The sequence below is a fragment of the Microtus pennsylvanicus genome, chromosome 11 (assembly GCF_037038515.1).
Source record: "Microtus pennsylvanicus isolate mMicPen1 chromosome 11, mMicPen1.hap1, whole genome shotgun sequence".
Taxonomy (NCBI): domain Eukaryota; kingdom Metazoa; phylum Chordata; class Mammalia; order Rodentia; family Cricetidae; genus Microtus; species Microtus pennsylvanicus.
The window spans coordinates 12,100,841-12,244,717 of record NC_134589.1 but is presented as its reverse complement, the minus strand read 5'-3'; the positions used below and the strand labels follow the sequence as shown (position 1 = coordinate 12,244,717).

The following is a 143,877-nucleotide window of genomic DNA, read 5'->3' as shown; positions in this document are numbered from 1 at the left end:
CGACTGAGCCAGCACAGAGTGGGTCCTCGCTGGCTTCTCCATGGCAGTGGGGTTATCCAACTATCACTGACCCTTGCCCCTGCCATTCGTAGGTCGCGCCGTTCCCCTTAATAGCCTTTCCCAGTGGTTATTGGAAGGAAGTTCCTGCAAATAAATGGCTTATGTGTGCAGGGCCTCTGTCTGTTGAGGCGACTTCCACCGGAATCGCAGAAGTAGGCAGAGACTGTGCGGCAGGGCCTCGTTACTGCCACCTGCTGGTGTCCCCTGTGACAACACTAGAGATTTCTTTCCTGGATAGTCTCGCTTTTATTGAAGCAATTGCCTATGTTTTCTTCTAGCTTATGTTAACATAGTGGAATCACATCGAATGATTTGTTTTTAAACCGAGGTGAAGTTTGCATTAAGTTATCTGTTTACATGAAGAGCCTTCTGGCGTTTTGTGCACTCCAGTTCCTAAACACATTCCTCAAAAGAGCTGGGAAAGTTGTAGTTCACTGGTAGAGCGCTTGCCTAACATGCACAGGCCCTGGGTTCAAGTCCCACATGGAGAAGCAAACAAAAAATCATATCCCTCAGAAGAAAATCCGGGGCTAGTGAGGTGGCTCAGCAGGTGGTGAGCACTTGCCCCCAAGCCTGAGGACTCACCCGAGTTTCATTTCTGAGACCCACACAGTGGAAGGAGGGAACCAGCTCCTGCAAATTGTCCTTTGACCTCCACATGGATGCACGGCACATGCACACCCCCGCCTTATCATGTACAAAAGTAATTATCAAATGTTTGAGAAAAGGAAGAAGGCCCATAATCATCAAGCCTCAGTTCCCAGCCTTCCGCCCCAGCCCCCCAAAGCGGAGGATTTCTGCTTTGACTTATGGTTTACCTATTCTAGATTTTAAAAAGTTCTTTACATTAAACAACCATATGTGTTTGTGTGTGTGTTTGGTTTTCTGAGACAGGGTTTCTCTGTACCTTTGGAGCCTATCCTGGAACTAGCTCTTGTAGACCAGGCTGGCCTCGAACTCACAGAGATCTGCCTGCCTCTGCCTCCCGAGTGCTGGGATTAAAGCCATGCGCCACCACCGCCTGATGATCCAATCTTTCCATTGTGCATGTGTGTGCACATGTGCATAGATGCATGCTTGCATGTGTGTGTGTGTGTTCATGCGTGTGTGTGTGCGTGCGTGTGGAGGCCAGAAGCTAACATCAGATGTCTTCCTCAATCACTTCTTTCTTTTTTTTTTTTTTTCGAGACAGGGTTTCTCTGTGGCTTTGGAGCCTGTCCTGGAACTAGCTCTGTAGACCAGGCTGGTCTCGAACTCACAGAGATCCGCCTGCCTCTGCCTCCCGAGTGCTGGGATTAAAGGCATGTGCCACCACCGCCCGGCCTTCCTCAATTACTTCTACACCTTATTTTTTCAAAAGATTAACCTCAGTTATTTAAAATTAAAATTATGTGTGTGTGATGTGGGTTTGTGTAGACAAGTTCAGGTGCCTGGAGTCCAGAAGAGGGCATCAGATCTCCTAGAGCTAGAGTTACAGGAAGTTGTGAGTGCTCAACATGGGTGCTAGGGTTCCAGCTCAGGTCCTCTTCAAGAGCAGTACATGTTTTCAACCACTGAGCCACCTCTCCATCCCCACTACCATATTTTCCTAGGCAAGGTTTCTCATTGTACCTGGTGCTCACTGATTTGGCTAGACTGGCTGGCCAGTCAGTGCCTAGATCCTCCTTTCTCTGCCTTTCCAGACATGAGTTTATTATATTATTTTGTAATAATATAATTATTATTTATTATACAATAATAAATCGAGCCCTGAAGTGCTCATTTTAAAACTGTTTTTTAGTACATGCGTATTGGGCATCTGAACGAGGTCCTCATGTTTGTCAGTTGAGCTGCTTCCTCAGGCTCTGTTCCTTCCATTTTTAGCCTTTGTTCTCCTGCTAAAATGCTTCAGTGGGCAGCCAGATCTTCAGATCATCAAGGACATGATGCCATCCACGCTTAGGCTCAGCCGGGGGCGGAGCACGGGGTCAGTCACATATCTGACACGGAAAGAACAACACTTCTGCACGCCGGAACCTTTCTTCTCTTTCCGCAGAACTGGAGTGACATCGGCAGCCAAGGCCGGGAGACAGCTGGTATCTGATTCTGGGGCTTAGGACAGATCAATGTTTAGGACCAGGAGACCGGGTTGTCATTGCGATCCGAGATGTAGGGCTTGAAACTGGAGGAGAAGGTGAGATGCAATGGAAAACGTGTAGGCTGGCAATGAACTGGAAAGAAATGTCCTGATTTGATTAGAGTGTCCCTTTAATTATAGAAACACTATCAGGAGGGAGGCTGGCTTGGGAGTCGAGCTGCCTGCACTGGTCTAAATCACACGTTACTGGTGAGTGAGGATCCTGTTATAAATGGAAACGTGAACTGGCAGATACTCCCTGGCTGTAACCCAGAGCCTGGGTAACGTCAGTACCTATAATGTTTCCTTATCAAATGTGTCCACGCAAAAGGGATACAATGTTACTGGTACTCATTAAAAATGAGAGCACTCTCCTTGTGGCATAGCTACAGCTGGTACAGAAAAGACTTTTTGTTGTTTCCCTGAGGTCAGGGTTGCTTTTTGGTAGGCTTATAGATATATATTTAATAATTAAATAATTATACATTTATGTATATTAGCCCCAGAAACCGTTCAAGCACTTTCAGGAAGCCATCAAGTAGACAAACATGTCTCAAAAATCTTTTAAGGTGGCGCCTTTCCAGGCTCCAGCTCTTTGTACCTCACTTCTCCAGGTAGAGATGCAGCCTCCACCTGCAAATAACCCTGTGTGACCCCCTCTCTGGAATGCTCTCTGTGCCTGACTCCACACACACACACACACACACACACACACACACACACACACACACACACACACGTCTGCTGGCATTCCTGCCAGATCACTGGCTCCCAGGGCCTTACAGGAATCCAGCTGGGAGAGCTGTCATTTGGAAAAGAGAGCCGTCACTGACTGTTTTGTTGGTAGGGTGTTCTTTCCTTCTGTCCTCCCCATTCACGCATAAGGTGCAGATTATTGGGTTTCTTTGAAGAGAAATACACAAGTTTTGTGTGACTAGATAGCCCGTTTCTTTCCATCCCTAGTAACTGTTGTCACATTACGTCTGTGCATTTACTTCAGAACTGACTACGACCTGAAATGTCTTGTATATTCATTCATATGATTACTGTCTCCTCCATCCAAAAGGCAAATTCGCCCAGGTTAGGTCTCCTGTGTGTTCTCCCTCTTCCTAGAGCAATGTCTGACTTCATAGTAGTGTGCTTGTGAACCCCCCACTGGCTGATCAACTTACAATAGAATCAATGTTTAAATGTCTTAAAAAACTTAGTTTTGGGGTCAGTGAGATGGCTTAGTGGATGGAAATACTGCCCAGGTAAGCATCCCCAGGACCCACGTGATGAAAGAAGGAACTGACTGATACAAGTCCTCTGACCTCCACACATTGTGTCATGACACCACACACACACACACACACACACACACACACACACACACACACACACACACACACACGTCTGCTGGCATTCCTGCCAGATCACTGGCTCCCAGGGCCTTACAGGAATCCAGCTGGGAGAGCTGTCATTTGGAAAAGAGAGCCGTCACTGACTGTTTTGTTGGTAGGGTGTTCTTTCCTTCTGTCCTCCCCATTCACGCATAAGGTGCAGATTATTGGGTTTCTTTGAAGAGAAATACACAAGTTTTGTGTGACTAGATAGCCCGTTTCTTTCCATCCCTAGTAACTGTTGTCACATTACGTCTGTGCATTTACTTCAGAACTGACTACGACCTGAAATGTCTTGTATATTCATTCATATGATTACTGTCTCCTCCATCCAAAAGGCAAATTCGCCCAGGTTAGGTCTCCTGTGTGTTCTCCCTCTTCCTAGAGCAATGTCTGACTTCATAGTAGTGTGCTTGTGAACCCCCCACTGGCTGATCAACTTACAATAGAATCAATGTTTAAATGTCTTAAAAAACTTAGTTTTGGGGTCAGTGAGATGGCTTAGTGGATGGAAATACTGCCCAGGTAAGCATCCCCAGGACCCACGTGATGAAAGAAGGAACTGACTGATACAAGTCCTCTGACCTCCACACATTGTGTCATGACACCACACACACACACACACACACACACACACACACACACACACACACACACGCACGCACACACACACACGCACACACACACACGCACGCACGCACGCACGCACACACACACACACACAGTAAATGTTTAAAAATACCCTTAGTTTACGTTATAATGGCCTTTTATTCTCAAAAAATGTGTGTGTGTATGTGGTATTTGTGTGTATGCATGCATGTATATCCTTGTGTGTGAGCACACATGTGTGTGTATGTGTGTGTGTGGTATTTGTGTGTATGCATGCATGTATATCCTTGTGTGTGAGCACACATGTGTGTGTATGTGTGTGTGGTATTTGTGTGTATGCATGCATGTATATCCTTGTGTGTGAGCACACATGTGTGTGTATGTGTGTATGTGGTATTTGTGTGTATGCATGCATGTATATCCTTGTGTGTGAGCACACATGTGTGTGTATGTGTGTGTGGTATTTGTGTGTATGCATGCATGTATATCCTTGTGTGTGAATGTGTGTGTGGTATTTGTGTGTATGCATGCATGTATATCCTTGTGTGTGAGCACACATGTGTGTGAGTGGACGCAGATGCATGTGTATGTATGTCTGTGTATCTGGAAGCCCAAGGTTGGCATCACCAGGATTCTTCCTTGTCGTCCTCTATCTTATTCGCTGAGCCAGGGTCTTTCAAATGAACCTAGATCTGGCCAATAAAGCTAATCTAGCTTGCCAGCTTGCCCCAAGATTCCCTGCTCCATCCTTCCAAACACTGGAATTACAGGTAGGCTATTGTATCTATCCAACACCTATATGAGTTTTGGGGATTCAAATTCTTGTCCTCACTGGTTTTAACCACTGAGCCATCTCCCCAAACTCCAAGCATCTCTTCTGTGGTCATTTGAATGAGAATGGCCCTTATAGGCTCATATGTTTAAATGCTTGGTGCCCAGTTAGTGGAACTGTTTGGGAAGAATTCTGAGGTGGGGCCTTGTTGGAGTGGGTGTGGCCTTATTGGAAGAAGTGTGTCACTGGAGGTGGGCTTTGAGGTTTCAAAAGTCCCACACCGGGCTGGAGAGATGGCTCAGAGGTTAAGAGCCCTGACTGCTCTTCCAGAGGTCCTGAGTTCAATTCCCAGCAACCACATGGTGGCTCACAACCATCTGTAATGAGATCTGGTGCCCTCTTCTGGCATGCAAGCATATGTATACATAATAAATTAATAAATAAATCTAAAAAAAAAGTCCCACACCATCACACCATGCCCAGCCTCTATGTCTCTGTCTCTGTCTCTGTCTCTGTCTCTCTCTCTCTCTGACTGCTACCTGCAGATCAGGATGCAAAGCTCTCAGCTACTGCTTCATTGCCATGGCCATCTGCTTCCCACCACGGTGATCAAGGAAGTCCCTCGTTAAATACTTTGCTTTATAAGACTTGCCTTGGTCATGGTGTCTCTTCACAGCAATAGAACAATAACTAAGAGACCTCCCTCTCCATTTGTTTATTTATTTATTTACTTATTTAGTGTGTGTGCGTGAGCATGCCCTGTTTGTGTGCAAATACATGCTCACATGTGCTGTAGCATGTGTACGGAAGTCAGAGGACAGCTTTCGGGGGTCAATTCTGTCCGTCCACTCTGGGGATCCCAACGCTCAAACTCAGAACTCAGCACATCAGGTTTTGTGGCAGGTGCCTTTCCCCTCTGAGCCGTTTCACTTCCCCTTTTTTGTCTCTCTTAAACAATTATTATGTCTAAATTTAACTAGCCTAATTACCAAATGTCACTTAACTATATCAGTGCCTCCCAAACTTTTTCAGACCTTTGTTTACTCTGATATATTACCGAGAATCCCAGACAGAGAGCTCGTGTTTGTGTGATATCCCTCACTGTTCAGTCAAACAGACTGTAAAACTGACAAGGTCTAAACTATATTTATCAACTCACTAAAATAGCAGCAAATGCATTGTGTGTTCCTATTAATAGCGTAGTTGTTTCTGTTTCCAAAGTAGAGAAAAGAGAGGCATCGTTTAACAGTTTTGTTTATCTGTACAATTTTAAAATTACGTTGATTTTTTTTATGGTGTGTGCACGCATGCATGTGCACATGAGTGCCCTGAGAAGTCAGAGGACAGTTTGGTCTGCAGTATTTCTTCCTTTCCATTCCATGCGGGCTCCAGGATGAAACTCAAGTTATCAGGCACCACAGCAAATGCTTTTCCCCGCTGACTCTTGCATATCTATAAAGCGTGGCTTTATAGACACCAGCTGGGTTCTCACCTCTGTCTCTGCATTCAACAGGTGTGCGAGCATCAGAGAGACAGAGGCAAACAGCCCCTTGGCTTCCTTTGCTCAAGAAACCGTTTGGGTAACCCCAGAGAGCCTTGAAAATACACTGAGAACAAACGACAGACGTCAGCAGAGAGGAATCCTTGTTTGCTTTTGAAATGATTGGTTATTTTTCTCTTCAGTATACTGCTTAATACTAAAGTATGTTTGCATTCCTCAGGATGGCTAAAGGTGGCCAAGATGCTTAGTAAGCGAGAGAAAAAAATGAACCAAATGCCAGTAATGTGCTGTGTTCACACAGAAACATCCACAAGCAAAGAAAACCAACAGTGATAAATGGATGCTTTTGGGTTGCTGAGATGCGTCAGTTGGTAAAGACGCTTAGTGCCAAGTGTGCCAACTTGAGTTTGATTCCTGGGACCCTTATGGTGGAGGCTGGCCTCTGCCCTCCACATGTGTGTGTGACACACCCACCCCACCCCCACAACTGCCAACGAATAAATCAATGTTGTTTTTTAAAAGCGCCTTATTAATTCTGTATTATGTGCTCTGTCTACTCTGACATCCCCTGCTGTGTAATTCCAGGTAGGCATTATCAGTCTCATTTCACAGATGACGCAGAGGCTCGGAAAACCTGAACAAGGGCTGGAGAGGTAGCTCAGTGGTTGAGAGCAGCCACTGCTCTTGCGGAGGATCCAGGAGTCTCAGAAATCACGTGGTGGCTTCTAACCTCTTCTAATTCCAGTTCCGGGGGCCCGATGCCCTCTTCTGGTCACTATGGGCACTGCAGTCACTGCGCTTAACCTTCACACGGGCAAATTCTGATCTATAAAATAAAAATAAATTGTAAAAAAAACAACTGAATAATTTGTGCAGGATTACAAGGTCCGGAAGTGAGAGTGGTGACTGCCACACTCAAGTCTTCTTTGCTTAGAAATAATCTGTTCTCTCACTGTCAGACGTAAGGTTAGCATGACAGTCAGAGAAGACACTCTGGGAAATAATGAGAAGTTCACTGTCCAAGTAATTCTTGCTGTCTTACTTAATGAGTGAAGAAGGAAAATAAATGTAGTGTGATATGTAACTAAAGAAAGCCAACACGTGTGTGTGTATGTGTGTGCGCGCACACGTGCATGTGTATACATACATGCACACATATGTGTGTGTTTATTTATTTATCTCGGGTTTTCGTTGTAGTGATTGAAAACCTGATGAACACATTGGGAGAGGAGGTGCTAAGTGGGACAGGCACAGAGGCCTGATCACCAGCCCTTCACCCATAATAGAAGCTAGTGTGGTGGTGGTGGGGGGTGGGCGACCCATGGAAACCCTCGGGAGATTATGGGCCCCTGGGAGAGTCAGGCTCTTGGAAGCGTGTGGCACACATCCTGAAGGGCATCAGCCAAGAAAGGATGACAAAGCCACTGCCCCCCTTTTATAATCTCTCTTTGGCTCTAAGTTAAAAAAAAGATGGAGAGAGAGTGGGAGGGGAGGAGAAGTTCTCTCTTGCTCACTCAGTTCCGTTTTTATAGGGAGACCCACCTGCCTCGGGATATAGATATATATTGAAATATATATGTATATTGAAAATTATATATGTGTACATTTGGAAAGCTGTATATATGTATATACATGATACCAATACATTATAATATATAATATAATATGTATTGATTATCTATAATTTGAATTGAATATATATAATTTTTCAATATATATGTACACACACACAAGCTGTAGGTGTACACATATTCAATATATATGTACACCTACAGCTAAAGATGGGAAGGTAGTTAAGTGGCCAACAGTCAGGAGCATGCTGGTCGCATTAATTTGGGGAGCACTGAGGTATAACTCTCCCTGTGCTGGTTAGTTTTTATTGTCAACCGGATACAACTAATGTCACATGATAAGAGGAAACCTTGATTGGAGAACTGGCTGGACCAGACGTCTTTGGGGGGATTTTCTTGATGGTGATTTTCACAGGAGAGCACCGCCCACTGTGGGCAGCACCATCCCTAGGCAGGTGGGCCTGGGCTGTATGAAAGGGAGCTGAATGAACCAGAGAGAATGTCTTCTCTAGCTCCTGGTGTGTCTGTCCATCCTCCTCCCTCCAGCTACTCTATCTCCATCACTGTCCTCTGATCCAGGTAAAGGGTTGGTGAGCAGGCCTCTGTGCCTGTCCCGCTTAGCGCCTTTCCCAGGGGGTTCATCCGCTTTTCCATCACTAAACAAAACCCCGAGATGATCAACGGATACGGAGGGAGGTTTGCTTTGACTCGCGGTGTCAGCAGTTTCGTCCGTGATTGATTGACTCTGTTTTTTTGGGGTCTATGGCAAGGCCCCATGCTGTGGGAGAAGCAAGACAGGGAAGCAAAATAGACAAAAAAGCTGAACTCTGGTGAGTATTTTTTCAGGACTGGAACCCACCCAGTGACCTATAACCTTACTGGGTTCCACCTTATAAAGGTTCCCCTACTTCCCCAAAAGGCCAACTGAGGAACAAGCCTTTAATATTTATGGAACACCCACCCTACATTTTATGTGGGTCTGGGGATCTGAACTCCTGTCTGCACTTTGGCGTGGCAAGTGTTTTGTCTACTGAGTCATCGCCCCAGCCCCACTGCTTGGCTTTGTTTTTTCTGAAACCTCGCATTTTCAACTTAAAAACTTGCTAATAAGAAAAGAGACTCTTAAAGAAAGAAATGCCCATTGACTTAAAATCTCCACGCTCAGCTGATGGCTGATAATGTTTTGACTCTGCTAATCTTTCCCAACGATTGAGTGTGTTTTTTTTTTTTAAATTTGTTTTGGATTACACATAGTTATAGATAGCTTAAGCAGCTTCAGTTCAACTGTTTGGTTCAGGTAATTTTGAAAAGCCTCCAGATTCAAGCACTAAGTCAGATCAACACTGCTTTTTCCCTGAGGCCAAGTCTCCAGAAAAGGAAGGGGGCGACAGCTGTCATGTAGCCATTTTTAACAAGGTGAAGAGGGCTTGCGAACACCATGTGATGGAGACGTTGCCGACAGGAAGTGGCTTCCTGCCTTGGCTGCTGTCTGATGTGGACAAAAGGAGCCGGAGAGTTGGGTAACTTACACAGTAATGCCCTGGGGGCCTGCTGATCTCCGGTTGCCTGATGTCACACATAGCGAGAAGGCTGGCAGTGGGAAGGTAGGGTGGCCTCTGTCCCGTGATGGTCAGCAGAGGGCCCTGTTAGCTGGCTCCTGGCCAAGGTTTCCCAACCAGTGCTTGAGCTAGAGAAAACCCTAGAATACCAACCTTCACAGCCCCACCCCCACCCCCAGTTTGCCTATTTGCTTAAATCAGTGAAGAAAGCATTTTTAAATTGTCCGTTTTAAGCCTGAAAATGCAAGTCAGACTTAACTTCTGTAACAAAAGGATGGTTAGCATTCAAAATCCAAATATTTTTTCTTTCATTAAAAAATGTTTATGTGGGGCTGGAGAGATGGCTCAGTGGTTAAGAGCATTGCCTGCTCTTCCAAAGGACCCGAGTTCGATTCCCAGCAACCACATGGTGGCTCACAACCATCTGTAAAAGAGGTCTGGCGCCCTCTTCTGGCCTTCAGGCATACACACAGACAGAAAATTGTATACATAATAAATAAATAAATATTTAAAAAAAAATTTAAAAAAATGTTTATGTGTGTGGTTCTGTGGCAGCTGGGGTCTGTGTTCAGGTCTAGTGGTCCATGTTGACACCAAGGGCCACGTGGAAGTATGGGGTCTGGACCACAACCTGCAGCCTTGTTGGAGTCTCTAGGCCCTGCTGCAGCCGGGACCATGCAGATTTGGGTAGCTTGGGCTACTGCCCAGGGCCATGTGTGGGTCTGTGGGGCTACAACGGTTGGGATTTGGGTTGGTGTCCATGATTCCTGTTGCTGCCAAGGGTTTTGAGGATGCCCGGGTTCTGGTCAGCCATCTGAGACCAGGCTGGGGGCCATGCTGCAGCTGGTCCATGCATATCCGAGAGGACTGTGCTACTACCTGGTGCCATGGTGACCTCCTGGCCAGAGCTGCTGCTGAGGGCCATGTCTGTGTCTGTGGCCCTACCGCAACCAGGGTCTGTTTTGATGTCAGAGGCTCTTGTTACGATCAAAAGTCATGCAGATGTTGGCGGTCTGGGGTGCTATCTGTGGCCACGTGACATTCAAGGACCACACTGCTGCTGGGGCCTTGCTGATCTGGGTGGCCTGCACTGCCACCTGGGACAATGGTGACATTCAGATCTGTCTGCTGCTGAGGACCATGTCGGGGTGTGTGATCCTACTGGAGCCGGAGTTGCCTGTGTTGCCACCAAAGGTCATAAGGAGGTCTGGGTTGAAAACTGTGGTTTTGTTGGTATATAAGGACCTTGCTGCAGCCAGGGCCATCCCAATCTGAGTGACATGTGCTTCTACCTGGAGCCAGGATGTTGTCCAGGCCGAGTTTCTGCCAAGATCCTTGTCTGGGTCTGTGGTCCTTCTGTGGCCAGGGTCTGTGTTGATGTCTGTGTTACTACAGGGGGCCATAGGAACCATGTGTGATGAAAACAGAGGGCTATGCTGAGGCTCCCCCACCCTTCACTGGCCCTAGGAGGACTGTCTCAGACCCTCACTGGACACTGAAGTGAAAGAGCCCTTCCCCAGCCCTCCATCCCCCCCAACCTACACACACACACACACACACACACACACACACACACTGTGTTTCAGGGAAGATGGTTCCACCCCTCACCATGGGTAAGAGAGAACTGACCCTGATGGCATGGGCAGAGAAGAGCTAGTTAGTAATATGCCCAAGCTATCTGGGTTAATTTAAGTTGTAAGAGCTAGTTAGTAATAAACCTAAGCTATCTGGGTTAATTTAAGTTGTAAGAGCTAGTTAGTAATAAACCTAAGCTATCTGGGTTAATTTAAGTTGTAAGAGCTAGTTAGTAATACACCTAAGCTATCTGTGTTAATTTAAGTCATAAGAGCTAGTTAGTAACAAGCCTAAGCTACCTGCCAATCATTTATAATTAATAAGTCTCTGTGTGGTTATTTGGGAGCCAGTATTCCTGTCCCCCCAAAAAACTCCACCCACAAAAAATTGTTAATGTGTATGGGTATTTGCCTGCATGTACATGAGTGCAACAGATATCTGCAGTGTTCTTGGAAGCCAGAAGAGGGCATCAGATTCCCTGGGACTGGGGTTGTAAATGGTTATGAGCTGCCATGTGGGTGCTGGGAATCAAACCCAGGTCCTTCTGGAAGAACAGCCAGTGCTCTTAACTACTGAACCACCTCTCCAGCCTCATATTAATACATTTTTTAATGGACTGACAGATTTCAAATCATTTAGTGACAAAAATCACCAGCCAGTTGATAATAAAAAGGATTTCCTTAACCAAATAAAAATTATCTGCTTAAAATTTCTAGCCAAGGTTGGTGTGGTGGCACAGGCCTGTCTTTCAAGCTACTCAGGAGACACAGGCAGAAAAGTGTAAGTTCGAGGCCAGCCTGGGAAACTTAGGGGGATCCTGTTTCAAAATACATAAGTAGGTCAGTGGCAGGGAGCCTGCCTAGGTCGTGTAAAGCCTTGGGTTCAGTCCCCAACACACCAAACCAAACCAAACCTGAAGCAGTAGTATATCTATTGGGGGTACGTGAAAAGCATTTCTTTGGAGTCGTGTGAGACATCTAGCAATTAAATGGAAAAATTAATATGCTTATCTGTCAATAGGATATCAAAAAACAATATTGAGCCAGGCATGCTGCTGCATGCCTTTAATCCTAGCACTTGGAAGGCAGAGGCAGGTGGATTTCTATGAGTTCAAGGCCAGCCTGGTCTACATAGTGAGCTCCCGGCCAACCAGGGCTAGATAGTGAGATCCTGCCACAAAAAAAAAAAAAAGAGGAGAAATAAAATGTTAAATTCTGTCCTTACTAATATTTTTAAGTTGATTTCAGGTTTTGCAGAGAACATGGATAAACGATGTTGGATTTTTTTTTGTTTTTTTTTTTGTTTTTTTTTTTTTTTTCCAGTGTCTACTCATGGTTCAATGCATTTGTGTGTATGTGGGCTGGCTGATTTTGGTAAATGTTTTATCAAGTTTAAAAAAGACTAAGAAAGCTGGGCAGTGGTGGTGCATGCCTTTAATCCCATCACTCAGGAGGCAGAGGCAGGTGGATCTCTGTGAGTTCGAGGACAGCCTGGTCTACAAGAGCTAGTTCTAGGACAGATTCCAAAGCTATAGTGAAACCCTGTCTCGAAACCTCCCCTCCCCTGCACCCCAAAAAAGAGAATGGATGGTCTAATATTTCCTTGAGTATGAGAGATGGCTCAGTGGTTAAGGGTTAAGGTTATATATGGCTTTTCCAGAGTACCCAGATTCTGTTGCCAGTATCCACACAGCAGCTAGCTCTACTTCTGGGGGGGTCTAGCGCCCTCTTCTGGCCTCCACAGGTACTGCATGTGTACATAGTGGTGCAGACAAAATCCTGATAGACATAAAATAAAAACAATAAATCTTTTTTAAAAAAAGAATGAGAATTACTGATTGAGAATCAAAGTTCTGTCCATAATCTAGGAGTTCAAACTTTTAAATTGTACTATTCTGTGACTGGAGAGATGGCTTCATAGTTCAGAGCAAGAGCATCTCCTCTAGTGGACAGGATTCAACAACCAGCACCCACGTTGCACAGCTCACAAGCACCTGTAACTCCATCTATAGGGGATCTGATGCCCTCTTCTGGCCTCTGCAGGCACCAGAACATAACTGACATACACTCATGCAGACATATACATAAAAATATTTAAATTATCTTGTCCAAACGTTGACTCTTCCTGCTTACATTTTAGGTTGCTTGACTGTATGTTAAAAATCACTCAGTTTGGTTGGGCATTTTGTGGTCATGTTCTATTTAGTAGTTACTTTTGTAGGCAGAAGGACTACAGACTATCTGGTCTTTGAGGTTGTAAGAAGAAGAAATAAGTCTCCATTTTTCACTTTTTTAATTAGAGAAGATATTTTTGGAATAGACAGTGTGCACATGGGGTTGAAAATAAAAAAGGACTGAAATCACAAGACATTAGTTACCTTTCTCATCGCTGTAATTAAATACCCAACAGAAGCTGTTTCAGGAGGAGGCTTTTACTGTGGCTCCTGGTTGGAGGAGATGCGGTTCATGATGGCGGGAAGTCATGGACCACTTCACGACAGCAGGACTGTGTGGTTGAGACTCCTCGGATCTCAACTAATCAAGAAGCATGGTCTGAATTAGAAGTCAAGCCTTGCTGTAACCCTCAAGGCCCACGCACTGTGAGCCCACTTCCTCCAGCTAGGTTCTACCTCCTCTAGGTTCCACAATCTTCTAAAAACAGCGGCCCCAGCCAGGGACCAAGGTTCAATTACATGAGCCTCTGGCAAACATAGCACATAGGAGAAAAGTTAAATAGTTGCTACTTTCACCCAGGTTTCTTTATTTTATTTTATTTTACTTGGTTTTTTTTTTACACTTATTTATTTATTATGCATACAATATTCTGTCTGTCTGTATGCCTGCAGGCCAGAGGAGGGCACCAGACCTCATTACAGATGGTTGTGAGCTACCATGTGGTTGCTGGGAATTGAACTCAGAACCTTTGGAAGAGCAGGCAATGCTCTTAACCTCTGAGCCACCTCTCCAGCCCCCTTGGTTTTTTTTTTTTTTAGACAGGGTTTCTCTATAGCTTTGGAGCATATCCTGGAACTAACTCTTGTAGACCAGGCTGGTCTCAAACTCACAGAGATCCGCTTGCCTCTGCCTCCCGAGTGCTGGGATTAAAGGCGTGCACCACCACTGCCTGGTTCAGATTCCCTTACTTTTAGGAGTTTCTTCTGAGCTCTTTCTGGGATTGTCTGTAAATCAGTCCCTGCCCACTTCTCTCTTTTATCTTTTCCCTTTCTTTTTTCTTCCTTTCCTCTTCTTTTAACACAGACATTTCTTCACTGTGTGCACTGTTCTCCACTCCCCGCTTTATTTTTGATCCCTTAAAACAGTCAGCAAAGAGGTGGACAAGGTGCTATGCACCTGTACTTGGGAAGCGGAGGCAGGAAGATCCAAAGTTCAAGACCAGCCTGGCCTACACCAGACCCCGTTTCCAACAAATAAACAGACAAACCTCCCCAAATATTGAAAAAAATCACAATATCAAAAATTTTATGTGCTCTTCTGTTTCAGGAGATCTGTTCGTGTTTGCCACTCTGTGACCACCACTGGAGTGGACCATAGAGTTTTCTGATGGACTCAGAGGGACACAGACATAATGAGGAAGGGCTTAGAAGGTATACGGTCTTTTTGATTGGGGAAGGTAGAAGAGAGGGTGAGGTGATCATTTCTCTGTGGCTCCGTGGATCAATCAGGTTTATTTTCTACTATTTGACTTCCAAGCTTTATTTATTGATAGAACAATAAAAGAAGCCACAATACTCTTTGTAGTTTGAGTGCCGGCCTTTTTCTATTATGAGAACGTCCCTCGTGCATCATAGATACTTTACAGCATGCATTATTTATTGTATTCATTTCTTCATGTTGCGATGGTTGGAATACCCAGAGGACGCAGTTCGTGCAGGAAAGGTTAATATTAGCTCACAGCTTCAGAACAGAGTTGTTTGGCCCCTTGTGCATGGCCAGGACACCTCACTGGCGGAAGCATGTGGCTACGTACTTATTTATTGAGATGGGGTCTCACTCTATAGCCCCGGTTGTCCTGGTACTCTCTATGTAGATCAAACCCATCTTGAACTCACAGAAATCCACCTCTCTCTGCCGCCTGAGTGCTGGGATTAAAGGTGTGCGCCACTATGCCCAGCAGGCATGTGCTTCTAAAACAAATCATACCATATTTTTATGTATGAGAAAAATTTTGTTGAATTCCAAGTCATAACAATTTTATCTATGTCCTCTTTATATTCTTTTATACTGATGTTTTATACGGAGGTCTGTGATTTCATTTGAGTTGACATTTTTGTATGGTGTGAGGGATGGACACAAGCCCATATTTCTGCATATACAGATTATTAGATTGTTCTAGAATCATTTATCGAAAAGACGGTAGTCTTTTCCTGTAGTAAAAACTTGACATTTTTATTTTATTTTTTTTTATTTTTTTTTAAATATTTATTTATTTATTATGTATACAATATTCTGTCTGTATGTCTGCAGGCCAGAAGAGGGCAGCAGACCCCATTACAGATGGTTGTGAGCCACCATGTGGTTGCTGGGAATTGAACTCAGGACCTTTGGAAGAGCAGGCAATGCTCTTAACCACTGAGCCATCTCTCCAGCCCAAAACTTGACATTTTTAATTTAACTTTTTTATTTATTTTCATGTATGCAGGTGTATCCCCATGGGTATACATGCATGTGTGTGGGTATGTAAAGGCCCAGGGCGGCATCCGTGGCCTTCCATGTTTACTGTCAAGCAGGATCTACCAACTGAACTCTGGGCCCGCCAGTTTGACGAGTTGAACTGGTTGTCTTGCTCTTTGGATCCTCTGTCTGTACCTCCAGCATGCTGACATCAGTTAGGCTGCCATGTCTACCTGGCACTTGTGTGACTTGGGGGTCTGAATTCAGGTCACCATTCTTGCGTGGCAAGCACTTCACCTGCTGTGGCTTCTCTCCAGACCTTGTCTTTGTTCCTTTATTAGCGACAAGTTGCCCATGTTCGTGTGGCTCTGTTCCTGGCCTTCCCATTCAGTCCATCCATCTATTCGTACATACTGATGTCAACAGACGTATGTTAATTTATTGTTGGGGCTGTATGATGACCTCGGCCCTTCGCCCCTGTTCTTTTTGTAGAGCTGTTTTGGAAAATCTTCATCTTGTGTATTTTTTTAAGTATCTGTAGTTAGTTAGAATCAAAATGCTCATACCTGCCACGAATCATTCGGCAGGTTTATCTTTAAAGATTTTACAGTTTTTTTTCATTAATACACTAAAAATTTTAAATCATTTTATTTTAAGAGTGTTTTGTTGCATGCAGGACATATGTGCACCTGGTATCCGCAGAGGCTATAAGAAGGCGTCAGATCCCCTGGGACTGGAGTTACAGATGATTGTGAGCTACCATGTGGGTGGGTGCTGAGAGTTGAACCCAGGTCTTCTGAAAGGGTCTCATATATGCTCAAGCCACACCCAGTGTTTCAGACCACTTCCTGTTGCCTGCAAGCCAAGATGTAGGACGCTTGGTTACTTATCCAGCACCATATCTGCCTACATGCCACTTTGTCACACCATGATGATAATGGACTAAACATCTGAAAATGTAAGCCACCCCAATTCAGTATTTTTCCTTTATAAGGGCTGCTGTGGTCATGGTGTCTCTTCACAGCACTAGAAATCCTAACCAAGACAGAAGTTGGTACAACAAACTGGGGTATTGTTGTGATAGATCTGACCAAGATTTCATTTGGAGGAATATGGATCTTGGGACTGTGGATTAGAAAAACAGTTGACTGCTTTAAATGCTGCTTCATGGGAAACCCTAATAGGAGCATGGAAGACGGTGGTGCTAAGAGCGATTTGAATTCTATGTGTGTGCATGCATGTGTGTGTGTTTGTGTGTGTGTGTGTTGGGGGGACTGGCTCAAGAGACTTCAGAGAAGAATTTTATGTTGCTAGAGATTGTTATTGTGATATTTTGGTAAAGAATGTGGTTGCTTTTTTGTCCTTGTCTGAAGAGTCTGCCTGAGGCTAAAGTGAAGAGTTTTGGACTAATTCCTTTGGCAGAGGAAATTTCAATATAGCCTAGTATCAACTCTGTTGTGTGGTTATTATTGATCACTCTTAACTCAGATTTATAATAAAAAGGAAAAAGAAAATGTAAAATCTGAGGAGAAAAGGAGCACCAGGAAGTGAAATGAAGCTAAGTTCTGTGTTCAGTGGGATAAACAGACCAAGAAATGGAATAAAGAGTGATGGTCTCAGGGTAAGATCCCATTCAGCTAAACTTCCAACTTGTGAAAAAGAATTAAATAAAAGTTTAGAGCCGGGTGTGGTGGCTTTAATCCCAGCACTCAGAAAGTAAAGGCTGGCATATCTCTGAGTTTGAGGCCAGCCTGGTCTACAGATCCAGTTTCAGGACAGTCAAGTTTAGGTAGTAAAGGGAATTATCTATAGAGGGCTGCATGGAGCGCACCTGAGGGTGCTGGCTCCCGCCCTCCGCAATCCCGAAAGTGAGTGCTCTATATGATAATCAATGATCGCGCAATGATTATCAGCTGCCTGCATATGTGTGAACCTATGGGCAGTGCCCACCTGGCAATCCGAGTTTGGCAGCCTGTGCCTTTTTAAGGGCTGGGAGAGGTTTGCCCAGAAAGAGAGAGAGAGAGAGAGAGAGAGAGAGAGAGAGAGAGAGAGAGAGAGAGAGATTGCTGTGAATAAAGTCCTGAATAAACTGTCAGCAAGAAGAGCTCCGGTGGTTGTGTCGTCCTTGCGGGACGAGGTGGGATGTGACAATTATCGAAAATAGAAAGCTGGTGAAGATATAATTGAATGAGGGGATCATGTTCCAGCCCCACTAAGTAGCAGAACTTGGTAGCTTTGGTCACATGGTTCTGCAGGTAAGGATAGAAAAAAACAGGGCATGGAATTTGCCTCCACGCCTAAAGAAAGCCACTGAATCCAGGCATGTGTCGGGAGTGTCCCAGAATTGAGGCCTGGGCTATTGCACAAAACTGTAAAATTGAAGCCTGCATTGCCTTGGAGACCCCCAAAATATTGGAGATGCCAGAGCCGTGGGATACCGGCCAAGGGAAGCTGCTAACAGAGTGTGGAACCAGCCCAAGAGAAAGAAGTGTTGTAGTCAACAGAACTGAAAGTAGTTGGAGATCTGAAGAACATTTTAACAACAGACACAGAGATGCAGGGTTTGGAGTTTGCCCAGATGATTTTCAGTCTTGCTTTGATCCAGTATTTCCTCACTATGCTTCCTTTTCTATGTTTTAGAACTGTAATGTATATGCTGTGCCATTATATGCTGGAAGCATATGATGTTTTTTAGTTTGATTTTACAGGAAATTACAGTTAAGATAGTAGCTTGAATAAGTTAGCAATTTGAATAAGATAGTAAAATGAATCTCAGAAGAGGTTTTGAACTTTAGATATTTAAACAAATTTGAGACTGTAACAGATTATGGGGACTTTTGAAGTTGGACTGAATGCATTTTTGCATTATAATATGGCTACAAGCCTTTGGGGGCCGGGGAGTGGAATGTGGTGGTTTGAAAGAAAATGGCCCTAAAGGGAGTGGCATTATCAGAAGGTGTGGCCTTGTTGGAGTAAGTGTGTCACTGTGGAGGTGGATTTTGAGGTCTCATATATGCTCAAGCCACACCTGGTGTTTCAGACCACTTCCTGTTGCCTGCAAGCTAAGATGTAGGAAACTCGGCTACTTCTCCAGCACCATGTCTGCCTGCATGCCACCATGTCACACCCTGATGATAATATGCTAAATCTCTGAAAATGTCAACCGTTCCTATTAAATGTTTTTCCTTTATAAGGGTTGCTGTGGTCATGGTGTCTCTTCTCAGTAACAGAAATCCTAACCAAGACAATATCTGATAATGACAAACACGTTAGGCATCTTGTTTGTAAGCTATATGGAATATGTAAAGATATTACAGATGTATTTCTGTATTTTTTTTTAAACCAAGCACAAACCACGGAATTTTGTGACTTGTCGGACTCAAGGGTAGACATGGGCTACTTTTCTCCTTCAATCTATTATTTTATCCACCATTCATCTTGGGAAATACTGTAGAAAGGAGTCATCTATGCGAATGATCTAGACCTCGAGGTACAATTCAGCATAGGTCGGGAGCAGGAGATGTGACTGACTTCACAGAGAGAGGAAGGACAACTTCTAAGACCAAGGCCGTCTGGTGCGAGGCTCTTCAGACATCAGGTTTCCTGCGCCTCCTCGGCCTGCACTGTGAGAATGCAGTCATGGCCTTGCTTTGTGGTACAGGGAGAGCAAAGGACACAGAGAGGACATCTGTTCCTCCTAGGAAGTTAAGCTGTCTAAAAATATTTTCTCTGCCGGTGGCCCCTTGCTGCTTCAGCCCTTTGATCTTTGGCTCCAGAGAGAGGATGCTTGAAGTTTCTGTGTCCCTCTGCCGTTTGGAAAATGGTGACAATGTCTGCACCGCTACAAAGAGGACTTCATCTCAGATGTAAAACTTTTGGAGGTGCAGGCTTTGTAGCGAATAGGAAAGGCAGGATTCCCGTGCGCGTGCGTGCGTGTGTGTGTGTGTGTGTGTGTGTGTGTGCATATGTGTGTGTGTGTGCATGTGTGTGTGTGCGCATGTGTGTGTGTGCATGTGTGTGTGTGCATGTGTGTGTGTGTATTCATGAATGCATGTATGTAGAGGCTAGAGGTTGATGTTGTGTCCTCCTCAATCACTTTCCACTTTATTTTTTGAGACAGGGTCTCTCACTGAACCTGGACCTGCTAGATTTGGCTAGGCAGACTGGCCAGTGAGTGCCAGGGACCTCTCTTCTTCCCCAGTACTGGGATTGTGGGCAGGCACTTTCACTCTAGCTTTTTATGTGGGTGCAGGGGATTAAACTCAAGCCCCCCATGCTTGTATGGTAAGCACTGACTAACTAAGCTATCTTCCCAGCCTCCTATTTTTCCCACAAAGCCCGAAGAACTACATTTTCCTCATTTAGAAAAGGATGCTCAAGTATGCTCTTTGTGCAGGTCCTAAAGGAACGTCCTTTAGATTGAGTGATGACGTTCCAAGCCCATTTCCTGGTGAGTCAGAGAGTACTGATGGACCAAAATGAAAGAACAGCTTTCTTGGGAACCAGCCAATTCTGCAGTCAATTTAATGAGTCAGATTGATGTTTCAGCGAAGCAGAGAAGACCCCACGAGAGTTTTTGATGTCTGTGTGACAGTAGAGTCTGGAAAGCACAAATAGCTCTCAGGGCACTGTTCCATGACAATCTTGGAGTTGAAGTCCATTTATAGCATTAGGAATCATGAGCTCTCCACTTAGAGACTCCTTTTCTCCACACCCCATCTTCTCCTCCTTCTCCCATGCTTCCTTCCTAGCCCCTTCCTTTATCTTTTCATCTCTATCCTCTTTATCCTCCTTTATCCATTTTTCTTTTCTCTCTCCTCCTTGAAGACAAAAGTCTCCCCCCTTCATAGTATAAGAATAAGTTAGGCTCATTGAGGAAAGTAGCAATCAGCATGGCATGACTCTTGCTTTGGAATCAAACTTGACTTTAAAATGACATTCTTGCCAGGTGGTGGGGACACATACCTTTAGTCCCAGCACTTGGGAGACCGAGGCAGGCAGATCTCTGAATTTGAAGCCAGCCTGGTCTACATAGTTCCAGGATAGCCAGATGATGGAGGAAGGTCATTGGTTAAAAAATAAAGAAACTGCTTGACCCTCATAGGTTAAAACATAGGTGGGAGGAGTAAACAGAACAGAATGCTGGGAGGAAGACAAAGTGAGCTCAGAGGCCATGCTCCCCTCTCCCGGGCAGACGCGATGAAGCAAGCCGCCAGGTCAGACATGCTGAATCTTTCCCGGTAAGCGCACCTAGAGGTGCTACACAGATTATTAGAAATGGGCTAAATTAATACATGAGAATTAGCTGAGAAGAGGCTAGATATAATGGGCCAAGCAGTGTTTAAAAGAATACAGTTTGTGTGTTGTTATTTCGGGTAAAGCTAGCCGGTGGCAGGAGCTGGGTAGCGGAATGCAACCCGCAGCTCCTACTACAGCCAGAAATACATAGAGAAACCCTGTCTTGAAGAACAAAATAAAACAAAGCAGCATCCTCTTGGGTTGAGGGAGATCATGCAGGTGAGAACCTGAGTATAGGACCACAGCGCTCACAGAGTCAGGCACGTCAGTGTGCACCTAGAATCCCAGTGTCCTGGAGAGATAGAGTCAAGAGGATTCCTGAAGCTTGCTGGCCAGCTGGTCTGACTGAATTGGAGAATCCATGTTGAGTCTTGTCCCAAAAAACAAGGTATAGAGTGATGTGGGATTTCCCCCGTATGCTGTGATTACCATTGATTAATAAATTGGACCTATAGCAGGGCAGAATAGAGGTAGGCATGGGGGGGGCTAAACTGAATGCTGGGAGGAAGAAGGTGGAGTCAAGAGATGGCATATAGCCACCACTGGGAGGTGAACCTTGCCAGTAAGCCACAACCATGTGGTGATACTCAGATTAATAGCAATGTGTTAAACTAATATGTAAGAGCTAGCCAATAAGAAGCTAGAGTTAATAGGCCAGGCAGTGATTTAATTAATATGGTTTCTGTGTGGTTATTTTGGGGCTGAGCAGCTGGGAACAAACAAGCGGTCTCCTCTTACTACAGTAGAGGATTTGAAAAAGACACTCATTGATCTGTGGCTGTCACATGTATACACACACACACACACACACTGGTGCCCATAAATACACATGCACATCGAACATGTGTGTATATGTGCATGTGCACACATGCGCACAAAGTTCGTTGTTGAGTAGCTGTGTAATCTTAAAGAAGTGTCTCATGGACACATGCAACATAGTGCAAGGGGTAGTGAGAGTACAAAATAGTGTTTCATTAATGAAAATCAGGCAAATGTAGGTTCTTAAAAGTGCCTGCAATTCAATGGCTGGAAAAGAAGCCTTCTGTTGAGACCCTATACAGTTCTTCATGTTGGATGACCCCCCACCATGAAATTATGCTCACTGCTACTTCGTAACTGTAATTTTGCTACTGTTACGAATCATAATGTAAATATCTGACATGTAGGATATCTGATCTGCCACCCCTGTGAAAAGGTCATTTAATCCCCCCAAAGGGGTCATGACCCACAGGTTGAGAGATACCGTCTTAGAGGTTCTGGAATGTTCTCTTCACCCTTTGTGATGTGCTGTCAGCTGGCCTCAATTCATCATTTCTTTCCTTTGCCTAGACTACTCTCCCCACCCTATGCTTCCTTTTTACCATCCACCAATTCCTCCAACATTCTGGCAAATCCCTTTAAAAATGAGCTCTAATGGTTCTTCTAGGAAGACTTTTCTTCTTCCCGGCCTCTCAAACAGGGCTCCATCTCCTCTGTGCTAATGTTGTGCATTTGTGCACACGTTCTTCCTGTCATTGACTCATCATGTAGACTATACCCTTGTTCTCATGTCTGGCTCTGACACTGCTCTGTGTATTATTATTATTATTATTATCTTGTGCTGCTGTAACAAGTTGCTGGGCATGCGCTTTAAGACGCTGGTCGAAGAATCCCAGGCTAACTACAAAATAGACCAATTAATTACATTTTCTTTATTATAAGGGGCAAACTCACGAAACAGGAACAAGAAGTCCAAACTCAGCTATGTAGTGTGGGAAAGAGAGAAAGAGAGAGCCCTGGGCAGGTGGCAGTTTTTCTCTGGGTACCCAAAAGGTCACGCCCTAACCTGGTCCCGCCTCTTAAAGACCACTGGCTGACAGAGATTCCCCGTCAGGCATATCCTTCCCTCAGCATCATGAATTTATTATCTCTACCCTGGAAGTCAGAGATTCTATGTAGCTCTCACTAGACTAAAATCAAACTGCTGGCAGGTTGGGTTCATTTTTGGAGGTTTTGGGGGACGATCCCCATTCTTTTCTGTGTTATTTAGCTTTCTGAGGCTGAGACGAAATACTTGAGCCCAATCAGCTTAAGAAAGAAGAACGCTCTATTTTAGTTCACGGTTTCGGTCCCTGATTGCTTTGGTTTCGCCACTTTGAGGCCGATGGCAAGGCAAGGACATAATAGAGAGTATTGGCAGAACAAAGAGAGAAGAAAGGTCTGGGATATTAACGGCTTCTTCAAAGACTTACATAGCTCCAATGACTCTTCTTTCTTCTATTAGACTCCTCCTCTGAAAGAGTCTGCCCACCAAGACTTATGCATTTCTGCCTTTGAGGGGGACACTTAAAATCAAAACCATAACATTGTCTTTTCCAATTGCCAGAGGGAACTTGCATTTTTTGGCTTGTGATCCCTTCTCTTATCTTCAGCCTATGAAGCTGAGTCTTCCCGAGGTGGCTTCATGCTGACATGGGTTCTTTGTACCTTCTTCTTCGTCGTGGATTGCCCTGTGATTGTTTTGGATCTATCCACATGATCCAGGATAATTTATCTATCTTAAAGTCTTCTGATGATCAATTTTAAACCCACCCAAAATGTTAATTTCTGATTTGTATGTATCACAGTTGAAGGGCTCTAGTAGACCCAAGCACAGCAAACACGACTCTGGCAGGCCTTGCCCTTTCCCCCATTCCCTCTTCCTTGTTAAACCTTAGATTACATTCCTAAATCTAGCAACCAAGGTCTATTCCCTTATTTGGCCACTTCTTCTTGTGAGGCTGACTACCAAGGTCCAGTTGTCAAAGTATTGAAGTCCAGCAATCAAGAGCCCCCTTTTGACTACCCCAATTAGCATGCCTAATCAAAACAAACCAACCCATCCTAACATGGGGTTTCCCCTTTATAAACTGCAATTGCCTATGGGCCATGTATATCTCCTCTCTATCCAGAGGCAGTCCTTTCTCTCTTCAGGGCAAGCATCCCTTCCTCCTCTCTCTTGTTCCTTTCCCATCTCATTATGCCGAGAACTTGGTCTTGGTGTGTCCTGTGACTATTCAGGTCCTTTAACCACTATACGCACAGATTTGGGTAACAGGCTCAGGACACTTTGGGAGGGGCATTAGTTGGTTATCAGTGAGCTGTTTCAGCCCAGAGTTTTAATTTCTGCACCATTCTGGAGTATATCAGAAGCCTGAATATATTTGCCTCAGTTACTTTTTGCTGTGATCAACAATATTTGAGAATTTGAGAGAGGAAAGAACTATTGGCTGACAGTTTGAGGGTACAGAAGTCCTTCATGACAGAGAAGTCAGGAAGCAGGCGTGAGACAGCTGTCTACGTTGTATCCACAGTCAGGAAGCAAAGAAAGGATGCTATTTGATCTGCTAGTTTTCTCCTGTTTTATTCAGTACAGGGCTTAAGTCCTTGGATGCTGCTGCTCTCCTTCAGGAGGTCTTCCCTGTTCTGTTAACTCTTTCTGAGAAAACCCACATAGACATTCCTGGAGATGTGTTTCCACAGTGATTCTAAATCTCAGAGAGTTGATGGTGAAGATTAGCCATCATGACAGCATGCAAGAGAACATTTGATCTAAGGGAAACACATGAACTATAACCTACCACTTGTTACTGTGCAGTGTACAAGCCTAGTATAGGTGTGTCTGTGTGATTTTATATGTGATTTTACAGAAACTCTGAAGAATAATGTTTTGTGACACATGGAAGTGAGAATGAGTTGAAAGCTTCCATGGTTTCATTGGAATGTAGCAAAGCTTATTCTTCTTATGTAGCGTCTGTCACCGTTCCTGCTACAATAGTAAAAGTGAGGAGTTGTCAGTAAGACCTGGCCCTTTATGGGAAAGAAGCTGCTAATCCCTATGATGGTTAATTTTGATCATCAGCTGATTGGATTGAAAATGGCTAGGAGATTGGTGAGCTATGTCTGTGAAAACAGGCTGAGAGTTCTGGCCTAATAACCTGCTTAATTCAATAGATTCAAAGATTTAAAAATTAATTTTATGATGATGATGATGATGATGAGTATTGTGTGCTTGTGTGTGTGTGTGCTTGTGCGTGTGTGCGTGTGCTTGTGTGTATATGCATGGCAATGTACGCCACGGTGCACAAGCATAGGTTAGAGGAAAACCTGTGGTGTCATCTCTCCCTACCCTGTGGGTCCTGGGGATGAAACCCGTGTTGTCAGGATTGCATGGAAGATGCCTTTGTCTACCAACCGTGACTCAGATTTTGAATAGACTAGTGGGAAGGCCGTAGAACTGTAGAAAGTGGGTCCTGCTTCTAGGAAGGTCACTCGGGAGGGCGTGTCTTTGATAGCTCTAGCTTGTCCTGGCCTCTTCTTACTGCAGCTCTGCTCTGCTTCTGTCCACCATTACGTCAGCTGTTGCACCAGTACCCCTTCTTAAGGTGGACTGAAAGCTCTGAAGCCGTGAGCAATATAAATCTTTCCTCCTTTGAAGTTGTGTCAGGCACCCTGCCTCGGCCATGAGAGCTGCCACTTCCCGGCCTAGAACATGACTGTCCCATAGATACTTCCTTGGTCCTGCGAGTATGTTTGCTCTATCTTGACCAACATGGAAGTCACTACCCACAAAGTGACATTTGAAATGAGGCTACTGTTACTGAGGAATGACCTTTGAGTTCTAGCCGGTTAACTTCCTTTAGATCTGAAGAGCTCCCTGGGTCTGTGCCTACCACCTTGGATGTTCCTGGAGGATGAGCTGTTGACTGTGAGCGGCTGATAAGGTGTGTGATAGAGTCTCATGTCCAGGAGCCCTCAGAGACTGAAGGTACTGTGCTCCCCACCCTTTAATTGGGAAAATTGAAGCTCAAAGAGACTAATAGTGTGCCTAAGGTCTTATTGCTAATAAGTAGCAAAGCTATGGTCTAGGTCAGTTGACTCCCCAGTGCTTACCTAACATGTGTGAGGGCGCAGGTTCAATTCTTTGCACTGCAAAATACACGATAAGGGGAAAATGTTGAACATTTATCAGGGACTGGGTATATTCTGGTGCTAGCAGGCTGGGTCCTGACTTTAGCCAATCTCTCAGCCTCTCAGGCACAATTCCCATGCCCTTATCCCCCACAGCCTTGGCTGGGACCTTGGCAGCTCCCCATTCAGTTCTTGGAAACCGGACAAATGACCTTCATTTCAACCACGTTTGCTGCCCCCTTGCTTTCAGACTGGCTCCAAGGTCTGTTGGCATCCTTGAATGTTAACTCCCCAAGGTTCCCAGTTTCGATCTTGCTGTTGTCATTAGCTGGCTTCCCTTTGCCCTTCTAACGTACCCTGCCATCAAGACCCCCCTCCCCTCCTTGAAGGGAGCCAGTAGTTCTCTGGTGAAAGGCCAACTTCTAAGCCTCACTCAAGGTCCTGGTCATACTTACGTGATTTGCGCAAGGCATTTATCTTCTTAGATGCCTCATCTGTAAAACGAACCTCCAATTTCACCTGTCTCAAAAGCTGTGGCCGGGTCGGACGAGGTGGCACCCTGGAAGCACTCCAGTGACTTCAGGCTCAGGGGAAACCCTCGAAAGTGTTGTCCACACTGTAGTGAGCAAGTCTCCTCATGACGTTTTTAGCTTGATATTCACCCGATGACTCGGCTCTCCAAATGGGCGCCACTAAGACCCTCTTTCTTTGGCGGTGTACTTTACATCAGCTTCTCCTGCTCAAAACGTGTTCCTTCTCCCTCTTCACCAGCTCCTTTTGTTTGCTTGGTTGGTTTGAGATACCATCTCACTTTGTAGCCCAGGGCTTTCTTTGGACTTGTAAGTCTTAACATTTCCCCAGATGACCTGGGACTTCTGCACCACACTCTCAAGTTCTGTGATGATGGCGTCAACTCTCCCTGTGTCTTTCCGTTCGTTGAGAGCCACCCTCTTCGGGAAACGCTGCTGACCATTGTCTGTCAGAGTAGGCTCACATTGAATTGTAACGAGTCAATGTACAGGGTACTTACAAACGTAGGAGCTATAATTATACAAATCTAAAGCCAGGTGACATTAAATCCCATCTTCAGGCAGCTTGCTGGTCTTTTGTGCCCATGGATTCTGCATCTGAGGAGTCAACGACCATGAATAGAAGATACCAGAAAAACCCTTGGCCTATCTTTTTGAACATGTACAAACTTTTGTCATATCATTTTCTATAAATAAAAATATAACAACTATCGAACATCATTTTTATTGACTTAAAGTGTAGATGCTTTCTGCTTAGCAGAATTGTTTTAATAAATTTGTAAGTTGAAGATTAGCATTTAAAATCCCATTAAACCCAGTGTAAAGTGGAAAACGGTTAGCGAAACCATCCTAAGTTAGGGATCATCTGTGGACAGGGTTAGATGCAAAGGCTGTGCCATTTCAAGCATTGCTGGATTTTAAGTGTCTGGAGAACTGTATTTCGAAAGCTAGAGTGACTCATGACTTTTGCTTACACTATTGCCCTTGATGGTGCCATCTCGGCTACTAACCACCAAGGCCCATCCCATCAGCCTTAAATCACAAGCATCCCGGACTTGTGCATCACGTAATGCCGACACCTCGTTCTTCCAGCGGAGACTGAGGAGCAGGCTGAAGCAATCAATGAACTGTGAGAAAATGGTGACGAGCAGGGAAACACTGGGGCAGGGCCTTAGACTGCGCCATGGACATTGGAGGCAGGGAAGGGTCTGTGAAAACCTGAATCATGGCTAGGAAGCACAGAATGCCATACTCAGGGCAGAGAGCAGAAATCTACGCCCTGCCTGTGTGTGTGTGTGTGTATGAGAGAGAGAGAGAGAGAGAGAGAGAGAGAGAGAGAGAGAGAGAGAGGGAGGGAGGGAGGGAGGGAGGGAGAGAGAGAGAGAGAGAGAGAGGAGGGTGGACAAATGGATAATATAAATAATCAACAAAGAATGAAAAATTCCATCTCGAGATTCAAATCCAGGAGCAAGCAGGTCTGTAAGTTGAGACCCCCCCCCCAGGATGACCAGTGCTATGAGCTCTTTATGAAGGCTCATCCTTACCATCATGGAGACTGTTTCACAAAGATGTTCAGTGTAAAGCTGGAGATTGTCTACACTCTTTTTTATTGTCTAAGACTTTCATACATGCATATAATACGTTTTGATCAAATCCAACCCCCACTCCCTCTCTTCCTAGTCTCATCATGTCGGCCAGTTGTTGGTCTGTGAGTGGATCACCATTTACTGCCAGAAGGAGCCTTCTCTGAAGGCTGAGAAATGCACGAATCTGTGGGTATAAAGACACGTACTCAAGGGGCAGCTTAACACTGTCCATTTAGCGGAATGATAATAGTAGATTCTCCTTCGGGGCCTATGAGCTACCCAACCACAGGTTCTTGGCCTATTTCACAATAGTAGACATGACTTCCATTCTGTGGAATGGGCCTTTAAGTCTGGCTGGACAGTGGTTGGTTGCTTCTGCACCATTTATGCCACTATTGCACCAGTCAGCACATCTTGTCAGGCCAGTGGTTAGTGGAGCTCACGGGCTTCACAGCTGGGTAAGGACTGTTCATTTTTTTTTTCCAGTATTGTGCCTTCTTATACCAGGAAAACTAGCCCGTAGGGGTGAAGCTTCCAGGTCAGTAAAGGGTTGATTTCTCTCTGTCCTCTGACTGAAGTACATGGTATCTTCAGCATTAGGGTCCTAGCATTAAGTTCTGAAGGCTGAACAATAGCAATGACAATAGCCTGTAGGGTTTGGTGGGATGGTGGTGTCTGTGGGATCCTACCAACTAACAATTTGAAAAGAGGCAACCCATACCTGGCACTAGGATTTTGATTTGATAGCTTGTGGTATCTGGGAGAGGCATTGTTCCTTGGTTATAGGGGTAACTCCATTTAGACCCCTTTTATATATGTATATAATTTAGGAAACTTCTACAGTAGGTTTCCATGTGGCTTTTTCAGAGTCTTCAGTGTTTTACCCTGACCTCCCATCCCCCGCATCACTTAAACCTTTCTATTCCATTACTCTGCTCTTTCCCCCTCCATACCAACATATATCGTCTCCCGCCTCTCTTGAAATCTCACCATGGCCCCTCACTCGTTCCCTGTCTTCTCTGGGTATTCCAATTTAAACACATGTATGTAAAGTTCAAAGTTAGCAGTTACATATGAGGCAAAACATTTGACATTTGTCTTTCTGGATCAGAGTTACCTTATTCACAATGATTATGTCCAGATCCATCAATTTACTCACAAGTTTCATGTTTTTTCTTTACAGATGAATAAAATTCTGTTTGGTGTATGTACACATCTTTATTATCCATCTACAGTTGGCAGAGAACTTGGCTGTTTCCAGTTCTGACTATTGTGACTGGAATAGCAATGAATATGGATGAGCAAGTATCCCAGTCAAATGATACAGAGTCGTTTGAACATATGACCAGGAGACATATAGCTGGATCATATAGTTGACATTTCTCTCTCTCTCTCTCTCTCTCTCTCTCTCTCTCTCTCCTTTTCTTTTTCTTTTTTTTTTTTGAGGAATCTCCACCCTAATCACCCTAATTTCCATAGTAGCCATACCAATTCGTACTTCCATCAAAAGTAAATAATCTTTCTTTTGCCCAATATCAAAGCCAGGATTTATTGCCATTTATTAATGTTAATTTTTTTTACTCTCTTCATCAGTTTCTGGAGGAGATTTGTTTGTGTTTGTCCTATATAGTGGTAGTCACAGCACTTGGCAGAATGATTGTATTGAAAGCGATGGCCCCTGTCTCAGTTCCCTGCTCCGGACTGCTGGATACACGCCTGTGATAGTTAACTTAGTATGAACCAGAGAGGCTAGGCTAGACTTTCAAAGACAATGCTGGGAAATTTTCTTTAAAGATATTATAAGCATTCAAACTACAGACTGAACATAAAGCAGGTCCCCTCCCTCACAATATGGCTAACATGGCTGTGTCTCATCTACTTCAGTGAAGGTCTGTTTTTTCTCTGTGTGAGCCCTGGCTGTCCTGAAACTTACCCAGTTGACCAGGCTGACCTTGAATTTATAAAGATCCTCCTGTCTCTGCCTCCCAAATGCTGGAATTAAAGGCAAGCTACACCTCTGCCTGGCTAATTGAAGGTCTTAAAAGACTGAAGAAGTTGGGGTGGAGAGATGGCTCAGTATTTATGAGCACTGGCTGTTCTTTTAGAGGACCCTGGTTCAATTCCCAGCACCCACATGGCAGTTTACAGTTACTGTCTGTAACTCTACTTCCGGGGGATCCGGCACCCTCAAGCAGGCAAAACACCAATGTAAATAAAATAAAAATAAACAATTACAAAGAAAAGACTGAGGAAGAAAGTCCACCTGAAGCTTCAGACTGCAGAATCAGCTCTTCCTGGGTCTGGCCTGCTGGACTGTCTTGCACCTGTCCTGTGTGTTTGAGACTGGCCAGCTCCCACAGTGGCGTGAGCCAATTCCTAAAAATAAATCTCTCTCTCATACCCTATGAGTTCTAATTCTCTGTTGAACTCCTACTAACCATTCCTTCTTGTTGCAGAAAACTGTGGAATTTAATATGCTATTTTGGATGAAAATATGTTTGGGGTAAAGATAGTTTTATTTGGAACTCATTTATTAGGGTTAGGCCCAAGATTGGAATCCTTTTTTTTTTTTTAAGTGTTTCAGTACATGAGCAAGATAACCACCCCTCGTTAGTTCAGCTCACTTGCCATTGGGGAGCAAAAAATAGGACATCCATTGACATTTGAATATGTGCTGGGTTTGGGTTTTATTTGGGACCACAACTTTAGGTCCCTTAGGAAGCATAAATATTTAGCCCAGTTCATAGCTCAACTAGGTGGCAACAGTCCATAAAATTTTCCTTGGAAATTTGTGGATCTGTGTTTGGCCAACAGGAACTTTAAGCATAAGAAGCACTAAGAGATGAGCCTTCTTCTTAAAAAGTGTGTGGTGTGTGTAGCTGGTGTTGATGTTTCCCTCGGTCTCTCTACCTTGTCGACTGAGGCTCTCTAGCTTGAACACAGACTTATTGATTCAACTAGTCCAGCTAGCCAGTTCGTTCCAGGGATGAATTTCCTGTCCCTACTTCCTGAGCCCTGGGGTGACAGGTGTGCTATTAAGTCAACCTAGCATTTAACTGGGTGCAGAGGATCAAAGAAATCTGGTCTTCACTCTTGTGGGGCAGGCCACATTATCCATTGAGCCATCTTCCCAGCTCATATTCCTTACCAAAAAAAAAAAAAGATTTATTTTATTTAGGTACACATGTGGTACCTATATATTTGAATGCATACAGCATGTAGGCCTGGTGGTCTCTCCCAAACATGCTTCTTGCGTGAGGAGTCCAGAAGCGAAGTTAGATGCCCTGGAGTTACTGGAGATTTTGAGCTGCTGTGTGTGTGACAGGATCAGACTCCAGATCTTTTGCAAGAGCAATAAGTGATTTAAACCCTAAGCCATCTCTCTAGATTACCATATTCCTTCTTTTTTTGGGGGGGGGTATTTTTGTACCTTTTGTTGTATGATGTTTTACTCTTTTGACTTTTGGGGGGACCCAGCTCCCAAATAAAGCACACACGGAAGCTTATTATTACTTATGAATGCCCAGCCTTAGCTTGACTTATTTCTTGCTATTTTTTCTTAACTCAAATTATCCTGACTACCTTTTGCCTCTGGCCTTCTATCTTTCTCTATTTCTGTATAATTGTTTTTTTACTCTTTCTCTGTGGTTTGCTGCGTACCTGGGTGGCCCCTAGTTTCCTCCTCTCCTTGTTCTCTGGCTCCTTGCTCTTTCTTCCAGATTTCTCCTATTTATTCTCTCTTCCAGCTCCACCTATCCTTGCTCCTGCCTTGCTATTGGCCATTCAGCTCTTTATTAGGCCCATCCAGTGATTTAGACAGGCACAGTAAAACAGCTTCACAGAGTTAAACAAACGCAGCATAAACAAAAGTCACAAACCTGGAAATAATATTTCCCAACATTTAAAAATATATTTATTATGTTTTTAGTTATTTTACATACTGACAACAGTTTTCCCTCCCTTCTCCTGTTTCCTCCCTGCATCTTGCTCCCCTCCCTCATCCACTCCTCCTCTGTCTCCATTCAGAAAGGGGCAGGCTTCCTACTGGGACTAAACAAGCTTGGCACATCAAGTTGATGCAGGACCAAGCCTCCCCCCCAACCTCCCACCCTCGCTGCAACTTCGAGCAAAGCAACTCAGGATGGGGAATGGGTCCCATATTCCTTTTTTTTAAAAAAGATTTATTTAGGGGCTGGAGAGGTGGCTCAGAGGTTGAGAGCACTGACTGCTCTTCCAGAGGTCCTGGGTTCAATTCCCGGCAACCACAAGGTGGCTTACAACCATCTGTAATGGGGACTGGTGCCCTCTTCTGGCCTGCAGGGATACATGCAGACAGAATATTGTATACATAATAAATAAATAAATCTTTAAAAAAAGATTTATTGATTATGCATATAGTGTTCTGCCTGCAGGGCAGAAGAGGGCACCAGATCTCATTACAGATGGTTGGGAACCACTATGTGGTTGCTGGGAATTGAACTCAGGACCTCTGGAAAACAGCTAACGCTCTTAACCTCTGAGCCATCTCTTCAGCACCTTCCCCCTTATTTTTTTTTTTTTTTTTTTTGGTTTTTCGAGACAGGGTTTCTCTGTGGTTTTGGAGCCCGTCCTGGAACTAGCTCTTGTAGACCAGGCTGGTCTCGAACTCACAGAGATCCGCCTGCCTCTGCCTCCCGAGTGCTGGGATTAAAGGCATGCGCCACCACCGCCCGGCCCCCCTTATTTTTTAATGCTACAATTTTTTCCTGCTTTTGCTTATTAATGTCCCAGTGAAATTATTTTGATACTGTGTCACAAACATTGTGATGGCAATTATGGAATCCAAATAATAAAATTTACTTACAAACGTACTGATCTAGAAATGTAAACTTCTTAATGGCACAGGCTGAAAGAAAAATGACAGCTCTTTAAATCTAGGGCAGATTGTCTTTAGGGAAGGGAAGTCTTGAAGATGCTGCAGTCAAACAGCTGTTATTTCTGCCTTGTAATTGACAAGTTGGTATTCTCAGAGTGCCCCAGGGAAATTGCAAGCCCATTTGCGCCCTTTGGAAAGCCCGGAGGCTGTTGGATTTCCACAACAGCTGTCTTAGCGAACCTTCCCGGGCTCAACTATCCACTGGCCAGTTCCCTTTTTGTCTTCTGAAGCCCTGACGCGAGAATCTGGCAGCTAGAACAAGGCTGAGAGCAACTGACACAGGAAACGGTGGTGGCCTGATGCCTGCCTGCAGTTGAATGGGGACGCACAGCCAGGTCTTAGCAAGGAAGCAGCTGTCACTCCAAACATCGGGCTCAATGTCACGAGCTTGCTTGTTTCCTTCTTCTAAAGTGGTTTAACTGCCTTAGGAAGGTAACACCAACGCTTGGACACAGTATCACTCACCCTTAACCTTGCAGTTTAGGAGGCAAGAGAAATAAGAAATAAACTCTCATTTACTGTTTCCTACATTGTATGTGATGCTGTGTGTGTGTGTATTGCATGCTGCTAGGGAGGTAATTTATGGTCACTGCCTGGGTTTGAACCACACTAGTGGTAAGTCACCTAACTTCTTGTAAGTCACTTAACTTCTTGTAACTCACCTAACTTCTTGTGTCATGTTCTTTCTGAAATGATAACACCTTAGGATGATCACAATGATGTCTGAAGCTACTAGGACTGTTTACAGACATAGTGGGCACTATATGGCATGTTTGCTTTTTATCTATGTTAGTTAGTGTTAATACATTTCCATTTATTCTTTGGAGATGGAGGGAAATGAGGCTCATGGAGATTAGGTCCATCACCGGAGATGGCAGAGCATGAAACCAAACTCTGATTTATCTGCTATGCCCCCCCTCCCCCAAGCACGACCAGGCATGCTCAATGCTATCAGATTTCCTCTCCTGTTTGCCAGCTCAGGGTTGAATTTATCAGCCTTTCTTTGTACTGGAGAGACTGAAATCCTATATGACTGTCTTTAATCCTCCATCCCACCCATCTCTGGGGGGAAAAAAAGCCAATATTCGACATGCTGGGGGGTGGGGTGCATCGAAGGGAGTAATTTCCTTCTTCTAGTCCCCTTTCCTTCCCCTGACTACCAGAGCGTAGTCATAACTAATATTCAGAGCCCTTATTTTAGTCTCGGGGATTTAAGAATGAAGACAGGTAGGTTCCTAAGACAGCTCTGCCTAACAGAAATGGGAGACAGGAAATGTAACTAAAAGTTTCTAATAGCGACATTGGAAAAAGTAGGGGGGAAAAGTGAAATTTAAAAATACCATTTAGTTTAAATATCTTAACCTGGGACCAATGTGAAAATTATGCTGGAGATAGTATTACCTTTTTGGGTATTGAGTGTTTTCTACATAATGTTTTCTACACACACTGCCCCTGAACAGACATGATGAGGCCGTTAACACCCACAGCCACTCAGACCTGTATACTGCAAGAGCCTACTTTATGTATTTAGGCCCATTTTATTCATATGACTTTATATGCCTAAAATTGTCTCCCCTGTTTTCATTTTCAGATACTTATGGAGAAAAGTTGGCTGAAGGAATAACGGAGTTGCTTTTTTTCTCCAAAATTCTCCTGTTTTCTTCCTGCAGCCGAGATTTCTTGTGTTGTCAGTGACTCCATCTGTCCGCTTGTACTGCTCACCACGCAATCAGACATGATGTGAAGGGCATTATCAGGACTCAGATCTCCTTTGGGAAGTTTTTCCCCCATGTCTTGTGCCTCTGTAGGCACCATAGGGCCTCTACTGATGACAGCAGTCAGATTAGCCAAGCAGACGCTTGACAAGGGCTCAGATTTCTTGGACCGGATGACAGGCCGAGTCCGGAGCCCCGGCTATCTTCGGGGCCTACTCAGGATGCGCAGTCTGTCCACCACGAGCATCCCAGCATCCGCTTGCGCTCAGCTGTGGCAGATCCGCCAGGGCCTCCGCCTCCTCGAGGGCCTGGAAAACAGCAGGAATCTCCCCGCCTGCCCAGAGTCCAGAGCACCCCCTCCCCCTCCCCGCAGGACCCAGGGCGGAGTCGCCCACCTGTCACCAGAACGTCCCACGTGGGTCAGCTGGAGGAGGGGTTGAAGGGAGGGAGAAAAGGCAGAGGCGTGGGGGGAGGCAGACGTGAGGGGAACCGAGGAGGAGAGAGGCTGAGAGCTCCGAACAGCAGAAGAATCTAGAGGACCCCCTAAGATACCTAGAGACAGGTAAGGATGGGGCAGGTGAAAGAAAGGAGACAGAAACTAGGCTTGCGGGAAGAGGAGGAAAAGATGGGAGCGAGGAAGGGGTTGTGCACACGCGACGAGATAAGATGGATAGATGCGTTGCAAGTGAACGATTCTAGCCAGAAGACGACGGGCTAAGGGTGGGGGAAGGAGGAACCCAGGCGTCTGCCCCTTTAAGGTTGCCAAGGCAACCGCTCTGGCCAGAGCGAGGCGCATTGACGTCAGTAGCCGAGCTCTGATTGGCCGCGGTCGGCTCGTTTCCGGTGGAGCCGTCGCCGAGCCGCTATCGCAGAGTGGAGTGAGGCTGCGAGCTGAACCCTGAGGACGCCCGGTACCCCGGCAGCCTCGCCCCGTGCAAGTCTCGCCCGCGCCGCCGTCCGCCCGTCCGCAGGTGAGTGCGGGCCCGCGGGCTGCCCGGGGAGCCAGCGGCCGCGATGCCCCGCCGCGCGTTCCTGGAGGCGCGGGAGCGAGCCAAGATGGCGCCCCGGGGAGCGCGCTGCGGGGGGACGGCCGCACCCCCTGCGCCTCCGAGGCGGCCGCAGGCCTCGCATTGCCGGGTCGCATCTGCACCCCCTCCTCCTCACGGGGCCCTAGGCCACCCGTGTCCCCCACCGTCCCGCCCCCGGCCTTCGCGTCTCCGTCTCCCCAGCCCTGCGCGGCCTTCGGGCCTCCCTCGGCTCCCCGGCCGCCTCCGCCCCCGCGCGCCAGCGGCCTCCGCGCTCGCCCTCCCTCCCCCACTTCCTGAAGGACAACAGCTCGATTTTTAACCGGAATCCGCCACGGTTCTTCGTTCTGGTCTTGCTACTCGGCTGTAGTCTTCATCTCCGCCCGGTCATTTCTGCGCCTGGTTCCCCTCCCCTTCGCGGGCTCGTCCCCCTCCACCCCTCCACTCGGTGATTTCAGGCTCGCTCCCTTTCCCTTTGTCCCCCCCTCTTCTCTTCTCCTTTCCCGAGTTCCACACCCCCCACACCGCCTACCCCAGCTTTCCCAGGCCTCCTGCTTGGCGTCCGAGGCCTCCGGCCTGATGAGGGATGAGGGGTCGCCCTTCTGCATTCAGTGCCCATGACCATGGCCTAAGTGAAGTGAAGGGCACTCTCCTGTCCTCCCTCTCGAAAATACGCAGCGTCTGTTAACCCCTGCAGCTCAGTCCGGGTGCGGGGACAGCCGGTGACTCGAGGGAGCCACAGTGGTTAGGCTTCTTGAGCAGAGACAAGAAAGCTGGAACCAGATGGCGACCCCCAAGGCCGTGTTAGTGTTCCTTGGCATCTTTCAGGGGCCAAGCAACAGGCTCTCAAAGCGTTTTAAATATGTCTCCCAATGTAGCCCTTCTGAGAGCGAGAGTTTCGTTAGAACCGAATTTTCTCCAGTCTGCCCACACAGTAGACAGTGCGGTGATGGCTTTGAAGTGTTTGTTTTGGAGGGTAGCTAAGTTGTTGGGCTTTGAAAAAATAAACACAAGTGTGGAATTAGGACATCCCCGATTAAAAATATTCAGGCCATGAAATTAGATTACTTGGGGTTGGACATGGTGACTGCAGTAATTTGGGGGGGAGTGTTTGTATGTCTTTACCAGCGCCACCTTTTTGGTCTTGGTAATGCATAAACCATTTTCCACTCATTAGGCTCACTTGAGCCATCTTTACCGACCAGAGTCCAGATCGGAGAACGATTTCTCTGAACAGTTAAATATACATGTACTGGCCTTCTCGAAATAAGACTAGTTGCTTTGAACCATAAAAGGTCTGTGTTCTGCACGTTCCTGGTGGCCTTCGGCGTTTGAAATGGAGAAAATTCCACTGGAGTAGATTCCACCTTGCATATGGTTGTCGGACCAGGAAGCAGGGCAAGAACAATTGCTATCTTACAGTGAAAATCTTCCCTTTAGAGTTACTCTGAAATATCAGCGGGCCTGCCTCTGTGGTTTCTAATTTGTGAGCCTGTCCTGGAGCCACGAACTTTCCCCTGGTCTGTTAATTGCTTGTTATTGACTTTATCTTGAAAGTTGTCAAAACAAAATGATAACAAAATAGCACTTTGAAGTAGTTCTTTATCCTGCAGTTTCTTTTAATTTCATAGGTTTACTTTGCTGGTCTGTGAGCATTTAATCTGAAAAGCCGTTTGCAGAGCGGAGAGGGAGTCTTTTAATCTCAGGTGCTTAGTAATTAAGAGGAAAACTGAATGACAGCAAAGTACCAAGCTTTTAATTCTGTGACAGTTTGGCTGCCCATTATTGTGTTTCTGTTTCACATTAATGTAGTTTGGAATGCAGGCAGTTTTATCTATTGGGCCATCCTGCAAGCTTCAATGTATTTTAGCATATTCCCGTCCAGATGAAGGAAATCTTAGATTGCTTGATAGAGTTTATTTTCTTGTAGTACAACCTTTTCAACTCTTTCCACTGGTAATTGTATTACCATCTAGGGCTGGAATTCAGTGAAAGATAATGGAGTGAAAGATTGCTGAGAAAAGGCACCCGAAGCTTCTTTTGTGTTTCAGAAAATTTGATTCCGCTAATATTCGGCTAATCTGCTCTTTTGCCCTGGTGGTTTGCTGTGTGACATTAGCTGTGCTCAAGGGATGGGAGGTGTGCACAGGGGAGTGTCAGATGTTCCTCACTGTGCTCTGTGCTTTCACTTAGAGCCGACCTGTGCGCCCTTGTAATTCTCCGTCCTGTTTACCGTTTACACATTTCCCACGTCATCATCATGATGTCTTTTGCAAGACTATTACTGAATGAAATTCCCTTAAGGCCTGAGTGCTCAGCACTGCCTTGCTTGCTCAGCAGGGCATACTGGCTCATGCTTCCTCCCAGGAGCTAAGGGTCTTCTCTGACTGTGCTTACTGACCTCAGATTAGGAACTAAATGAAATGCTTATTTTGAAGAATTCAAATTCTGTACATACTTTATATCCCAGTCCCCACCTCCTTTTAAAAACTCTATTGAGTAGGGAAAAGACTGATGTGAATCTGTTGTCTTAGTAAATTTAATAAGTCACAGGCCAAATTCGCATCTATACTTTATAGCTTACCCAGCACACCCGTGCTTTTTCTCCTAGAGAACCATGGCGTCTGGCAGTTCTACCGCCAGTGAGGAAGAGCGGAGTCTCCGGGAATGTGAGATCTATGTCCAGAAGCACAATATCCAGGCCCTGCTAAAGGATTCGATTGTGCAGTTGTGCACAGCTCGACCCGAGAGACCCATGGCATTCCTTCGGGAATACTTTGAGAGGCTGGAGAAGGTAAAAATAAATGAGGGGAGATATGTGATGACCATGGCAGTTGTTGTTAGGGTTAATGCTTCTGGGTGTTGCTGATTGTGCCTTTTGGGAGAAGAGGAATTCTGACCAACAGTCTAACAGAAATTCTAATTAGCATACAGTGAAGGATCTCTTAGTAATTTTAATCAGAATCTATCACAAATTGAATCAATATTGTTTGGCTATTAAAGGGTTTCCAAACAGTTGGTTTTTGACTATTTTAAATAATATTTAAAATTGACTTTACCAGATAGAGTCAATCAAATGTGGTATGACAGGTATATGAATTGAGAAATAGTTAAAAGCAGTTAGTGCTCTTCAAGAAAGTGGCCAGCTTTTAGTTTCTCCCACCCTTAAAACTACAGTCACACATCTACATCTAGCTTGGGGTGGTGTTATCAAAATAATTTCTGAACTCCTGTTTATTGTTAGATAAGACGAATCAGCTGTATGCTGGGAAGGTAGAGATTGGTAACTGTCAGTTTTACCATAGTTATAATTTTGGTTAGGACTTGTCTCCCAGAAAGTATGCAATTTGATTTTTTTATTCTGTGTTGTTGCATCTGTATTTTGTGTGTGTCATTGTGACCCACAGACACACAGGTTGTACATTTTTTTCTTTTAAAAAAATATTTACTTACTTTTATGTGTATGAATATTTTGCCTAAAGGAATGAATGTGTGTGCTTTACGTGCTTGCTGTTGCCCACCACGGTCAGAAGAGGGAGTCAGATCCCCTGCAGCTAGAACTGTGGATGGCTCTGAGCCCGAGTCCTCTGCAGAGAGCGGCAAGTGCTCCTAACTACCGAGCCTTCTCTTCAGCTTCCAGGAATGCATTCCTAAGCAGAATTGCAGTTTTGCACCTTGGATCTTCTACGCCCTTTCCTCAAGAGATGATGTGTATAAAAGTTTGGTTCACCCAGTGTGATCAGTAGTTGGTTTGATTTGCTTCTGTAAATCGTTGGGGGTGAATGTGCCACTTTGCTATGCATATTCAAGTTTTGAAGAGGTTCAGTATACTGGGACTCATTTCTCTGATAGCATATTTAATATTTGACTGTATAGTAGAAATATCTGCAATATTCACATTGGTTTGGGCAGTTTCTTACTGTTGAAGTTTCTATGTAAAAGAATATGCATCTGAAGAAGTATTTGAATAGCCAGTAAGCAGGTATTTTACACTATTTCCTTAGAAACCTTTAAAATGCTATTGTTCAGAATGATTAGACTGAGGGGAAGAAAGGAAAACTGCTAAGAAGTCCCTCTGAATACAGTCTTGCCACCTTGGGTTTGTAGTAGAAATACTGGCTTTCTCTTACTTAAGCAATCACTAAATAATAGACGTACTTGCCAGGAGTGTGCTCTATTTTGAAATCAAGCGTGTTCCTGGAGATCTGGTTCTGAAATGGGTCACGGTAAGGCGATCCCTCTTCTTTGGACATCAGTAGAATCAAATGAGAGGATTAAGTCGGTGAGACATTAAGTGCCTATCTTTTTATAGGAAGTGTTGAGTGTGTGACACTAATTTCAAAGCCTGAATTAACCACAGAAGTGTTTAAGGACCAACCAAGGTGGAAAGCCACAATGGTTATTGTAGTTTTTCCTTGGATGGGATTTTAGAATTAATGTGCATGGACCTTCCTCCCTCAGTAACTTAGATTATAAAACACCTTTCTTCTATGTTGAGGTTCTCTGTCGACTTGCCAGAGTTGAATATGTATATAATATTCCACTTTGTTTCTTAATTAACTAGATTTTTGACTTTTTAACAAAGTTGTTATTTCATATATCATGTGTTAATTTTTATTTCTTGAAAATGAACTCACATTCTTATCTCCTTCCCTATTAACTACGGGTTATGTTTCCGGAACCTGCGATGGCTTCAGGAGAAATACACAAAAAGAATAGAGTTAGTCAATGGAGACAGCTGCGGTTTAGTTCAGACCGTTGTGCCTGGAACCTGAGTCCTCTTATGTCTGTATTTACTAGGACTTTGCCTTTCTGCTGGATAAGAGGCGTTGTATCTACTACTGTTGAATGTCTCTTGTTTACTAAATACCGTGTGAAGTTCCACAAACAGACACACACATACACACATGAGAGACACAGAGAGAGTCTGTCTCTTTCCCATTAGTTTAGATGTGTAAGCTGGTATTGATACCATTTTGCTGAGGCAGCAATTGAATCTAAGGAGAGTTAAATCATAGCTGTGATCCTAGGAGTTAAGTATTACAGCCACAACATGTAACCCTGGAATTTCAGTATATTTCTTGGTCATGTGCCTATCTTGTCTTTACTTTGTGTATCTCGTTCTCTGTCTGAGTAGAAAGAACAGCCATTATCTAGGGCTTGTTGATCTCCAGGCAGAGAAAGAATAGAAATCCAAGGCCTCTAGAGGCAAACCACAATAGCGTACGTGGTGTGACATGTCCACTTCCAGACTAGCAAATCATGTGCCCAAGTCTCAAGTCTTAGGGTGGGAAGCTTGTCCACAAAGAAAGAAGAGAAGGGCAAGGAAGAACAGATACTTAGGAAAACGTATTTAAAGAGTTGTGGAAACAAATTTGAACCCAAGAGTTGGGAGTTTTAAGCTCAGTTTAGTGCAGAGCATATGCAGAAGAGTTAGGAAAATTACTAAGCAGTAAATAGATTCAGAGCTGAGAGAGACTCACAGCTGACTGACAGTAGCTGAGTGAGGCTGTAAAAATGTGTCATTGTACGTACTAGAAATGGATGATCTCAGTAATGTCTGAGTCATCAAGATTAGTTATATTCACATTGCTGTTTTATAGACTCACTGGAATCCACAAGACTTAAAGTCAGAATGTGTTTTTTATGTTAGAATTATCTTTAAAATTTGGTTAACTAGAATACAGTCCCAAATGATAGCTCATTTGTGAGGCATGTATGTGTAGTATATAACGTTTGTGCATGTAGTGTATGTTAGTGGGTGCACATGTGTGTATGCATGCATGTGGAGGCCAGAGATTGATGTCAAGTACTCTCTATCTTTCGAAGCAGGATTCCTCACTGAATTTGGAGTTCACTGATTGGCTAGCTGGCTAGACTGGCTGATTCAAATGCTAAAGGGATCTGCTTGTCTGCTAAGATGTGTGTACACACACTTAAGTCTTGGGGATCTGAACACAGGTCCTCATGCTGGCATGTCAGGCCTTTTACCACCTCAGCCATCTCCCTAGCCCCTCATTTGTGAATTTTTTTTTTATTTTTTTAATTTTTTTTTTTAAAGATTTATTTATTTATTATGTACACAGTGTTCAGCCTCCATGTATGCCCTCAGGCCAGAAGAGGGCACCAGATCTCATTACAGATGGTTGTGAGCCACCATGTGGTTGCTGGGAATCGAACTCAGGACCTCCGGAAAAGCAGTCAGTGCTCTCAACCTCTGAGCCATTTCTCCAGCCCTCATTTGTGAATTTTTAAATGAAGATTTTCTGCAATGACAATGACTAGTTTGAGGGGTAGATCTTTTTTTCATTGCTTTTATACTTGGAACTTAGGTGAGTGTTGTAGTTCTGTGCTAATGTGGGATAGGAAGGTCCTGTTAGTTACTAGGATGACCTGAATGAAATGAGCGTCAAACGAGTCACAGACCGGAATTGTGCCAGTATAGAAGGGTTCACAATGACAGGTCTTCCCCGCCTATTATTGCCTCTGTGTGTAGCCAGAGTTCTGGAGGTAATCTCTGGGCGTTTAAAGAGGCATTCATTTCTAAGAGTGGTTAACTTTCTCTTTGTGTATGTGTGTTTGTATGTGTCATATAGGTAAGTGTGTGGAGGACGGAAGACAGCCTTTGGGTCCATTCCTTAGTAGCCATCCGCCTTGTATTTTTGAGACAGGTCTCACCTTGGCTTGGATCTTCAGTGAGCTGGCACTGTCTCCTCCCCAGTGCTGGGGTTACACATTTGTGCCACGTCTCTTTTTTCAAGGAGGTTTGGAGGATGTAACTCAGGACCTCATGCATGCTCAAGCACCTGACTGCCTGAGTTAACTCACCAGCTAACACAAGGGCGACACCCAATTGTATGAGTACAGTGGAACCATTGCCACTGATCTTCATTTTGTTTTTTTTTCCAATGTTTTATTTTGAAAAACAAAAACAAAAAAAACCAATCAGAAGAAATGTTTCTGTATAGATGTCATTTCACACATAAGCTTGTTTAAGACTTCCAGAAACAGAATTACTAGAATACTAAGTTTAGAAATAAATGTACTTACAGTAAAATACACTCATGGATATATTTTTGTTTTTCATTGTGTTTTTTTCTGGTTTGATAATTCTTCACTAGAGCCCAGGCTCTGCTAGTACCTCGGTAGTCACAGTTCTTGCCTTCTTTTGAGATGTATGGAGTCCCTGAATTGATCTGTTTGCCAGAGGCAGGGTAGGAATATAGGAGACAAGAAATGACTATCTCAAGGTGTGGTGGTCTTCTTCTTTTTTGTGTATGTCACTTTTATTCTAAATTATTTGCTTATTGCTAAGTTGATTTGAATTTGAAAGATGTTTGGAAGAGTCAAAGAATGGGTGAAATGAGTAAAGAAATAGAAGATAACACTTATTTTATTCCCTTCAGGCCCAAGAACTTTTTTAGTAAGAGGCTGAGTAGATAAGAAGTCCTTGTCACTTTTCATGTGACTTGGCTCAAGAAGCACCAGTGGCGTTGCCACTAATAAAGTGTGCTGTGGCACTGAGTAACCGCGCTGGAGTGATTTTTCTCGGATTTTACTTTGTTGTGTGCTTCACCCCACCCCCATTTGGAACTGACTTGTTTGTTCTTTTGTTGGTATTGGAGTAGGTTGGAAGTGAGCTGGGCTGTCACTGGGATTTGAGAGTACCAGCTTTCAGATTCTGAAAAACAACTTTCTTTCAGGAGGAGGCAAAACAGATTCAGTGTCTGCAGAAGAGTGGCACGCGCACCGACTCCAGGGAGGATGAAATCTCTCCTCCTCCTCCCAACCCAGTGGTGAAGGGCCGTCGGCGCCGTGGTGCGATCAGTGCTGAGGTTTACACAGAGGAAGATGCTGCATCCTATGTTAGAAAGGTAGTTTGATATCTACATGCTGGAAGCTGTTTCTGAGGCCCACCTTGTTGTCAGCTCTGTTCCTTTGATGAGTACATATTCTATTTCAAAGAAAGACAAAGACACAGTTGTTAGCGCTCGGGAACAGACGTAATAGCTCCTCAAGAGAGAGTGGTGATTATAAACCAGTGAGTAATTGCATCTAGGCATTGCTGATTCCCATTCTTGCAGCAGAAGTGGGCAATACTCCTTTTTCTCTTAGTTCATGCTGTCAGCCTGGTTAGGGAAAGGGTATGACACCGTGTGATTCATGTTTTGGCTTTTAACCTTGATCCTACAGGTTGCATTCATCCTGCTCCGCTCTTCCTCATAGCTTGCCAACATTGAGTTAGGTTTTGTGAAGCCAGCAATACTGTATGATCACAGTTCACAAAATGATTGTTGTAAAATAGTTTCGCCTCAGAATAATGATCTTGGTCTAGGTATTTTTGGTTTAACTTGGAATTTTGTTAACTTGGAATCAAGTACTGACCTTTAAATATAAGCCTGGCTCTAGGCAAGGGGATTAATCAGTATTTATTGAGTACTTTGTGAATCATACAGGTGTGTTGTAGTGAAAATATTTAACTCAAAATAGCCTGGTTTAGATACGATTATGTGGCATGGTGTTTAATTGAAATGCAAGATGCACACATGAAATGTCTTTGGTTTCTAGGTTGTCATTTGGCCTTTAATATTTTTCTAGGTTATACCAAAAGACTATAAGACAATGGCTGCTTTAGCCAAAGCCATTGAAAAGAACGTGCTGTTTTCACACCTTGATGATAATGAGAGAAGGTAGGTGCGGGTACTGGTTACACTTTTCACAGTGGGGTGGTGGTACCAAACTTTTGTCATTGTTGCAAGTTCTAGGCCCAACTGACAAAACTGAGACTCTGAGATCTTTAATGCTAAAGTTGTTTGAAATCTGTAGATGAGACCTGCGAAGTCTAACCCAGGCCTCTTCTGTCCTGCAGTGACATTTTTGATGCCATGTTTCCAGTCTCCTTTATTGCTGGAGAGACGGTTATTCAGCAAGGTAAGGGCTGCTGTGCATTGTGATTATAGGAAAGGAGGTGAGATGAGGCATGCTCTTTTTGTTTTATTGGAGTCTGTTTACCTCATTGGCCTTTGTATTTTCTTCTTTATTAAACAATTCTCTAAGTTAAAAGTAATGCTTTCTCTGTGGGATCAGTATTTCTGATAACTTCACTATTAAAGGGAATGCCTATCTTGTCATTGTATTTTGTACAGAATTTCAGAACAGTAAGTCACATGTTCTTTTTATTGGTTTTAAGATTAAATAAATAAGCAAAACCACCCACAGTCTGCATCATATAGCCCATCTGTTATATGGTTCTGTGCCTCCTACAGAATCTTAACCATTTTTGCCCGTGTAGACTAACATGAATCTTATTTGTTGAATATTTTCTTGTTTTCTTATTCTTAACATTTTCATGAATCTTCATAAGCCAGATCTTTCCCCATTTTGTGGCAGCCTAGCCTTTTATTACTGTTGAGTTGTTTGTTGTATTTGTACATTCTATAGCAGTTAACTTTTATATGTAAGTGGCTTAATGTTTTTAAAATGACGTTTTATTGATTTATGTTGTCTATATGTATGTGCACATGTGCATGTGTGTGCTACAGCATTGGGTTGTGGAGCTCAGAAGACACCTTGAAGGAATTGGTTTCTCCTTCCTGCATGTGGGTCCCAGACATCCAACTCTGCTTGTCATATGTGGCAGTAGGTGCCTTTAACCACAGAGCTGTCTCATGGCTCCCATAAGTGGCTTTATTAAAAGTACAGTTTTAAAAGATATTGGGAGATGACCAGAAGGAGTGATTAATTTCATGTCAGTCTTTTGAAAAAACCTTGCTTGTTTTTCCCTTAAGTTCAGTCACTTAGCTTTCACCCACACGTTGACTGTTTTGTTAATGATCTGACTTTTTACTCTCTTCCAGGTGATGAAGGGGATAACTTCTATGTGATTGATCAAGGAGAAATGGATGTAAGATTTAATAATAGCAAAAATATGTTGATACTTTGGATTTTTAACTTTTAATTGTTAAGCAATAAGCATAATGTTTGCAAGGGTAGATTATTATGGCCTTGATAAGTCAATACCCTCAACACTTGTCAAGTATTTTTATGACACAAGCTTTTTATAGATGGTTTGCCTGTCCATACATATTGTTCACTACTTTCACTGGGGTAGCAGTTGAAAATGCATGTATCCTGTGGTGTAAGGAGAGCTTAGGGCTCCACTATGGGATAGTACAGCTTTTAAAATTTCTGGTTTTTTTTGTCAGTGAAATGAGGATAAAAATCACCTCATTCTCGTAGATTATCAGGAAATTCAGTGACCTAATACACATAAAGCCCCAGCATAGCTTTTCTGTAAATGCATGTCATTTGATATTAATGGTGTCTGAGCATTCTCTTGGCATCGGCTAGGGTACCTGTATCAGATCATTTAACTTGTGAACTTATTGGTTTTGCTCTGCTCTGTTCTGCAGATGTATATGTAGTATGTATGCTCTTGTTTAAAACAGGTTCAGAATTCTTCCTTCTGGAAAAGTCTGAGAACATTTGTATATGTAGATAGAAACACTTTTTTGCTGTCATTTTTATTTTAGGTCTATGTCAATAATGAATGGGCAACCAGTGTTGGGGAAGGAGGGAGCTTTGGAGAACTGGCTTTGATTTATGGAACACCTAGAGCAGCCACTGTCAAAGCAAAGACAAATGTGAAACTGTGGGGCATTGACCGAGACAGCTATCGCAGAATCCTCATGGTAAGAGGCTGAGTTTTTAGAATGTGATTTAGAATTCTGATCCTTTTTATCACCAAGTTAAAATAATGCTTTCCCTACCTTTAATGGTTGAATAGTTTTGTGTTTAGGTTAATATATCACTTGAGACAAGGTTAGTAAAACAAAAGTTAGGTCAGGAGTAACCAGAGAAACTTGTGTGTGTGTGTAACGATCATCTCCTCTTAGCAATCTGCTAGTGGGTGAATCTTACTTAAAATTACCCCCCTTAGATTGCCCACTGGATTGGTTTTAAGTGCATGTGGTCATTTAAAGTCATTCAGAAAGTCATCTTTTCTCAACTGAAACGAGGTTATCAGTAATAAACGCGTGCTGCCTTCTTAGAGGAACTATCAAAGCAGTAAGGCCATGGAGGCATTCTGCTCACAGTGAGACTTCTTGAGAAATTTGTGATAATCGTACAGAAGAACTCTAGATGTTTTAATTCCCAGTGAACGATCCTGATGTTTTTTTAAGTTCCTGATGCTCATATGGCTGTTTGAAGATACAGTCTGGGGGTTTCATACACCAGGCAGCTCACACACACCTATAACTCCAGCTCCAGGGGATCTGATACCCTCTTCTCGACTGCATGGGCATTGCACTCGTGTGCACAAACCCATACTCAGACATACACATAATTTTAAAAAATATGCCATCTTTTGTGTTTTGAAATCTTTGTGTATTTTGTAGTAATAGGAGCGGTGGGGCTGCGTCCCCAACACCCCAGCTGCCTGCACGGTTAGCTTATGCCCGAAATAACAACACACAAACTGTATTCATTTAAACACTGCTTGGTCCTTTAGCTCTAGCCCTTACTGGCTAATTCTGATATCCCGATCAACCCATCTCTAATAATCTGTGAGCACCGGTCTTACCGGGAAGATTCTAGCCTAAGTCCATCCTGGGTCGGAGCTGGGGCATGGCGTCTCTCTGAGGCGTCTGCTCTGGAGAGGAGAGCTGTGGAGTCTGAGCTCACTTCCTCTTCCTCCCAGCATCCTGTTCTGTTTACTTCACCTATGTTCTAACCAATAAAATGGGCCAAGGCAGTTCCTTTATTAGCCAATGACCTTCCTCCATCAGTATTTCTTTCTGTTTAAAATGTTTTTCCTTATTCGTTGACAGTTTCGTAGTCCTGTACCTGAGAGAGAGGGAGTCTTGTCCCTCTCCCACCTCTGCATTTATTTTCCACCGAGTTTCGTTAGTGCTGCTGGAATTCACAGTGGTGCATGGGCAGCTTTGCAGCAGCCACACCGCTGCAGAAAGCTGACTCTTTTTCCCCTGGATCCTGTCCGTTTTCATTAGCTCCTTAGCTGCAGGCGCCTACCCCCCCTCCCCCCCTCCAGTTTTCTATTCTATGTGCATTAAAACCCATGAATGAATGTTCAAGTCCCTTATCTAAAATGACAACACTATTTGCACATAATCCATGTACATAGTCTGTATATGCTAAACCATCCAAGCTTAGCTGAGATGTTTAAAGCACAGTAAACATTGTTTAATATATTATCAATACACTCTGTAGGAAATAGGAAGAAAGTCTGCCTGTTGAGCAAGTGTGTCACCCCTCCCCCCATAAAACTCTCTGTCTGCAGTTGACTGCAGATGTGGAACCTGTGGCTATGGCGGGCAGGTGGTGTGTGTCATATGCACATGTGTACCTTACACAGGTATATGTAATAGTACTGGGGTCATTTATCTTGTGTGCAAAGTTTGTCTTAAGCACATACAGTATTGTTTTCTTCAAAGTGTCCCCAGTAAACTGTCTTAGATGAGATCCTAAGTTAGGACTGTCTTCCTTTCCTCACTGCAGGTGGCAGTAGTTCCTTCCTGCCTGCAGCCTGTGGGGAAGGAGATAGTCAGCTACACTGTTGTCATGCATTGGCTGCTTAGTTGGCTTTTTGGAGAGCTGCTTGGCACTTCACCTTGATAGAACTGTGCCCTCCCTTGGGCTGCACACCTGCTGCTGCTTTAGATCCTAACAGCTTTGTGCAGAGCTGCACAGGAGCTCACTCTTCAGAACAGAAGTAGCAAGCTTTGGGTTTACTTTTTCTTATTTGTGCAAAATGAAAATTAGATTATTTTGCAGTGTTATGTGATAATTGCATCTCTTTTGGACATGCCTTTTTTTTAAAACAGGGAAGCACTCTGAGAAAGAGGAAGATGTATGAAGAATTCCTTAGTAAAGTGTCTATTTTAGGTGAGTTTGGAAAATTATATGAAGAATTGATAAATTGGAGAATTTGTGATACTTGGCACAGTTTTTTACATAAGTCTTCAAGCTCATTCATATGTGTTTTCATACATGTTTTAGTTTACTTTTGCTAAACATGAACATGTAATTTTGTCAGTGCTGAAAGTTTGTCTAAGTTAACAGTAATTTTAACGTGTATTCATTTAATTTGCTAATAGATGCCAAACCCTGTAATTAGACCTGGGAAAAGCTTTCTGGTGGTATAGATGCTGTTTGTTCCTTTTACAGGAGCAGGAAGCTCTCAGTGTCCTTTGTGCTCTGGACATTGACAGTTATTCCTGCTTCAGCTTCTGTCCTGCTCCCAGGAGTGGGTTTTGTCTGAAAAAAGTTAGATATCTTTGTTGGTCTCTTTTGATAAGATTCAGACCTGTTGAAATTTGAAAATGAGCAGATTAATTGGACATACCTCTTGAGATTTTCTTACATAGATTGGGAGATGTTAAAACCTGTCCTGTGTAGGGTGTGGGTGATCATTTTTCCCAGATGACAATCTGATGTTGTTTTGTTACAGTGATTTATTTGACTTTCTTGCCTTATTTGTCCTTTATTTTAGTGTTTTGAACATTAGTTGGGTCTTTGGGAACAAAAGTTACTTTCTCGCTCCTTATTGCTCACAAGGTAAACTGAGTTGAGGGGTTAAATGGATAAGTTACTTCTTTGAACCTTTGGAGTGGTGTGTGGGGAAGGTATTACTTTGGTTACTTACTTGTAGATTTGCTGTACTTGATGCTAATGTTCAGAATTGCATTTTCTTAGCCATTTGCCATGGGATGCCATTGATATAAGCTAACTAGAGTTAAAGGAAGACTCTGAGGCTATGTGTAGTTAGAGGAAAGTAGTCCTCCTGAGACAGCAGTGACTGAAGACACGGGCTGTTGCCAAGCACCTAGAACAGTCCTATTGGGATGTTGAGTGGGGATGCTGTTTGGTTGTATCTCTGTAGAGTTTGCTTTTGCTTAAATTTTATTATTTTTAAGTATTCCAAATACATGGAGAAAATCTGGATTCTTGTCTTTCAGAGTCTCTGGACAAGTGGGAGCGTCTCACAGTGGCTGATGCATTGGAGCCTGTTCAGTTTGAAGATGGACAGAAGATCGTGGTGCAGGGAGAACCAGGGGATGAGTTCTTCATTATTTTAGAGGTACAGAGCTTGCGTTTGACTCCTGACAGTATTGTTCACCTAGAGGGAGTACAGCTGATCTGATTCATAGTTTAGTTTTAGGGCTACCTGACAGTTTTATTTCATAATTATCTTTTACTTCAGAATATAACTTTGTGTTTAGGCTGCTACAGTTTTAAAAGAATAGAGTCAGAATTCTCGAAGGGCTTTAGACACAATAGGTGATATTATTCTTTACCATGCTAAAAACCCCCTCAACCGTAGTATGATTCTGAACCATTGTTTAAAGCACAAGTGTGTAGGCTATTGGGTAATGATTTACAATTCTAAAGTTAGTGCTATCTGAAATAGATCTACCTATAATCCTGCTTGCTAAGCAGGTCCAAATAGCATCTTCATAGAGAGAACTCTTGTCTCACTGCAAATGCAGCCATAGAAGCATGAACCTTGAGTGTGATAGTCTTACATTTTATTTTCTAAAGACACAAGCAAGCTTGGGCTTGGACCTTTACATAAAATTTACTAATCCAACTCCTTTTTAAGTGCTTGAGCTTGATAAGAACCTTGATAGCGGGGTCCTGGTTAAACGGAAATCACAGGGTTGGAAGTGTGGGAGAGGGGAGGGTGACGTGATGACCCCTCTTTGATCTTTGACCATTAGTCCACAGACAAGTTGAAATAACTGCGGAGTCCTCCCTGCCCTTTGCAGAGTAGCTGAGATTGCACAGGTTCTTTCCATTTCCCTCAGTTAGGAAGCATCTATTTAGCTTCCTGCTGATGTTATTACAGGGCACAGCGGCTGTGCTGCAGCGTCGGTCAGAAAACGAAGAGTTTGTTGAAGTGGGACGACTGGGGCCTTCTGATTATTTCGGTATGTTAAACTTGACAACAAATACATGGATTAAGTATCTCTTAGTTTTCCATAATTGGTTTTTGAATTTCTTTTTTACTTATTTACTTATTTTTGAAGCAGAATCTTTCCTGGAACTCACCCTGTGTCCAGGTTGCCCCGCAAACTCACAGAGATCCACCTGCCTCTATTTCTAGAGTGATGGGATTACATGTATACACCTCCATGCCCTGCCTTTGTTTTTGAGATAGGGCCTCAGATAACAGTGCAGGCTGCCCCTTTTTAGATCTACTGCCTTAGCCTCCTAAGTGTTGGGATGATAGTCATGATGCCTGCTGGATTTCTTAACCTATACTCTTTTTTGTTCTCAGAGAAATACTGTAAGATTTAACTTTACTCAGTTAATAAATGGACATGGGGACACATAAACTCACACCTGTGTCTTATGTAGCCTAGATGCCTGGAATTCACTGTACAGTGAGGCTGGCTTCCAACTACTAGTCGTCTTCCCGTCTGTCTCTACCCTTTGAGTGTTGGGGCATGAACTGTTGGCATGACTGACTGACTGTAAGGACTTTATTACCTACCTGGTAGTTGGCAGTATTTTTAACAAGCAGTTCTTGTGGGCCTCTTAAGTTAGTAGAAAAGTAAATTTTTGTTCTCATTCTCAGAAGTGGACCCTTTAAGGAAATGGCTTCCATAGCTGTTGGTTTGGTCTTAGCCATGGCTCTTCTCTTTTCCAGGTGAAATTGCCCTGCTGATGAATCGTCCCCGGGCTGCCACAGTGGTTGCGCGTGGCCCTTTGAAGTGTGTTAAGCTGGACCGGCCTCGGTTTGAGCGTGTCCTTGGCCCATGCTCAGATATCCTCAAGCGAAACATCCAGCAGTACAACAGCTTTGTGTCGCTGTCCGTCTGAGATCCGCCTCTGTGCCTCTCTCCCCCGTCCATGCTTCACTCCTGCAGACTGCTTTCTCTCTCTCCGCAGCGCCAAGTGGCCACTGGCTTCACAGCTTCTGTCTCTTTATACTACAAGTTGCTTTATTGCACCATTTTTTCATTTGGAGCATTAACTGAGTGCTCATTCACAAATAAATAGAGAGTTCTGTGGACTTGGCTCTTACCGCTTCTCTCTGTGCAGTGCTAGTGTTCCACCTGGGCAGCGAGTGCCATGCTTTTTGGTGAGGGCGGTCCTGCACCAGTGAGTTACCATAATGTGATAACAGTGCAGGTTTTAAGTGACACAGATTTCCATTTCCATATGACACAAGCGACATACTTAGACTGTGGCCATGTTTGCTGTATTTCTTTATAGAATAAATGATTTTTAACCTTTAAAGAATGGTTTTAAAAAAAAATCCTACTACAGTAGAAAGATATCTGCCTGTAATTCAACTAGTTGAAGTGTGGGAAATGCCCATGTTTTGCTAATTACCAGACAGAAACTAGTGCAGCCCCATCAGCCTGGTTTTGTTTGTACATTGCTAGTGTTTTCTTCTCCCATCCTGAAATATTTGCTGTGACTGATGGTACCTGCCTTTTACGTTTGAAATCAAGTTGTAGATGGCAACTGCTGGGTTGTGACTTAACTCAAAGATTCTGATGATAGCTACTCATCCAGCTGGTGCCAAATACTGACGATGATGTGCAGAATTGTGAGTGAGAATTTGAGGGCTACACCCTGTTAACTGTGCTAACTGGTGTGAGCGTTTGCAGTTACTGATCCTAGGAGATTGGGTTTAGGGAGAATAGACAGAGACAGGACAAGCCCCAGATAAAGAAATGGAGGCAGTGTTGCTGAAGATGGGTGGGGTCAGGTGTCCAGAGACAGGAAACTTTGTTCTTGAGGTAGTCTCTCTCCCCGGTTTATGTTAATGAGGGTAGGTAGGATGGCTCAGACCATCCTGTTGAGGGTCCTGCCTTTTCCTGTCTAACCTTGAATTTCTCTGGTGAACTTTACTGATTTTTGTTTGTATGTGTCTTTGTGCATTTTTTTAAAAAGTAAACTTGTGTTTGAGTCTTTACTGTATTTCAGTATTTTCCAGCCTTATGTGTTACATTATTCCAATGATAACCCAACAGTTTATTTTTATTACTGTTATTTTTTAAACAAAATTTCACAGTTCATTACTAGGCACGTTGCGATTTATGTGCAATGTCGGGTTCTGTATGGGAGTGACTACAAGCATTTTCCGTGTGTGTGCAAGTGCTTCTGTTCAGTAAGCCCCTCCTACGCGTTCCCAGTTAATGTAATTGGTTCATTTCTTTTTTTCTTGATAGGGTGAAAGGCTTTTAGGTTGTCACTGACTTGGGAAAGAAGTTTGATTTAGGTTTTAGTGTGGGGTAAAAAGCTACCTTGTTGCTGTTTCTAAAATTTCCATAACCTATATTAAATGAGGGTTTTCTGTACTTTTGTGTTTGGCTATCTTTTTTATATTTAAAAATAAAAATTATTATGTTATTAGATTAAAGCTTAATTTGATATTTGTTTAAATGCCAAAATGTACTTAAATGAATGATGTAGAATGCCATAAAATGCATTTTCATGTGTATATATCCCCTTTGTTCTTGTATACAGAGATACACACCTGCTTTCTAGAGAGTTCTACTCAAATGCTAGCTTGCCGGTTACTCCCTTTGTAGTTTTCACTCTTAGACTTTTCAAGATAAGTCTAAATTTAAAAATTACCACATTTAAAGCTTTATCTTTGTGCAATTTAAATATCAGTCAGCAGTCACGGTTGGCAGACTGTGTCTTTGTGGACTGTAGGCACCATTATCTCTGGATGGATGAGTGACTTTGGATCTGCTGAGAAAGCGGAGATAGCCAAAGGGACAGTGGCTTTTTTTTTTTTTTTGGATACTAGTCTGATATACTGTGTGCTAATCTAATATACGCTGTTCTTTTGTTACAGACTGTCTCAATGGTAGGTAACGGAATAAAAAAGATTAAATAATTTAAATTCTTAAATGAATCAGTTTTTCTTTTTTCCCTTATTTTCTCTCTGCTCCTCCTGAGAAGTTCAGTGGGCAAGAATGAACATGAATTTTGGGATTAGTGGTTTGGTAAAAGTATTTATTTTTTAAAATACATTCCAGTTCAGTTTGTCGAAGGGTGGATCTCAAAACCTTGCTGGGTTCATGGGTACATGACAGATTCACCAGCAAGCTGTGAAAGGAAGATTCTGTCCAAAGTCACAGTTTCCTTTTTCCAGGACAGACCTGTGTGCCTTGTGAATTACAGGCTTGCTGAGAAACTTGGTTTCTACAGCAGCAGACCTTTGGTTAGTGAGATCTGCCCTTTAGCTACTTAGAGATATGTTTGTCTTGCACATAGCAAGCCTGGTTTCTAATGTTTACTCCTCAGGTTTGAGGAGTGAGCTAATGAGTTACTCAGGGTATTGGTACCTGGGATCTGCACGTGCCGGGAAGCCAGCGTCAGTGCCCGAGTGCTGCTTTGTAAGGGGTACCTTGTACTTCAGAATTCCCTTCCACCAGCCGAATGGTCCTCAGCATCATCTAATCCTTCTGTATAGCCATTGCCTGGACATTTTAAAACTGAAGTAGCACAGCGTCAGTGGGATTCTGTTCTGTTGACTTGTATCACTTTATCTCCAGCCACAAGTGGTTGGACCCTAAGCCCTGGGGTAGTGTTAGGAACACTGGCTGACTGTTTTATAATTGGCCCTCCAGCATGTATGTCGTGGTGAACCCCAAGTATCTTTCTTCCTTCTTACATTTTGGGGTATTTTCATAGGAATCACCATTTTCGTATACGTACACAGCTAAAATTCGTTTTTGGCATAACCAGAGCTGTGACTTCATTGTGACTCCCTGTAACTAAAACCATCCGTGGGTTCATTTTCTTTGTGTAAGAACTAGATCGACTAGCTTTGTGATTTTAAAAAGTCGCCACTAGATGGAGAGCTTTTTCTTCGTTAATCCCAATGAGTTGCAACCGGTTCTTGGTCTGCGGCTTCCGTGTTTGCAGGTTTGCCTGCTTGGTACAGTTTAATGTGAGCCTGAGATCACTACACCAGCAGCAGCATTCTTGGAGGACTTGAGATTTAAGTGTGACCTGGGCACTATACCGCCTGCAGCGTGAGCTGAGCAGTGAAAACAGGCTTCTCGAGTGCACGCTTTCCTACCCAGCCCTAAAGGATCTGCAACCTCATTTTAGCAGTCCATCGCGAATGTGTCACTTTTGGTGTGTTTTCACACTTACCACTATTTAAAAGGTCCCTAAGGATAGTGCTCATGTGTTGGCTCACGTTCCCGAGTGTGAGAAACTGTAGCTTCCTGTGAAAGTGTAGAGTAGGCAGATGCAGTGTTAAAAGGACCAACAGTGTAAACCGATGCATCTTGACCACACAAGGTGAGATTCTGTAGTTCTGAGCTGGCGAATTTGACTAGAGAGTCCGCGGAGCCGAACTTGGCTTTTCTCCTAGGGACAGTAATAATCTGCCAGTTCAGCGGCCAGGGGTTTCATAGGACTGAACTGCTGCATACGAGAGAGTTGGCTTGAGGTCTAAATTATCTGGTTTTTGAGAATGCTGTGGCATATCCCTCCAAACTGGTTTCTCCCAGTTCATACAACATATGGCCTTCGTCTGTTTCATTTGCTTGTCAGTGGTAGCATGGAAAGTTTTCACACAGACTCAGAATACTTTTTCGTGGGAAGTTGAGCAATGATTGCGCATGAGCAAGCCTTAAGAACTTGATACCTCTGAGAATGGAATGCTTTTGTTTTCTGGCGTTTTTGAAAAATGCTAGTCTTAAGGGTTTTTTTTTTGTTGTTGTTAGAAAGATTGAATTTTAAAAGTAAAAGTCTATGTAGTTATTCAGCATTATTTAACAGATTATGATCAAATTCAGTTACTTGGGTTTTGAAAAGTAGAGCAGAAATTTTCTAGAATGTTCAGAAACTAGTCTATGTCAAGGGATGGTGTGTTGGAGACGGACTGCAGCTCCCCTGAGACTGGTGGAAAGTCTCAGCCCTTTCTTCTTTGAACATAAGGACTCCACACACACACACCCCCATTCTTCAGTGACTCCCTAGTGCTTCCCCCGTGGGGAGAGCAGAAACGCTGATGATAGGAAGCGGTGCCTCTCATGAAAGGGCCTCCCTGGATGGGAGAGTCTTCAGCACCATGCTTCTTCTGTTAAAGAGCTGAGTTTTGCCTTTTTTTCTTTCCGTAGCCCAGACCAGCTTTCTCAACTTTACACTTTTGTCTCAGCCCCTCAAGGGCTAGGATTTGCTCGCATGAGTCACAATGCCCAGCGTAATTTTTCTTTACAGCTAACAAATTTAACTTCACAAACTTTCCAAAACCACAAAATGATATGATTTTAATCTTTTGGGAGCCTTAGTTCTCTTCCTTGCACATTGGAGGCAGGGAGTTGTGCACATTCAGGAGGGTTGCGAACCTGTGTGTCAATTTTCAGGCTGGTAAAGTGTCTGGGGCATGGCAAGACTTCAAGGCGAACAGAAGCAAGGTTATTGAGCAAACTGGATTTAGGGATTGTGCACCCGTAATGTGGGGTGCTAGGATGAGTCAGAACCATCCACTGCAAGACAATCACGATGACTCATGCCTGTCACCCAGGCACTTGGGAGGTAGAGGGGAAGATCACGAGCCCTCAAGTCAGAAGACCAAAACAGCGCCACCCTTGTTTGTCCTGTCTGTCTTTGGACATAGGTAGAGGTCTGACCGTTTGTAGTTCTTGACTTTGCTGCTCTTTGGGCTGCCTCTTCCTTCTTCCCTCATTCTTTTTGATCCTCTGGCCTTTATCAGAAGATAAAGTGACCTGCTGAAGCCATTTATTTTTACTTGGCTCTTCACCCGTGCTATCCGAACTTGCTGCCAGTTTCCCCTGGGTGTCGACCGTCAGTTTTGACTTAACCGTGTTATTTTCTCACCCAGCCTAGGCTAGCCTTGAACTCGCTGTGTAGCTGAGGATGTCTGAATTTCTGGTCCTCCTGAGTGCTGGCCTTGTGAGCATTGCCAGCCTGCTTGGTTTTATGTGGTGCTGGGGGGATGGGAGGGTCCAACCAAGGGCTCTGCATCTGTTAAGCAAGCACTCGGCCGGTTGTGAGCCACACAGCTCCTATTGCCGGTTCTCTTCAGACTGAAGTGCCCCTTTTCTGAGCAAACTTACCTTTGGTTAGTATTGCCAAGAAGTTACTGGAGAGTGACTTGGTGGGGATTATTGTGTTTAAATAGTGTTAGGGACTGGAATGTCAGTGGAAAGGGTGATTTTTTATTTTTGCATCAACTTGAGATTTATAGGTTTTAGGTCTGTTTGGGAGATGAGTTTTTTAAAATGTGGAACAGGGAGTATACTGTACCTGCATATACAGTAAGGACTTGGAGGAAGCCACTTGTCCACTTGATGTCCCTTTATTTGACATGGTAGAGTAAAAACTTCCCGGGAACAGGGCCTCCACACCTTCCAAGCCTGGCCCAGCTCCGGGTTTCACAGTGTGCTCAGAAGACAGTCCACAGCCTTGACGGAGCCAGAGCTTGCTAGGAAGACAGGGCCCCAGCCAGTGCACTGTAAAAGCAGTGACCTCCATCCAAGGGTAAAGATAAGGCTTGGTGGATCCCACTTGCTCTTTCAAAGCATCCCTGCCTCCTCCCTGAGCTCATGACTTGGCCTGCAGCACCCCAGGGTGGAATGGGGCAGCAGGGGCCCACACACCATCACCCGTCGCTGGCTCCAATTGTGTGTCCTGAGGTTTTACCCTTATAGCTAGCCGTTAGCTTGTCAGATTAGCCTGGCCAGAGTCTGGGGCTGACTGTTGTGTTCGGCCATCAGCTACGACCCTCTGTTCCCCGTGGGCCTCTATGCAGTCCTCTACTGTCTTCAGGATGATTTGGAGTCTGCGGTCTAGAGCCAGGAGGTGGGGTTCTGTGAGGACAGGGGCAAGCTGATCTTGTAGAAGTGACTCCCGCATCACGTCACTGAGTCTGTAGTCAGCCTGAGCCAGCAGCTGAAGGTGCAGAAGTGTTTTCTTTTTTATCCTGGTGAGACAAAGCCAGTGGGACCAGGTCAGCAAATTAGGGAGAGGAGCTTGGTCTGCACTTGCCCAGTCCCCACCAACAGCTCTTGCAGCCTGTATTCTTGGAGATGTTATTTCTAGGCAAACACAGTTCAGTGAAAGCCACGTAGAAAAAGAACTAGCGGTAGGGCAGCAGCCTTCGTCCAATTGTCTTTAGTCAGGAGTTGCCAAGCTGTTAGCACTCTGTCACATCTTTGTGTGTGTGCGCGCACGCATGTGTGCATGTGTGTGTAAGTCAGAGGGCAACTTCGACTTGGTTCTTTCTACCATGTGGGTCCTGCAGATCAACTCTGGTCCCTTTACCCACTGAACTGAGAACTCTAGTCATTGTAATGCCATCCATGGTGATGCTAAGCCATGTGCAATTACTCTGATGGTGATAACAGAGTCAAATGAAGTGGCACTTGAGCTTGTTTATTTTTATTTTTTAAGATTTAAAGCTGATGGAAGAAGCTTCCAGTAGGTGAAATTGTTGTCTAAAAATCTAACCTCCACTTGTCAACTTCAGAATGTGTCTCCTGCGTCAGATTCTAATACCGTAGGAATGACAAGCCACTAGGTCCATTTTGACTTTAGAGTTTTGATTCCTTTTAGACTCAGACAAGCAGCATAACTGGCTGATTTTGGATACAAACAACTGCTCATCCTTTCCAGGGGGAGAGATGCTTAGGTTAACCCCAGGTGTTGATTTGGATCACGCATGTGCCAAGGGGAACCAATGGGATGGTTTTGTTAGGTCGGAGTCACACCTTTATAATTAGCTCTAGCCAAGAGGGACCTACCGTCACCAGCCTGGCTAAAATGCCACAGATACAGAAGTAGGTGTCCTTTGGAGAAGGGGATGGAGTTGCAGTCTGACCCAGCTTACCAGACTTCGGTCAGGGTTTTGCTTAGAAGATGGTGATGAAATAGCAATATTTCAGAGCCTACATGAGGACCAGGAAAAGTGAAGGGCTGACTATTAATATCAGAGAGCAAAAGTGGATCCTTATCAGAGTGGGCCAAAGATTAAAGTTGGCGACTTTAAAAGATCAGACCTAAACTCGGTTTCTGCTAAAGCAGATTTTGCTGGGGAAAGTCGCACTGAAGGAAGTCGCACTGGGGAAGCTGACAAGCTGACATCATTCTGCCCATAATGTCCTTGACCAGGGAAAACCGATGAAGGCTTCCATGCTAGGCTCCCAGCAGGACGAAATGTCTGAATTGCCGCCTGCCCTTGGTATGTCATAGAATAGACACTTACATGCAACACTGAGAGAGAGGGGCGAGGATGGAGACTTCGTCCTGGGAATGTCGTCCAAACCTGGGAGAAGAAACGGGCTTCAGCAAGCCTGGAGTCTTTCACTCTCTGGATGCTCTCTTCCCTCACACTTTATTGAATTAATTGGGGTAAGGTGCCAGATATCAGGGCAGCTGTCTCAACAGCTCCCTCCTCAGGTCACAAAAGCCTCTGAAGTTACAACCAAGCTCCTTCTGCCTCTGCAGGCCAGCGGCTGAAGCTGTCTGCTTATAGGAAAGTAAAGGCTAGTGAAAAGATACGGGGACGCTCAGCCTGGTTCCCTGGTGGGCCCCAGAGTGCTCTAACACTGGAGGCTCAGTGGTACTTAGCAAAGCGCAGGCCCTCCTCAGGGCCTCCAGTGTCCGAGTGGCCGCAGGAAGCATGGCTGGAGACAGGGAGAGCTGGGACGTGGGCACAGGCGCTTACCCTCTGGCATTATCAAGATGAATAAGGTACCCGTCATCCCCAAACTTGGTGAACATCTCATAATGGTGGCGGTCCATGTTTCCTGCAACGGAGGGGAGAGATCAGAGCAAGGGTTTGAAGGCCAGAGGTCTGAAAGATCCTGACCTGCCTTCTGGGAGTGGAACACAGGAGCCTGAGTATTGAGCACAATCAGCGGTTCCGGGCTTTTTACTCTACCCCTCCCTCAGCCTCAGCCTGGCAGCCTAGTGAGCAGCATTGTGCCGCTGTGCCTCTTGTACATATCAATGTTGGGTTTTCTCAGCCCAGACATCCTCAAACATGCATTGTCTTTGCCTGGTCATAGAGGGACTAGATGGTAGAATTACTGGTTTGTGGAGCCGAGGCCTCACTTTGGCCCTCCCAATACTATATACTTATTTCTCACCTTCATGCTGGCTTCCTCTCCTGAGTGAAGAGAACATCCAGCCTCCGGTCTGATGCCCATTCGGGTCTTATGGCAGGGTGGTGCATCTGTCTCACCAGTGGCAACCCCCTCAATAAATACCTGTGCCACCCCAACCCTCTTCCAAGAAACCAGGGCATGTTAACTTTGTTTCCTTGGACTTCACCCCCCCCCCCCCGAGTATACGGGAGATGCAGGGCTCTTTGCCCCTCCTCATCCAGGCTGTGACTTTGCTCAGGTCTCCCAGAATCCTCGGCCAAGCACAGACAGTGCAGTTCTGCCAGGTGCCCTGCGTGGGGTACCTACCAATCAGGAAGTCAAAGATGGCCATGTCGATGATGCCGAGGAGCCTGTTGCTGCTATTGTACGGGTAGATCTGCTTTACTGTGTCGCAGTAGAGGGGGTTGAGCTCCCACCTGAGGGGGAGAAGAAGTCCTGGGGCTGGAAAAGCCAAGATGCCAGGGTGTTGGGGGCCCTCTCCACACGGTCCCCACATTCCCGAATCCCTGCTCCCCCAAGCTTGCCCTGGGCTAGTGACCTCAGGATGCTAGGCGGTAGCTGGCTCTCTTCGGGAGGACTCTGGGGGAAGGGAGGTTGCAGATTCCAGGTGATGGGAAGGCAGGCATCACACTGGGTTGCTCTTTGTCTTGTTTCTCTAGAACTCCTACACCACCCATGAACCCCCACAGACTGGCCTCTGCTACATGCCCTGCCTTCACACAGCCTCACAAAGTCCTGTCTGTCAGAAATTCTGTCATCTTTTCTTCCCATCAGAACTGCAGTGATTTGCCAATGGACCTGTTTGTTGAGCCCGCTCCTTTGGTGTGTCTGCTGTGCAGATATGTTAGGCCCTGGGCATACAGCCAGTGGGTTTTGCTCGGGGTTTCACTCCCTCAGCTCTGTGTGCTTCTTTATTGAGGTGCATGTGGTATGCATGTGGTATGTACACATGTTCATGTGTGTATGTGCACATGTGTGTGGGGCCTGAAGTTGATGTCCAGTGTCTTCCTCCATCCCTCCCCACTTTATTTATTGAAGTGATGTCGTTGCTGAACCCAGAACTTGCCACTTCTCTCTGGTCTATCTAGCCACTTTGTGGTGGGGAGCCAGCGTCTCTGTCTCTCATATGCTCAGATGACAGGTAGCTGCCATCCCTGCCTGGCTTTAAGTGGGAATCTGAACTCTGGTCTCCATGCTTGCACGGCAAGCACTGCCCACTGAGCATCTCCCCAGCCTCCTATGCGGTTCTTTGCTATAGAATAAGCACTTTACTGCAGGAAGTGACCATCTAATCTGTTGGCCCTAGGATCAATAAGAGGATCGGGGCAGCTGTTAGTGGTAGTTGTGGCCACTCTGAAGAGCAGGACCGCGGCCCTGGTGCTGTGGTCAGGAAGCCAACTCACTCCTCTTTTCCCGACAGTGAGTAGGAGCGTATCCAGGGGTTGGGCACAGACAGCCTGGGGGCCAGGTTGAGGGACGGCAGGAAGGCAGAGAGGGAGCCCTCCAGCAGGTGTGGGTTGCCGCAGACCGCGTACTCAGTCTTGCACATGTACGGACACTTGGCGAAGAAGCACACGTTGTTAGCTGGAAGCGGAGGGAGGAGAGAGAAGTAAAGTGGGGGTTTAGAGCTATGTCATCTTCTGCCCTAAGAAACCCCTTAGGAGTAGGATGGGGTGTTTGAACTCCCAGCTCGGGAAAAGGCTGTTGGGCCTAGAAGATGCTACTAAACAGAACATTTTGGGTACCAAGTTTCAAATGTCTCACAGCATTCTATAATGTGGTGAACATTCTTTGGTAGGCTGGACAGATAATCTCTGGCTCCCGGGAGGCCAGCATTGTGGGGATGGCTCAGCATCTCACACACCTTTTTACTGTCCATAGTTTATCTGGTGCTATGTTTAAGCAGGCCTGGGTGGAAGTGTTGGGCTGCAGCACCCTCCCACCCCAACAATGCTTGTGTTAATAGCAGAGCTCAAACCACCACTGAACCTAACGGCGGACATGACGCCTCTGGCTGATACTGCACCTGGAGAGACAAAGAAAACACTCTGCAGGATTTCATTCTTGGTGACCTCTAGGATTTCCTTGGTGACATTCACTAGCCTCCCCACTGTTGGCGGCACCCGTCGGAAGTCTAGAATCCTGGAAGAGAAGGAGCCTTGTTCAGATTTGAGGGCCAGACAGGGGCTGGGGAAGAGCCCCGTACCTGTGCCAAAGCTTGTTAGGACCTGGCTTGTGTGTCTCAATATAGCAGCGGTGTAGCAGCTCAGGATGTTTCTGCTGCATGGACCCGATCAAGTCCAGGGCAGATCCCACCCTGAATGTTATGCAGGAAGGGTCCTTCTTCCATTGAGCTCCTGAGTGAATGCTCCCAGCATCTACTTTGTGTCCTGGTCAGTATTTCTCAGACTTGAATGTGCATGCTAGTCACTTGAGGATCTGGACCAAATACGTGTTCTGATTTTATGGTAAATAGGATTGCATTTCTCATCTCCAGATCAGGAAGTAGGACAGAAGGCAATGTCATCGCTACCATGGCAATGTGACTGTCTTCTAAATTGTTTCATTTTTCCAGGCATAGCGGTGTATATCTGTAATCCCAACATTTGGGAAGCAGAGACTGGAGAATCAGTTCAAATCTAGCCTCAGCTATGGAGTGAAGTAGAGGCCAAGCTGGGCTACATAACAGTCCATCTCAGCAAAACAAACAAAAAGATTAATAAAAAATATAAAGATAAAATAAAAACATGCATAAATTGTTCATTACATTTAAAGGCCTTGTGTGTTTAACCTAATGGGGTTGGAAGGAGAAATTGAAGGCGCTACACGTGAGGTAGAAGAGATGAAAAGCCAGAAGGACAAGTATTGTCGAGTTCTTCCCAGAGGTCTGGGTAGCACCCCTCCCCAGGGGGACTGGCCCTTGCAGTATGTGGCATCTCCAGGGGCCGCACCTACCTGTCCAGGTGGAAAGCTGCGACCTCAGCGTTGTGTCTCTGAAAGTCTATGAAATAGAAGAAGTTCTCGGGCGTCTCCTCATCTCGTTGCTGTCTGGAAGGAAGGAAGGAATCATGCCCTGGACTCAGCCTTCCGTAGGAAGCCCGAGGAGAGAGCCTGTCTGATGCTTTTCATGTGGGTGTAGATGGTGGACCCACAAATTAGGACGGGGCCTCTCCCTTCCTGAGTGGGGAGGAGTAACGTAGGAAAAGGCAGGCTTTTTATAGGCATCATCATTGCAAAGTTTCCTGCTTAAGAAGCTTTGGGAGATAGCGGCTGATTTTGCCCAAAAAACCGAGGGAAGAAAACCAAACATTCTCATGCAGGTGTTAGCGGGAGAACGCAGGTTATCAGAAGTGGTCGTGGGGGATCTAGATGCCCAAGTTTGAGAAAAGGTGAGGTGTGAGCCAGAAACTGGCAATAGAAAGTGCTAGAGAAGGAATTTAGTCTGATTGTGAACCGGGACTGGAAAGATATGGATCTGAGGGAGAAATACAGGTGACAGAACTCTTAGAAACTCAGGTGAGGCTTGAGAATGGGCCCAGCCAGAGGACTGAGGGATGCTGACGTAGATGAAATTGATCTGGTTCCGTTTCCAAGTCGCTAGTGGATTCCTGAAGAGCGCCACCTTGAGGAGTGTGCCGGAAGGTGTGGTTAGGAGATGTTAGGAAGCGCTTCTGGCATCCGGGGCCAACTTGCGGCCTCCATGCTGACTTCACTTTCACACTAATAAATGATAAAGGGTGACGGTGTTCGAATAATTTTATAGCACAGCGTGTCAACCTGCTCCAAAGACTGGGAAAGCAAAGGTAAGCATAAACAGGTGTCGAGCCACAAACAACCACGCAAACAGCCAGCTTCCCCAAGCCAAATAGTAAGGCACGCTGCCAGAAGAGAGCCCAAGTCAATGCTGAAACCCCACAGTGAGGCTGCTGGAAGTGGATCCTAGAGATGCAGCCAGGTCTAGCATAGCCCTTACATCCAGGCTGAGGGCCTTGCAGGATGCTACGTTCTCCTGTAAGAATATAAAATTTCTCAGATTTTACATGTGGAATATGATGGATTTAAAATTGGAAGGTGGCTGGGTGGTGGGGGCTCACACCTTAGCCTGGTCTACAGAGTGAGTTCCAGGACAGCCAGGGGTACACAGAGAAATGCCCCCCTCTTTCTCTCTTGCACATTCTCTCTCTCTCTCTCTCTCTCTCACACACACACACACACACACACACACACACACACCACGTTATTTTTACTTGACATCAACGGCTCTTCTATTGTGAGCACTAAGGAATGTGCGTCTCATGTCCAATACGTTGCACATTTTACTTTTTAGAGGAGCACCTTGGAGTCAGTGAGATGACCCAGTTGGTAAGGGCGCTTGCCACCTAGCCTGATGACCTGAGTCCTCTCCTGGGTACCACATAGTGCAAGCCCACTGGACTCTGAGGGAGTGGGACTGAGACATTGCAGCTGTTCAAAGTTCCAAAGGGAATCCAACTCGCAGCTCACCGACTGCAACCCTGTACTTAAAGAGGTGCTTTTGTCCCCTAAGTCAGAAGGCTGAGACACATTCAGAGCTCAGGTCTCTCGGCTCTACCACCACAGCCGATGACTGGGCTGTTCAGTAGGCTTCTCCTCGGTCAGTGGACTGCAAAATGCGGATCTAAGTTAACACGAATAAACAGCTCGAGAAGGCAGAAGACTCTGGAGGAACACACGACTCGAGCAACGGAACCCTTTATGGGGACATTCTTTCCTATTTAAGTCATCCACAAGAGAACATTCTACCGAACCAAGGCATTACACTCTACTCCAGGAAACCCAGGCCTCTGTCCCGCAGACCCCCTGGGGGCTGGTAGTGCACACATGCACACAGACCCAGACAGACAGACACCCACCCACCCACACATGCTCACACACACCCACACACATGAATGCATGCACATACCAAAGTCTGCCATCATTTTACTCATGGACATGTACTATAAAGTCCGAAGACATGGAAAGTGTTATGAATAAAATACGGATTAGCGTATACATGGACAGGACTTCATAGCAACCTTCCTCATTGTTTTCAGTCAAAGCAAGTATTGTGTGAAGTAAACTTTGCGATGTCAAAGAGAGGGTGATTGCTGGTCCTGGGCAAGGCCGAGGATTCATTATTGGAGCGAGTCAGCTCAGCAGCCTTGCTGCTTGGCTGTAATTCTTGGGCCTGCTATGTGCAGTGTGGAGTCTGGGAGAAGCTGGCTTCTCACGGGCTTGGTATGTTCACCTCGGGGTGGACATTATAGTAACACTTGGGTCATGAGGTTCATGAGACTCTTGATGTTCAAACCCACAATTCATGTGGTGTGTGAAGTGTCGATGCTACCGAAGACCCAACTCAACAATAAGAGTGGCTATTATAGTTCTACATGTGGGGCAGACATAGATGAGGATACTGAGTTACCTTTACTATCTCCAGAGTTGCCACCAGGGGCATGACGGTGAGGAAGGTTCACTTACCTCATGGGTTTGAACATGGCTTTCCCGAAGTCCGAGAACCTCAGAACCAGCTTCAGGTGGACCCCACTGGGTTTCACAACTATGAAGGGTAAAGGGTGGTGTTTAAGTTCATGACTGAGGCACCGCTCATAAACCCAGTCCTTTTTTGTTACTGAAGAAGACCCCAAAGGCAACATGCTTTGTGAAGCTTGAGGGGCAAACCCCACCCTGTCTGGCCGTGTTCAGAAGACTCAGTACAGTTATTCTGTCAGTTTGGGAAGAGGACAGGTATTTGGGGAACAGGATTGCCCAAGTATATGCACTAAAACTCCCCATAGGTTGTTTTCCTAAAAGGACCAGGCTTCTCTTTCCATTCCAGTTGTGATCTTAAGATTCCCTGCTATGATGTCTTTGAATTAGGTGTCCTTGTCCATAATGGCTTCCATTTAAGATTCTTTAAGACTGTAATATTCTTGTTTTTATCAAATTTGGTTTGCAATGCTTGGATCAAACCCAGGAGCTTTTGCTTCCTGTTTTAAGAGTATTTTTGAGAATGTCATGTATGGACCTGAGAATTCATGACTTTGAAGATTTATCACGACACTCATGTCTCTTGTTAACCTGTTATTCTTCCCTTCCCTTTCCTTGCCTCTCCTCCCTTCTCCTTCCTACTCTTCTTGCCTTTTCATCTCTCTTCTGTACCCTCCTTTCTTCAATTCCTTCCTTTCCCTCTCCCCTCTTATCCCCTCCTCGCCCTCCCTTCTCCACCTCTCCTCTCCTTTCTTCTCCCTCCTTCACCTTGAGATAGGGTCAGCTGTGTATAGCATAAGCTGGCCTTGAACTTTTTATGTAGTACAGTTTGACCCTGGACTCAAGATTCTCCCACTTAAGCTTGTCAAGTTCCAGGTTTGTGTCATCTCAAGGCGTGTGTCATCTCATGCATATGTGGAGATGTGTGTTCAGCACACATAATGGAGACCCCTCAGGGCTGGGGGCAGCTTGCAGGCTTTACTGTTCAGATCTACCTGAGATGGGTTTGCAGCACCCTCAGGGCAGCCCCGATACCTTTTTCTTTTGGCTTTACCATTCTGTCTGACATTTCCCCCAGTAAGTTTCAACCTTGGTTGCATGAGAATCAGCTGGGATATTTTAAAAACGTTGCCATGGGCCTCCCTCTCTGCAGCTGAGCCCAGACGTCTGGAGGCAGAGCTGGACGATAGCTCGTTCTAAAGCCCTCAGGGGTAAGAGGCAGCACCAGGAACCACTGTCCTGTATAGGTGCCTCTTGGATCTGAAATCCTATTCCAATCCCCAGCTATTCTGTCAACAATCAGATTCTGGTGGAGAGAGTCGGAGCAGAGATTCTGTGTTTCTGACAAGCTCCCTAATGATGCTGTTGGTACTCTGGCCTGCATCACATTTGACCACTTTGATGCTCCCCAGAGTTTCTAAGATGCCTTTTTGTATGGGCGGCTGGTGGGAGTGTTGAGTTCTCAGAGACTGGGCAGGATGAACCCTCGTTGGAAGCTGAAGGTTGGGTCAGGTCACTTACTCTGTGAGCAGTCACAGGCCCCCAGCAAGGCCTTTTCATCCTGGCTGTAATCTGTGAAGGAGAAGAAGGGCAATGAGCGATTCCTGCAGTGTTCCCAACAAAGAAAGGCTCCTAGCTTGGACCCACCCCACAGGAGGAGGGACTGATGTAAGCTTGGGAATCTTAGGCATGAGGACCCAGAAGGCTACAGTGTCTTCCTGCTCCTGCCCAGACTCCATTCTTTCTAGCCCTTCCCTGTATACTCCAGCCATTCTTTGTCTCTTTTAGTCTCTGCTAATAACTTCTCATGTCACTTGTCCTGTCATAAGTGCTTGAAAGCACAAACTTGGGGTCAGTAGGCCTCTGTTTGAATCCTAGCTCCGGCACTGGCTTTGCCCAGCTTGCCTAACCCCATTTATAAATGGTAGTGATGTTTATGCCAGATGGGTATAAGAAAGAACGCATCACCTGGTACAAAGGATGCACTTAGTAAACAATGACATCACTTTCCATGAAGAGAGCAGAGCATCTAAGTCTTTGTTGTGTCTTAGGTTTCTTTCTGTGATGAGATTAATGCTGTAAGATCTCCTTCAAATGGAACGCAATTTGCTTCTTATTAATCTTGTATAATCATATAGGGGTGCAACCCTTGACTAGTTCCCGGAGCCTGGGCTGAGATGGCTCAGTTCAGCCTCTGGGAGAAAGAGAGTTCCTCCTGGCTAACCCCATGAACCTCACCAGCGCTGATGGTAGGGAAGTATCTCATGTCATGGAGGAGCTTGCTGACGACAGGGCTGGACCTAGAGTATAGGCCATGGCTGTTGATCCCCAAGTGGAACTGCACCCAGCTGGCCTCTGGCCGGAACTGCAGCGGGGGATCCAAGGAGGTGAGGTTGAATTGCTCTTTGTATATCTTGTGCCGCCTGGAAGAGCCAGGAGAGTGATTGGGTGGTTAAATTGGTGGAATAAGAATGCAAAGAACCAGGGAACACTTTGTCTGGACACTCCGTTTATGCTTTCACGTATTCAACAAGCAGTTGAGCATCTACTACTGGCTAGGGCTTAGGCTGATTTTAGGATATCACAGGGATCAAACAATCCCTGTTTCCTCCTTGCGCTCAGAAAGCTTCCAGTCTTAACAAGAAGCAGCCAAGTTACACGGTTATGCATAGACACAAATACTGGATTATGGACGGTCACGAATCCTAGGAAAGAAAAGGCAGACGGCTAGGAGTAGAAGTAGGCATGTCCTATACTGTGGGACTCTTGCTGCACTTTGCCAATAAAAGTCTATTTTTTATATTTCACAATATTTTATATCCCAAAGCACAGGGAGGTGGTGGAGAGAAGGCAACTGGTGAGGAGAAAGGGAGCAAAGGGTGTGGGTCCTGACATCGAGGAAAAGGATGAATAGCTGTTCACTGACTGACCTTACAATAGATTTTCCTGTAGGGATAAAAGCAGAAACTTACAAGGCATTGACAGTTTCAGAGAGTCCCACTTGGGAGGCAAGCAGTATGCTTAGGAAGTAATTAGGGAAATAGAGAAAAACTCACCTTCAAACTCTTGTACCTTAGGGGCTACCACTCCTACTTATGAACGAATTCCGAGTGTGCAAATAGTCAACACATGGCAATGTGCACTCTTCCTCTCCACCTCTGCCCAACTATGGTGAACAGCAGCTCACAAGGGTGGATGGACTTAGTACTTTATGATTTCTGTTAGTTTAGAGAACATGGGCTGAGGACATTTCCTCTCCTTAGAAAGGCCATTTTATCTGCAGACAGTGAGCTACTTTTGATCAGGTAACAGCTCTTTAAAACATTTTTTTTAAATTCAAACATTTTATTTATTTATTTTTTGCTTTATAAATAAATTTCCTTTTTCAGAATTTCATACATGAGTACAAAGTATTTTCATCATATCCACCTCTCCTTCCCCCATTCCAACTCCTCTAGTACCCCCCAACACCACACTTCCAAATTCATAGCATTTTCCTCTATATTAGTCTCTCTCTCTCTCTCTCTCTCTCTCTCTCTCTCTCTCTCTCTCTCTCTCTCACACACACACACACACACACACACACACATCCTACTGAGTATATTTAGTCTGTGCCTATGTACTTTGCTGTGTGACTGACCATGTGGGCACGGTCAACCTGCAATCTGGAGGTTTGTTCCAAAATAAAACTCGTTACCCCTTCCTCAGAAGCCATCCACCAATGTGAGGGTGTGGTCTTGCGATGTAGGAGGTTCTTCTGTTCATGTGTTGCTTTCATTGGTTAATGAATAAAGAAACTGGTTTGGGCCTGATAGGGCAGAACTTAGGTAGGTGGAGAAAGACAGAACTGAATGTTGGGAAGAAGTCAGAAGAAGGGAAGCTATGGATCCTCTGCTGGAGATGGATACCAGTTAGAATCTCCAGTAAGCCACTGCTACATGGCTATGCACTGATTAATGGAGATGGGTTAAACCAATATGTAAGAGTTAGCCAATAAGAAATTAGAGCTAATGGCCAAGCAGTGTTTTAATTAATATGGTTTCTGTGTGGTTATTTTGGGTGTAAGCTAGCTAGGTGACTGGGACAAACAAGTGGCCCGCTCCCACCAACAGCCTTGAGAGCCCTTCCCTCATCCATGATGCCCATGTTAATTGGTATGATCTTGTGTGGGTCTTGTTCGGATCACTGTATTGTTGAGAGTTCATGTTTGCAGCATCCTTCTCATATACAGAAGACACTGTTTCACATTAGTATGTTTGGTCCTCTGGCTCTTATGATTTCTCTGCTCTTTCTCCCTCAGTGTTCTCAGGGACCTCGCCCTTTCTTGAGGTACATGTTAGAATACATCTTCGGCTAAGTGCGAAAACAAAGCTCAATGATGTGAGAAGAGTGGCTGAATTCCTGAGGAAATCTGTATTGTTGACGTGGGTATGGTCATGCCAACAACCCCAGTGCCTCAACCCCATGAGAGTGGCCAACCCTTCCTCAGGGGAGTCCCAGAGAAATGAGAAACCCTTCCTCTGGTCCAGGTTTGAAAGTTTATGAATGATTGATCAGTGTGTGCAAAAACTCTCACCCTCAGCTTTCTCCTTCATGAGGACCACAACCTGAACCTGAGACTGCTCTCCTCCTGAGCTACCCGGCCTTGCTAACCAAATGTGCTGAATTCCCTGGTTGCATAGTAGAACCCTCCATCAGTGTGAGCGCAGCCTGCCCTATCCAGCTTTCTCTGTGTGTGTATTTCTTTACTATCAGTTGTTTCTTCATTCCCACGTTGCTCCTGCCTGGTTATTTTATTATTATTAATTATTATATCTTATGTTCATGAAAGTGATTTCCCTTCGTGTGGAAGAAGCCCTGAGGAGGCAATGACAAATTCAGTTTCTATCAGGCTTTTAAGATGTTGGCTGTAGATGACCCTGGGAATCTGGGACATGATTAGGCTGTTCATCCGGGCATGCTGTCACCTGGGAACCAGCCTTTCAGCATCTGACCTTGGTTCTTTCCAAAGCCGACGGTGAGTGACATGGTTTCCAACTTGCTGTTGGATGAAGACTTCCTTAGTCTCTGGGGAAGTTCTTAACACTTGGCATTGAATAACCACTCTGACCCCTTTGGGCCTCTGCCACCTTTTGTTCTTGACATTTGAATTCACTGTTTGTTTGGTCTTTTGAGAGCTGCTTTCCCATCTAGGGCTAAATCAGGCTGCCTGCTTAGCTAGGTTCTGAGTCTGGAAGTAATGCCATCTTATCAAGACCACGTTTGTAAATTTCACTGAGCTTCCTACCACAAGTCTGTTGGATCAATCTTGTTCCTTGTGTTTTGTTTTCGCTGGCATTTATGACCCTGTGCTGTCTCCAGACAAAGCCTGATACACCTCTGTCTTGCCTATACTTTATCCTTCTTATCCTTGGTTTTAGCTCTCTTTTCCGGAGTCTCAGCCCAATGGTCACCCCTCAAAGCTCTGCTGGCCGGATACTTGTGCCTTTGAATAATCTACCATTTTTTTCTTTCTATCTACATTCCATATTTTCTGCTTTATCAAACGTGATTGTGAAAACAGGTAACTGGAGAAGAGGATGTGGTGAAGCTGATCTTAGACTGTAACATTTCCCATCAGGATGGAGAACAAGTAGAAAATACTGGAGGATTTGGACCAAAGAAACAGCTGAAAAAGAAGTAGTAATGTCATCGTCAAACAATGACCTCATGGTTGGAAAGAACTCAAGGGAATGCTGGAGATGTAGCTCTCAGTTCATGGAGTGTTTGCCTAGCATGCGTGAAGGCCTGGGTTTGGTCTTTAGCACAACATAAATTGGGTGTGAAACACGGGCTCGAAATTCCAGAACTCAGGAGGAAGGGGCAGGAGGATCGGAAGTTCAAGGTCATACTCAGCTGCATAATAAGTTCAAAGTCAGCCTGAGCCATGCCATTTGTTTTTTCTTTCTTTTTTTATTTTTATTTATTTATTTATTTTTGGTTTTTCGAGACAGGGTTTCTCTGTGGCTTTGGAACATGTCCTGGAACTAGCTCTGTAGACCAGGCTGGTCTTGAACTCACAGAGATCCGCCAGCCTCTGCCTCCCGAGTGCTGGGATTAAAGGCGTGCGCCACCACTGCCCGGCTATTGTTTTTTCTTTTTAAAGGAAAGATAAAATGTGTCTGTGTGGGTGCTTGGGAGATCTTTCAGTGGTTAAAACACTTGCTGAACAAGCAAGATGGCCAGAGTTTGGATCCCCAGAACCTGTATAAACACTGGGTGGGTATGGTGGCTGTTCCGTAATTCAAACCTTGGAAGGAAGAGACAGGGGATCCCTGAGGAGCAAGCCAGCCAGATAGACTAACTATGTAAGTGAGCTCTGGGTTTAATTGAGAGCTTCTGTCTCGAGGAATAGGTAGAGAGTGATCAAGGAAGATGCCCGAAATCAACCATGGGCCCCTACCTGTGCATATAAAAACAAAGAAGAAGGAGAAAGAGTGGGGGTAAAAGTGAAGGGGAGGGGGAGAGGAGGATGAAGGGAACAGAAGAAGACACAGAAAAGAAGGAGAAGGAGGAGGAACCTAGAGGCCCACCTAACCCAACTCCCCTTCCTCTTGTCATTTTTATTAAGTTGTTACCTCTTCAGTCTGGAGCAGTGCCAAGGAGAGCATCGTGCCACAAGCAGAGGAACTCAAACAATCTGTTCACCTCCCTTAGTACGGAGCCAAAAATCTTCTTATTCCTTCCCTAATGAGTTTTATTTTAGGCTCCTGGAGTTAGGCAAAGAAGTGAAGTATCACTGCACATTCCTTCCTTACATTATAGCCTTTAAAATATTAAAAAACAGTTATTGTGCCATCTTGGCACTATCCCATGTCCATGTTTAGTTTTCCTTTCTCCCCCATGACTCTTCCAAGGCCAGAGGTTGCGTCCATCTGTGATCTTAATTATTATGGTGGACAAAATGTTTCTGCACCCCCCCTCCAGTTCATACGCTGAAATCCTGGCCTCCTAAGTGATGCTATTAGAAGGAGGAACCTGTGTAAATGTGTGGACCCAGAAAGCAGAGACCTCCTAAATCAGATCAGTGTCCTGTGAAGATCCACAGAGACACAGTCTTGCCTCTTTTGAGGTGCAAAATGATAACAAGAAGCTAACTGACTACGAACCAGGAATAGGGACATATTAGATGTTGCGTGGACTGGCACGCTGATTTTGGAAGTTCCAGGCTTCAGAACGGTGGGAAGTACATTTCTCTTATTTATGAGCCACCCAGTGTGTGGTGTTTTGTTACAGTGGTTTAAATGGATCGAGACAGTTGTGTTTATACATTCTTATTCCTGACCTCCAGAATGAAATTTGAGACCTCAGCTCTAGGTTGCCCAAGGAAGGGGAGAACGGGGACCAGGCACTGCCCTCATTATAGGAATGGCCCTTAGATTACTGTACCTAAAGGCAGAATACATTTTGAAAAAGCACATCTCACAGTGCTAAGAAAATATGAGCATGTTTTCATAGATAGAATTCTGAAGTTGGCCTCACACATTCCATGACTCATTCCCAGACCTGGTCTAAGATCCCTGCTCGTCATCATGGTCACGTTAGTGTTCTGTGATACAGCTGAATGGAACGAGATTATTAAGATCTGTCTGACCACTCCTCGCCATCGTGACCACGCTAGTGTTCCACGGTACAGTTGGATGGAACACGATCACTGAGGTCTCTCTGCTATGACCTTCAGAAGCAGAGGTCTTCTCTGACCGTCAGCAAACATGCTGGTAGTATAGAAAAGGCAGGTAGAACACAAAGCATTAGGAAGAGCCCAACCATGGTGGTCGGCTCCGAAGGTGGAGTGGGCAAGTCTAAGGACCACCAAGTTGTCACTAAGGGCTGAGACTGCTTCCTGGCTGAGGGCCATGTGGGGAACTCAGCCTACCAACATTTGGAAGGGGCTCCAAAGGGGGCCCCTTAGCTCCAGATAGACAGTCCACACCTTGGTTTTAATCTTATGCGAGAACAAGTCGACGTGCGTGTCCTCGTAAGACTTCTGACCTTCAGAACAAACTGGGTACTGTTTTGGTCTCTAAGTTGAAGGGAGTTTATATAAAGGAGTAGAAGATGGTACATACTCTGTTCACAAAGCAGAAAGGCCACACACTAGTGATTTAAGCCTATGTTTTTATCTAGTTTTAAAATATATCCTATAATCCCAGCACCAGCAGGCAGCTCTCGGTGAGTTCAGGGCCAGCCTGGTCTACGCAGTGAGTTACAAGACAACTAGGACTACATATTGAGGTCCTGTCTCAAAAACCAAAACCAAACCAAACCAAAAATATGCCCAAAATTCCTTTCTCTTTTCTCCCTTGCATCCTCCCACCCTTTCTCTCCCTCCCTTTCTCCCTATCATGTGTATATGTATGTATCATTTATTGTGTATCTATGTATCTATCTATGTATATGTATATGTGTGTATGTACGTATCTACTATCTATTCATCTATCTATCCATCCATCTACTATCTATTCATCTATCTATCTATCTATCTATCTATCTATCTATCTATCTATCTACCATCTATTCATCCATCTATCTACCATGTCAAGGCTGGCCCTGCATTTGAAGTTCTCCTGCTTCAGGAGCGCTGAGATTGTAAGATTATAGGTATGTACCACCATACCTGGTCTAATATTTTTCTTAAATTAGACAACTTAGTTCATGTTTCAGACTATTACTTTGTCCCTTGAGTGGTTAACCAATTTTTGGATGGATTTTTTTTTTCTTTGAGTTCTCTGGGGTCACTGGGCAGGAGACATATAAACTTTGTAACAGTCACAGAGAGAGGGCCGACTGATTCAAATGCCTGAAGCAACTGTCTACTCAGGAGCAAAGAGTTCTCAGGCTGGGCAGGCAGCTTAGCCGAGCAAAGAATGCAGGCTGAAGGCAGCAAGGAGCAATGAGGAGTTTGTCAAATGCGAGAGCAGACTTGCAGGTAAAGGGAACGGCCGCTTTCGCTTTTTGCTCACTGTTGTTTGAACTGACACCACTCATTCATCAAATGTCTGCTGAGAGCTAGATATTGATCTATATTTTAGAACTAGAGCTGTATACAAAAGAAAGTGGTTTTCGTTGTCTCACAAAGCATTTTCCGGGCAAATAATTTATTCTGAGTTTTCAAAAGGAAGCTGGAAATCCAGATTGTTATTCCAATTAAGTATCTCCTTTTATAAAGAATAAAAAAAATGTCGGTTCAAATTAAACATTGTCTCATGCGAGGCCAAACGAGTTCACGGTTGTTGTGAGTTTGCTGCCGTACTGGAGAAGAAGCATTATCAATGTTAAAGCCCCACTCACTGCCCTCCTGATACGACACCCTGAGCAAAGTATACAAATGATTAGACAAGACAATGACATACTCTTATTATTTAAGACATTAGATCCAGGAGCAGAAAAAAACCAGTGGCTGAATCTTCTTTTCCACAAGAGTAAGCCCCTTTGGCCTTGATCTTGAGGTGGAGGGAGGGAACCCAGGCTGGGGAGGGCTCTGAAGTTTGGAGTCAAGCCTGTGAGTCACTCCTCTTCCCCCTACCCAACAAAGGATCAACGCGTACTATTTTTATAATTACTGAAAACGACCAACATTACATTTTTCTAGACGTAGCATTTTATAAAAATCAAGGGAAAGGGCAAATGGTTGATCAGGTCTCTAGCCAACTTCTCCCTTATTAACATTTTATTTTTAGGGGAAAATAAAGAAAACAAAAACAAACCCCCAAATCTGGCAGGCTCAAGTTCCCAGGGCTCTTTGGAGGCTACAGCGGTGTGATTGCTAGACTCTCTTGGGAATCTTCTGGAAGGAGTAGGAAGTCTCGGGCCAAGTCAGTCACCCTGAACCAGAACAACACAGAACATGGAGGAGAAACAGTTTTTTTCTGGCCCAGCTGGGTTTGGGGATGAGGTGACATTTTCTCAAGCGATGTCAAATCGATTGCAGCTGCAGCCATGGCTGGGGATGCAGCATCCAAACTGAAACACCCGTGAGTGGCAAACCGAGGACAATGTCAGTACTGTCATTGGCACAGTTTCCTCTCAGGTGGGGGCACATGCATCTCTGATTGGTTCTGCTGGCCTTACCAGAGCCAGAGTCCCACTCTTCCTGGGACAGTGGTGTGGAGGAGGATGAAAGTCCCCCTCTGTGTGTCTTTTTAGTGGTCGAAGTAAAACTGCAAAGACTGATCTATTTCTTGCGGCGACTTAACTGGAGCACTCCGAGTAGACAGCAGGGGGTGTGGTGGGATGGGAGGTGAGGTAGGGTGGGGTGGCGGAAGGTGGGATGCTGGGGTTGGCTCGGACACAAACTTGGAGTTAGCTATGAACGCAACCACAGCTGGAGCATTTATACCATGGCCATTGGCAAATGCTGCAGCTTAGAGCCTTTTTACCTTCAGAAAAGCTGGCTGCCCAGATCTAGCCCATCTGATGGTGGATGTGTGTTTACAAAATAAAAATGTTTAAACACCCAGAGAGTCCTTTTGCTTCCGCCATCCTGCCTGTCAGGCTTGAGGGAGACAGCAGGTTTCCAACAGAGTGTCTCAATGGATCCTAGCTGGGGGTGAGGTCGTCAAGGTCACCAGATAAGACAGAGGACAGGACTTGGGAAAAATGACAAAGCTGGCCTTGGCAGTTCTGATGGACACCCGTGAAACCTTCCCGAGGAATACACTCAAGGCAAGGCTATCCTTGAACTTATTCGTGTATCTAATTCATGTAGTTGCAACAGACTAAACTGTGGATAAGGATGGCTTCTAAAAAGAGCCTCTACCTAGTCTAAAAAGGAACCACCACAGAGCACCTTCAGACAAGGAGCTATCCATGAGGTAGCTGTGGACGATGCAGAGTGTCAGGTCACTGTGTCTCTTGATGGTCAGAATATCCCTGTATGACTCAACATCCTTGAAGCTGCAGTTAGCTTGATCCCGCTTTATCAGAAACTAAGGCACCAGGGCTTCCTCTTACACTTGCGTAGTAGTGAGGTCTGCATCCTCAGAGATATGATGACAATATAACGCCCTTGCTTTGTGGTTTTGCACAGGAAGAAATATCCTAAAAGGGAGATCTGGTCCATCATGATTTGGGGAAAAAACCATGCCGTTTAAGCAGGCATGAGGTTAGACACACAGAAGAGAAGCAGCCACAAGGTGAGAGGGTGTGTTTTGGAGGAAGGGTAAGGAAGCAGGAAGTATCAGAAAAAGCAGACTTAGGTTCCGGTTAGCCTTTGAAAGAACATCACTATATTTTAAATGGATATATGAAAATCGGTTTATATAATGTGAAGTTCTGTGTGACAGGGTGAACTATCACGACAGTACCCCAGTTTTAAAACTAACTTTAGTTCAAAGGAAAAGAAAAAGCACACAGCATGAAATTGAAGCATTAAGTATTAAACGCTCTATACATGGCTGTTGCTCCCATCAATAAAATACCTTATTTTCAAATCATGTGACCTTGAGTTGTAAAAGCCACTCTCCACTCCTTTCCCTAGGCAGAGAAGAAGTTCCTTTGGTAAATGTTCCCTAAAAACCATGGCATCTCTTTTGGGTAAAAAGCACCATAAAATGTTGAATGTTGGATTCTTTTTTTAACTTATTTAGTTTTGAATAGAAACCATGTTTAAATAACTCAAAACTTTAAATTTCTGGCATCTTCTTGTTCCCTGGAGGCAAAGGATGTTGCCAGTTATTTATTTTTTTCATTCTTTGTTTTCACCTTTAATTCTAAATATGCGGTGCATGGGCTGGAGAGATGGCTCAGTGGTTGGGAGCACTGACTGCTCTTCCAGAGGACCCGGGTTCAATTCCCAGCACCCACATGGCAGCTCACAACTGTCTGTAACTCTAAGATCTGACACTTCACACCAATGCACATGAAATAAAGTTAAATAAACCATAAAAATATTTAAAAAAATAAATATGCGGTGCAGTAAGATTTTCATGAAGCTTTGTTGCTTCTCATCAAAAAATATTGGGAAGTTTTCAATTCAGTATATAGAATTCTGTCTTTTTTTTTTTTAGATAAGGTCTTGCTATAATAGTCAAGATGAGTCTGGAACTCCCAGTTTTCCTGCCCAGACCTCCTGAATGCTATAATTACAGGCATGTACCATGGTGCCCGACTTCTCTATTTAGAATGCATTTTTAAAGACCATGTTATAGTCTGGTGTGTGGAAATCATGTAATTAACCCGCTATGGTATGATGGTTAGTGTTAAATGTCAACTCGCCACAGCCTAGCATTACCTGGGAAGAGAGTCCCTGTTGAGGAATGATCTAGGTCAGGTTGGCCCATGGCCATGTCTATGGTGGTTGCCTTGCTTGTTAATTGAGGTGGGAGGATCCGCCCTCACTGTGGGCATGACCATTTCATTGGGTTGGAGCCTGCATTGTCCAAGAGTAGAGAAAGCAGGCTAAGCGCTAAGCAAGCAAGCAAGCCAGCAAGCCAGCAAGCCAGCAAGCCAGCAAGCCAGCAAGCCAGCAAGCCAGCAAGCCAGCAAGCCAGCAAGCAGCTAAGCAAGCAGGCAACATGAATTCCTTCACTTCTCTCTGCTCTCGGCTGTGGACGTGGTGTGGCCAGCTATCTCAAGCTTCCACTCCTGTGGCTTCCTCTCCATCATGCACTGGAACCTGGAATTTTGATAAATCCCTTTCTCCCCTACGATGTTTCCCATCAGTGTTTTTTATAGCAGCAACAGAAAGGAAACTGGCACATGTGATGTGGGTGTTCACGCCCCCTCCAAATGCATACGTTGAGTCCTGTTCTCCAAGGTGATAGTATCAGGAGTTGGGGATCTCAACAAGGTGATCAGGCTTTTGTGGCGGAGCTCTCAGGACTGGGGTTAATACTCTTTTAAATACGATCCCAGAGAGCTGGCCTGGCCCCACCACCATGTGACTCACTTGACCCCGGGTTTCCCAAACATTCTAAATTCTGGGGAATAAATTTTGTTTATAAGCCACCTGTTCCATCGTGCTTTATCATAATAACCCCAATGCATAATACAACTCCCTAAAATTCTGAGTTGTTGACAAGCAGCATTCCTATATGTGACGGTGTGTCTGTGTGATAAATTCCTAGGAAGGTAACATAATGAATAAAGGTAAGTAGGTCCTTGTTAGAGCTCCTCAGATTGTCCATCCCTGTTATGCATGGTGCAGGAACATCTTCACCACGGTATTGTTATGCCTCTTTGGTCTTTGTCAACTTGGTAGGTGAACAGTGGTATCTTGGCGTGTTCTGAGTTTGCATGTCTATATTGTTATAAGTGAGGCTGTCTCTTTACATGTGCTCAAGAGGCATTGGTATTTCTTTTGATTCTTTTGTAGTGAGTTGTTAATCTTTTCCCCATTGTTTTGATGTGATTGAAGTGACTCTTGCTAAGATTTACAGATAATATAGGCTGGACCGTATGATATCCTATCATGGGAGGAAGGAGGAAGAGACTAAAAAATGAGAAGCTGCTGGCAGCCAGCAAACCCTCCCTATTGTTCTCATCATTGGGAGAAAGGTAAGCTGAGAACAAGATGTCACCAGATGGCCCAGGGACATCTTTTGTGTATCTGCAGTCAGCTGCTTGGCCTTCATGCTTATCCCAATGAAACGCCTTTCCCCACAGGCTTGGGTGGGATTTCTTTCTGCTGCCCTTTCAAAGAGTCACGTCTTCCTGCTGTGCCACAGAACAAACAGAGACAATGTCAGCTCCTCTTCTACACAGCCCAGACCACAGAGGGAGAGAGCCAGCCATGTTCTCTACCTGATAGTGTCCAAGTAAGGATCATCTGCCAAGCCCACAATTATAAAGGACTTCCCCTCACCCCCTGCTTCTTTCTACGTAGTTTGGTCAAGACACAGTCTTGCCATGTAACCCAGCCTAAGTGCTGGGATCACAGGTGTAGCCACCATGCCTAGCTTTGACTTTTTTTCCCTGAAGGAAAACCACTTCCTTACTCTCCTCTATGTGAAAATGAACATGGGAGGTGCCTTTCTCCTCTGTCACGACACCACTGGTGCGTAGTTAACCCTTTGTTACATCTCTAAATTAAATTATAGTCATTGCTGTCTTTCTCCCCGACAACCCCTTCCTTGGGAAAAACCTACATCCAGTCCATCTTAACATCGGTCTTTACCTAGATAGCTCCTTCAAGGACCGTTCCAAAAACCCACATCAGCCTATCTTGGACGTTCTGGATAATAAACAGCACAAAGCAAAACACAAGGTCTATTTTTATCAGCAACGATGACAATGGCATGTTTGGAGCCCCGTTGGAATGATGAGAGCGTGATGTCAAAGATGCACAGCAAGCTGAACGAGACCGAATCAGGAGTGCTCTCACAGAAAAGGACACAGCCTGTGCCCCGGGGAGATGTCACAGTTTATATAAGTCGGAGGACTGAGGCCAAGTCTCCAGCACCCATGCACAATGTGGCTGCATCCATACCTGTTACGCAAGCACTGGAAACCCTAGCAGCGAGGCAGAGACAGGAGGGTTGCTGGGGTTTGCTGGCTGCTGGCCTAGCACTAGGTTCAGCGAGAGACCCTGCCTCAAGGGAGTAAAGCAGAGACTGTAGAACAGGAGTCTCCATTCCTCCTCTGGCCTCTATTTGTGCTAGCGCACAAGCACACGCACATAGCGCCTCCCTCCCCACAACTTGTGACCTTGAAGGTGGAGCAAATGCTGAGGTTGTACAACAACATCTCAGAGGAGCCTCCCACCCCTGGGCAAGATGCCCACTCTTACCCACAGTTTGCAGATGAAACAACTGAGAACAAGACGTGATCTTAGGATCAGGTTATTGTCTCTGAGCTTCAACTAACCTACTGTGGACAGTGGGGGTCCTGATTGCCACCTCCTTGTATACCACAAAGATTAAATGCATCAACAGGCAACCAAAAGTAAGTGTTCAAAGTGGACTGTTTTGTTTTATTCAAGCCCAAGGTTGGCCTTGAACTCATTTGTCTCTGAGACTGCCCTCAACTGTCCTGCTTCTACTTCCCCAGTTCTGGGATTGTAGGCAACAGTGTGCTTGGTTTGTGTGGTGCCAGGCAGGCAACCCAAGCTTTGTCCATGTTAGGCAAGCCCTCTGCTATTTGAAGTACATTCCTAACCTTTGAGTGCTATTTTTAATTGTTATTATTATTATTATTACCAGTTATAAAGATGAGAAACCAGGAAGGGGAGTTTCAGAACCACAATTCTACTGAGTAACTAGAAACAACCTGTTTTGCAAGCTAGAGAGAAATCCCTGGAACACACCACAAGTAAGGGGACAGTGTCTATGTCACAGGGTTTTCCCCCACCATTGCACACCTTGGCATGTCTTCAAGAGCATCCAACTGACCTCAGAGACTCGCCGGAGCTTGTTTGTGGTGTCTCAGTGTGCAGGAATAAGTTTTAGTCAAGCAAGAACAAGGGAACCCAGGCAGGTCTGTGCTTGGGATGCAGACAGGAACATCTGTTAGTGTGGGACCCACAGGTGGTCAGCCTGGAGGTGAGACTCAGGTGGATTACACAAGGCCTTGAGCTTTATTAGCTCTGTGTGATTCAAGGAGCTGAGGGTGCCAGCTAGCACTCTGTTTCCTTCCAGAATCTGGAGGGCAGAGCCACTGGGGTGTGGTACCAACTAGACAGGGGATGTGAGACTCTGAGGAAGACAGCTGTGACTCAGAGGATTCCAGAAGGATCTAGGAGGTTTTCACAGGCTGGGACAGGCTCCTCACACACCTAGCCGCCGGCCACATAGCTTCAGTTCTAGAAGCAACCTCCTGCATTTTGGTCTTGAGGAAATAGAAAGGCTCGGACTGACACGTCCAATCCACACTTCATTTTAGGGCACACGTATTGCTTTCATTATATGCATAGCTCCTTATGTGCCGGGTCAGGCCCTTTTGGAATAATTTTGGCACCAGACCAGACAGATATAAACACCAAAGTATTTTCTGGTGGCTGTTATAGAAGAGATATGGGGACAGAGTTGGAAGGGAAAGTAGAGAACACCCCTCTCTCATATGTGAGTGTGTGTGTGTGTGTGTTTTCTTCTGACAGTGTGGAGCCAGCTCTCTGTTCCTCAGACCTCCCAGCTTCACAGGCATCTTTGACCCCCTTTCCTTCCACATCTATACTTCTGCACCCATAGGCTCTTAATTTTGCATGTCTTCCTGCAGCCTGTGTTGTAACGCAGTTCTCTTGCTTGGATAATGGAATCGTCCCGTAACAGGCCTAGCATAAATGAAGCTATGCTAAAGGGACACCTGTGTCTCTCAGTGTGACTACCAGACTAATGAAACAATGGACCCCAAAGAAATGGGACTGTCCCCCCAGGAATCTCATCCTGGGAGAAGGAAAAGCACTAGCTAGAGGGGTAACTTTGTCTCCCTAAAAGAGATTTCAAACAATTCTAAGGACCCTTACAGGTAAGATTGAGCCCAAATGATGGGTCAGTGGTGGGCGGGACCACACCTTGATTAGGACTGCTAAGATGTGCATATCCTTGCCTCTATTTACATTTTGATCTCTGGGCTAGAGAGGTGGGCTCAGTGGTTAAAAGCATGGGCTGCTCACCCTGGGAACTTGGGTTTGAGTCTCAGAATGCATTTGGTGGATTCCTTTCCATCTCTAACTCTAATTTCAGGGCATCTGACACTCTCTTCTGTCCCCATGACACTGCATGCTCATGATATACAAACATACATGGAGGCAAAACACCCATATACACATAAAATAAAAATCAATAAATCTAAAAACCTTAAACTTTAATCTCATTTCAGAGCACTGAAGACGGACACAAGGGACCCACTGGCTCTCCTTGTCTTTCTTCTGAATGTGGCCATATTGAACACATGTCATTTTTTCTGCTTTTCATTTTTAATTTGGCTCTTTTAATTGGCTTATCAAGGATGGATGGCTCAACCTGACTCAGGGCACAGATTGTGACCTCCACGTTTGATAACAGCCTCTTGTTTGCTTAAGACAGAGTCAGATATATCTCACACTGGCTTCAAACTTGCCCTGTAGTCAAGGACGAACCACTACGTCCAGGTTTATGTGGTGCTGGGAATTGAACTCAGGACCTCACGCCTTCCAGGCAAGCACCGTGCCAGCTGAGCTGCATCCCTCCCCAGCACCTGAATAGCCTCTTAACTAATTTTATGATATCTGTCTTTCTTCTTGTTGTTCTTCTTGTTCTTGTTCTTGTTTTTCTTCCTCAAGTTCTTCTTCTTGTTGTTCTTGTTCTCCTCCTCCTCCTCCTCCTCCTCCTCCTCCTCCTCCTCCTCCTCCTCCTCCTCCTCCGCTTCCTCCTCCTTATTAAGTCACTGTCCCACTGACCCAGACTGCCCCTATGGCTTCAGGTGAATTTGCTCTATAGACTAGGCTGGCCTTGAACTCAGAGATCTGCCTGCTCTTGCTTCCCAAGTGATGAGATTAAAGGCCATTCCAGGTAGCTTGTTGGCTTTTTGAGACAAGGTTTTCAAGTAGCTCATACTGGTCTCAAACACTGCATTCCCCTGCCTCAGCCTCAGTCTCAGCCTCAGGGGCCCTAGGCATCTAGCCTTGCTTCCTTATTTTCTTAAAGTCAGTGAACATTCCTCCACCCACACAGTTGAGTTTATGATTTTGCTGCTATCCTGGTGAATCTTAACAGAATTCTCTTTGTGGGTGTGTCCTGGCAAGAGAAGGAGACCCACAATTGTCGGTTTATCCTATTTAACCTGAAATCTTTAACATCTGCATTTGAGGAAGGAAGAAGAGCAGAACTTTAAAAAGATGATCAGGGCTGAGTACAAGATGAGATTCCTGTTACTGACTGACGAGATGGAGCTGCGCGTTCTGAGAATGGCAGCCTGCAGATTTGACCCGGATTTGAAAGAAGCTCATCAGAACCAACTGAGGAAGTTTAGTACTGAGCTCAGTCACAAGTCCCAGGGAACGCTCCAGAAACTTAGCCACCTGGGGAGAGAGAACATGATCAAAGAGAAGACCAGTGAAGTCTGAGTTCGGAAGCACCAATACAGCCTCCGGAAGACCGTTCACCAAGCTGGAGAAGAAGCATGAGGAATCTGCCAAAGTGAATCATTGCTCCGGCATGCAGAGTGCGATTTAGAAAGAAGTGAGTTTCTATTGCTTCACAACCCAAACCCGGCTCGGACCGCACGTCCGCGTTCCTCCCTGATAATAAGAATGAACAAAATGCTATGAAGTCTCCCAAGACATGTCACTCCGGACCCAGACACTGCTTATTCTTCCCTTGTCTTAGCTGAGGACCTGAGAAGCACGGGGTTTGGAGACATACCACAGAGTGTGCCAGACACTCCAGGGAGACTGGACTCCGGGGCCGCCCTGAGTGGATGCTCTCTGCACCCAACATGGAAACACTGAAGAGGCAGGCAGATCTTTGAGCTTGAGTCCAGCCTGGTCTACAAGAGTGAGTTCCGGGACAGGCACCAGAGCTATACTGCCTTCTGATACGCTTGCACCTACAGCTGTGTCCTCAGTTGCTGCTTCTACGCAGAGGACTCACAGATTGATACTCCAGCCCTCTGAGGTTCTTATTAAAGTCCAAGATAACAAATATTTCAGTCTTTGGGGGGATGAATGGTCTGTGCCAACTGCTCAGTTCTGCTGCGGCAGTGTTGAGAGCAGATGTAGCCAATTTGTAAGTAAGTGAGAGGAGTCTGCTTCTAGAATCCAGGTTCTAAAGTAGGTGGTCATGGACAGGGTTGATTGGCAGGTCGCAGCTTTCTAACATCTGTTTGAGGAGCGCCAGAACTCACCATGTTGAAAGCCAAATCCATGACCATCCCTCTAAATTTGGGCCTCAGATATGATTTTGTTTTTTTGCCAAGCACAGGCCACATATCTTGGTCATAGACGTTTCTAAAAGTCAGCCTGGGGGATGGCTTGACTTACAGTTGATGAATAAATCCAAGAAGAAACTGGTAAAGAAGGAAGGAAGCAGGACAGCTTGAGGAGGCAGACAGTGGATGTTGTGATCTTGGGCTTAGCTTTATTTTCTGCGAGCTCCTGAATTGCTATCCTGAAAGCTGATCTTGTCCCAAGTCTGAGTATCTGGGATTTTGGGTTCCCTTTGGTCTGGCACAGGCTGTCATCCTTCTGAGGTAAAATGACAGAGCAGGGAGTGTTTATGTCCTGTGGTTTCCATGACAAATCACCACCATTTCGATGTCTTAAAACCACAGGAACGTCTTATCTCATTTCAGTGGTCCAGAAATCCCAAATGAAGGAGTCAGCAGGATGGCATGCTCTCTGAAGACCCGTGGGTAGAATCTATCCGTTAATTCTTTTTTGTTTTGTTTTGAGACAGGATCTCACTCTATAGCCCTGGCTGGCTTAGAACTTGTTATATAGTGTAGACTGGTCTTGAATTGTTGCAATTATCCTGTCTCTGAGACCTTCAAAGTGTTGGGGTTACAGGTATACTGCATCACACCCAGCTCCGTTCATCAGTTTTTTTCCAACTTCTGGTGCTCTTGACATTCCTGGGCTTGTGGCTACATCACGCTAGTCTTTGCCCGTGTGATCATCTTGATTTTTCTCTCTTATAAGGATATGTACTTAAGGCAGCAATTAGAATTTACCCAGTCTAGGATTATCTTGGCCATTTCAAGATCTTTGACTTAATCTCACCTGCAAAGACCCTTTTCCCAAACAAGGAAATACCAACATTCAGAGGTATTATAGCAGGGTAGTGACACATGCCTTTAATCACAGCACTCAGGTGGCAGAGTCAGGCAGTAACTCTGTGAGTTTGAGGCCAGCCTGGTCTATACAGTGAGTTCCGGGACAGTCAGGGCTACATAGTGAGACTCTGTCTCAACAAAACAAAACAAACAAAACACAGTGTTATGGTTTGAATATGGAATAACCCTCATAGGCTCATGTGTTTGAATGCTTGGTCCCTTAGATACTGGCATTGTTTGGGAAAGCTAAGGTCAGTTGTTTTCAACCTGTGGGTCATGACCACTTGGAGTCAAACAACCTTTTCACAGGAGTTGCCTAAGACCATAGGAAAACACAGATATTTATTGCAGAATATTTGTTTATACTCTGTGAAGATGTGTCACCATGATTGGTTTAATAAAGAGCTGAATGACCAATAGCTAGGCAGGAGAGAATAGGTGGGACTTCCTGGCAGAGAGAGGAACTCGGGGTGAATCTAGGCATGCAGGAGACCAGCCAGACACTGAAGACATCAGACATATAGCACAGAAAAGAGGTAACCAAGCCATGTGGCAGAATGTTGATGAATAAAGATGGGTTAATATAAGTTTTATGAGCTAGGTGAGAAAAAGTCTAAGATAAGGCTAAGCTTTCATAGTTCTGACTACAGATATTTACATTATGATTCACAACAGTAGCAAAATTACAGTTATGAGGTAGTAGCAAAAATAATTTTGTGGTTGAGGAATCGCCATGACATGAGGAACTGTATTCAATGGTCTCAGCATTAGGAAGGTTGAGAACCACTGCTCTAGGAAGTGCGACCTTGCTGGAGGAAACAAGAGACTGATCTTTCTCTGCTTCCTGACTGCTGACCAGACTCACACCCCAGCTTTCCTGCCTTCCCAGCCTTGATGAACTGTGTCCCCTGGAGACTACAAACCAGCAAAAAGCTCTATCCGTTAAGCTGCTTTTATTAGGGTGTGTTATAACAGCAACAGAAACTAAATCAATACAAAAGCCTTCAGGTATTTCTTTCCTAGAGCCACTTCCCTCTTAAGTGTATAAAGTAGAGCTCTCAGATACATCTAGATCTTTTTAAGGGTTAGGTCAGCGTCTTCGCCACTTGGCAACACAGCGTACAGAAACTGGAGGGTGAGTGTAGAGCTTGGAACGGACCATGTCACTATCCATCTGGTTGAGCTAGAATCCCAGAAGTATCCTAAATTCCCTCCTCCCACAGTGTCCTCCACAGCACCAAATCATGCAGTTGTTACATCTTCACTAGTTTTTGGCTCTCTCTACTCCTCTACTCTCTGCCATCATCACCAGAGTCGAAGTCAACTGGACATCTCCAATAGCGCCCCATGTGGTTCTACCCACTCACACGCTCCTTAACCTGTTCTTACTGGAGCTGGAAAGATTGCTTTGTCCAAACCACAGTTCGTGTCCTGCCACCCTGTGTTCAGTGTCTCTGCATTGCTGTTAACAGACAAACTTCTTTCACAGCAGATTCGGAGCCTGGACCGGGAACATGTGACTATTTACATTTGAACACATTACGATTTAAGCACAATAAAACTGAGTTTGGTTCAGCAACAGGGCAGCCACCTTTCAACTTGTTAGCGATCACTTGTGATTATAAGAGAATATCTCTACCGCGTGCAGAGTTCTCTGGGTCAGGGGGTGGAGGCCCATGTTCTTCTCCTCTGGCTAGGGACCAATGACGCACCCATCAGGAGGACTCGATACATGCTCTTTCCTCAGCCTCGTTCTTCTCTTTGTCTCTCTTATTCCCCTCTCTGTTCTTGCTGTGTGGCTAAGGCCAGTCTGAAACTCCTTATGTAGGAGTAATTTGTGATGTTTCTGCTTCAGGCTCCCAAACGCTGAGATTACAAGTGCAACACCAGGCCTGGATCCTTACTTTCTTCCCCATCAGCTAGAATCTCAGTTCTTGGGCAACCATATCGTCCCCCAGACAGGCCCCACATCCTCCTTCTGTGTTCCATTGCACAATCCCTCCCTCTTTCATATATTTTTACACTCTCCATTTCTCCTTTGTTTGTGATTTTCCACCCCACGCACTATGGGGAAAATCTATTCCTATTTTTTGCTAAACACTGGGTTCTTAGAATTTGACGTGTAAGTAGGGATTGGGTGAAGGAGTGTGTTCCGCATCCGACCCATGGTGATGTGCAACTCTATGAGAATTCTTCCCTGTCTCTTTCTGGAAGGCCAGCACTGAGACCCACAGACTTATTCAAGGCCTCCATAGACGAGGACCAGACTTTCATGTCTATAGCGTTCATACGTTTGCTTTATTGGCATTGTACGTTTGTCTTACAGATATCGTATGCTTGCTATACTAAAATGTCCAGAAATCTCTCCCTTACCTTCTCTTCCTTCTGTGGTGTCATCTCCTAAACTTTCAAGTCCTCCTGAGTCAGGAAGGACTAAACGGAGCACGGCAAAGTCTTCTGCCATTTCTGCTGAGCTCACTACTCTCCTGCTGGCATCTTGCCACAGCCTCACTTCCAGGAGCAAGGATGCAGAATCCCCTCAAGCATAGCTCTTTATATTGCATGCCAGGGAAGCAAGGTTTTGTTAAAGTCACTGTTAGCAGAGCAGACATTGACCATGAGGGTCCTCAGGGAGGAACTGGGTGATAATACTTTAATTATTTTCTAATTGCTTGGACCACAGCTCATTTCCTAGAGCCATGCAACCTTGAGCAATTCCAGGAGGTGCCGTTGGCTGGTGGAGCGCTAAGATGTATATCCCCCTTCCCCATCCTCTGGGCTGAGATTTGTGGACCTTATCACTGGTACCCGGGATCCTGAACAGAAAGGCGGGGGGGGGGGTGTCTCTGAGTTTTTTTTCTAAACTTAGTGTTATCAGAAGGAAAAAAAAATTGGAGCCAGAGTGAAAGGCTTCCAGCCATGTGTCATTTTCTTGGCCAAGTTCTAAAGTTCTTGAGGACATGACTCTGTTGGATTTCTTTCACACCCTCTTCAGTGTTTGGTAAAGTGCAACACACAGTAAATTACCCTATAAGTTACTAGTTATTTCCTGATGTATAAACATTCCCCAGTTCCAAACGTTGGGGGAAAGAATCTCTCGAGGGACGGAATCCCGTCTCTGTTAGAACAGAGTTCTTTTATTCATTTGTTAGCTTTCTGATGCATTATGGTAAGCATCTACAGTGCTCAGCCTTCAGTAGGTCTTGCATCTGTTTGAGAGTATCATAAAAGACATCAGTTAGGAACCAAGATCAAGGTCATCTTAACTGATACAGGATTCTTAGATCAAATTAGGAATCCCAGGTCCTTAGGAGTCTAGGCATGACTTCTTTTTCTTGGTTTAACAATATGGCCAGACTTGTTACCTGGATGATTTTGGATGACCTCACAGATTTGGGTCTAAATGGCTCCCAGATGGAAGGAGATGACTATGGCAAGCTAGAAGAGACATTTCTGGAGCTAGTGTTAAGATTTCCCTCTGCTGTAACATTGTGATTGATCGCTGGAGCTCTGGGTATCTATACACTCTGGAGGAAATCAGAAAAAGGACCCTCTAGTCTAAGAGATTCCCAGAGTCACAACAGGGGACTGACAGATCCCTTTTAGCCAAGCAGTTTCCTAGACTTTAGTCCTGGGTGTGGAACTAAGAACCAAAATGGTTAATAAGCATCACTGGTCCCAGACAAATGATTATGCAAAGAGAAGCTGAACTGTGACCTTGTGGCCAAGGGGCAGTACACAGAAGACAAGTCAAGGTTTGGAGAATTCCTGACATAGAGAGCACCTCCTCCCAGAGCTCCGGGATCCTGTGCTGTATGCACATTCAATGCACAATCAGGAATGTTAACTGTGACTACTAGTCCAAAGAACTTCTGGCCTCACTGTGACGTTGCTGAACTGAGCAGGGATCTCGTGGCCACAGACTTTTCACATAACTGTTGCTTCCTTTGCACAGGCCTGTGGGTCTCAGCAAAGACTGATTTCACTCCCCAAGCAACATCTGACAAAGTCTGGAGACCCCCGTAGTGGCCATAACCTAGTGGACAGAGTGCTGAGAGAGAGAGAGAGAGAGAGAGAGAGAGAGAGAGAGAGAGAGAGAGGGAGGGAGGAGGGAGGGAGGGAGGGAGGGAAGGAGGGGGAGGGAGGGAGGGAGGGAGGGAGGGAGAGAGAGAGAGAGAGAGAGAGAGAGAGAGAGAGAGAGAGAGAGAGACACACGGAGAGTCCTATGATGCAATTAATGAAGTCTCACCACAGGAGATTATCTGGCCCCAGAGGTCAGTAACACTGGGGTTAGACACCCTGGATTAGAGCCACAGAATCATGAGGAAATAAAGCGCTTAATCCTCTGATGACAGCCTGAAAACTGCGATGATGGATTTTGGACTCCGAGCAATTTAATATTTTCCATAGACAGCATAAAAGCCTTCCTTAGGGCCCCATATGCCGTATTGCTTCTGCACAGCAAAAATTAAAAATGTTACTTAATTTGTTTGGTGTAAATGTGTGTCAGCGAAGATTTAGCTGTCAGACTCATCCCAGTCTAACGAGCATATTGACAAGTCACTGAAACATATTAGTTCCATAAGATTCAGTGTTGGTGTCCTTAAATGCCAAATTGTATTTCATCCTTTAACTGTGCAACCCTAAAAATAAATAACTCTATGTTGCACACCCATACACACATATGCTTACATATACACACACTCATATACACATGCATACATACACATACACACATGTATACACATGCATACAAATACACATACACATAAGCAGACACACGCACACCTATGTGTTGCAGGAGCCCATTTGTTGGTTCCAGGCGGCTTAGCCCCGAAATAATTACACAGAAACCATATTATTTGCAATAGTGTTTGGCCAATAGCTTAAGCATATTTCTGGCTAACTTTTATATCCTAAACTAGCCCATCTCTATTAAACTGTGCATCAGCACAAGGTTGTGGCCTACCAGCAAAGTTTCAGCACATCTGTCTCAGGCAGCGGCTCCATGGCTTCTCTCTGACTCTGCCTCCTTTCTCCCAGCATTCAGTTTAGTTTTCCCTACCTAGCTCTGTTCCCCTAAAGCTCTGCTAGAGGCCGAAACCAGTTCCTTTATTAACCATGATATTCATAGAATATGGAGGGGAATCCCATATCACATATGCATATGTATATACAATGCACACACATGCATACATACATGTACACATGTACACACATTCATACAAATATACATACACATAAGCATATACATAGCACACATATATGCATACGCACATACTCATATACACATATGCATATATAGATACATATACACATGCAGATCTTCACACACACACATACACACACTCCAGTTTTAGTAAATGACATTGATTTGGTGGGTATGAGTCCTTTCTTTCCTCTAATCATTTTTCCGAGCATAGAAAGCAGAAATGTGGCCTAAAGATGATACTTTGAGCAGACCAAGAAAACTCAGGAGGTTTAAAAATACACATCCTGGAATCTAAAATAGTCAAGAGTTTGCTAGATTATATTTGTTTTTCAACAACAGTTTGAACTTTGCCCCGTTGCCCATGTCACAGGCATGAGTTATTGGAAGAGAATGGTATCTGAAGAACGGAGCGGCTTGCAACAGGCTTATGTTTTCTGTGACTTGTAGGCAAATTTCCTTGTGATCCACCCAGATTAAATTTTTTCCAGTCGCTGGCCTATGAACCAGGGCTGATTTGCATGCTATTATTTTCCACTTGATTTACAAATGGATCGTAATTGTGGATTTGGCCTCTTTCCCTCCTCAGCATGAGCAGTCAACCGTGTGGCTGGAAAATTTGTTGAGAAATTCATGCTGTTTTTTTTGTCTTCTGGAACTTCCTACACGTCTGTTACAAGAAGGTAGCTGGGCCCTTCATGCTTCCTTCTCTAAAAGGGCAATTATGATTCAGGACCAAGTAAAAGTGGAGACAGCAGACTGGCGTTCTTTTTCCTCCTTCCCTGCTTTATTTATTTATTTTTTTGAAAGTGTAGATTTGGAGAGGAAAAATGCTATGCATACTGATGGGGTAGGACGTGGATAAAAGTTGGGAGAAGCATGAAGTTTTTCCCACGGGAGAAGAGGAAAGTTGGCTGCATGGTCTGGTGAGGCTCGCCTGGGTGGTACCAAGGAAGACTCGTTTTAGGCATCTGGATGGGAATCCAGCCTCAGCCAATCATCTTGTGCTGGAAACTGACACAGAGCAACGGTACCACCCACATGTGTGTGGCGATGCAGCAGGGATGTGCCTTCTTCAGATGTCGCAGTGCCTGGACCCTAAGGACCTGGGCTATAAGGGGTTTGCTCGAAGGGGCTCTGTGATGACTGAGATGGAGTTTCCAGCCATCTTACTACTAAAAAGGGTCTTAGATTACCATTTGACTTGATTTCTGAAAACTAAGTCAGTGTTTCATTTCTTTCATGATTGAGTTGGTGGGGCACAATTCATCTACTCATTGACTTCCTGTCTTTGGTTCTATTACAGTGACATTTTAATTGCTAACCCTCAGGGACTTACCACAACCAAGATGGATTTCTCAGTTCTACTGTGTGCCTAACCAAAATCGTTAGGGCTTCTGCTCCATAGAATGACCAGTGTGATAGCTATCGAGGATCCCAATAACATGGACTTTGGTTCCTCAAGGCAAGGAGAGGAGCCATAGGGTTCAGCACTAGAATCTCAGCACTTCCTCAAGAAGTGATTGGCAACTGCTACTGAGTTCCCATTAGCTAGAGCTGGTCACATGACCCACCTAATTGCAAGGGATCTGTCACACACAAGACAATATGTCGATTTTACTGAATAGTAACGCCTCTACTAAATGATTTCCTTGAACTTAACACCATTAATAATGTACATTTGTGTAAAGCTTATTGAAGGCAGAGATTTGGGTCGTTTGGACATATTATCTTACCATAGTACTCTCAAGTCCTGAACATTAAGAAGACCAAGGTCCACAAGAGGAAGTAGTAACAGTTAAGTGGAAAAGGATTTGAAACTGGTTTTGACCAGAGCCTCTCCCATTCTTCCCCAGTGGCTTGAGAGAAGCCAATACCTTGTTAAGAATTTAATTTGATGGACAAGCAAATTTGTAAAGTCACTATGGAAATCAGTATGGTGGGTCCTCAGAAAACTAGAAATAGATCTACCACACAACCCAGTTATGCCACTCAGGTACATTTCCAGGTTAGCACACAAACAGAGACACGTGCACACCAGTGTTTACTGCTCTGCTAGTCCCAAGAGGCAAGATAGGAAACCAATCTAGAGGCTCATCCACCGAGGGATGGATAAAGAAAGTGGGGTGTGTATCTACACATATGCATACACACGTACAACAGCGTTAAATAAAAATTCACATGTCATTTGCAAGAAAACGGATTGGAAACAGACAGCATCATGTTAAGACAGATCAATCAGATGAGAAAGATGAATGCCACACGTGTTTTTCATATGCAGAATCTAGATTTTATAGTGACTGAAAAGTAGAAAGGGTACTATTCAGCGGGCGTGGCGGGAGGGGGGATAATGGTGATAGGGAAAAGAACAAATTGTCTGTTTTCTCTGATATGTGGAATTAAGGTTTATCTATTATATATGGAAGGGACAAAAGAAGTTAATGAGTGACTATGAACGATCTACACATATGAAGGGCACATAATGAAACACATTATTTTTGTACGCTAAAAAATTAATGAGGAAGCTAATTTGACTTTTTGATGTCACTATCTTGAAAACTGTGATCGTGGTGTGGGGGGAAGCACAGGAGTTTGTCATCTGTTTGCTGTTAAGAAAGCAATGACTGGACTGATATTTTAGAGAGATTTTACCGATAGTACCCATTTTCTGACACGTTAGTCCTCCCTCGGTGATAAGGACACATTGCTTCCTCTTCTCGGAGCTGGATTCTGGCTGTGTTGCAATGGGACTCTGCAATGCCTGGGTGCCGACCTTGTCCTGACCCTGTATGTCCACAGTCCTGGCTCAGCTATTGTGTAATACCTATCCAGAGGATGGCGTGGCTTCTGGAGAGGCACCCAAAGGAGAATGCACCCAAAGGCATGGTTGGAGACCATGGAGAGGTCTTTCCCAATGAGGAAAACAAGCAAATCATATTCCAGAGCAACCAGTGACCCCAAATGGGTCTGAATGAAGACAACAGGTAAACTCTACACAGCACCGATCTTGTTCCAATTTAACCTGTTCTGTCCTCACAGATGGTCCTCACGCTATCAGCATTTTAAAGATTCAGAAGCCAGGAACTTGTGCCAATGACTGTGGTACTCTCAGCAGCCGGCCTTATGTCAAAACTCAAGAAGACACCAGAATTTGATCAGGAGACCCTATCAGAACAATCCCCCATCAGTCATAGGAAGTCCAACACTTTGGGTGTAAAGCAGCAGCAGCAGCAGCAGCAGCAACAACAACAACACAACCATGTCTAAAGATCCATGAGCGGCTCTGTCTTTACAGCTTTCATGGTTTACACTTCCATGGAAGGCTCCCTGATGTCTGAGCCGCCACAAGAACTGAAGCCCTGAGACCCCTGGGCCGAAAACCTCCTGGACTTGTGTTCATCTCGTCCTTGTTTCTAGGACCTGTCTGAAAGCATGAGTTGAAGTTAAACTCAGTGTTGAATTTCACTTCTAGAGTTGAAAAGACTTGACTTGAAATCCAGTGTGTGTGTGTGTATGTGTGTGGTGTGTAGGAGGAGGATGTGAGTATGTTTTTGGGAGCCGGAGGACATCCTCAGCTCTGGTTCTTCAGGCATTTTCCACCTTGTTTGCTTCTGAGTCAGGGTTCCTCACTGAACTGAGGCTGGTTGTTTTAGGAGCCCAGGAATCTTCTTTTGCCACCTCCCCAGTGCTGACATCAGTTGTGCACCCCCACCCCACCCCACCCCACTTTTTTTTTTAATGTCAATGCTATGTGAATTACAACACAAGGAAGGATCTGAGTTGCTTGTGCTGGAAGCATCTCCTTGACTCCGAAATCCAGTTTCTTGTGTAACCTAGCCTGGATGAGTCTTTCCCTAGCCCAAAAACATGGCTAGTAATGGTACCTACATATGGAGTTCTGAGGGTTAAATGACACTAGATATTAACACTGTCCTGAACAGTGCTGGCATGTGTCAGAAGCCTCTGTGTGGCAAGGTCCATAGAGGTATGGCTTGATGGGAAAAGTCTCCCATAAGCTGAGATCAGCCTGTTTAATACAGTTTTATGAGAGGCAAAGAAAAGGGGCTTCCTAGAATCTGGTGAGTGAGTGAGAAAGAGAGAGAGAGAGAGAGAGAGAGAGAGAGAGAGAGAGAGAAAGAGAGAGAGAGTGTTTCTGAAACAGGTGAGCACACTGCAGATACAGACCACCCTGTTTTCTCTCCACCTCCAAGGTCTAGTGTTTGACATCTCGGTGTTGAGGGAGAGAGATCATTTCGTAGTTTCTTTGTGGAAGAGCCAGCTCTGGCTACATCAAACAAGGGCAATGACCAGCCTGCAAGTGAGGGTACTTTTTCCTGGCATGGGAGACCACAGACATTGTTTCTTCACCATCAGCCCAACCACCAAACATAAACGGAGAGGGCAGGATTTTGCTGGGAACCAAATAACTCAAGTGGAATGTTAGTGGAAACCAACTAGTGTCTTTCACGACTGAGGATTCAGTGTGGAAGGCACCAGGCACCCTTGGGATGCGTATCATACCCTCTTTCACAGACCAGGAAACTCATGCTGGAGGAAATCAGGGCACATAGGAGGTGGCCATGCCAGAATTCAGAGTTGCCTGCAGAGCTCCTTAAACTGTCTAGGCTTTCACCCACCCACTCATTCATTCACTGACTCATTCATTCACTGACTCATTCATTCATTCATTCATTCATTCACTCACTCATTCACTCATGCACTCGCCCACTCATTCATTCATTCACTCACCCACTCATTCCACCCACTCATTCATTCATTCATCCACTCACCCACCCACTCATTCCACCCACTCACCCACCCACCCATTCATTCACTCACCCACTCATTCCACCCACCCATTCATTCATTCCACCCACTCACCCACCCACTCATTCATTCATTCATTCACTCACTCACCAGGTATTTTATGAGCACCTACACCATACAAGTGGCATTTTAGGTAAGGGAACAAACATCCCTTCATCTTTTTATGAATGTCCTCTGGCTGCGGCATCTAGCCATCGCAAATTTGGTGGCTTAAAATAACGTATTCTCTCACAGCTTGAACCTAAGAGTCTGAAAGACAAGTTGCCAGGAGGGCCAAGCTCCTTTCGGGACTCTGGGTGAGGATCCATTCTTTGCTTTTTCCATAGCCGTCATTGTCACAATGGATGCCTCATTCCAGCCTCTGCGGGCTTGGCCACCTCCTCTGTCTGTGTCTAATCTTCTTCTTATAAGGACACTTGACAATGGATTTGGGGACCATTTTGATAATCCCTCAATGAGCCTTCCTATCATCTTAACTAAATCAACCAAAAGTTATTCTTGATTTAATTACTTAAAAAGAGTTACTCTCCAGAGCAAGATGCTGGCTCTAAGACCTGGAGGTTAGAACATGGAGTCCTTATTTAATCCCAAACAACACTTAAAGAGCTTAGAATCCAGTGAGGTTATTGATAAATCAATAACAGGACCATAGCAAGTTGTGATATGGGAGAGTAAAACAGGGCTCGGGGAAAAGAAGCACTCAAAGATCCCCTCTGGTTGGCAGGAGAGAAAGCTTTCCTTTTGTGAGGAAGGCCAGGAGAACAGGAAGAGCCAGCTGGCTGTGTCCAGAGGAATTCAGCTCTTCCGGTGTACTGCTTATTAAATTATACTTTTGTCGGTAGAGGATACTTCCAATGAATGGAGCCACAGCACCCCTTACCAGGAGATTAGGGAAGACACACTTTTCATGGATGTAGGTGACATGGTTTTGCTATCATAAAGCATACGTTATTTTACTAGACCATAGACTCCAGGGCTGCCAAAGAAAGGGATCATAATTATATAAATTGAAGCTTATAGGTTTTGGCTGGCTCTCCTATCTTTTAATGGGTTTATAGCTAATAAGGGAACAGATGTTACCCATTGTAGGTAACTGGGTGTTTGCTTTGTAATGAGTTTAACCTGGAGAGGCCACGGTGCATTAGGCATTCAACGATGGTTTTATCGATGGTTTTCATTTGGTTAAGATTGATTTAAATTTTTTCCTGGCTCCTAATTTTGCAGCCACATCCATGGCATATTGATTGATTAATTACTCATTGGCTCATCACAGCAGAACTGAAAGTATAGTCTGGGGAGAATCTAGCTAACCTGGGGACCTCTGGTTTCCCTTTGGATGGAGGTCAGTGACTTGGAGTCCACCTACCTAGCCTGTTTGACTGTATGGCCTGCACAAAGAACCTTTTGTTCCCACTTCCAACTTCATTTAATTGCCAGTTCTGTTTCTTTGCCCTGAACGACAGCCTTGAAAATCTGCAGTCCAGGTTCTGCTGGAGTTTTATCTTAATGAACTGTCACTCAGGTGCCAATCAGGAACTCTGTCACAAAGGTAAGGCTCATGGAGGGTGGTCAAAAGGATGTTGGGTGCCCACTGCACCGGATCCTCAAGACTTTATCTTCTTTCCAAAAGCGAGACAGAGGCTTGAGTACCAGGACCCTGGTGTGGGTCTGAGTGAGCATAATTACATGGTCCTTTGCTGAGGGATATCTGGGGGAGGCTCTCCTAAGGATGTGGAGAAGGATGCCAGTCCTTACGCAACGCTATGACTTGTGGTGGTGGTGGCAGTGATATGGGGAGGACAGGAGGGCCTTGGAGAAGACATTCCTCGGCTGAGTCACCTCCAGGGGGCCACTGTGCTTTTCCAGGCCTCTGCTTATAGACATGCTGGTTTCTAAGTAGAGCTGACTCTGGCAGGTTTTCTCAGCAAAGGTAAGGAACTCCATACAAACCAGCTGCACTCATCTTGAGTCTCTTTTCTCTTTGACCTATTTTTCAGCTATGTTTTATTTTATGTTGAAACAGATCATGATTATTTTATGATATATCTGGAAGCTTATCTAACAGATAATCTTGGATTCTCTTTTATCTAAAAGGTTTCAAAAACATTTGAAAAGATAACTACATAGAGTTTAAATTTGTAATGAAATATAACTGTCCCTGGATGATTGGTTTTCCAAATAATACTTTCCTGGCCTATTACCCCGAGCTTGTAAATAGGTCTTCATTTGGCAAAAGACTCTGTGGATGTAACTGAGTTAAGGCTCTTGAGATGAGATTGGATTATGTAGATAGGTCATGAATTTAATGGCAAATGTCTTGGAGGGGAAAGATAGACGGGGAGGAGACATGTCCAGACAGAGAGAAGGGGGGGCAGACAGACAGGAGAGGAGATGTCTACACACAGACAGGAGAGGAGAGATGGACATATGGATAGAGGAGAAAGGTACATACAGACAGGAGACAGGTATACACAGACAGGAGACATGTACATGCAGACAGACAGGAGACAGGTATAAACACAGACAGACAGGAGATATGTACGCATGGATAGAAGAGACATGTCCACACAGGCAGGAGAGAAGACAGGTACACATAGGGATAGAAGAGGCAGAGACGTGGCCCTGAGACCCACTGTAGTGATGGCCAGAGGGCATGGGATGTCATCGGCCCCCAGAAGTCAGATGAGGCAAAGACTAAAGTCTCTCTGGAGCTGCTGGAGGGGGTGCTCCTGGCTGGCACCCAGGCTGCGTCACTCCAGTGCTGCAGGGTGGCAAACTGCCGCTGTTTGAAGGCACCATCATCGACAGAGACAATGGCAGCCTTCATGTCAGTACCACACCTCATTTCCTGTTGTTTGGGAGCTGCAGGGTGATCCTGTAGTAGCTTCCAACAGGCTAGAAGTGTGATGTCTCAGGCACCCAGCTGGAACTGGGTGGACCAAGAAGAGTTCTCCCTAGGTGCTCCAGGTTAGGGAGGCAGAAACATTTGTAGTAGGAACTCAGGCATTTTTGTTTTCTCATAGTAGACTGAACTAGGGGATCTCCCTTCCTTGATTTTCACCACTATACAAAATAATATTATATATCAAAATAATGCTGTGGTTATAACTATAAACACAGAGCATGCATTTTTCTCTATATTGCTTTGGTGCCATGGAGTTGCAGTGAAGCTATTTGTTTACTTTTAAATATTTATTTATTTATTTATTGTGGTTTTTCAAGACAGGTTTTTCTCTCTATAACAGTTCTGGCTGTCCTGGCTCTGTAGACCAGATTGGCCTCGAACTCACAGAGACTTGCCTTTGCCTCCTGAGTGTTGTATTTATTTTTTTTGAGTGGTGTGATGGTTAATATTGATAGGACTTAGGCTCACCTGAGAAACAAACATCTGCACAAGTCAGTGAGGTTGTTTTTAGATTAGGTGAGCTGAGGTGGGAAGACCCACCTTAAATGTGGGTGACAGGATTCCAAGGGCTGGGGAGTCTCTACCTGAATACAAAGGAGAAAGCCGGGTGAATACCAGCATTCGTTTCTCTCTACCTCCAGGCTGCACTTGTAATATGACAGTTGCTTCAAGCTCCGGCTGCCATGACTGCTTTGACATAAAGGATAGCACCCTCCAACTGCGAGCCAAGATAAGCCCTTCTTCCCTTCAATCGCTGTGCTCCCAGCAGTATTTGAAGCAGGTATTCAAATAGTGGCTTCTCCCAGAGGTTCTTGGTTTCTGCAGTGTCCTAGCATGAGGCCAGCACCTTTGATTCTTATTGGATATTTTTGCCAGGGTTTCTATGCAGAGACACCTGAAGCCATAGGGGGAGTCTGGGTCAGTGGGACAGTGACTTCATAAGAAAGGAAGGAGGAGGAGGAGAAGGAGAAGGGGAAGGGGAAGGGGAAGGGGAAGAAGAAGAAGAAGAAGAAGAAGAAGAAGAAGAAGAAGAAGAAGAAGAAGAAGAAGAAGAAGAAGAAGAAGAAGAAGAAGCAGCAGCAGCAGCAGCAGCAGCAGCAGCAAGGGGCCTCTGGCTCCTGCTGGAATGTGATTCTCAGGAATAGGTGAATACAGGTGAGTTTCAGAGAGGGAGAACAGGGACAGGAAGGGCTGGACAGGGAGGGGAGCAGTGGTGAGCAGGAATGGGGACAGGTTAAAAATTGCTTCTGCTGCATGTGGCTAGCCCTCTCTTTCTCCTAGGTTTGGCTTTCCTAACCTTACTTTTGTTCCCAGCCCTGCTTGAGTTGCCTTGAGTTGGGTTTCTAATTCATTAAGCCAATGTATCCTGAAGAACGCCAGGAGTACTTTGCAAGTCTAATGAACTGTTTCCTAGGAGGCCGAACATATGCTCAGAATGCAAATTTTGCATAATTTAAGGGAAATGTGGATCCTACCTGAACTCAGTTGGATACAGTGACCCCAGTTTAAATCCCCCCACAATGAAACTTTGGTTAATATAGGAGGCTGGATTTGATTATAGAATTGGGGTCACTCAGTTTGACCTTTTCTTTCCTGAGTGCTCAGGGAGCACAGGGTGTAGGAATAAGGAGTATTACTGGGGATGCATAATTCTTATCAGAGTAATAAAGAGCACGAGCTGAGCTGTGAGAATAGATATGCACTTTCCCTTCAAGGATCTGGGAGTTTTCTGCCGTTAAAGAAAAATGAACCAGAAATAGACATATGCCCATCTCAACTGCTGAAACTCAGCCCCTCTGGGACATGTGACTGAGCCAGGAGAGATGATGATCTGTCCCTTTGTGTAGATTTTATCTCGGTTAGCACCATTGAATGCTGGCAGTTGAAGCAGGTTTGCGGTCTGCAAGCCGCGCTTAGCTGAGTAGATGAATAGCTCTGCTTTTCCTCAGTGTGTGTCTTGGGCTCAGTGGTGGAGCAGTGGCAGGGGCTCAAGCTTGGGCTTGACATCCATTGTGGGAAAATAAATAAAGGCCACCATGCTTCTTATGATCCAGTTTCTCATTCACATTCTCCTGTGCCATTGTGTGTGTGTGTGGTGTGTGCACGCGTGCATGTGTTCATGTGCAAGAAAGACAGATACAAAGACAGAGAGACGCACACACATAGAAACACAGAGTGAGAGAAAGAGAGAGAGAGAGGGAGAGAGGAAAGGGGGAGGGAAGGAGGGAGAGAGAGAGAGAGAGAGAGAGAGAGAGAGAGAGAGAGAGAATGCGTATGATCACAGAGGCCAGAAGTTGACATCAGGTCTCTTCTTCAGTTGCTCTCCATCTTATCTATCTATCTATCTATCTATCTATCTATCTATCTATCTATCTATCTATCTATCTATCTATCTATCTTCTATCTATCTTCTATCTATTATCTATCTATCTATCTATCTATCTATCTATCTATCTATCTATCTTCTATCTGTCTGTCTGTCTATCTATCTATCTATCTATCTATCTATCTATCTATCTATCTATCTATCTGAGAGGGTCTCTCACTGAACCTGGAGCTCACCCGCTTGTTAAGACTGGCTAGCCAACAAGTCCCAGGAATCCCCTGTTATTGCCTCCCCAGTGTTAAAATTACAGTGTGAACCTGACTGCCTCATCCCTGTGTCGCAAAGCACTTTACCCACTGAGCTGTCTCCCCAGCCCTTCTGCCAGCCTTTGTTTGGCTGAGTTTATTACAGGCACTGGACTTCTTAGTACCCAGAGTCCCTTACCGTGCTCTGCTTCCTGTGGCTCCGCAGATTTATTATCTGGCTTATTACTAGCGAATCCAATAAACAGGCCCTTTCTGGGACTTCACTTTGTCTCATACTGCTCCAGCCAAATTCTCCTGGCTGCCCCCAGGGCTTGGCCCCTAAAGCCAAGCTCCATGGGTGGAAAGTCTTGAACACTGGCCTCTCCCCAGAGCCCTCAAACTCAGTTGTGTCCTAATTTCCCACTTCAGTCATAGGACGTCGTGCCAAGGGACAGGGCACAGAGAGAGTGAAGGGTTTTTTTTTTTCTTCCGTACTTTGGTTTTCATTAGGCTTATACGTGAGTGCCTGCCTATAATAACAGGTAGTCATACATGCCCAGTAACTTCTGTTCTGCTGAAGCCACAGCTGTTTAGAACACTATCCCCACTGGGCTTCAAGCCATCCGCAGGCATACTTCAGCGAAACCCGCAGCTTCTCATCAGCTTCCAGCTAAATGAATAATCACGAGAAAAGTATAGGTGGGTACCTGCCAAGGGGCAGGGCAGGGACCATTTTGGCAAAGTCAAGGCCTCTGTGTTTCCCATTTTTATTTCATGCAAGGCTTCTTGGCTGCTCTTCTTAAGGGAGCAAAAGATGCTAAAGAAATTCCTTCATCTTAGCAAATGGCACCTTCTCAACTTTTCCTTCTTGCGTCTGTCTCAGGCCCGAACTTGATTTTCGTCAGGCTCCTACCATAGGGAGTGAACCCAGACCCAGATCTCACATTGGCTCCTCAGGGTGGTTTGGCTTTTGACTTTTATAGGAGAGGAGTCAGGAAGTCATAGGTGGGGTGGCTTTACAGTCGAGATCTGTTTTATCCAAGGAGACGGTCAGCTACTGATAGCCCCCAATCCTGGCGTCATTCTTCACAATTGCGCACTCCACAGACCTTTACTAGGGATCTACACCATGGCAGAGCATGGAACCGATGTTCGGGGTGATTGTGCACAGCTGGGGCCTGCAATGCAAAGACCAAGTAGCCATTCATCTTCAGGCCTCACTCCAGGCTCCGTGGAGTGGTAGCCGGGCATAGCAGATGGGCATGCGAAACTTTGTGGCATATGCGGAGAGCATGCATACAGCCCAGCAGAACCAGGGTGGGGACTATTGCCAGAAGAGGCTTTCCCCAAGCCGGGGTGTGGCTGGGGAGTTGCTAGTTACAGACACGATTCTGGAGCCACCCTTTCTGAGTCCAAAGCCTGGTATGGTTTGCTTTCTGCGTGACTTTGGGCAGCTTGTATGACAGTCTCATCGGTCTCCTCCACACAGCAGACTACATAGTAGCAGGATGTTTACTTCCCATTGCTGTGCTGTGAATTATTCCAAAGCTTATAGCTTAGGCACCTTCCCTCCCTACACCGCCCTCCCCAGGTTTGGAGGTTCAAGGCCTGGTTCTGGGTGGATCTGCAACCTGTGTGGAGGTCACACAAGGTTGAAGCTGAGGTCCTGACTGAGTTGGATTCTCCTTTAGAGGCTCTGGGGAGTGTGGAGTGAGGTACAGCCTATACCTCCCTGTTTCCAGGTTCATTCCTACAGACAGCAGAATTAATTTCCTAATTCTATTTTTTGCCGTGTGTCAGCAAGTGTCAATCTGGAGCCTGCAAGGTCATTTATGTCTCCTTTCCCTTGAAGTCAGCAAGCAACAGTCAAACTTTCTGGTTTGCTCCTTGCCTACAGACTCAAGGGATCTTGATTTAGGGATCTGTGATCAGATCAGATATGCCAGACAGTTTCCATGTTCTGAGGCATCTTACAAAATATATTTACAGCAGACACACAATGTAATTGGTCTGGGTTACTAGAATAGGGGTGTGTGTGTGTGTGTGTGTGTGTGTGTGTGTGTGTGTGCATATACCAGGGCTGGAAATTTTAAGAGGCCATCCTGGACGTCTTCTGATCCCATCTACCTACTTCTACAGAGGCCCACGTGAACAAGTGTGTGTGTAGGAACTGGCGTGAAACAAGCATGCTTCAGGTAGGAGGATTTACACATGAAAGATTAGTCACTTGAGTTTCCGGAATTGACGAGAAAATGGTTGAGGAGAAAGATAGTTCGAAACTGGAAACAGGGCAGGGCTTGTGGCTCTTCACTGAGGGTCTTCCTTTTGGTCCGTTTGGAAACAGATGCGACAGCTTCCTTGGATGGCCATCAGCGGAACTCCCCTGCTTTAGTTCTTTGTTGAAGCGAAGGCAGTGAGAACCAGTGTACAACGAGAAAGGAGCCTGGCCTGGCCTTCTGGACTAACTCACTCAGAAACCATCTGCCTGTGGCTTCTGATTCTGAGCAGCCTGAGGTCCCTGAAACCACCAAAATAATAGTTTTTCCCAAATCAGCCCAGCCAGGCTCTAATTAAGACGGATGGAAATGAATACCCACGCCAGTTGCCCACCACATGGAGGCTGTGGCTGGGGAGCGTTCCCAAATCCTGGGAGGCCATTTCTCTCCCAGCCTGGCATTGCCAAAAGAATGCTCAGATAAAGACCAAAGTCCTACTGACTCTGGGAGGAAGGCGAATGGCCACCGTCTGGGACAGTGTGCCTGGACTCTGGGCACCCTGAAGGCTGAACTGCTCGTGAGAAATGGATGTGGTGGATGGTCTGGAGTAGCCACGGGGTAAGCCAGAGAGCTCTACAAGGGCACTGAGGAGGGGAAGGGAAAGGAGAAGAGGTGTCCTTGCTCCTTGCACACTGCCGTGGGAGGAGGGAGTTAATCCTTTGAGAATCCTTGGCTAGACAGTTCTTATTTCCAGCAGAGTCCTTTTTTTTCTCCACTCCTGGCCTTTTCTCCCTGTTTTCCTCTGTCAGCCCTGTTTCTGGATCTTCTCAGAGCTTCCCCCAGAAAAACTTTGGCCCACTTGCTCCTCTTGAACAACTGTCACTTTTGAAAAACTGCCCAGTCTCTTTGCTGTGGCTTCTAAAGAGAGACTTTGGGCCAGGGTTCCTTTCCGAGGGGAATGGTAGAGAAACTTGGGAAAGGCGCATGCGCGCGCGCACACACCCTTCTGAGAGATGCTGAATCTGTCATCACCAGCCAGTATAACTTTCCCGACATCAGAGGAAGACATCAGAGAAAAGCGGAGAGCAGAGAACTCATACTTGCGTTCCAGCTCCTCAGCTGCTGCAGTTTCTACACAAGGGAGGCCTGACCCTATTTGACCTTGACCACCAAGACCAGAGGATTATAGAAGAAGAACTGACCAAAGATATGTGGGCAAAAGGCCAGGCCAAACTTTCCAGTTGTGACATGTCTGTCTCAGGACAGACATTCTCTGGCTGGGGAAGCTGTGGACCACAGAAGAAACTCCAAGATCAGTTACTAAGAGTGTCAGGATAGCCACGAATGTGAACCCTTATCTTGGATAAAGGTAAGCCTCATGGCCACCGTTGCTGACTAAGGACGAGCAATAAAAGTGGGATGGTTCTGAGTCATTAGTTTACGGCCTGAGATAGTGAAGCCGACGTTTCCCTGCTCCTTGTCCGCCTGCCTTTTTGATATTCCAGACAGGTGCCAGAGGTGTCATCAAGGCTGACGGAGCCTGGCATTGGCTTGCTCGCTGTGATCAGCAGCTGACACCCTGACAGGAACTCTTTCCCTGATTACATTTTAAACTTGGACCGTGCCACACTCGGTTGCATTTTGAATAAGAGAGAGGCAGGCAGGAAGGCGAGGAAAACCTGTCGAGGAAGGAGGCTGGCCCAGTCTTCAGGGTCAGAGGACACACAGCCAGCCCACCCAACACACAGCGTCACTTCCACACTTTGACCTAACTAAAATACTGACCTTCAATAAATTGCCGTTGGGTGAGAATCGAAACATTCAAGACAGTGCTCAAACTCCATCTGGTACTGTGTGAAATCGAAGAGGAATGTCCAGGGGTGGGGAGTGGAAGAAGCCATATGTACCCCCTACTGGAAGCTAGCTCCAGTTGCTTGACAAAAGGCATTTTTTTTTTCTGACCGAATACCATCATTTCTTCGTGTGGTAGTAAAACGATCGATAGAACTCACTCAGATTCAAAAGGCTCTCCTCTAGGCAAGACACGAAGAATGCTGGCTTGGCTATTTTATTACCTCCACCTCGCCTACTGTGGTAGATAGTTTGCTTATAGGTTTGGTTTTGGATAGCAATTAATGTTAGGTAATTATTGGCAGGGAGGTACCACTTATCACTAGTTTTTAAATGCTAGCAGAGTCGTGGCTACAAACAAGGACTTGTCTGTGCAAGACACCACAATTGGCCAGGTCATTCATTATTTCTCCCTACGTTGCCCATTCTAAATGGCAGCTTGGGGAATCGGGATGCTGTACCAAGGTCCTCGGGGGTCCACAAACACATCCACGCATCCTTATAGTTATCAGGATCTAAGCCTCAGTAAGGGTTGGTGTGATTACAGTAGAACTTTTGATATGATTCAAATCCAACGAGTCTTTTAGGTTGCATGCATGTGGAACAGGGTCTCATGTAGCCCAGGCCTGTCTCAATCCCAATGAATAGCTGAGGATGACCTTGAGTTTCTGCTCCTCCTTCTAGCTCCTGAGGGTCAGGATTACAAAGCTGCACCAGTACATATATATTCTGAGAGTTGAACTCAGGGCTTCATGAATGCCAGGCAAGCCGTCTACCAACTGCACCATCCCCCACCCCAGTGGGTTCCAGTTTTGATGCTGACATGACTCTAGCACATTTGTTTATCAATACCCTCCTATTGCTGTTTACAGAACTCCTTCAGGTGGAGGGAACACGGGTTTCCGTCTCTAAGGTCAAAGTTCAACACAATTAGGAGCAGCTGAACCTTTCACATCATCATCCAAGGACCATGCTGGGGCAACTGTTACTTTCAGTGACACTCTGAAGACAGTGAGGCCACCAGCCCCTAGTGATCTCTTATTGAATGCCCAACATTTCTGGGCAGTGAGTTGTGTATCGCACTGTATTATTGTTCAAAAGCAAGCTTGAAAATCAATTGCTCAACTTGGCGAGGCTGACTTTTGCTCCCCCCCCCCAAAAAAAACCATTTCCACGGAATTTCCTGCAAGGCCTAAGTAACATAGCGGAATCTAGGGTGACGGAAACGAGACTAGGCAGACATGCATCTACATTTACAATAGCAAGCAACTTTGCCCATAGCCTGTAATTCTTAAATCTTTCGGTGTGTGGATAATTTTTCAAAGGGCAAGATTTCCTAGTTCACTGATTCAAGATGCTCCCACATTATTGATGAAATTAAGGTAATATTGAAAGTGACGGCTCTTGCGAAGCAATCTTAAAACTGCCTTTTTATTGCATGCAATTAGCAGTAGAACTGAGCACCACTTTCTAATATAAAATCATCAACCACAGAGGCTGCACACGGAATTCACTGTCGTGATCGCAGCCAGTAAGTTTCAACTTCTCCTCGTTTGCTGAAGTTCTCCCCCGCGCCCCCGCTCCAGTTTTAGCCCCGCAGAATAATGAGAAAACAGTTAAATTGGGCTAGCAGCGAGTTTCAACGGAGATTTATGGTGTTCTCATCTTCCCGAGGGACTATAAAACCATCCCTGACATCTCATTCTGAAAGCTCTTGTATTAACAGATGGGTGGGGCATGGAAAGGGATTCAAGTGACAGACAAGTCCTGTACTTTGAAAAAGAGCCCTTAATTCATAAGAAAGCTTCCTGCCATTAGCAGTGGGACCCTATCCCCTCCCCCACCCGGAGTCCCTAAGTCCCTACCACACCACCTCCAACCCACTCCTGCAGAAACACTCTTAAATTTACCATAAATATTTTCATATTTCTCTCTAAATTTTGCTTTCAGTTTACAAAATTCGTAGCGCTCTCTCTCTCTTCTTTCTCTCTCTCTCTCTCTCTCTCTCTCTCTCTCTCTCTCTCTCTCTCTCTCCCTCTCCAGAAGCCTCTGCCCAAATCAACAGGATAATAAAAGATAACAAACTGCCTTCAATTCAGAACACTGGCCAAAAACTGACAAGCCAAGTTTAATGAGCAACAGGGATTGCCCATGTCAGAGAGCTGAGAGTCTAACTCTCTCTCCAGCTGACCTCCTTGGTCTCCAACCCTGGGCAGAGAGAGAGAGAAAGAAGACGGGGTGGGGGTGGAGGAGGACAACGACGACAAGGTCTTTGGGGATTTGGCATAGCTTTGTGCAAAGCGCTCAGGTTTGACCAAAGAGCAGAGGTGCGTGCTGAATTCGAGCCAGCTCTGCTCTGTTTGAAAACCTCATTCTGGAAAGCAAAGGCCTGAGGGCAGCTGTCCACATCAGGACGGAGAGAAACGCGCTTGAGAAGGCCCTGGAATCAGGAAAGAGACTGGCTAGAGAACCCGAGAACTCAAGGGGAGTGGCTGGGAGCCTGTCTTCGCTGTTGCAAAGAAATTATTCGCACACTGAGATCTTACTCCAGGGCTAACGTCTGAAGTCTGCAACAACTGGTGGGGGTCCAGATGGGGGAAAGAAGCCCAGTGCCAGGCTGTGAGGGCAGGGTGAAGTCCCCGCAGCCCAGGAAGGGAGTGGGCGTGGGTAGCCAGTGCAAGGGACTCAGACAAGGGAGCCCGGCGCCTGGGGTTCTCCGGCAGGGTCCTCACCTGTTCCAGCGGGCCACCTTCCTCCGGTAATACCGTAGCGCCTCCTGGCTGGCCAGGAGCCAGTCTTCGGGCCCTAGGAGAGGTGGCTCCTCCGGGATTTGGTAAAGCGAGTGGGCGAAGAGGGCCTGCAGCTTGGAGCGCGGGCTAGGGTGACCGCGGCTGGGATGCTCAGCCCCGGGCCGGGCTTGGGAAAAGTTGTGCGCCGCGGTGCCAGGATCCCGGGAGGCTGCGGCCGAGTGCAGAGACGCGGAGGGGGCGCGGCCGGAGCACGGGCACCCTGCGGGGTTCTCGCGGGGCCGTAGCTGGCGCTGCACTCGCGGCCAGAGGTGGAAGTAGAGGTCGGCGGAGAAGAGCGTGCCCAGGAGCAGCAGGGCCAGCAGGCGGTCCCTGCGCAGCCCGGGCATGGCCCAAGCAGAGACCCGGGAAACACTTAGGGTGCAGACGGAAGAAGCTCCAGGAGTCCCGAAGGAGCTGGAATGTTCACTGCCGGGGATTAGCTCCTTCTGGAAAGGTGTCGCCCCTGAACTTGGGGACCGCGTGCAGGAAGCTCACAATGTTGACAACGTCACCTTTTCTCACCCAGTGGAAACCGGGGGGTTGGGGTTGAATACCCGCGTCTCGAGCCTTCTTTGCTCTGTGTTCCCCTCGCCTGGGACCCGCGCAGGTGGAGGTCCCTGAGACACGGGTGGTGGCTCTGGTGGCCGGTGGCCGGGTAGGGGTGATCACTAGAAGGAGTGCAGGGGAGCTCTCTCCCCTAGGAGGAGGCTGGAGGCTACGTAGTAGCCCCGGGTGTCTCTCCCAAGGATGCTGTCGCTCCTCCTGCAGCGGCTCCTCCTGCAGGCGACAGGGACTCCCCTGGTCCGGGCTGGCAGGAGGGGAGGGAATGGAGAGTTGACGAAGAAGGGGCGCCCCGGGGCGAGCTTGTCTCTGCGCCTGAACTCCTAGAGGCAGAGGTAACGCCTGGCCACCCCCCTGCCTGGCCTGGCGCCGGTACCTCCGCCCACTCTCAGCTGGCACCTGCCTTTGGCGTAGCTCTCCAGCCAAACTCCCAATCCCTCTGCCGCCGGCTCTGCCCTTCCACCTTGTCATCAGCCCTCTTCTCCTCCCCCTTTCCTCCTCTTTGCTCCAGGCCTCCCACTTTCCCTGGTCAGGGCTCTTCATATTTATTCTGGTAGACTCAAGTGAGGTGGGCTGGAGCCTTTTATTTCCGTTTTTAGTTTTTAGGAGGGGGGGGGGAAGGACAATGCAAATCTTTAAAAGCCTTTCTCCTGCAGGCTTTGCCAGCTGTGTGTATGGGGTTTGGACTTCATCTCTGAGCATGCTCCCTGCAGGGCATAAACATAACAACCACGTGCCCAGAACATAGTAGGCACTTGCTCTGGAGACACTCACTTTGTGCACAAAAGAACTTGCCCTTTAAAAAATAAGGCGCTTTTTTTTTTTTAAATCTAGAACCTGGGTGATTTCCTGTTTGGATGGAGTTTGACTCCAAATCTGCCAGTACTTTGAAAAGAGGAAACGGTAGGGAGGGAGGGAGGGAGGGGCCCCTTTGGAGGGGCCCCAAATGACCCCACTCCGAACTCTTGAATGTAGCTTGGTGTGAAAGTAGTCCACCCAGATGAATCATTGGAAAGCCCGCTTTCTTAGGTTTTTCTCCCGATATTCTGTGAGGTCATTTACACCTCTCCACCCGTGTTCCTTCCTTCTGAGGAGCCCGGTGGGGATGGCAGGGCGTGGGGGTGGCCTTGAAATCCTGGCTCTCTCTGTTTTATAATTTGGAAGTATAGCAAAAATGCGAGTCTGCCTGGGGAGGTTGCCCCACCCTGGAGAATGTTCAGGAAAAGGCATTTTTTTTTCTTTCTGCCAGCTGTTGCCTGTCTGGGCAGCAAAGTGCCTATATATGCTAATTTTACGGGTTAAGGATCTCCAGTCTCTTGCTGGAGTCTCCAGCCTGAGACACTCTATGTGGCTTGTGGGTTCACAATGATGTTTTCCCTGCCCTTTGTCAAATATTTCTTGTGTTATCTGCTGTCCTATTATCTTTAGATGAATGTGTGTGTGTTTAAATGTGTGTGTGTGTGTGTGTGTGTGTAAATGTATGTGTGTGTATCTGTGTGCACCCGTGTGGAGGTCAGAGGTCAATCTTAAGTGTTATTCATCAAAAGCCATCCACACTGCTGTTTTTAAGGCAGGGTCTTCCACTGGGACCAGGTGTTCATGGATTAGACTAGATTAGATTGTCTGGTCAGTCAACCCGAGAGATCATCCAATCTCTGCCTCCCCAGTGCTGGGATTATAAACCCATGCCACCACAATTAGCTTGGATTTTATGTGGGTGTTGGAGACTGAACACAGGTCCTAGTGTTCGCGTGGCAAGGAGTTCACTGACTGAGTTATTGCCTCAGCATCTTGTAAATGAAAATTTGCCTTGTGAGGCCATCCTGAGGCTTACGCTGAGTTGAAGCATATAGACTTCTCAGGTTATTCCCTAACCCGTGCTAGATAACCAGGAGATAAGCCAGCTGTTACAATTACTTCTTGCTTCTTGTAATGCACTAGGTTAGGGTTGGAGACTCTTTACAGCTTGGTAAAGAACAAAACAAAACAAAACAAAAAACCCCAGAAAAATATGGAAATGCGAAACACCAGAAAAGGACAAAATTCCTTAAAGCTTAGTTCAAATCAGAAACCTCAAGATCCACCGTCCCCAGCCAATTCACATGAACTGGATATGGTCGTTAGCCTTGGAGAGGCCTGTGGGACTTTGACTTTTTATCTAGAGTTAAATTTTAACTGGTGGTCAGTTTCTGAGAAAATTCGCAACTTTTGTTGTGTCTAGTTAGGTACCACGGCTAGGAGATTAAAAAGCCAGGTAATGGATGATGATATGGTGCCTATGATAATAAGCTAGCTGCCTGTTTCTGGGTTGGCAAAGATGCCATAAGCCTTGTGACTTTGATTCTCCCAGCCAATGGGGCCTGTGTCCTCAACAGACATTCTCATCTGGACCCAGGATAGGAAGTGCTGTTTCTAACCTGCTTCAAGATTATCTAAAACTCAGGACCGCGAGGGTTGCACCCACACACTGAGACAATGGGGATGTTCTATCGGGAACTCACCAAGGCCAGCTGGCCTGGGTCTGAAAAAGCATGGGATAAAACCGGACTCGCTGAACATAGCGGACAATGAGGACTACTGAGAACTCAAGAACAATGGCAATGGGTTTCTGATCCTACTGCACGTACTGGCTTTGGGGGAGCCTAGGCAGTTTAGATGCTCACCTTACTAGACCTGGATGGAGGTGGGTGGTCCTTGGACTTCCCACAGGGCAGGGAACCCTGATTGCTCTTTGGGCTGACGAGGGAGGGGGACTTGGTTGGGGGAGGGGGAGGGAAATGGGAGGCGGTGGCGGGGAAGAGACAGAAATCTTTAATAAATAAATAAATAAAAATACCAAGAAAAAAAACAATAAAAATCAATTTTAAAATAAAAAAAAGATTATCTAAAACAACGGTCAAGGGCAACATTGTGTATAGAGGTCAGACAGGAAGTGAGTGCAAAGCTAAGTCAGAAGGGTGGGTACTCGGCACGTAGGACCTGCCGTCCAGAAGCTATTTTCAAGGTATGCCCCAAATGCCTTTCTTTATCAGGCATGAGCTCTCCTCCTTGGCTTCTTTGTGTCTGGGCTCCCAGGTTTCCTGACCAGCCTCAGCTATGCATTCCCAGCTCGGGCTGAAGCTACTGTACATGGTTTTCCAGGACCTGCCATTCTCTTCGGCTTCCCAGTGGAAACTCATCTCCCCCTTTCCCTCTCTGCTGCTCTTGGAAGCATCTCGAGCTTCCTAAAGTCGTAGACTTGCAGACAAACAAGTCTTGCACCTTGGCTTTCAGTATGGCTCCGTTTCAGCGCTCAGCCACACTCACCAGAATGGGATTCTATCATGCAGATACACACAACCAGGGTGTTACCCCTCTTAGCTTTTCATGCGTGGAGATCAGGCCAGTCACTGTGACGTGACCCTCCATGTTCTGACTTCTAACTTCCTTCCCAGCCTCATTTCTGAATAACTCCCATCCTGGGTCTTCACACCATAATGTCTTCGCAATCCTACGAGTGCTTCAGGCTCCTCTTCAATCAAATGTTCTTTCTCTTTTCCCCACTTGAAGAACATCCATTTATCCACTGGCGTTTTGGCCATGTGTCCCTTCCCCCCTAATGCATTCCCTTGTGCCTACTTAACTCAGTGCCATTACCTTTCATGTGCCAACCATCCCCTGGCTCCTTGCATAGTTCTCCACTTTCATAGTGCCCATGTTGTGCTTCATTGCGTATGTGGCTTTGGAGTTGAAGTGTGCCCCTCCTCAAATTTGTGTGCTGAAACCCTAACTTCCCATACCTCACAGTGTGACCATATTTGGAAATCAGGTCAGTGCAGGTACAGTCAAGTCAACCTGGAGTAGAGTGCATCCTTAAGGGGACCTTTGGATGGGGAGATGTGCAAATCTGGGCAGAATTAGGTAAAGATGGAGATAGAAATTGGGACAATGCCACTACAAGACAAAGCCTTGCTCAAACTGCCAGCAGCCACCTGGTGCGGGACAATTGTCTATATTCTGTCAATTACATTTTAAATAAATGCTGATTGGCTAACAGGCAGGAAATATAGTCGGGAAAAGCAGACAGGAAGTAGAGGTGGGGCAATGAGAACAGGAGTATCCTGGGAAGAAGGAAGCTCTCTTGGGATTCCTGCCCAGATCACCGAAGAAGTAAGATGTGACCTGCCCCGCTGAGAAAGGTACCAAGCCGTGTGGCTAACATAGATAAGAACAATGGGTTAATATAAGCTACAAGAGCTAATAAAAAGACTGAGCTAATGGGCCAATCAGTTTATAATTAATACAGACTCTCTGTGTGATTTTCTCTGGGACTAAACGGCTGGGAGACTGGGTGGGACAGAAGCCTCAACAAGCGGGCTCTTATGTTACAGTAGTAGGCAAAACGTGTAGAACAGAAATCTCAAAAAAGACCAACGCGGCCCACCTCTTGAGCCTGGACTTATAGCCCCTAGAAGTGTGATCTAATGCATTTCTGTTGCTGGAGCGACTTGCTTTGTGATGCTTTGTTATAGCTGCCCTTGCAGGCCAATACGCTGTGCATGTCCATCCCCTCTCCTCCCCCCCACGGAGCACCACCTCTGAGCGCAGAGAAAGCCGAGCACTTATTAACCGACACAGATCTCCACGTACACACACTTCCATTTGAGGGAATGCTTGCTGAGTGAGACACAGGCACACACTGGCAGTCTCTGCCATTACAGCATTTCACACAGGGCCTAGAACACCATAGGGGATTGGTGATTGGCGTTGATAAAATGACATCATTTTGAACCCTGTAGGAGACGCAGAAGAAATATCTGACACAGTTACTTCCTGCCTTCGAGCATCTCTTATGATCGTTAGAGAGACAGATCTATCTGTACCTACAAGCCAATTAGGAAAAAGAAGGAGGCAACGCACGAAGCAGATAAGGGAGTCTGTGCCACTGCGTCCCTCACCAGGAGCAAATGCAAAGGGCATCCATGTTCCCCTTCGGTCTTGTGAGAAATTGCCCGCAGTCTCCTTCCAGGAATGAAATCGTAAAGATAACAGGTAATATTGAAAGACAGACGCTCTTCATCCGTGAAGTGTGAGCTCTATTTTTACCACACACAGTTCACATACTGCTTAAAACATGACTTATTATTTCTTATTTGTATGGTTGGGTTTCTATGTTAAGCCATAACTCATGAGGACATGTGGTTTTTGTTCTTTCCCACCTTCCTGGTCTTCACAGGATATCATAGACAGTAAGGATCTGGGTTTGGTTTCCAGCACCCATCTCAGCTGGCCTACCACTGCCTGTAACTCCAGTTCCAGGAGGTCTGATGTCTTCTCCTGGTGTCTATGGGCATGGCGTGTGTGCAGTGCCAATACGTACATGCAGGCCAAGCACTTACTATAAAATAAACAGATCTTAAAAATAATTTGTAGCTCTGAAACCCAGCCCCAGGTTTCAAGCAGTGTATAATCTTAATGGCCCTATCTAAGGAGGAGGAGATGAGAGCTTCAGGGAAACAAGCATCCATGTCCCCAAGGCTTTTTTTCCAGAATAGGTCTATATGAGGACATTGCTGCCATAGTGGCCAGGCCTCTCAGCTGTCAGTGAGAGGAGGGAAGCCTTTGAAATGACCTCGAATGGTAAAGCCAGGATAGAGTGACACCAAGCTTGTGTTTGCCAGATCCAGACAGTCGAGAATCCCTTCTCCTTGTTCTGTGTGGTGCTAGGGAGTGAGCCTACATTTTAAACATGCTAAGCCAGCACTCTAACACTGACTTACATTTCTGGCCCCCATTTCATTCAAGTGCCTTCTAAGTTACTCAGGCTGGACCTGAACTCACTGTGGAAGTGGGTGGGGGCTGGGGAGATGGCTCAGTGATTAAAGCTCTTGTGTGGGCTTTAATTTGGTTTGCATTTGGGTCCTCAGAACCCACAGAAAACTGCATGCAGGGGCTATGGGAGGTAGAAAACGGTGCACGCAGGGAGTATGGGAGACAGGAAATGGAGACTGGAGGGTCTCCAGAAGCTCACACTCCACTAGACTGGGGTCTGCATCAGGAGCAGTGAGGGACCCTGTCTCAAGGTGCAAGGTGAGGACCAGTACCTGAGGTTGCCCTCTGAACTCTATATGCGTGCAATAGACTATGCATATCTGTACTTACACAAGCATTCAGGCATGCACAAATACACAGACACACACACAGAGACAGACACATGCACACACAGAGGCAGAGAGAGAGAGAGAGAGAGAGAGAGGAGATACACACACATGCTTGGAAGAGGGGAGGAGCTTGGAATGGGAATGTGTATTTTCAATAAGCCTATTTTCACCTTAAATGATTTATTTATTTTATGTGTATGGGCGTTTTGTCTGCATGTATGTCTGCACACCCCGTATGTGCTTGGTGCTCTGAGTCCTTGGGACTGGAGTAAGAGAAGATGGCTGTGAACCACCATGTGAGTGTTGAGAATCAAGCCCAAGTCCTCTGGAAGAACAGCCAGTGCTCTTTAACCACTGAGTAAAACAAGGCCCCCACACCTAGCCTATTTTTAGAAGCCTGTAAAGAACCAGACACACAGTGAAGTCTGGGAATCGCTGGCTGGGACGACGGTGCTAATGACTGTGGAGGCGAACGTTTGATCCCAGATATCCAGCAAGGCTGTGCAGCCTAGTGCTGCTCATGGCAGTCGTAATGAGGAAGTCCTAAGGGGGCTAAGGAAAGTGTGTCGGCTCAGCACAGGCCGTCGCTACGGCTCGGGAACACAAACGGCAAAGCAGCCGTAGCCTGCTCTTTACAAATAGTGGGTGTGTAGTATGATTTTGCCATTAGAAAGTCACGGATCTAATTAATATAATTTCTTTAGGGAGCTGCAGTGCCTTCTCTGGGCTTCATTTTCTACACTTTAAAAATATGGAATATCGAAGCTCATGATCTCTAGAGCTCCCTTCGGTTCTAAAAAAGGATAATTTTACATTGTCCCTAATAAACAAGAGTCTATTATTGCATAAATGTATTCCCAGTACAAACCAAATAATTGAAATAACAAGTGAGGATATTATATATAGAGGAGGAGCACTGGCTTGGGAGTGAGGGAGTTAGCCAGTCACCCTGGCTCAGCCGTTAACCATCATGATTGCGCGGGTTACGTTATTTAATGCCTCTGGGCTTTGCTTCAGATGCAAATGAATATTTTGAGCTAGACAATTTCAAAGTCCCCTTCCAGCATTAATTTCTTTCAGGGATGAAGATGAAATAAGGACATTCTCGGATCATAAAAAAAAGAGAGAAGAGAATTTAGCCCTTGCAAATGTTAAAGGGAATTTTCCGAAGATAAATGCTTCCAGAAGGAAGCCTGGACCATCAAGGATGAAGGAAGAGCAGAGAAACGGCAAATATCTGAGTAAAGTTAATAGATTATTCTTTTCTTAAGCTCTTTAAAACATAGGATGTGATGGTTGGTTTTAATTGTCAGCTTGATGCAGCCCAGAATCATCTAGAGGAGAGTCTCTAAGGAGGGATCATCTATATACTGGGTTGGATTGTGGGCATGTCTGTGGGGGATTGCTTGAATTATGTAAATTAGTTAAAAATAATTCTAAAAGGAAGGTCAGGTATCATGACTCCTGCTTGTAATCCAGTAGAAGGAGACAGGAAGATCCATGAAATTCAGTGGCCAGTGACTCCTGGCCAATGAGAGATCCAGTCTTAAAGGAGGTAGACGGTAGATATCCTTGGTGATGTTGCTGGAGGCTGTCCTTTGGCTTCCATATGTACACTCATGAACATGCCCACTTACATATATGTGTACTCAAACACACATATACACTCTCCCTCCCTCCCTCCCATCCCCCCCTCTCTCTCACACACACACAAGCATTAAATATTTAAATGAAACTCTCTGTGCAGAGCAGTACATACTACAATCCTACACTCTGAAGGCAAAGGCAGGAGGGCAGCCTGGTATCTGCAACGAGAACCCACACGATAGCACATGACTTAGTAAGATGAAAGGCCATCACACTGAGACACACGGTAGCAGGATAGATCTGAAAGGCATTGTGCTGAGTGAGAGAATCCAGTCTCAAGAGACTGTATGCTGTTTGATGACTACAGTTACATGACGTCCAAGAAATAGAAACAAAAGAACTATGGCATTGCCATTGTTAGATTATAGCACTGGTTGCTGATGTTGGATGCCCTTCTTTATATGTGTTGCTTCTACTGGTTGATGAATAAAGATGTTTCAGCCAATGGTTTAGTAGAGCAAAGCCAGGCAGGAAATCTAAACAGAGATAGAGAGAGAGAGTAGGAGGAGTCAGAGAGATGCCGTATAGTTGCTGAAAGAGACAGATGCTCAGAACCTTTACTGGGAAGCCACAGCCTTGTTGTGATACACAGATTAATAGAAATGGGTTAAGTTAAGATGTAAGAGGTACCTAGGCATACACCTAAGCTATCAACCAAGCGGTGTTGTAAGTAATGTAGTTTTTGTGTGATTATTTGGGTCTGAGCAGTTTGGAAACGAGGGAGCATTCTCTGCCTACAGTTGTAAACACAATGGTGTGATGAAGGCTGGGCTATAAAAGAGTGGTGTTAGGTAACTGGGTGATGGAAGTGTTCTACATCCTAGTGACCATAGGAATCCACGTGTTTAAAAACACCAGGCACACACATTAAAAAAGTAAAGCCAACGTTATTGTTCATTTGTCCAGTTAATGTCATCAACTCGACGGAGCCTAGAATCACTTGAAAAGAGTCTCAGTTGAGAAACTGTCTTGATAAGGTTGGCCTGTGGGCATCCATGTGAGGGATTGTCTTCATTGTTAATTGATGTAGGAAGGTCCAGTCCACTGTGGGTGGCGCCATTCCCTGGGCTGTGTAAGCAAATGAGGGGTAAACTCTGATCTTTCATCCTCTTAAACATGAACCAGACAACAAACCAGCAAGCACTGCTTCTCCAGGGTTCTTGTCCCTGGGCTTTTGCCTTGAATCCCTGCTCTGACTTTCGTCAGTGATGTGCCGTGGCCTGGAAGTGTAAGCCAAACAAGCCTTTCATCCTTCAGTCACTTTTAGTCAAAATGTTTTTCATCACAATAATGGAATTAAACCAGTACAGTTATATTAATCAAATAGCTATAGGTTAAGACCAAAATGGAATTTTAAAAAAGGCTGCACGTATTTCATCCAAAAGAATTTTTCATGTTGTCTGGCTTATAGTAGCAAAGAATTGAAATAAAAATTAAGTATTCATCTATAGAAGTGTAAGTTAATAAGCTGTGACACGGCAATGCAGTGGGAAATAGCAGTTAGGGTGGGGGAGTATAACTATATATTTTTGATGTTGATACATCCTCAGATTGCATGAAGATAAAATGATTCATGATATGTGTGTGTGAGTGGAGCAGAGAGTGACTGTTTTAAAATTGGAAACATAATTCTTGATATTAATAAATAAATACATATACAGTAAAATAATAAAAAGTAAGGATGAGAATGATGACTACCGTCTTAGTCTGGGTGAGTTTAACAAATATGTCACCGACTGGGTGACTAAACAGTGGAAGTTTCTCAGGAGTCCAAGACGAAGGTGCTGGCAGGTCCAGTGTTTGGTGAGGAATGTTCTTGGTCTACAGCCTGACATCTTAATGCACCTGTATGCAGTAGAGGGGGTCAACTCTGACCGCTCATTCTCCTATAGCTCACTCTTCACACCCATCAGAGCCCCATCCCATGCCTCCACTCTCTGCCAAGTACCTTATCTTCAATCACCCTGTCTTTGGGGGTTTGGGCCTTGACTTATGGGTACCTGGGCTAAAGCCCCAGAACTGCATAAAGCTGAACACGGTGGTACAGGCATGTAACCCTAGTGCTCCTAAGGCAGAGGCAGAAGGATCAGAAGTTCAAAGTCGTCTTTGGCTATGTAGCAAGCTGGAGGCCAACTTGGACCACCTGAGACCCTGACTCAAAAAAACTTAAAAAAGTTTGACATGATATATTTCATGGCATTATATCCTAGACTATTTTAGTTTTTTTAAACTTCATGTTAATTTTCTTTTTGAGGTAGGGTCTCACTCTGTAATCCTGATGGGTCTTGATCTTGAACTTACTGTGTGGACCAAGCTGGTTTCAAACTCACCACCTCCTCCTGCCTCCTGAGTGCTGGGATTAAAGGTGCACACCATCATGCAGAACTAAATTAATTTTTAATGAGTACATAAAGCCGCAAAGTGTACATTTTATGGGATGCCATGTGATTTTTGGATGCATATAGACATTGTGTAACATTTAATCAGGTCAGACACCTCTGCCTTCTCAAATATTTACCCTATTTTAGTTGAGGAAATGGACATCTCCAACAGTGTTGGGTTTTAACGGCAAGGTGAAACAAGGTTAATCAAAGTCAAACATTTACCCCATTTCCTGAGGAGGTATACAGCAGAGGGAAGAAAACAGCCAGCTGGAGCACCTTTGACCTAAAGTAACTGAATGAGAAGAAATCCACAGACCCTTGCAGAGCAGGCTGCTTCCAGACCTGCTGATTCTGAGCCGCACCCATGCACATGGGTGAGCCACAACTGTGTCTCCCTGTCATGCTTAAACAGCACATTCAACCTCTGTTACAGGAATTCAAAGTTCAGTACAGTGCGCCAACACAGCTAAAATAAACAGACCCTACCCCAAAGAACTTTGTCGGTTAACATTGGCTCTCGTAAAATAACTTCGGAGGGGGCGGAGAAGTGAGCATTACGTTCCTGAGGTATGCAACACATCTTTATAAGTTTTAATTAATTACATTTATTAATTAATTTGCCATAGTGCTTGTGTGTATGTGCATGTGTGGGGGGCATCTTGTGGGAGTTAGTTCTATCACCATGTGGGTCCAGAGGATGAACTCAGGTTGTCAGGCTTGACGGCAAGTGCTTTTAACCACTGAGGCCTGATGCAAGTCCTGCAGCAAGCTGTTTCTAAATAGCCTTAGTCAGTCTCTTTCTTTGCAAAGTCTTCCTGGTCTCCTTTCCCTCCTTCCCTCCTTGGGATCCTTTTTATTCTCCCACCATGCTGCTTCCTCCTTGGGATCCCGTCAATTCTCTCATCATGATCCTTTCTCCTTGGGATCCCGTAATTCTCCCACAATGCTGCTTTCTCCTCCTGGCCTGTCCCAGTCACAGGAAGGGTGATCCTCTCTGCCCCCACCCCTTGTGGTTTTCATTTCCACTCCCCACCCAGTCAGCTCAACAGTATCCTATTAGTTGGCTGTGTAATTAAAGGATTCTTCTTTCCCATAAGAACTTCATATATGTAGAATGTGATAGTCTACCGTTTATTATCACAAATTGTGCAACTGGCTGTATTAAGTTAATTGGATTCTGTCAAATCATGATTCAGAAGATTATTAAGAGTAACTGGGATGAAGGTGATGACATCATCTTAACTCACAGTTATTTCTTTTTGATTTTTGAGACAGGGTCCTACTAGGTAGCTCACAGAATAGACCAGGATTCACTTAAATTTTCAGAAATCCACCTACATCTACTTTCCAAATGCTGGGATTAATGGCATGCACCACCACTCCCAGCTAACTCTCATGCTTTAAAATACATTAAAAAAACCAACCTATCTTCCCAACTCTCTTGATGGTGGTTTTATGTAGTTCCTTTATTTTACCCTTTGGCTCTTTGTGGGGCCCACCACTCAGCTCCCAAATAATTACACAGAGACTTATTCTTTCTTATGAAAGCTTGGCTTATTTCTACCCAGCTTTTCTTAACTAATTATCCATCTACCTTTTGCCTCTGGGTTTTTATCTTTTCTATTTCTGTATTTTTTCCTTCTTGTCCCGTGTCTGACTTTGTGACTGGGTAGTTGGCCCCCCGGCATCCTCCTCTCCTCCTTTTCTCACTCCTTTTTCTTCTTTTTCTCCTTCTATTTATTCTCTCTGTCTGGCGGACCTGCCTATCCCTCTCCTGCCTACCTATTGATCACTCAGTTCTTTATTAGGCAAATCAGGTGTTTTGGACAGGGAAAGCAGCACAGCTTCACAGAGTTAAACAAATATAACATAAAATAATGCAACCCAACTTTGCATCACTAAACAAATATTCTACAGCTAAGCAAATGTAGCTCATCCTAACAGTTTCATTTTCAATTTGGGAGGAAGGATGAAGAGTTAAGAGATTGCTTGTCAGTTCAGGAGCAAATGAATGTCTGTAACCCTAGTCTGTGCTGAAGGATCTGCGCCTCTTCCTCTCTGAGTTAGACTGAGTCCCCATCTGCAAATGGACCCAATGACTCTTACCCTTTCCCTCTACCCTTCCCCAGGCATAGGTAACCACACCATGAACAAAAATCTATACTGGGGCTTTAGCTCAATAAAATCTTTCATTGAGACACATTGCTAAAAACAAACAAACACATAACAACAAACAACAAACCCACAACCCTCATCTGAGAAAACTCTAGAAGATGCATGGACTCAGCCCTCACTGCCCTTTGGGATCCTAGAGAGATGAGACTCAGGACACCACTGGAGCCTGCGGTGCCTCTTTCTGGATATGCCAATTCCAAAGACAATTAGCCCTGCCGGGAAAGGTGACTTTGTCTCTTGGGTTGCTTTGCCTAAATACCAGAAACTGAGTATGTCATAAAAAAGAAACTTATTGTAGTTCACAGCTCGTCTACTGTCGGTGAACACACGCTGGAAGGAAAGAGAAGTGGTCACGGGATAAGCATGGAATAGGAGGGGAAACTAAGGCTTCTGAACTCACACTGGACAATTTGCTTTTCCCGTGACAAATTCAGTCATGTGAGTTCTAACCCAGTTGGGAAGAAGTAACCCAGTTTCTCAAGGAGGATATTGATCCACTCATGGTGTAGGATCCCCATGGCTCCAGAAGCCTCTTCAGGGTCCCACCTCCTCAGTAGAACTCTGGCAAGTTGTCTACATGTGAGTTAGGGTGCTGCCCGCACTCACACCCCAGCAGAAGGCAACAGCTCCGACGACATCAGCAGTGAGGGCCGAGAGCAGCAGGAGTAGTTCATTTTCACGACATTGTTATCTTTTATTCTACAAATAATGCCTGAATATTTTCTCCTTTAGAATATTCGAGTGACAGACATGATGTTATAGTAACAATTGGGCCTCTCCCTTGACCCCTCTGTCTCTTACATTGTTGTGGAATAATATTTTTGTACACTGTGAAGATGTATTGTTCTGATTGGTTTAATAAAGAACTGAACGACTAATAGCTAGGCAGGATTTGGGGGGCAGAGAGGATGCTGGGAAGAAGAAGGCCGAGACACCAGGAGATGCAGAACTTGCAGGGTGGGCACTATGGAGATGAGGTGACAAAGTCACAAAGCAGAAAATTAACAGAAATGGGTTAATTAAACTTGCCAGAACTAGTTAGAAACAAGCTATTAGCTAAACTTTTATACTTATTAATAAGTCTCCGTGTCTTTATTGGGGAGCTGACAGTCCCAATAAAAATGCCCAACTATATTATATCATATCTTCTTTCCTAGAAGTAGCATAAATTTATAACAACATTTCATGGGTTTCTTTGGGTGGTAGGATTTGTGAACAATCAATGTTTTATTTTTTTCTGGTTTTGAGTTATCAGTATTTTTATGACTTTTATCCAAAGATCTCTGTGTTACTTTTTGAAGTGAAGAGAAAGCAAAAGGAGTCGGTATTCGACACACAAACATGAAAAACCATTTGTGAAAAATGACCCTGTAGTTTGCAGGACTGAAGTAACAGGAGAAAGTAGAGGGAAGTTAAGAGGTTCAGGGAGAAGGACAAAGTCACACAGAAACTGTATTCATTTACATGCTACGATGAATACAGGAGAGCTGATGCAGGAAGCTCATAGTCAGAAGTCTGCGCTTAGCCTTGTGGGTATCTTTGGCTCCGCACTTAGCCTTACGGGTATCTTTGGCTCCTAGCATTCTGAAGCTCTGAGCACTTGCCATATACAGCAGAAGATCAATTTGGTTCTCCCTGCATCACTTTTGCTTAATGTAGAATTCCCTCGTTTGCTATGATTCATTGATAAATTCTTAGAAGATTGGTCATACTATTAAAAATAGGACGATCTGTGACGTCAAGAGATCCAAGGCTGAGAGGCATTTGAAAGGCTGTCATCTTGTTTTTAGAGACAGGGTTTTCTAAAAGGGAAGAGCGGAATATGTAATCACTTTCCGAGTTAGAAACTAATTACTTTACAAAATTTCTTTTAAAGTTATAGCTGTTTGATTTCCAGTTTTTGACAACGAATCTTTTTTTTTTTATTGTTGCTGTTATCCTAAAGCTTGAACCTGTAGTCTAAATCAGACTAACCATACCAACTGTTGGACTCAAGATGTTAAATGCTATTTGGAAGAAGATAATTAAAAACATATATGATTAAAAAATAATCATTTAAAAAAGCAGGAGAGCATGCGTTGCGATCTTTTACAAACATTGGTTTCAGATTGATGTTTATATATGATGGCACTGACATGTTAAAATGCTAATGAAATAAACTTAAGATATATGAATTATAAGAGAAAGTCATGGGTTTTAAACTAGAGCAGAAGTTAACAAATGTTTTTCTCTTCAGGGTTGGAAAGTAAACACTTGGGGCTTTGTAAGCCAGATGGTTTTTGTGCAGTGACACATGTCTGCATCGTAGTACTAAGTGGCCACAGATAGGATGTAAACTAATGGGAATGGCTGTCTTCCAATAAAACTTTATTTATAAAAGTAGAAAAGAGGCCAGAGTTAGTCTGTGGATGCTGACCCCTGAGAGAGAACATCAAGGAGAGGAAACCAATGACAGTGGCTTTCTGGAGCTGAGAAAGCTGATTTCTATCTGCTTTGTGGTTTCCTTGTAAGGAAGCAGTGCTAACAGATTTTCAGGTATACGTGGTTTTTCTCGGGAGGTTAATTTGAGCTCAGCGATGACTGACATGAAAGGAAGAAATAAAATGAGCCTCTTTGTGAATTAAACAGCCGGGTTCTCAGAAGGAAGAGTGGTTTCCATGAATTCTAGCGACAATACTTCTGGCCATTGTCTTCTCAGAATGTGTTTAATACCTACGTGTAAGTTGATCTTCGTAGACAAAGCTTTCAGAAATATGGAGTTACATGCTGAATGACTTCGGTTCACGCTACAGTAGCTGTATAATAATCAGTGATGGCACACATGGGGTTTGTATGACTGTCTCTATACTTTCTGTGCTAGCAATTCATCTTTACTCATTTTTTTTCTTTGTAGTATTCAGTTGCATGATAAAACTCAGAGGGAAAATGAGATCCTAGAAATGAAAGCTATTTCTGAGGGGCTGGGTATGTTGATGGCTTTATGGGGTAAACCGAGTTAAAACAATAATAAAGGAGAGGGGGCTTTGCTTTGGGTAGAAATACCTGTTTTGGTAGATCGAGGTGGTTGAGGAAATCACTAATCTTTCTCCTTTTACTTTGAAATTAAAGGGCTTAATGCTTACTTAATCAAATCATGTAACAGATAGGAACTTCTCCGGGTCACTCGAGTTCCCTGTCAAGCAGATACCGAATTGATTAGGAGCACAAAAGACTTGCTGGGCAGGAGGAGCAGCTGTCTGTGGAACAGATCTGAGGATCTCTCTTCTTGCAATGTGGAGCAAAGAGCACCTCAGAGAAGAGTCCTGTGCTGCATAGAAACTCTGAACCGTGCTTCGTCAAACCACCGGAAGGACTGAAGTAAGAAGAGCTTTTGAGCAGAAAGCCAGAAAGGGGTGTAACTGAATGTTTTCTGAGTCAGAGGCTGGATATGAATTCTGAATGCTCGTTCAATAGCTCAGACTTGTTATTAGCTACTCTTTCACTTAAATTAACCCATAATTCATATCTACGTTTAGCCACGTGGCTTGGTACCTTTTCTCAATATGACATTCACATCTTGTTTCTCTGTGTTGCTGGCCACTCTCAGACTCTTCCCTTCCTTTTCCCAGAATTCTCCTAGTCTGACTCTTGTGCTTAATTTCTTCCTTACCAGCTATTGGCTAATCAGCTTTTTATTAGCAAATGAGAGTAATACATAGTCGTAGTGAAGAAAATCAAAATCTGGTTATATTGTCCTATGACTTAAAGTCTTCCACTATGTCCACTTGATAGGGAGAATCCTTCAGGAAGCCCAGTTTCATGGTGTGATCATCACTCTCATTTTGTCTTCATCATTGGCCACTTCTTGCTATGGACCTTGTGTCTCATACATGATTGGTCCCTACATGCCACTGGGCAGCATCTGGCCTATGAGGCAGGGCTGAGCCACATGGAAGCATAATTTTCAAATCTATTTCACCTGTTTGCACAATGTCTTCCTCATTTAAACATTTGGAAATTAGGATCTCTGCGGGGTCAGTATATTCAACCCAACACATTCTGTGAAAATGAATGATTTGAAGAGTTTTAGAAGAAACCTCCAAGATAGCTGGCTGAGATAATCGGCATGCTGTTATCCGGGTATCTGAGTAATTGCCGCAAAGCTTGGCCATTCTCTGGATGTTGGAGCACAATGTTGCCTTCTGTGCTCTCGGTCATCCCTTAAGACAGCGAGATGACACGGCCTGGTGTTCCATCTTCTTAGATAACAAATCACAGAGAGAAAGAAAGGGTGGAGAAGAAACGAGTTTCTCCTTGTGTGCCTCTTTTATAGATAGTAAATGTGTCTTAGTAGCTTTTGGAAAGCTATCTCAGTTGGAAACATGCTTGACTCTCAACTATGAGGATTTGACTCTTATCTCCAGAACCTGTATAAGAAAGTCTGAATGTGGTGTGGTTCTTGCTTGTATTTCTAGCACCGGGGAGCCATATCCACACATGTACATCCCTGAGACTCCTTGACCAGTCAGCCTAGCCTGCACAGCGATCTCCAGTCCAATGAGTGACCCTGTCTCAAACAGTAAGATGAAAGATACTTGAAGACTGATACATGAGATTAATCTTTGGCACACATACACATACACACACACACGCATGCATGCACTCACTCACACATACACTCATGCACGCACACACACACACCCACACACCTGTGCATGCATAGCTGCACATCCTCCTCCACACACACACAAAGAACATCTTGTATGTCTATCCTGATCATTGATGGGGCATGGATAATATTCCTTCCAGGTATGGCTTGGGCATTCCTTGTTTCCTCCTAACACTGTTGGGGAAATCTGTCTTTGTGGCAGTGTTGGAAGGGGGTAGGTTGGCTATAAAGGGTGACTATGTCCTTCAACACAGTCTTCATATGGAAGTGGGTCCGTTTTTATGAGACTGGCTTGTAAGTTGAGTCTGGCCCCTTCTGTTTGTCTTCCTCTCCATAGTGAAGGGCAGGGAGCAAGAGAGGGAGGTAGCTAGAGGAGAGCTTCAAGAGAAGTGAGAAAGAAGAGGCTCAAAGCAAGGAGGGCTTTGTCAGAGGAAAGTGGAAAGGGGTCAGTGTTAAGACCTAGGAGGATGACGAAAAGGAGCTCTGGGAGCTCAGAAGGATGGAGCTTTTTAGACAAAGTAAACAATGAAAAGAAAATCTACAGATGTTTTGAGATGAGGATCAAAAAATGGAAAGTTCACAATGGCTTCCAGGAAGGCAGATGTATTAATATATGGAATCATTGTGAAAGAAAAGTGCAGAGGAAAGACATGGGCCAGATATGGAGGATTAAACTGAGAAATCTGGAACACAAAGAATAGGAAAAAGTGTTTTTTTTTTTGTAAATTTAGAGTGGTAACTGAAAGAATACCCCCAAACAAAATACAACTGGGAAATTAAATCCAATGACCAAATGGAAATAAAACCAAATTGCATGAGAGGAAAAAGAAATTGATATAAAAACTTTTTTTTTGAGATTTTCCAACCTCCTGTTGTCTGAGAAATAACAAAGGATGCTTCTCAAAGTCCATGTTTCCCTTTCCTTGGTTGAGAGACGCCATGTGGCTGTTACACTATCCATAACATAAGGCTTTGTTTGCTTAATCATCCTCAGGATGAACAAATGGAAAATTGGTTACTGAGACAGATTTCAAGTCAGCTCTATCAGGATGCTTTCAGGACACATGCAGTGTGTTTGTCATGTTGAGCTTTTGACATGACCCAAAAACCAAATCACCGAGCCTGCCTTAAATGGACAGAACTGTGAAAGAGAATAGCCAAACAGACATAGATTAAAAAGTACTTTGAACTGTGAAATTGAGAGGTGTGATGTGTATAACTTTCCCACTAGGCATTATTGGGATAGTTGGTGAAATTGAATGGGGGTCTGACTATTAGGTCATAATAATGTAGTCAAGGTTAAGCTGGTTTCCTGTCTCACATGCTGGGATTGTAGTTATGTCTTTGTTTGTTGGAAATAAGCTTCAGTGATCAGTGTTTGAAGCAGTTAAGACATCAGGTAACAAACTTACCTCAAAACCAAACAAGGAAACAACTAAAGTCTTTCTACTGCTCTTGCAAAGTTTCTGTAGGTTTGAAGTTATTTCAACATTTAAAAGTTCTATAGGTGCAATTTTTTCCAACCCAGCACCACCACTTCTAGATATAATTAGAGGAAACAACCCTACTGGTATCATGGACATAAAGAAGGGTGTATAAAGATGTGTGTTTTAGCTGAGCTGACAGCAGCAAAAATGAATGCAGGTAGAACCATGGTCAGCAGGGAGGAAGGGCGAAGTGGGAGAGAATCTATATACCATAACACAGCTGGTAGAAAAGAATTGAGAATGTCTGCATGTTAACATGAGACACAGTATGAAATACAGAACGTTTCGAAGAAATATTCTTCCTTTTGTGTGTGTGTGTGTGTGTGTGTGTGTGTGTATTTGTGTTGGCAGCCATAAGAGTTCTCTAGACATTCACATGGGGAAACTTATTATGTGAAGGATGAAGGGTAAGAGTTAAGGCGAGGGACAGTTTCCTGTTAGTGTGAAATCCTCTCTGCCTATTTTTCTGTCTTTAATCATGACCATGTATTTTTCTTCCAATGATTAAAAAGTTCTTAATCAGTGTCTCCAAAAGAAAAAAACAGCCATTTCCTTTGTTATTCACAGAGTTTTGTATTATATATAGGCTATGACTCAGATCTGGTTGACAACTTGTGTGAAATCCCTCAGATCAAACCAACAGCGCACACCCAAAAATGAAGACTCCCTTTGCAGGGATAAACTCTCCTAGAAGACTTTGGGATGGGCGAGAACAGGCCATGGATGGTCTGCTGAGAATATGGGTTTCCTGCGTGTGGTTACCTCTTCTAAGGAAGAAGATGCTGGGAAGGGTGAGCTCAGATTTTTTTAGCCAAACTCTTGAATTAGAGAAGTCCCCCTGGTCATGGAAGAAGATAGAAAGCCTTGAAGCATGTGTGTAATAAATGATCTACCTATGGGTTAGTAATTAAATCCCTTTGCACCAAACAAAGCACTGGGTTAGGTAGACATGGGACCCAGTGGAATATAAAGATAAGATACAGAGGAACAGAAGATCAAAGGACTTTCTAATCTGGCACCAGAGTGAAGAAACAACGGCATAGGAGTGGAAATACATACAAATTTAACAGGCACACAGGTGGTGTTCAGCATGGGTAAGAGAAATGGAAGAGCCTGAAGTCATCAGGGGCCAGCGAGTAGAACCTTCACAGCTGTTGCTAAAGTCAGGCTCTTTATTGGGTAGTTGACAGGAAGCTAGAGAATTCCTAGTATGAAGAATGAACAACTAGGTTTCCTTCTCTTGTCTCATTTCTGTGGCATGCCATGGGGAGGGTGGGACTTTGGACAGGGCTGGATCTTTATTCTGTGTTATACAATCTCTTCTGCAGTTGGTGTTTCCCCTGAGCCCAGACTTTCATAACTCTAGTGACTTCTATCTGTGTGTTTTTCTTCCATGTGAAGTCTGGGGGGCCTGGAAGGTTGGGTAGTGCAGAGACATGGCTTCCTTTTCTTCTCGTGTCCTTTATCACTTCTTTAGTCCTTTCCTCAATTTTACATCTTTAAGATTTTCATCTCTGTGTGTCTATTTATATGTCATGAAGCTGCTTCTGGCTTGTGCTAGTTACAAAGGAGAAAGGTCCGATGCATAAGCAGGTGGTGTGAGTGTGTGTGTGCATATGTGTGTGTGTTTTATATGTACTAGTAGCAGGCAGTTCAAACAGTTTGCTATTCAGGTAAATAGGTTGAACTAGACTGGCTATCCCAGAAGAAATGTTAGGATCAGAACAAAGGCAGGTAGCTCTGGAGATGAGCACAGGGCAATAATCCCCAAACCTCCAGGGTTCACAGCATCCTTAGTGTCTTGACCATTCTTTCACAGTAAAACAAGGCAAGAGAAATCTGTAAGAGTTCTCTTTAGTAAGTCATTAGCGTCTCCAAATTTTGTCAATATTCACATTTTAACAACTTAATATCTATTTCAAAAAAGATACAGTTACAGGACTAGGGAGATGGCTCAGTGGTTAAGAGTACTGCCTGCTCTTCTAGAAAACCTAGATTTGGTTTCCAGTACCCACATGATGTTTTACAACCAGATGTAACTCCAGTTATAGGGATCTGCTGATTTTGTTTGACCTCCTTGGTAAGTTAGCTTCCACATGATATACAGACATACATGCAGGTCAAGCACTCATATATGTAAAAATATCTAACAAACAAACAGCAACAACAAACACAGCTACTTTAGCTGCTACAGATAGAGCTTGAAGTTAGACTAGATATGGCCACTCTCATTTTCTTTTCTGCACTTGATTTTCATGTGGTACTTTAAAAAAATTTTCACTTTATCCAAACCAAACTTTGCAAAACTGGGATGTGATCAAATGGAATGCAGTGACCAAGTGATCAAACTGAAGTACCTTCAATTACTGATTTCCACTGTTCTTGGCAGATGTCAGCTATCATTGAGCTTTATTTTTCTGAAAAATTCTCATACCCCAGAACACTCTGCATAAGTTCAGTCCAGTGCCCCAGACACTTCCACATACTAAGAGATGGGGGCTGAGGAAGGCCTTTGTAGTGAAAAGATGTTTAATGTTTGAATGAAGGCATCAAGGATGAGATTAAAAGTCCAGGCAACAAGGGCACTTGTGCAAGCTCTGAAAGTGATGATGATATTCTATTATTAATTTCTATGATTTATTTATCTATCATCTTTAGTCAAAGTCTGCTCTTTTGTTCCTGATTGCTCAGACCCGAATAGTCACACAGAAACTATATTAATTACAACACTGCTTGGCCAATAGCTTAGATGTCTTTCTATCTAGCTCTTATATCTTAAATTAACCCATTTCTATTATTCTGTGAATCACCACGAGGTTGTGGCCTACTGGTAAGGTTATGGCTGGCAGCTGGCGTCTTTCTCCTTGGGCAGCTATATGTCATCTCTCTGACTCTGCCTACTTTCTCTCTATATCTCTATTCCAATTTCCTGCCGACTTTACTCTAAGTCATTGGCTGAAACAGCTTTTTAAATAACCAATGGTAATAAAACATATTCATAGCACAAGAGTGGAATTCCACATCAATCATCTATTATTTTATTTATATATCAACAATCTATTTTCTATCTACATACATACATACTGTACATCTATCTATCTATCTATCTATCTATCTATCTATCTATCTATCTATCTATCTATCATCTACCTATATCTATCTATGTATCTATGTATTTTTCTATGTATCTATGTGTTTTTCTATCTGTCTACGTATCTATGTATTTTTCTATCTATGTATCTATCATCTACCTACCTAACTATCTACCTGCCATCTTTCTGTCTATCTTTTTTTTTGGTTTTTTGAGACAGGGTTTCTCTGTAGCTTTGGTGCCTGTCCTGGAACTAGCTCTTGTAGACCAGGCAGGCCTCGAACTCCCAGAGATCCGCCTGCCTCTGCCTCCTGAGTGTCTTATGATCATTGATCATCTATGAGTTAGTCATCTATCTATTCAGCCAACCAACCTTCCTTCTCTTCTTCCTTCCTCCTTTAAGGTCTCATATATGCCCAAGATACCACCCAGTGTCTTAGACCGCTTCTTGTTACTTGCAAGCCAGGATGTGGGACACCTGGCTACTTCTCTAGCACCATGTCTGCCTGCACACCACTGTGATAAAAATGGACCAAATCTCTGAAAAATGTAAGCCACCCCAATTAAATGTTTTTTTTTTCTTTGTAAGAGTTGCCATGGTCCTGGTGTCTCTTCACAGCAATAGAAACCCTTACTGAGACAGAAGCTCAGTTACAATTGTTGGTCAGTAGAGAGCTGCAGCTTCCAGCCTAGCAAATTGGAAGAGTTGAAAACTGCCTACACGATCATCTTGGAGATGGATTCTTCTTCAGTCACATCTGAAAGTAACACTGGTTCCATGGATCTTCTCCACAGAAGCATAGGCATGACTCTGAGGCAGATATGAAGCCTGGATCCCTCACCCACAAGCACCCGAAACAACTAACAATGCTTTACGCCATTGTCGTGGAACCATTTGTTATGCAGCAGAAGCTAACACACATGCACGCATCATGGAGGCTAATGTGCTGTCACTTGTAAGGCACTATTGTCTTATTTTCTCTGGACAGGAAACACTGTTGCCATATGATCTCTCAGAAGGTGGCTAGCACAGTTGGTTGTAGGAGGTAGCCTGCTTTTAAGGAAGCTAAATGTGTTTCTATCATACTTTGTGTGGTCTGAATAATTTTCTTAGCATGTAGTCATTATACAAAGTTAATGAGTTCCATTTTCGTTTCAAAGACATTTTCATGACTTTGACATACTCCGCCGATTACGCTTTCCCCACTTTCTGGGTCTCTTCCCTTTTTTCAAGTAGCCATTTCTACTATTCTCTATTAACAGAATTATGCATTTTAGAAGATTTAGTTTACTTTATTTATGTGCATGTGTGTGCTGCTGCCCATGGAATCCAGAAGAGGGTGCTTATCTCCTGGAACTGGAGTTGGAGGTGGTTGGGAACCACCTGAACTATGTGCTGGGAAGAGCAGCAAATGCTCTTAACTTTTGAACCAGTCTCCTTAATGGTTTATTAAATGATCTCTATCTTCTCTCCATTGCAGGTAGTCAGCAATCCGTATCTTTGTGTGACTCCTAGGACCGTGACTGCCTGTGGACAGTCTTCACTTATGTTAGATACACATTTGTCAAGCCCTCCTTCAAGAAGGGAGGGCACTCATCATGTCCTTCTTTACTAGTAAAATCTTTCTTTACTTTTTGATTCTTTTAAAATGTCAAACCTTTGGGAATTATTTCTTCAAAGACTTGGCATATCTTTATGTCATTTTCTGTAATTTGATAAAAAGATAAAACTTTAATTTGCCTGAAGCACACATGGGCTTTTGATTTCTAGTTTTATTAGAAATCCGGTGACAGATCTTTTCTTCAGGGCTGAATAAATCTTTCTTCAGATAAGGAAATAGTTCCTAATCTGACATGAATGAGGTAGGGGTTCTTTTTAAAATATTTATTATTCTTACTTATAATGATTTATTCATATCTCACTCTTGGTAGATAGCTCAGTCTGTAAAGTTCTTGGTTGGCAAGCAGGAGGACCTGAATTCAGTCTGCAGAAACCACACATAAAGCCTGGCATGGTGGCACACACTGATTCCAGTGCCAAAATGGGACAGCTTGCCAGCCTAGTCTACTCAGTGAGTCCCAGTCCTGATGTCTCCAAAAAGAGAGGCAGATAGCACCTGAGGTTGACCTCTGATCTCCACAAAGATGTGCACATGGGCACACACATAACTACACACACAGGTGTATACACACACAGCAAAAAGAAGAAAAAGACAAAACATATGTAAGATGTATGACCAGCTCTGACCTCTTCAACCTTTTCCCAAGTAGCTGTGTTTATCACATTGGTGTGTTAACTCCTATAGCTCTTTTGCATTTGCGTATACATCAGGCATATGAAGAAGATCACATATCCAGTGGGTTTATCTTAATATGAGTGTGATCATATGAGTGTGATTCTATATGTAGAAACACATATATAAACACACACACATATATATGTATATACATACATTCACACACATTTATATCCACACACACACAGATACTCTGTAGCCATAGGCTTTGCATCTGTAGATTCAATCAACTGCAGATAGACTACAATTTGAAAAAGCACCCATATTGAATGTGTATAGATCCTTGTCACTATATCCTAGACAATACAGCGTAAGAGCTATTTGCACAGCATTTACATTAAGTCAGTTATGGTAAGTTATCCAAAGATGATTTATAAAGAAGAATGGTCTGTGCCGATGTGCCATTTAATCACTATTGTTATTTTAAATTTTGTATGCATCTGTGTGTGAGCATGTGCATGTTCATGTGTGTGAGTGCAGGTATGCATGTGTCATGACGCACATGGAGAAGTCACAGGACAGCCTTAGATGGTGGCCCCACCCCCCACGTGTTGTTTTATGATGAATACTCCAGGCTAGCTAGTCTTTGAACGCCCCAGAATTCTCTCTCTGACCCCATCTCTCTGGAGAAGCAACAGATTCACAGATGAGTGTCACCAGGTCTGGCTGTCCATGGGTCCTGGAGTCCCAAATCAGGTCCCCATGTTTGAGCAGTGAGTGCTTCACACACAAGCCATTTCCTCATCTCCCTAAACATCATTTTTTTTTATGAAGGATTTTGACCATCTTTGAGGGGTCTTGGAGCTAATTCCCTTCCAATGTCAAGGAATCACTATATTCTTCAAATGGCCTTTTCTAGTCAATAGAATAGCAAAGAGGTTTCTCATGTGAATTTCCCAAAATGGATGCTCCTGGTTTTATCAAGCTGCTTCTGGTTGATGGTTACTTAGATGACTTTATTACTGAGGCGTTGATGCAATGAGCAGCTCTTTCTGAGACAGATAATAGCAGCCAACTTGCCAGTACAGACAGATGAGTTGATATTTTTCTTTATTTTGATAAATTTTGGTCAACTTCTTTATTTTCTGTTATTACCCCCTTAAGAAATATATTTAACTTAGATTATTGAGTTAATTGCTTAAATCAATTAAAGTTAAATTAAATTTCTCCCTCATGGGAGACATGAAAGATGAGACTTGTGTTTTGGTTTGTGTATCTTACAGAAATGTAAGATAGTTTTGCTTCCAAGAGCCATTATTTTTTGCTCCCAGGCAAAGTTGCCCTATTGAGAATGCAGGGTTTAGGAAAGCATAGTTGGAAACTTTTTTTGTGGGGTGACCCTGTGGAATAGACACATCTTTCTTTAGAGAAGTTCATTCTATACCACATTGGCTCTGGTGGCATTCCAGCACCTAGCCCTTGAGATTGGTACGGGTGGAGTTGAATGCAGATGAGGTAACTTTCTGGGATGTTCCCAGGTCCACCAGGAAGCACAGGAGATAGTGTGAATTTCTTCTTCTTCTTTGTATACTAATTATGCTGTCGCAAATCACCAGAGGGGCTGAAAAGATAGCTCTGTGGTTAGGAGTGCTTGAGATCTACGTTCAGATCCCAGCACCCATATATCAAGGACAGCATGATCTCACACAGGTCTGTAACCCCAGTGCTTTGAGGGTGCTGAGACAAGAGGATCACCAAGGCTTGCTTGTTTCCAGCCCAGCTGGAAAATTCAAGCTCTAGAGTCATAGAGAGATTGTTCCTTGAAGGAATCAGGCAGAGTGATAGAGGAGGACACTAATGCGCTTTTCTATCTGATGTGTGCACACTGCATACACATGTATGTATAAAGTAATACACATACGTCACACTGTCATCATGACGCTATGTACAGATCTCTAAAATACCATCATCTATAATACACAAAGAGGGGAGACATAGGAAGGAAAAAGCAGTGGACTGGAGACTGACACTAGAATTTGCTCATTTCCATGTTTTACAAGCAGCTTTCTACAGTGAAAAAGATGGAAGATCATTCTCTGAAAGATGCTTCGTGACAGGCAGGAGAGGCTGAGAAAATTCCCCAACATAGAAAGACTGCAAAAAGAAAGCCATGGTGGTCAGGAATAACTATTTGTAGTTCTGTTCCATGAATTCATCAATTACATTAGATACGAAAGAAAATTATCATCAAACAATGAGAATACAAAAGTTCCCAAGCAGGGAGGGTAGGAATAGGGACATTGATGTGGTATTCCTCTCTGTGTGCTGTGAATATCATAGGTTAATAAAGGAACTGCTTTGGGCCTATAGCAGAACTATAGGGGAACAGAGCTAGGTGGGGAAAACTAAATGGAATGCTGGGAAAAAGAAGAACGGAGTCAGAAAGAAGCCATGGAGCTACTGCCAGAGACAGATGCTGGGAACTTTACCTGGTAAGCCACTGCCATATGGCACTACACAGATTAATGGAAATGGGTTAAATTAAGTTATAAGAGTTAGCCAATAAGAAGTTAGAGCTAATGGGCCAAACAGTGATTTAAATAATATGGTTTCTGAGTGATTATTTCAGTTTTAGGCTGTAGGAGGAAGGGGGCCACTAGTTAGCTCCCAGCCACCCAGCTAGCTTAGACCTAAAATAATCACACAGAAACTGTATTAATTAAGTCACTGCTTGTCCCATTAGCTCTAGCTTTTTATTGCTTAACTCTTACATCTTAATTTAACCCATTTCTATTAATCTGTATATTGCTATGTGGCTGTGGCTTACCAGGTTAAGTTCCCAGCATCTGTCTCTGGTGGCTCCATGGCTTCTCTCTGACTGTGCCCTTCTTGTTCCCAACATACAGCTTAGCTTTCCCAGCCTAATTCTGTTCTTCCCTGCCATAGGCTCAAAGCAGTTCTTTATTCATTAACCAATAAAAACAACACATAGACAGAAGAACCTCTCACACCACTGGGTGGCTGGGACAAACAAGCAGCCCCTTACAACAAACTGGTGAGCTAATGTGGTTGTCTAAATCCATGTAAAACCTGAAAAGGCTTAAAAAGAATTCCTAGACACAAAAGAACAAAGTTAAGTGTTGTTTGGTAGCAGCATTTTCTTGGGTGGGCTCTGTTTGCTAGAAGCAAGCAGAGGCATGGTTCCTTTAAGAGAGGTTTTCTTGATTCAGCAGTAGCAGGAAAAAAGCTGTGTTGTTTTGAAATGCTGGCTTTCTGGGACATGCTGCCAGCACAATCTCTGGCTCTTTTAGGAGGCCAAGTATTTAAGTTTATAAGTAGCATGTTACAAACTGCTTAATGGTTTGACATAGACCCACTGCATACTGGGAACTAGGGTGGTGTGCATGGCTCATAGGCACTGAATGGAACAGCTCAGCCATGCCGGGCTGGGCGGGGCAAGCAGGAAGTGTTTTCCCTAGCAATGGCACAGCTTAAAGTTTTTAAGAAGTACTTAGCATTTTAAGAAGTGCTCCTGGATAGTAAAGAATAATAGATACACAATAGGCAGATTCAGACATAAAAGACCTCTAAATGGGTCACAGTGTTGGTTAAATGTATGTAGGCTTGGGAGAGAGAAGAAAAAGAGTACAGAAAATTATAAAAAGAAATAAATGTTTTTTTAAAAAATAAAACAGTTTTTAAAGAGACAGAGTGCAGACAGTCATAGATTAAAGGAGTAAAGATAATAAAATAAATATTAAAAAGTAATAGAGTATAAAAAGTAGAGTAAATAGAGTATAAGCCATATAAAGATGGAATATGCACAGAGAGTCTGTATTATGTATATTATTGAGTCTTCTTTGAATTTTTTGATTGTGAAGGAGCTAAGTACAGAGAGACATTTCATTGTATAAACTGCTAAGCCAAACCAGCATGTATATTATAAAGGTATCATGACTTTAGAATTTGAGTCTAAGGATATGTTGCTTTGAAAAACAGGTTCTTCTTTTGTTTCCACAGAGGATGAGAACCTGTGGAATTCTTACAGACTGATGTGGTTTTATGGGCCAAGATCCCCTGAAAGGTTGCCTTGAACGCCACTCAAAAAATTACTTTACCCAATAAACAGCAGGAAGAAGTTTGAATAGAACCATGCCCATATTCCTAAATATTGTCTATGTTTGTTTACATTTAAAGGGGATATGATATACAGATTTGCATTAGTATGGATCTTAGTTTATTGATACAAATTTAAGGTCAATTCTGTTATATGTATATTTCTGCTCTTGATTAAGGTATTGTGTTTGTCCAGCTCATTTAAAAATGTTATGTATAATTAAGAAATATAGATTAATAGATAATCATCTATAATAGTCAAGCTTGAAGTCATGTTAGTTAGATTTTTTTAGATGGACAGATATGTATTTCAGATGGATAGCCATTCTTCAAACCATTCAAAGACTATGGAATATGGCATTTAAAATGTTTTAAGAGCTTAAGACTATTCATGACAATGAGACACATCTGCTCCTGGCAGCACCAATTACTTCAAGAGGAAAACGGGCATTAAAGAGGCTCCTCATGGAGTCTATTAGCCAATGGGGCAAGAAACTGCTCTTTCCTGGACTGCTTGATGAACTGGACATGCAAGAACCTCAGAGAAAATGACTGCTGAACTTGCCTAAAGGTGAGACAATTCTTCAGGGTTCCTGCTTTTTGAGAGTCTGCCAGACAGTCTACAGGACACAGAAGAAAGTGACTGACTGCCAATATAGGCAGAACTGTCTTTGAAATTTCTTGCTTTGTGAAAAAGTCTGCTTATACTATAGGCCTGTAGGCTGAAGTTGCATGCTCCACCATTACAGAAGAACTTTGGGTGACTATTCAGGCAATGAGACATCTCTGTCAATTCTAGAGTTTTGGAAGTTGTTTACAATGCATCTCCTGTTTACTTAGGTAATATTATATCCTTCTGGAGTTTTTGATAGAGTTGAGGAATTTATGGTTATAGTTTTCCTTAGTTATGATAAAAGATAAAGTAGATATAAATATTTTAACTGTAATTCTTGCTTAATACCTGTTTTGTTATATGTAATTTTACTATGTTAAAGTTAAAACCTTCCTTTTTATTTAAACAGAAAAGGGGAGGTGATGTGGAATTCCCCTCTGTATGCTGTGGATATTATCAGTTAATAAAGAAACTGCTTTGGGCTTATAGCAAAGCTGTAGGGAAGCAGGGTGAGGCAGGGAAAACTAAATGGAATACTGGGAGAAAGAAGGGCAGAGTTAGAGAGAAGCCATGGAGCCACCACCAGAGACAGATGCTGGAAACTTTACCAGGTAAGCTACTGCCATGTGGTGATACATAGATTAATGGAAATGGGTTAAATTAAGATGTAAGAGTTAGCCAATAAGAAGTTAGAGCTAATGGGACAAGCAGTGATTTAAATAATGTGGTTTCTGTGTGATTATTTTGATTCTGGGCGGCTGGGACAAACAAGCAGCCCCTGCAACAGGATATGTATGGCATGGCTGCTGCTTCCATGTCCTTAGGGACAGCAAAGGTGCTCTGATCTAGGTCTCATCTCCTGCCTTCTCAGCACTAGCTGTGTTACTTTGGGCAAGTCACTTGGTAGCTCTGGTCCTCAGTTGAGCAGAATGGGCCTGAAACAAAAGCTTTGCACAGACTACTTGTGGAGAGATTTGGTGTCAAGGCAGTTCTAAGTGCAGCTGGAAGCTAAGAACATGCTAACATAGGAAGCAAGAGATGGCCTGGAGCTCTCACAACCTTTTCACACACACACGTGAGCATATTTATCCTCATAGTTATGGCTTTACTTTAATATGCAATAGGAAGAAATATAACCCAGTGCACTGAGCTTCTGATTTTAGAGATGTGATTTATGGCTTTAGGATGTGACTTGTAAAAAGTCAAGCTCATTGTACATTGATTTAAATAATAAGAGCACATAAGACTTTTTTTTTTTAAAAAGAGTTAACTCTATAGTTTTTAACTCTACAGTTTCTCACACTGTTTTGAGCTTTTCACATGGGGGGGATCGTGTATGAAAATGGAACTTTCTGTTTAAAAGGACCTGGTATGGTGTCCTGTGATGGGTTTCTCTGTCATCTTGGTTCAACTTAGAATCACCTGGTAAGAGAATCTCCATGAGGGGCTGTCTACACCGGGGTGACTTGTGGGTGTGACCGTGGGGTACTGTCATAATTAAGGCAATGGATGCGAGAAAACCCAGGACAACACGGGTGGCTCCATTCCCTAGGCAGGGGTCCTGAAGTGTTATGAGTGGAGAAGTTGAGCTGAGCACAAGCAAGGGAGCATGCCCACATACACCTCTCTTCCTTCTTGACTACAGATGTGGTGTGACCAGATGTCTCAAGCTCCCACAGCTGTGGCTTCCCTGCAGTCATAGACTGTAACCTGGAATTGGGAGCTGACATAAGCCATTTCTCCTTCAGATTGCCCTTTGTCGGGGTATTTCATGACAGCAACAGAAATGAAGCTAGCACAGGCTCCCAAACACAACATTTGTTACAAGGGTCCAAGCATTGCTCTTTCTGCTGAGCCATGGGTTTGGAAAGAAAAGGTCAAGAGCCTCTTATGAATGCAGGATGCTCTTCTCTTGCCCTCCTCTCCTCTCCCTGTCTCCAAGGCATTCATTGGGCTCCCATGTGTACGAAGCTACATCCCAACCTATAGCTAAGAGCAAAATGAACAATGGCATCCAGTCCCAGGGGTGCAAAAGCATGGTCTTCCTTTTCAGGGAAACAAACCTCTAAACATGTTTGAAGAGAAGCCTTGGTCTGAGGGTTGTGCCTTTGGCTGTAAATTGCCTTTGAACTTTATGTAACCTCTTGGACCCTACTCTCAGAAGTGTTTCGAAATTGTTGGTGTCATTGTTGGGGGTTGTCTGTAAAGAGACAAACCGCTCTTTCATCTGAGCTGACTTGGCATCAAAGCGTGCTCTGCCTGTCCCTCTGGCTGTCCAGAGCTCTCCCAGGCTTGGTGTTTGTAACTTCTTCCTTGCTAGCCTGTCCTAGAGGCCCCTTGAGACAGAACTCTGCTGTTGGAGCCCTGTTGACCTGCACTCAATGGTCTCCATTGTCACCCATGTGAATCTCACTCAGCCCAGGAGCTTGAGAAGTGTACAAGGAAAACAACTCATGGAGTTTTGAAATTCAGTCTAAGTCCTGTTTCATGAAGGTAGAAAAGTTTAATTTCAGATAATACGAAGACTCTTCCGGTGCTAGGATCGCATTTAAATTTTAGGCACATAATCCTGCTATATGGGCATGGGATAAGACATCTGCCCCTCCCATTGGATCCTCCCCTGTTGGTCTAAACATGACACCACAGACTTCCTTGTTCCTCTTGGTGTGGTCTTACTCTTTCTCCTTAAAGGTGTTTTCCAAGAAATATTTCATCCAGGTTGTGAACTCTTTCCCGGTTTCTGACATCATCAGCTTTGAGCCAGGAAAAGTAATAATTTCTCTGCTTTCTTCTTTACCTTTGCTCTGCCCTTCTCTGATGAACCAGTAAACATAGCTTTGATGTTATGAAAGTGGAGGTGGAGACTCGGCAGAGTCAGTAAAGTGCTTGCCACACAAGCATGAGGACCTGCATTTGAACCCAGAACCCACCTCAAAATCTAGCTGTGATAGTATATATCACCACAATGCTGTGGGGAGACTGAGAATCCCTAGGGTTTTCTATGCTGGCTTGAATCTATGACCTCCAGGTTCAATGAGAGATCCTGTTTCAAGGAATAAGGTAGGGAGAGGATGAGGAAGGCTCCTGACATTGACCTCTGGGCTCTATACATCTGCATACAAATGTGCACACACAAACGCACACACACACACACACACACTGAAATAAGGGTCCAGAAGGTCAATATGTAAAATTTATCACTTAGAAGGAAGAGCTGGTATGAGACAAACGGTCATACAACGTGTGTAGACTCATGCGTCTCAACGCTTTTTACTCTGTGTGAGTTTAGACAAATGCTTACCCACTGAGCTATAAAACACCAGCCCTTGACTTCAGCCATGTTTAAATGTTACTGTCATATTCTTAGAAGAAGTTCCTCATAGTTGTCCCCTTTGCAGACTGGCTCAGAAGTCAGTAAGACTTCTACAGCAAAGACGAGAGAGTTCCCATGCTGGAAGAGAAGGCGGGCCAAGGCAACACATTTGACAACGTGGCTGGATCGGTTTTGAAAACAGGGGTTTTCTTGATTTTCTCACCCTTGGTGAGTTTATAGTGAGAAGAGATAGACTAGGGCTAATTAATTCAATTAATGAGATAGGACAAGCGGTAAACTCATTTTAGTATGTGCTGCCGTGTGACGGTCAAAGACATAACAAGCTTTGGAGTCAGAGGCCAGTTTTGATTATTGACCCCAGCATTTTCTGTATAGTTGACCTATACAGGGCAAGCTATTGAACCTTTCCAAATTTTCAAATGGAGACAATAGGAGCACCTGGCAAGACTGTTACAATGTCTGAATGAGATAATAGAATGCAGTTATAGAAGAGGAAAACGAACATTCAACTCAAATCCAGAATAAATGTTAACTTATAATAATACAGTTGATGCTTTGAAAGCTTCCCCATTTGAAGACTGCCCAGTGAAGCTCTGCTCCTCATTTGTGAAGAAGGAAGAGTCCCAGGAGAGGCAAAGACCTTCATGGAACTGACATTAAGGCCTGAAGGCAGCCCAAGCTGTGAGCAGGAGACTCCATAGTTTCTTCACCACAAGAAATATGGCTTCAATAGATCTTAGAGTGTGTCGATTTAGCAAGCCCCAAATCCTCATTTTAATATACAAGGCCCAAGTAGAACCTTCTGTGAGATATCTCCATAGGCTTGTGGGAACAGTGGGTTAGGTGGTATCACTCCCGGAATCATGTCGTTAATAAGACCCAAGATGTAGAGCTGGCAAAGGCAAGGGCATTTCCACCCTGAGTATGTGGCTTATTTGCATTAATTGAGGCTAGATATTCACAGGTTGCAAAGCTCTAGACAGGTTTTCCCAAGCCCGCGAACAGGATGACAGTGTTTACAGTACTCTAAGATAACTCTTACTGCTGGAGAATTCATAAATATGGAGAACTCTCACCAGCACTTACCAGCATGATCTCGGGGCCCCTGCTCTTATTTTCTGCTCTCCTTTAAGACAGCAACTTGGCTGGGAAGGCCAAATATTTACCAACTTCTGAATTTCCGCGGAGGTCAGGGTTACATTTCCCAGATCACCCTCTCAGGTCTTTGGATGTCTTCCAAGAGCCCCTATTCCCATCTACAGACTCTCCTTCACCCCAGTTATGTGCCTGCACCCTTTCCTTCAGCAACGCAACAAAACAAACACCACAGAAATGAAACAGCATCCTCTTCTATGTCAGTATTTCTATATTATGAGGAGCAGCTGTCTGATTTCGGTGCTTTCTTCTCTTAGAAGTCTAGAGTTTAGAATTTCCTCCAGCCTCTACTTACTTTCTCAGAAGATTAGCTTCCCTTTTCATGCATGCTGTACAGGATAGCATAAGAAATAAAAGAAACAGACAATTGTGTTTCTTGGACTAATATGCAAACAAATAGAAATTTATATGGATTACATAATAGTAACAATATATATTTTGAACTTAAATATAAATAAAAACAATGAAAACATGAAGAGTTGGGGGTAAATAGAGTTAAAGCGTTCCAAGGTCTTTGCAGTTTCTAGAAATAAAGACCTCATTTGTGCTCTGCTTTGGTAATTTAAGAGTACATGTCTACACTAAAAGTTTGGGATGTGCAGGACGTCACATTAATAGAGAAAAGATTGGACAATAAAAATCCATCCCTACCCTCAAAGTCAAAAGAAAACAAAGAGGGAGCGAAAGCTATGTGGAACAAACACACAGTGAGCGGTTAGAAGATTTATGACTATCGTGGGCCGAATTGTGCACCCTAGTTCAATTGTTCAGGTTGTATCTCTCAACATTGGAGAACCTGCCTCTGAGGAGAGTCAGGCAAGTAAGGCTAAATGTGATCATTAGGGCAGGCTTTTAATCTAACAATTGTTTTTCTTCAAACGGAAGGTGTAAGATCACAGACTCAGAAGAGAGACCCTGTGAAGAAGAAGGAAGATAATAGCCATCGCTAAGTCAGGACAAGATGCCGCAGAAGAACCCACTCCTTGCTCTCAGACACGTGGACTGTACAACTGCCAGGAAGCATGGTTTGAGCCAGTTAACTGGTTTGTGGAAGCTCTTAGATTTGTCGGTATCTACGTCAAATGCACTCAGACTGTATGCTCCTTTTGAAAGACACAAACAGGAAGTAGCTAGTTACTTTGATGACTTTGCTATGATTGCCCCAGTGGGCATAGCTTGGCAGGCAGTTCAGTATGGCAGCATTTGGGCTCTGTCATCATTGTGACCTTTCTCCTTCAACAGTCTGCATGACACCTTCTGGCACTAATTATGGCTGCTAATCACGGGAAGAAGCTTCTAGTTCAGTTTCTACTTTTTTTTTTCTTTCAGTTTTTGAGTCCTTATATCCAGAGTGTGTGGTGTCTTTACCAATGGCTTTACTATTCAGTTTCTTTGGGTAACCAAGAGCAACAACAGTAGCCTATATTGCTAAGGCAGCCTTTGGGGGCTTTCTTGCCAACAACTCCTGGGGAGGTATCTTGCACCTGGCACTGGGACTTTTCTTTGAAAGCCCATGACTTCTGGAAGCAGCCTTAAGCACCCATGGGAAGTACTTCCAATCAAGCTAACCCCTTTAAAATCACATTTTAGAAAGTTTATAAAACAGTAGATTTTTTTAAAAAAATAATTTTATTCTGGAGAATATAATTACATAATTTCTCCCTTCCCTTGCCTCCCTCCAAACCCCCTCTCATGTTTCCCTTTTGCTCTCTAGCTTTCTTTAAAATTTATGGCTTCCTTTTTTTAATTGTTGAGAAACACACATGTACACATACACACACACTGATCAGTTCATCTCATGTTGCACACATATATACATGATACATTTATATACATACACATTTACACACATATATACATACAACATACACATGTGTGTACATATACGTATGAGTATGTGTGTTCATGGCTGATGATTAAATGGTGGATAGCCAATTGGTGTGCTCTTCCCTTGGGAAAACTGTTTCCCCTACTTGCAGTATTTCTTCGTTGTCTGTAGTTCTTTGTCTAAGGTTGAGGCCATCATGGAGTTTTCCCTCACTCATACTGACATGTCCGTTAGTGTCACCCTTGTGGAGGTCATGTTTAGGCAACCATAGTAGCAAGTCTTCATGGTTGCAGGTTCAGACATTTCTAGGAGATACAATCTTATAGCAAACTTCTTGTTGTCTGGCAGTTAGACTATTTCTGTCCTTTTTTTTTTTGTAATGATCCCTGAGCCTTGAGTGTCAGAGTAGTTTTGTAGATGTATCAGTTGGGACTGGAGTGCACAACTTCTTTGGATCGGCTGTGGTTTTCTGTAATGGTCTCTGCTTCTGCCGCAGAGACACATCAAGGAAATGTTTCCTTGATGAGGAGTGAGGTCTGCATTTTGTTGTGGGTTTAGGGACAAATATTCAGAATGTAGTTAAAGATTATGCTGGTTTAGTAAAGTGGTGGTTGTAGGTTCTCCTCCAAGGTTCATGACTCTACCAGCTCTTGGTTGTTGGCTAGGTTTCCAGTACGAGGCATGATTTTCCTCTTGTTGATTGGGTCTTAAGTCCAATTAGAGAAGTGGAGGTTACTGCCAAGGTAGGCATTCCACCACTAAACCCTTAGGGTTTTTATGGCATGCTGGTTGTTGTTGTGGTAAACAGTAGGTTTCTAGGTGTGTTTTCTCCCATCCATTCCAACTGATTTCCAATTGGATCTGAAGCCTGCTCATCAGGAGGAATACATGTGTGGCATTGTACAACTGCTCAGAAATTTGTGACTAGGGAGGCCACAGGCTCCACTGG

The 143,877-nt window shown here is 44.5% G+C and overlaps 2 protein-coding genes and 1 long non-coding RNA gene across 6 annotated transcripts; 2 read left to right on the top strand and 1 right to left on the bottom strand.

Annotated features, from left to right (window-relative positions):
- The first annotated feature begins 2,208 nt into the window (after positions 1 to 2,208).
- LOC142831767 (uncharacterized) lies at positions 2,209 to 6,508 on the top strand. Its single transcript, XR_012907071.1, has 3 exons — positions 2,209 to 2,233; positions 2,318 to 2,386; positions 6,453 to 6,508. It is a non-coding gene; the product is annotated as an uncharacterized LOC142831767 (long non-coding RNA).
- Positions 6,509 to 34,938: 28,430 nt separating this feature from the next.
- On the top strand, positions 34,939 to 53,672 carry Prkar1a (protein kinase cAMP-dependent type I regulatory subunit alpha). 3 transcript variants are annotated; one of them, XM_075990252.1, is made up of 12 exons: positions 35,212 to 35,311; positions 35,508 to 35,720; positions 38,386 to 38,568; positions 43,478 to 43,648; positions 44,373 to 44,464; positions 44,644 to 44,705; positions 45,632 to 45,678; positions 46,307 to 46,465; positions 48,620 to 48,680; positions 49,754 to 49,875; positions 50,644 to 50,725; positions 51,448 to 53,672. In XM_075990252.1, exons 3-12 carry the CDS (start codon positions 38,392 to 38,394, stop codon positions 51,618 to 51,620), a joined length of 1,146 nt encoding a protein of 381 aa, XP_075846367.1. In that variant the 5' UTR covers positions 35,212 to 35,311; positions 35,508 to 35,720; positions 38,386 to 38,391; the 3' UTR covers positions 51,621 to 53,672. The 3 variants fall into 3 exon arrangements, with proteins under 3 accessions (XP_075846368.1, XP_075846367.1, XP_075846369.1); XM_075990253.1 differs by lacking the exon at positions 35,508 to 35,720 and having other exon boundaries at positions 34,939 to 35,311; XM_075990254.1 differs by lacking the exons at positions 35,212 to 35,311; positions 35,508 to 35,720 and having other exon boundaries at positions 38,368 to 38,568.
- A 3,411-nt stretch (positions 53,673 to 57,083) lies between these two features.
- Fam20a (FAM20A golgi associated secretory pathway pseudokinase) lies at positions 57,084 to 107,997 on the bottom strand. Of its 2 annotated transcripts, XM_075990251.1 has the most exons (11): positions 107,456 to 107,997; positions 67,658 to 67,842; positions 66,941 to 66,991; positions 65,411 to 65,489; positions 62,867 to 62,959; positions 61,938 to 62,053; positions 61,315 to 61,495; positions 60,218 to 60,327; positions 59,470 to 59,551; positions 59,008 to 59,067; positions 57,084 to 57,726 (listed from the first exon to the last, which is right to left on the bottom strand). In XM_075990251.1, exons 1-11 carry the CDS (start codon positions 107,857 to 107,859, stop codon positions 57,462 to 57,464), a joined length of 1,626 nt encoding a protein of 541 aa, XP_075846366.1. In that variant the 5' UTR covers positions 107,860 to 107,997; the 3' UTR covers positions 57,084 to 57,461. The 2 variants fall into 2 exon arrangements, with proteins under 2 accessions (XP_075846366.1, XP_075846364.1); XM_075990249.1 differs by lacking the exon at positions 59,008 to 59,067 and having other exon boundaries at positions 57,335 to 57,726; positions 107,456 to 107,993.
- Between the last annotated feature and the right edge of the window lie 35,880 nt (positions 107,998 to 143,877).

What these genes read in the sequence shown, in the direction of transcription:
- Prkar1a (XM_075990253.1), top strand. Translation starts at nt 38,392, where the DNA reads ATGGCGTCTGGCAGTTCTACCGCCAGTGAGGAAGAGCGGAGTCTCCGG. An exon ending in CTGCATCCTATGTTAGAAAG is followed by an intron (nt 43,649 to 44,372) that starts GTAGTTTGATAT and finishes ATATTTTTCTAG; the next exon opens with GTTATACCAAAAGACTATAA. An exon ending in TAGTAAAGTGTCTATTTTAG is followed by an intron (nt 48,681 to 49,753) that starts GTGAGTTTGGAA and finishes CTTGTCTTTCAG; the next exon opens with AGTCTCTGGACAAGTGGGAG.
- Fam20a (XM_075990251.1), bottom strand. Translation starts at nt 107,859, where the DNA reads ATGCCCGGGCTGCGCAGGGACCGCCTGCTGGCCCTGCTGCTCCTGGGC. An exon ending in CATCTTGATAATGCCAGAGG is followed by an intron (nt 59,068 to 59,469) that starts GTAAGCGCCTGT and finishes TTCTTCTCCCAG; the next exon opens with GTTTGGACGACATTCCCAGG. An exon ending in CCTCTCTCTCAGTGTTGCAT is followed by an intron (nt 57,727 to 59,007) that starts GTAAGTGTCTAT and finishes TTGTCTCACCAG; the next exon opens with GATAAAAAAGAAAACACTTC.